This window comes from Zingiber officinale, chromosome 7A (assembly GCF_018446385.1).
Source record: "Zingiber officinale cultivar Zhangliang chromosome 7A, Zo_v1.1, whole genome shotgun sequence".
In the NCBI taxonomy this organism is placed as follows: Eukaryota; Viridiplantae; Streptophyta; class Magnoliopsida; order Zingiberales; family Zingiberaceae; genus Zingiber; species Zingiber officinale.
Window position 1 is genome coordinate 62757587 of NC_055998.1, and position 144179 is coordinate 62901765.

The window sequence follows — 144179 nt, forward strand, 5'->3', positions numbered from 1 at the left end:
TTGATGAAGAAGAAGCATCAAAGCACGAAATAAGTAAGGTACATGCCTTACCTTCTAAAACAATCATACCAGTTTATTAAAATGCTTAGTAGAAATATAATAAAATTAGAAAAAGATAATGTAAAATTAAAGTTAACATTAGCAAATGCATGCAGATTGGAAGATTTTGATAATTTGAAAATTAAAAATGAAAAGTTAAAAGAACAATTAGAAAATTTGAACAAAGATGATGCATGCTCGCATGTTCAATAAGGTAGAAATTATCAAGGACAAAATTCATATTTTATATATCATAAGAGCCAAATTAAAAAAATATCATGAAAATATTTCTTAGAAAGTTTCTGATTAATCCAGTAGATAAGAAGAAACCTATATTGGGTTTAAAAATCATACTTATGTTAAATTTTCATGCATGTGATAATGTTAATTTTCCTTAATGGTTTATTTGCATGCTCAAAATTATTAATTACTATCTATTTGAAATTAATTAAATCTTAATTTTTAAATAAAAATAATTTTATTAATTATATGTAGGAAAAATTTTGAAATTTTTTTATCACTATATTATTTTTTTATAAATTTCTCAAGAAAAATAGTATCATTAAAATTAGAATTATTTTGTAGAGTTATTTTTCAAAATTTTATTTTTATGATAAAATATCATGTTCTCTATCAAAATAAATATTTTCAAAATTTTTTAACTGTTATTTAATTTTATATGAATTTTTTATTAAAATAATAATTTTTAATATTAATAAATATCTAAAATTTAATCTTTAAAAATTTAAATTTTCTACCGATATAATTCTTATTTTACATACTAAAAAAAATTTCAAGAATTTTAGAGCAAAAATCTAATTAATAAACATTTTTCTTTACAGATACTTCTTTCTGAAGAAAATGATTTTAGTGGAATTATTGGATCAACTCGTAAACCTTTTTGTTATCTTGAACAGTGTCATTAGTTAAGTGCATCACTTTGCAATTGTTGACTACTAATACCCAATAGAATTTGATCACATTGCAAACTACTTTAAACCATGAACTCATGATTAATCTCAATCTAATAGAACTTCACTTACATAGTATTCGATCAACCTTAACTTGTTGGGACTTCATTATTGCTAAATATCTGATTTTTCTTGATCTGTCTGGACTTCCCATCTTATATACCCAATATCCAATCAACTTTGACCCTTCAAAACTTCACCATTGACAAACATTTGGTCTTCCTTGATTTATCTGAACTTTCTGTCTTATGCCTAATATCTGGTCCTCCATGACCTATTAGAATTTCACTCACACATTTAACATCTAGTTCTCCATGACTTGTTAGGACTTTACTCACATGTCAAGTGTCCGGTTAATCATGATTCAATTGAACTTTGTTCGCTTACCAATTTCCTGTTGGATTTTCAATTCTCAAATATCTTATCAACTATAACCCACTTTGGCTATTCCTTGTCAACTTTCTATTCAATTTTTACTATCAAGTGTTTGATTAATCATGATCTATTTGAATTTCTCTATTATCAAGTATCAGGTTGATCTTAATCTACTTATTCAACCATTAAAACTCAAATTAATCTTGGTCAATCTTAACCTGAGGTCAATTGTACCAACATTCTTCCTCTCCAATAATCTCTCATTTGATTTAACATCTCACTCTCAACCATCAAACATATTAATGATCAATTGTCAAGTATCTAGTTAGCCTTAACTTACTCAACGTTTTACTTAAATATTAAAGATATTGATCAAATATTGAAACTCAACTTAAATCAACTCGAACTTAGTCAATCATAACTAAAAATGAATTGCACTAATAATATTAACTTGTATGATTGTGATATATTATAAGGCTATAACAATACTTCTATAAGTATGTGGATTAATTATAACAGTCAAAGATTTAAGAAGACTATATATTGTAATTTATGTAGAGATAAGTCTTGCACAATCTATTTTAGCTCATAAAGAAAATAAAAAAAAATGTTCACTTTAAGTTTGAGAGAGATAATACTCTTTTGAATGTAAAAGATATTCCATGCCTAGAAAGAATACATCGTTAGTTAGATTCAAAATAAAAAAAACACTTGAGTAGAATGTTGATGTGTTCTTTATCATTTGTCTTTAGTAGCTATTAATATTTGATGTGTAATTAAAGAATATTAAAATTTTAGATGGTTAATTATGAGCACTTCTTAATTTATTCAATAAAATTTGTTTATAGGACTAGCTCGAGTGCTCCATGTTCAATATTACTGACCTAGTTAATTAATTTAACAGCAATTAACATGCCCCCACATATTAACATGGTATCTACAGGAAGAATTATTGTAATAAATTGTAGAATCAATTAAAATATCTCATTACATATCCGCTACACAAATACCATGAAAAATTTGTTTATCTGTTTTCATCGATTGAGTAGCATTAACCCAAATAAAAATATATCAGTTATCTTGGTCGCATTAAGAAGAACTTTCTGGTTCTGCTCCGATTGGAAGTCTAGTCAAAGAGCTTGAGGTCATGAATCATCAAGCGGTTTGGACCTCACCTCGCCTCATCCCTAAGCGCTTGGCTGAGAAGCGTTGTTAAATTTTCCCATGCATTTTACCCAGCGGACACAAAACCTAAGCGATCCAACTTGAGAGGCGGGGTGGAGGCATGGCTGCCCTTTCCTTGAACTCCATATCCCTTCCTCCTCTCAAGTGCCGGAAACTTTCTTTCTGCTGTTCCTATGCCAGTGCCAGCCTCAGGCCAATCGCAGTCACCGGCAATCCTCCTAGTTTTGTCTCCGCGCCAGGTCGTAGGATAGTTGCTGGTAAATTAATTAGTTATTTCAGTCTGGATTCAAATCATATCACCCGGCTGATCTTTCGGCCATACGGAATTTACTATTTCTTGTATATGCAACTCAGATGTGATGTTATAGGGTCGCATTTTGTTTCAACGAAGTTAGTTATTTTTCTGAGCTAGATTTCATTTCCTTTTTTACTAACAGCTTTTGATTCATTTTCAGTCTTTTGTTTTGTTGAATCACTTGTAGTTCGTGGCTTATTCAAATAGCTTTGCCATTTTTTTCCCATTAATTGTGAGGTAGATGAGATGGATGGACACAAACAGCTTGTGCAAGTGTTGGAAAAATTCATGACACTGCAGCCCAACAACAATACATATCTCCTTTGTTAAACAAAAGACATGGGTAATGATGATGAAAGTCATAGTAAAGCCCTTCTACTGGACGCCATCCCATTTATGTTGAGGCCCCCATATGTGGATTTTATCTTGCTTTTTGCATGAATCATCTTTGTTAGCTCCTTTGGCATGTCATGTAGGCTACAGTCCTTGCCTAGAATCTGGCAATATCGCCTTAGAAATGCTATTACAGCTTCACTTGTTACTTTATTTGTGAATGAGAACTTGCTTATCTGGCTCTTTTAGCTCCATACTGAAGACCTTTCATTAGGGGTCCTTGATGGAGTCAAAGAAAGAGAGCAACAAGCTAACGATATGGATCATGGTCAACCCACTCTAGATGTTAATGATGATCCATTATGCATCAATGGAGATCCAATTACAAAGGCTAAGGCTAGAAAGATGAAGGAAGCACTTAATGTACTAATTGAAGATGTGAAGACCAAAACTACCATTGAAGAAGGTTTGACCAAGAGCAAGTCATTCGGCATAGTCAACCTAATTCAAGCCTTAGATGAGCTTAATTAGCACTTAAGTCTCATGTCTATGTAGTAGTGATATGTAGGCTTAATTTAGACTCAATTTCTACTTTTATTTGGGTTGTAATAAAGCCATAAACTTAAAATGGCTAAGTAGTCTACATAGGCCTTTACTAAATGAGCTTTCTTTTGACCTTTTAGGTTTTTTGGTCACCTTATAGCTATAAATAAAGGGGGTGACAGCCACACATGTATCTTTGACATATTTTTCAATCTAAATCACGGTGAGACTCTCACTTGTTGGCTCTTCATTGAATTAGAACTTATCAAGGCATTTCCTTGTGGCGTTCGAAAACTTATCAACCTCCATCCCAAGGTTGTGGCGTCTACCATCTTCTATACCAAGGTTCATGCTTTCCTAAGCAGTGGGTCGAGGTTCTTTTCATCAATTTTATCGATTTAGTTCTTTCTTTATTTTTTCTTTCATTCGTTGTGGGTTCTTGAGATATCTTTCTCTTTAGATTCACATCAATCCTATTGTTGGAAAAGTCATGGATGCTTATTGGTAAATCAGTGTCTTAAAAACTTCTTCCAGTACTCATGTTCGATCTGCATGTTCTAATACTTCTCTATTTGAGTAAGCTGGCCTGATGTCTTGAGTTACTGTTGAATAATACTTCATTACCATCTCTGAAATCTTCCTTTGTGCCTATTTCTTAATCAGGTTTCATATTATACCTTGTCAAATTACCTTGAGAGTCACATTGTTTGGATTAACTTCAGTGCCATTTTTTTGGAAATTAATCAGAACATATTTTCTGGTGTAGGAGTTATTGGTAGTAATTAGTTATATATTGAATAGGTTAGTTCCATATTAGGTATTTGGTTATAAGGTGATATGGTTAAGTTCTATAAATATGATATATTGGATCTCTTTTAAATATCAAAACAATATTTCATCTCTCTTAAGTTTGTGTCAGAGCATGAATTCTCTTTTGTTCTAGGTTGATTTCTTTAATCCCCATAGAATAAACAATGTGCATTACCTTACTATTATTGTCATAAAATCATAATTTTACCTTCTCCATTGCATTGTAAACTCGAATTCTTTAATGTGCTTCCCACTTCTTCATCTTGTCGTAAATCACAAGCTTTTTCTCTTCTTTGCCTTAAAATAGTGTGTGCTATATTTATCACTTGGCACTTGACGTTGGTTAAAATATAGTCCTTTATCTTATTACTCGAGTTTAGCTTTTTCATGTCATGGCCTAATATAACATAGAACATGTGTTTCTGTTGCCTCTTTCTTTGAGGTGTCACCTCCCTATGCCATTGGCAACCTCACAACTTCTATGGCCACCTCTTCCCCTCTGCTAGAACACCCTTTTTCTATTGCCACTTGTGTAGCCCATGACCTATAAGGATATCTTTGAATTTGAATGACTTAACTAGAAGGGGTTGGGGGTGGAGTGAATAGATGACACTTGATTATCGATGTTTCTTGCACTAACACATGTTCAAAGACAGTAGTGTGTTTATATGATGATGATTACAATATTATGCTAACAAAAATATTTAACATGATCGAAGCATGATTTGAAATCTCATACCGTGCCGACGAAAAGGTCAGAACGTATTATTTTTGTAAATCACAGAAACTCAATACCATTCGACACCAAGTTTAAAATCATGAGCCATGCCATGTTTTGATCTTTGACTAGAAAAATATTCTAGTGTGGTGCCGAACTCTGATGCATGATGCCAGTGATAGATTGGAGGTTGAAGGAGGAAGGACATGAAGCAAAGGAAGGAGACACTGTCTATGCTATGTCATATTGAGTTTTCGTAATTTATCAAAATGATATGTTTCGATTGTTTTGCTTGTCATAGTGCAAGATTTAAAATTATACTTGGCACCAATATTTCCTTCGTATGCTTCATCTCCTTTCTTCTTCAACTCCAATCCATTATTGGCACTATACATCGAAACATTGCAACAATACTGAAATAGTATCGTTACAATTAACTATCAAAACTTTGGCATGACTTGAGAATTTGAACCTTGGTTATTTCATTTTTTTAAAAAGAGAGAAATATATTTATTACTTTTATCTAATTTGTTCAACGTTTGAAAACATATAAAAACTTATTCATCCTAGAAACATTGTATATATATAATATAAATAAATCAAAGTCATCATCCTAATCCTCTTATCCTTTTATTATACAACAACAATAACCAAGCCTTATCCCACTAGGTGGGGTCGGCTATATAGATCCTTTTACGCCATTGAGCTCTACCTCTTATTCTATCATCATCTATACTTAAATAAATTTAATCTTGTTTTATTGTTGCTAACTAAGTCTTTTTTAGTCTTCCTCTTCCTCGTTTGATATGCGTGTTTGTCATAATTTCACATCGCCTAATTGGAGTATTTATTGGTCGTCTAAGTACATGCCCATATCATCTTAAACGTGTTTCTCAGAGTTTTCCCTCAATAGATGCAACTCCGACTTTCTCTCTAATGCTCTCATTTCTTATCCTGTCTATTCTTGTATGTCCAGACATCCACCTTAACATCCTCATCTCTGCAACTCTCATCTTCTGCTCATATGCTTGAGTCCCAACATTCAGCTCCATATAACATAGCAAATATAACTACGGTTTATTATACAATTATTAAAATTTAGACAACATTTTTACATATTCTCAAAATACAAAAATTACATTACTTCATGAATAATTTAAAGTTTTCGCATAAATGTAACATAATCAATGCCTAAAATCATTCAAATATATTTAAAGATATCGAAAACAAAGATCAATCTTCATGACCATTATAAATGCAATATCTCATACAACAATAAACTTGAAATTGAAGATCAATCTTCATCACCATTATAAATTCTTCATCACTATTATAAATGCAAGTTTTTGGATTTGATGCCTTTGCAATAAAATTGTAATTATGACTATTTAATTATGTGCAATAATGATAAAAATATAGATGTTAAATTTATACATTATCAAATAGTTGTTGCAAAAGATCCAATAAACACCAAACATCTCACTAAATAATATCAAAACTTAAACTCAACATTCAACATCTCAAATATAACTCAATAGTAATTATTTTTAATAATCAAATATTATTAATTAATATATTTTATATTTAAAAAAGTGTCAAAATCGTTTCTGCACATTATGATACGGTATCAAAATCATATCGTTCCAGTTGTGAACCGAAATTTCAACATTACTCGAAATTCTAAACCTTGAATGTTATTATGTAACTGATTTTTTTGTAAACCTAATTGAATTAGATGTATTTGACACTGTTCCTTGGTTCATCATGGTTCCTTTTGATTCATTACAATTCATATTTTTTGCTTTCATTCTATTCTTACTAGAATGTCTCTTCGATTTCTTGTATTATCAAATATTTGTTTAAGAATGCAATTATTAGGATAACTATTATTATTAATTTACATGTTTTTATCTCTATGAAATAATGCATTTTAACATTTATAAGTGTACTTGTTTCTTTTCCAATTCTTTAATAATGAGATGTTTCTTCTATTGTTTTGCCTATTTATATAATTAAGTAAACGCAAAATCTCATTATTTTTTTTTTGTCAAATTCAAGCTCAATTTAAGTTTGTTCTATACATAATTAAATTTACTCTATTTCAATCTAAGCTTGAGTATAAGTAGAATATAATATACATTCTTAATTGAGTATACCTCTATTAATTTGAAGGAACTTTATTTCAGTAATTAGTAATATATTTTGTTTATATAAATATTAATTTTTATAAGGAAAAGTTTCTTTTTTTTTCCTATATACTTTTGATTTTTCAAAATACCCCTCAAATGCTGGTAGATAAAAGAAAGATTCTCCTATTACAAATAGCATTTCACTAACATAAAAAGTTTTTGACATTGCCAAGCAAGCTTGTATGCTTTGGTTTATAAGACAAAAAGATAGCATCATTATTTTCTATAAAAAGAGGGTTGTTTCAAAGACAAGTAGCTAAGTTAAAAAGTAGGGAGATATAAGAATTGAGATGTGTGGATTAAAAAAAGAAGTGTTGGTTCTATAAAAAAGATACAAATTCAAAAAAGGAGATGAAAATGAAAAGGTGATAGATCTATAATGATTTATTATTTATAATGTTTATAATTTTCCATTCTCCGCTTTAACGCATGTATCATAGATTCAAATTTTACCATCATTTTTATTTTTGTTTTTTCATTTGTCTCGTGTGCATGATTTAAGACAAGATTAGCTATTATTGATTGCTTCCAATATCACTCTTTCTTAGAGCAAATGGCCAACAATTCAACCTCTTCTAAGCATTTTTTTCTGCATAGAGCAAATGATTAAGCCATAATCTCACTTATATTTTACAATAGACCCAATGTGATCACCCTTCCCCGGGGCCTCGTATTGGTGGGAACTTTGTGCCCTTGAGTTGCCATTTCAATAAGTTTAGTTGGCACTCCTCACTTATATGAAACAAATTGTTAGGCTTAACCACTGGCTGAAAATGTTTAAAAGCTAAGTTAATAGTTGCTCACTCATTTAAACTTATAAAACTCCTTTATTAATTCATAACTCATAATGAAGAATTAAAGTGGGGTCTTAAGGCTTCCCACTTAAGGATTGATGTTCTTGTCAAGGTTGAAAGTTCAACTAATAGAATTGCTCACGGTCATTCCTAATCAACAACATGTGAGGTCTAATAGTGGTTACAACATCATGCATATAGCCCTTTCCAACATCTTCCCATGTCTTAAATTAGGTTTGCTCTCTATACCAATAGCCATGCTCCACTTAGATGAGTGAACCGATAGCTCACTCATCTATAAAAATCTTTCAATAACTTTTAACTCACAATGTAACATTAAAGTGGGGCGTCACATTAGTTATTGCCTATTATCTCTAGTATTTCTTTCTCATGGAGTAAGATGACTTACAAATTAGCCTTCTCTTTGGTATTTCTCGTCTCTCAAAGTAGATTATTGAAACCTAATGTAATCTTTGGTTTTCAAATTTTTATCTCAAAAAGATTAGATTTATCTTTCTCGCACTTCTAGTATCCTCTTTCTATTTTACAGTTTTTTTTTATCTTTGACATTTACCTTTCTCAAAGTATTATTGTGACTTTACTTGGTCATAGTTACTCTACAATATTAAATTCTCAAGTCAAAAGCATAATTTGGATTCCAAATTTATCTATTTCACTATCCGACCTCTCATAAGTTATTTCCTCATTGCAAACTAAAGAAACCCGTGATGTCTTAACCTAGAGGAGAAAAGAAGAAAATTATATTATCCTTTGAAGAACATCAACATTTTCATTTTCTAAACCACTCTTCTGAAGATGCCATCAACATTAGTAGTTTATCAACTTATTGAAGATCAATCCAGAGCCTTGCATCTTCATACTGCTCCATTAGTATCATTTCATCCTCATAATCAAGTGTTTCACCCAATTTTATTTTATTTTCTTTGTGACGTATTTTTCTATTTATGTACAAAATGAACGCCAACAGTACCTAGCATTAGAGATAGTGTGTCAAATGATTAGTAATTATTAGTTATATGTTAAATAGTGTTAGTTCAACATTAGGTAGTTAGTTAATATGGTAATATAAGTCCTATAACTATGCTGTAATGTTTCTCATTTTAAGTAGCGATATAATATTTCATCCCTCTTAACTCAGAAATGCCAAATTTTAGTTTTGACTCAATTATAACTGCTTTAATGATTCTTAATTAGCTAGGTTTCTTTAAAAGTTAAAGTTATTTTCACCAGGTCACTATTAATTAGTTTTGAAATAAGATTTATACTATTTGAAAAAAGAGGGAGCACTTTTGTGACTTTAAAATTCTAGGGACTTCTGTTGGTAAATCAGCCTTCTTAATTAGAGAACATTGAACCTGTTCTGCAGAATTTCTTTCAAGAATGTGTCAACATTTGATATTTGCATTTCAGTTGGTGATTTACACGGGGATCTTTCAAAAACACGATGTGCTCTACAAATGGCAGGAGTCTTGAGCTCTGATGGCCAAGATTTATGGATAGGAGGGGAAACAGTAAGCCACCTATTTTTTCAAATTTTCTAATGTAGTTTTTGGATATTTGAATTGGAAGAATAGGTTGTACTAGAACCATTTGCATATTTGTATTTCTAATCTTGAATAACATTTGTGAAATAACAATCCTAGTCACATTCAGATCTATATCCATCTATTTCAAAAATTGTCAACTTAATTTCAGTAGAAATATCTATACTTATTCTTTGACCAATATTTTGATTGACTTGTTCTGGTGATCCTATTACATCTCAATCTCTGTATTTTTCACACTCACCTTCACTTCCTAGAAACATACTCATTGCTTTCATAATTTAATCCGCTAGTAAAAGTTCTTTTCTTTCTACAGCGTAATTCTCTACACAGAATTGTTTAAATGTAGACCAAATATATCAGTTCTGCATCTTACACATAATTAGAACTATGCATTGTGCTTAACACAAAGGAGAGTTGATAGTGAAGTGAAGATCTTAAAAATGGTTATCATTCAGCTGACAAATTGGACCTTTGGGAGGATGATTAAAATTATCCTTCCAAATGTGATTAAAGTCTGTATATCTTTGACATAGTCTGCGATCAGAAATTTCCTTTTTATGATATGTCCAAATTAGATATGAAGCAGTACTTTTGATTTTCTTTTTAATTTGTAGGTAGTAGTTCAACTGGGCGATATACTTGATCGTGGTGATGGTGAAATTGCAATCCTGTCCTTGCTGAGATCACTTGATGCTCAGGCAAAGTTAACTGGTGGTGCAGTCTTTCAGGTCTGGGTTAATTTGTATTAGAAATTTATTTTCATCCTGTTTTATAGGATTTTAAGTTTACAATCACACACCATCTCAGTAACATTACAAATGACATGTCAAATCAATTGATAAAAAGGATAACTTCCAAGCATTAATTTTACTCTAAAAGGTGCATAAACGGGAAAGAGAGTTATATTTTCGATTTGCTTATTTGATAGTTTGATTATTGCTTTCTGTTCTCATATTCAAATTGGCCTTTCACTTTTTTATTATTATTATTTTTTAATTTCTTGCTTTTTAAGTCCGAAGAATTTATCTAGAATGTTCTTATCATTTGATATATCCAAATATGTTAACATGAGTCTTTGTTAAGTTGAGAGACCTAAAATTGTTTTGTGTCGATTAAAAGAGAAACATGTCAACCATATAGATAGGATCTTAATCTAATATCCAATGACTAAATACGCTGTAGGACAAAGCCTTAATTCCTAAAGTATAAGACTGACTCTTTTCCTTAAGCTGGAACATACATATTGATGAATGTCCAACTTGTTATACAAAAAAAGTTCACAAGAAATAAAACTGATAAGACACTAGATGAAAATGAAGCTGTAATACTAGTATATATTGAGAAGCATGATGATGTGACATCAAATTAAAGTTGATGACAATTTTGAAAAAGACTTGGACTAAGTTGATTTGATGCTCAATAGAATTGAAATAATTTCTTCCATAACACCCTTCTAATTGAATATACCAAAGGATACCGTTAGTTGTGAGATGAAGTGATAAATTGTGAAAAATTAAAAAGCAATAGATTCGAGTTTCAATATCTACTTGCATAATGTAGATTTAATATGAGGGAGAGTTGATATTACACCAGGAGGCAAGTAGAAGACCAAGTAATCTTTTGAGTTCTATTTGACAGGAAGAGGATACTAGAAGAGAGACTAACACATTTAATGTAAATAAAATCAAGGAATTAAATATTGTGTTGTCCTAGTTGGCATGGGCAAAATGTACCATTCCACGCCAATTGACACCAACACCACTATTAGCACCGTGAGGCAGTCACAGAGGCTTAGGGATGACAATTTTCCCCGCGGGTTTGGGGTCCCGCGAGGAAAACCCGAAATGGGGATCCCCGATTTTTCGGGGATGGGGCGGGTATGGGAATACTATCCCCATACCCGAACCCGCCCCGAATATTATTATTATTAATATTAATAAATAATAATATGATTTTTTAAAAAAATATTAATAATAGTGTTAATATTAATATTAAAATTTTTAAAATATTATTAATAATAATATTATTAATATTGATATTAATATTAATATTATCATTAATAATAATTATTAAATAATAATAATAATAATATAAATTAAATTTGGAAATGAGGCGGGGATGGGGATTTGATCCCCGTGGGTTCGGGTTTGGGGAATCCCCGAACCCGAAAAAATGAGAACGGGGCGGGGATGGGAATGGCAAACCCGCCCCCGCCCCGCCCCGCCCCATTGCCATCCTTACAGAGGCTGCCGTAATTTCTTTTTTTACTGTTTTCTTTTAATTTTTAATTTTAGATTGAAATTTATATTTTTAGATTGTAATTCCTTTCCACTATTAATTGTTTTTCTTATTAATTTTTCCCCTCTTCCATCCATTAATTTTCCTCTTATTAATTTTTCCCTCTTTCATTCTGTAATTTTTTCCCCTCCATTCAAATAAGAAGGTAAATAAGAGAAAAAAATATCTGTCAAGGATGATGTTATAGACCGTGGGCAAGCCCATGAATAAAAGAGAATTTGGAGCCCATCAAATACAAGAGAAACGATAGATTTAGAAAGAAGGGTGCATATCAAGAAAATTACTTCAGCTATAGTAATTGTTTATTTGAGTCGAATATCTTTTATTTCAATAGAATTAAGTCCAGTATCTTTAATTTTTAGGAAGAATAAACCTTTCTTATTCTGTGTTTATTTTCTTCCTTCGCCGAGAAGGAGTTGTATTTAAATTTTTGAAATAATGTGATAAAGATTATGATTGAGTTTACAAAAGAAATCAAACCCGTAGATTGAGAGGTTCTCTAATCCCAACGAGCCTCAAATTCTCCCGACTATAGGCCGTCAAGGTCGTAAAACAAAAAAAACAAAGATTATGCGATCCATATTCAAGGGTCTTAACAAATTGTTATCAGAGCTCGTCGTAATGAGTGACTCATAAGCATCCGTGCTCCTCAAACCATATAGATTCAGGGATGAATTAACCACACCCTTTTGCTGGTCCTCATCGACTCGGGAAGTACTTGTTGCTTTCTAACTTTAGTACTTGCATTCATCTTGGGCTTACCTAATGGAAAACGCCCTGCTCTCTGGGTGGTAATAGCTAATGAGCGATGACTACAATGCCTTGGGTTTGCTACAACATCTTAATCCATTTGGGTGATCACAAATTTAATGTTGAATTTTTCATTCTACCATTGGGAGACATTGGAGCAATGTTGGAAGTAAATTGGCTTCACACCCTTGGTCTCATCCTTTGGGATTTCTCCCGGATGCGCATGAGCTTTCAACAAACCGGAAACACCATTGATTTACGAGGATCGGGTGTTACTCTAATAGTAGAAGTAGCCTCCCTTGCAACTGTTACCCTATCAAAAGTTAATGAAAAAACACTACAATAGATTTTAGAAAAGTATGCTTTAATTTTTGAGGAACCCAGCTGCCTCCCACCTTTCCACAGATGCTGCCCCAAAAATTGACTTGAACAAGGCACCAACCCCATCGTGGTGTGCCCTTATAGATACCCCCAACGCAGAAAGATGAAATCGAGCGTCAATGCAGCGATATGATTGCCAAGGACCTGATTAGACAAAGCACATCACCTTTCTCTTCGCCGATTTTATTGGTGAAAAAAGTAGACAACACATGGCGCCTTTGTGTGGATTATAGAGCTCTCAATGAGAAGACGATCAAGGATAAGTTTCCTATTCCCGTGATCGATGAATTGCTTGACGAATTACATGGATCTCTTTATTTTACTAAGCTGGACCTCAGATTCGAATATCCCCAAATCTGAATGGAACCAGCTAGCATTCCTATGATGTCTTTTTGCACCCATCATAGCCATTTTGAGTTCGCAGAATGCCTTTTGGTCTCACAAATGCCCCCTCGACTTTTCAAGCTCTTATGCATAATATCTTTAGCGCTTTTCTAAAGAAATTTGTGCTTGTCTTCTTTGATCATATACTTATTTACAATGCTTCTTGGGAGGAACATCTCCACCATTTGCAGTTGGTTTTTGAGATATTACAACAACAACACCTCTTCCTAAAAAAATCTAAATGCTTATTTGCTCGAACGGAAATCACCTATCTTGATCATATCATTTCTCGTTCAGAGTAGCCGTAGATAATGGCAAAATTGAAGCAGTCCTCCATTGGTCGCAACCCACTACTCTTTGTCCCTCCATTCGTCCAAGGTTATGGAGTGTTGGCATCCCCTCTAACTGGCCTCTTGTGAAGGAACTCTTTGAATGGGAAATGGGGCAATAGAATTGGCTTTCCAAAAGCTAAAAATCGCCTTCACTTCCACAATGGTACTTGCTTTGCCCGATTTCTCGAAGCCATTTGTGGTGGATTGGGATGCCTCAGATATGGGTATCAATGCAATTTTGCAGCAAGAAGAACGCCCCATCGTCTTTTTCAGTCGTCCTTTGGTCCAACGACAGAAGAAGCTCCCTACCTATGAGAAAAAGCTTATTGGATTGGCTAAAGCTATATGTCATTGGCATGCTTATCGTTGGGGACACAAGTTCTTGGTCGAACTGACCATTACAATCTTAAATTTTTATTGGAATAGCGGATTACCACCTCACCTCAACAACACTTGATTAGTAAGCTTCTGGGTTTTGACTTTCTCATCGAATATCGAGCAAGCCGAAACAATGTAAAACTGAATGCACTTTCATATCATGATAACAATAATGGACAATTGAATTGACTGCCATCTTCATGCCCAAATTGAACTTAACAGTGGTGATCTAAATACTCCACTTTCCCAGAAATTCAGCACCTATTCATATGTCACAACAAGGCAAAGGTCGCATGGAATACAAGGATGGACTTTTATTCTTCAAAGACAAAATCTATCTCCCTGCTGCATCTCTCACTTCTAGAATACTAGCCATGATACATAATGAGTTTCACGCAGGATATCAGAAGACGTTATATCGAATTACACGAGATTTCTATTGGCCTAGGATGAAATAGTAGGTTCACACATTTGTATGAGAATGTCTAGTTTGCCAATGCAACAAAGTGGAGCATTTGAAACCAACAAGATTATTACAACCTTGGACTGTTCCTCACCAACAAGTATGGTTTGACATTTCCATGGATTTTATTGGTGGATTACCTCTATTTTAAGGTAAAACTATATTGTTTGTGGTCATGGATCACTTCTTTAAGTATATTCATTTCATCCTTTTATCACACCCATACATGGTTGTGAAGGTGGCTAAAGTTTTCTTTGATAATATTTTTAAGCTTCATGGTATCCCAAAACAATCGTTGATGCAACCTTCACTAGTTCCTTCTAGAAGGAGCTATTTCGCCTCAATAGAACACAACTTTGTTTCTTGCCCGCTTACCGTTTGTAATCAAATGGCCAAATCGAAGGCGTGAACTGGATAATCAAGATGTATTTGTATTGTTTAATGGGAGAATTTCTAAAAAAAAGGGATATATTGGATCTCTTGGGTAGAATTTTATTACAACACTGACTATCACACATCCCTCAAGGCCACCCCCTCGAGGTCGTGTATGGGCGATCACCTCCTCGCCTATTATCATATTTGACTGGTACTGCTTGTATTTAATCAGTAGATCAGGAGCTTCAGACTCGGGAACAACTTATGAAGAATCTACGAGAGCAACTTGCTGCCTAAAATCATATGAAACTTCAATATGATTCATCCCATCGGGAGGTATAGCTTGAGATAGGAGATATGATGTTATTAAAGCTTAAGTCTTATCGCTAAGTAAGTTTGACGTCCAAGAACCGTATGAAACTTTCTTCTCGCTTTTATGGGCCTTTTAAAATCATTGGCCTTGTGGGTCACATTGCTTACAAGTTCCAATTGCCAGGCCATATAAAGCTCCACTCGGTTTTTCATGTGTCCACTTTGAAGAAATATTACAGCAGCATCCCTAGCTTCCTCACTCTTCCACCCATACATCAGGAAGATTACATTCCCTCTCCTTAGGCTATTCTCGACTACCGCTGACACCGTGGGCTCTTCCAAATTCTAGTTCATTGGGAGGGCTTATCCCCTACTGAGGCTTTATGGGAAGACACAGTAGCTATCATTCATGTTTGCGGATAAACTCGTTTTTCAGGGAGGGAGTAATATTATGGATCGTGAACAAACCCATGCAGCAAAAGAGAATCTGGATCTAATCAAATATAAGAGATACACACATTTAGAAAGAAGAGTGCATATCAAGATAATGGATTCAATTATAGTAATTGTTTATTTGAGTCGAATATCTTTTATTTTCAATAGAATTAAGGCTAGTATCTTTTATTTTTAGTAAGAATAATTTTTTTTTTATTCAGTGTTTTCTTCCTTCGTCGGGAAGGAATGCCATTAGTTGTATTTAAATTGTTGGAATAATGTAATAAAGATTATGATTGAGTTAACAAAAGGAAATCTGACCCTTAGATTGAGAGATTATCTAATCCCAATGAACCTCAAATACTCCTTACTACCATAGGCCGTCAAGGTCGTAAAACCAAGAAAATAAAGATTAATTCCACTGATTAGCCGATAAACTGTCCCATTACGCAATCTATATCCAAGGGTCATAACAAATTGATACGCGATCCATATCTAAGGGTCATAACAAATTGGTATCAGAGCTCGTTGTAATGGGTGACTAATAAGCATTTCAATACTGCTTTGATGCTTTTCTCAAAATTTACTAGGAGGACAAAGTTGCCAATGAAAAATGACAATAGCTCATCCACACGGAGGAATTGTTCAAAGACTTCTCTAAAATACTCTCGCATAATAACCATCGAGGTGAAGGGAGCAACAACCATCTTGACCTAAAGGGCACTGCTCGAAAGGGTACCGTGGCTATGAGGAGGGATCCTCAAATATATACCACAGTATTTGAAACTGGATTTCCCACGTTATGATGGTCAACCTGATTCTTTGGGATGACTCAATAGATGTGACCATTTTTTTCGCCATCAACGCATTCCGGAGGAAGAAAAAATTCGCCTAACCTGTTTCCATCTTGAAGGAGATGGCCAATTATGGTTCATCGAACAAGAATGTGATTGACATCATATTCAATGGGAGGAATTTAAGGATTTGTGTAATATGAGATTTGAGCCACCTATTCGCAACAACAAATTGTGCGAGCTTGCCAAACCTCAATAATCAGGATCCGTGGAAGACCACTACTAGTGAAAAATAAAAAAAATTTAATATAATATAATTTCTAATTATATAAAATATAATACTAATGAATTAAATTATTCTATATATAAATTTGGTTTAATTGTAAACCGATCAAAATAAATCCATATTAAATCTTGTTTAAACCTACTTGACCTGCCATATTTGCTTGGACTTCAATTAATCCTAAATCGACTTTTACTCAATAAATATCAAATATTTCATGAGATAATATCAAAATTTAAATTCAACATTTGACAATTCAAATATAACTCAATAATAAACACCTATAGCGATTTAATATTAATTAAAGTATTTTTTAATTAATATAATTTATATTTAAAAAAGTAGTGCAACTTTATTTATACGATATCAAAATCATATCGTAACTTAAATTCTAGCACGGTTCGAAATTTTAAACCTTGAATAAAGTTGAACTATTTAAAATAAAATGGATCCATTAAAAAAATCAGTTTAGAATTTGAAATACTATTTTTATTTAATTTCATAAGTGGCTAAATTTTTCTTATAATTTATTTCTACTTGACCAATACTATCGTTCACATTAGGTATCCAGTTCTTCGAATCGATTATTCTTGGGATCCGATCCATGAAAGTTTTTCATCAGTCATCAGGGTAAATCGTGAGGTGCTCGTGGTGGTCTATCAAGATGATCCACTTTCGCCCACTATCTATTGGACGAAAAATCCCCTGCAATTCACTGCAGTTGAGTCTCGACCCTTAGATTCTTGGGATCCGAACTTGGAGGTCTATCCACTGTGCCATAACCCTGGCGGCTACTTGACCAATACTAGCACACTAGTCTATGTTTAATAGACTAATTATTATAAAGCCTATTAAAGAGTGTCATATATATGAAAAATATTTTTTCTTATAAAATCATCGGCTAAGACACATCTCCATGAGATCATTGACTGAGACATTGGTCTTATTTGCGCTACTACGCTATCTTTTAGATTTCAACTAATAAAGATTGATAAAGTGTTGTAAACAAAAATGAGATTTGGATTTTAACAACTAATTTGGGAAGTGAGAATTGGTTGCAAGAGACTAAGTTTTCGATAATTTTACTCTAACATGTAATGTTACTGAGATAGATGGAGTAAAAGCCTGATACCATAAATAATTGATAATTGTATCTTAAATGATACAAACAATATGCTAAATAACATATAAAAAATGAAAAATGATGGTGATATTGGAAACATGACAGAATTTCATCATGAGGTAGAAGAGAAGAGAGAAAGATTTAAGAAGAAGATGGTAAAAGACAAATATTTTAAATCTTTCATCTAAGGATTAAAGTACTGTTCTTATAATTCTAGTAGTACAATTTTGATACTATGTGTGTCAATACTTAACACATTTTAACCTGCATTAAATAATGTCATGGTTAACTCAAATAAATTTTAATCCTATGATCTCTTTCTACTTAATTTGCTTACTCCAAATATAAGCCTAGTAAGACCGCAATTGCATTAAAATTACAGTTTTTTTACCGAACCACGTAGTTAAGTTTCCTAAATATCCAAATTACGTACCCAACTTTCAAAATAATCAACTCATGTACCTATACCCATTTTACCCCTCCTTATTTACCCCAATCAATTGCTACTATGATAATTTTTTTTTAAATAGACAATTTTTTAAAGATCTATTCATATTAAAAAAATTTTACTCTCAATATATTATGTCAAATTGATATTTCTATGGATATAATCAGGAGAATTAGACGAATACATAGAATTTGATTTTATCATTCCAAGCTCTCTAGGTCCATCAGCTAAGAGCTCGGAATAACATGGAACTAGGTCTTATGTGCTCGTCTAGTTCTCTTAATTATATCTATGCCCTTAAACATCAATTTGATATAATATATTGAGTAGTGAATTTTTAAATACGAATTAAATTTTTAATCATTTTTTTAAAAAATATACTTTTTACGACAATCGATTAAAGTTACTGTTCATGATTATAGAAATAACTTTAATCGATTGCTAAAAAAATCTGATTTGAATTAAAAAAATTATTACTCCCAATATAGTGTGCTAAATTGATGTTTGAGGGTATGAATATAATCAGAAGAACTAGACGAACACATAAGACTTGGTTTCAACTCTCTACGTCCATTCAATTTAGGCCAAAATTAACAAAAAATGATTAATGATTTAGAGAGCTTAGAATGATATGAAACCAGGTCCTCTACGTTTGTTAAATTCTCTCGTATATCAATTCTCTCAAATATTAATTTGGCACAATATATCGAGAGCAGTGATTTTTTTAATACGAATTGGATTTTTCAGACACATTCTTGTTAAAAAAATCAACATTCGATATATTGTACCAAATTGATATTTGAGGGCATGGATATAATCAAGTTAACTAAATGAACACATAGAACCGAATTTCATGTCATTTCGAACTCTAGGTCCATTAGCTAGTTTTAATCAGTTCGGGCCAAAATCGGTTGGTGGGTGTATAGAGCTTAGAATGATATGGAACCAGGTCTTATGTGTTTGTTTAGTTCTTCTGATTATATCTATACATTCAAACATTAATTTGACATAATATATAGAGCAGTGGCGCAACGGTAAAGTTATTGCCATGTGACCAAAAGGTCACGGGTTCGAATCTTGGAAACAACCTCTTGCAAAAAGTAGGGTAAGACTGCGTACAATGGATCCTTTCCTGGGACTCCGCATGTCGGGAACTTCGTGCACTGGGCTGCCCTTTATATAGAGCAGTGGTTTTTTAACATGAATTAGATATTTTGGACACATTTGTCTTAAAAAAAATCATTACGCCCAATATAGTGTGCCAAATTGTTGTTTGAGGGCATTGCATATAATCTAGAGAACTAGAGAAACATATAGAATCTGGTTCTATGTCATTCCATCAGCCGATTTTGATCGATTTTGATCAAAATCAATAAATGAACCTAGAAAGTTTAGAATGATATGAAATAGGTTCTATGTGTTCGTCTAGTTCTTCTAATTATATCTATATCATCAAATATCAATTTAACACACTATATTGAGAGCAGTGGTTGTTTAACACAGATGTGTTCGAAAAATCTAATTCGTGTTAAAAAAATCACTGCTCTCAATATATTATGCCAAATTTATATTTGAGAGCATGAATATAATCAAGGATAGAACACATAAGATTTAGTTAGATGTCATTCTGACTGATGGTTTTAACTGATGGACCTAGAGAATTCGGAATGACATGTAACCATGTTCTATGTGTTCGTCTAATTCTCCTGATTGTATCCATGCTCTCAAATATAAATTTGACATAATATATTGAGAGCAGTGATTTTGACTGATAGACCTAGAGAGCTCGAAATGACATGTAACCAGGTCCTATGTATTCGTCTAGTTCTCCTGATTATATCCATGTCCGTAAACATAAATTCGACACAATATATTGAGAGTAGTGATTTTTTTTTAGTATAAATAGGTTTTTTTTTTTTAAAATCTGTCTATTTAAAAAAAATAAAAAAAAAAATTACCCTAGTGTAGCAATCGATTGGGGTAAATGAGGAGGGGTAAATGGGGATAGGGTACATGATTTGATCATTTTGAAAGTTGGATGCGTGATTTGGGTATTTAAGGAAACTTAGCTTCGTGGTTTGGTAAAAAGTTGTTAAAATTATACAACAACAAATTATAAAAAAATATAAGCACATCTAACTAGTTAACTACATTCATCATGGCGAAGATGATTTAGCAGTTCTGCAGATCTTGTTGGGATAGAGCTGATGAAGTGTGGATGGGAGGATCTTAGTGAGGTGAAAGATCTCATGTCTTGGAGAAATGCCTTGGTGAAATTAGTGGGAAACTCTATAAGACAAGCCATACAAAAGTTGTAGGAGTAGAGCCCGACAATAGCATTTTGATGATACAAATGAAGACACAAACGATGTAGAGCTGCTAGCTCTGGTAGTCACATAGTCGCACTTGCAACACATCATTTTTCTTTTTTGACCTTCAGCTTAACTTTGGGGATTTGTTAATCCTAATTTAGAGGAGTGAACAAATAAAGGAGGGCATGGAGCATGGGAGGGAGTGGAGGCAGGAGCAGAGAGGTGAGGATGATGAAGATTTGAAATAACCCGCAGCCTTAGTTTGTAAGTTGAGAGAAAAGGAGGGATGGAGATGAGAGTATAGGGGAGGAAGGAAGCACTGCCACATGAAACTAACAGCATACACTAAGGGGATTGAGGAAGAAACCCTAATTTAGGATTGGTGTTCTTTGGTACCATGTTGAGAGGGATACAACTATATTGTATTTGATTAAAGGATAATGATTAGCCCCCTCCTATACATAAGCTTTGACATAATACCAAAATGATAAGGATCCCATATGACACAAATTCTGTTCCCATATACTTATTAGCTCTATGATATGACATAGTTGTTTTCTGTTTTAGTATTATTTCTCAACAATTCACTCTTGATTTACTGCAGCGAACCTTAGGCTCCTACTACAGGTTCTATTACCTGGAAACCTGGTTATAAATCAAAGTCAATGTTAAAGTTAATCTAATGGTTTCCTTGTTCTCCAAGATGTCAAGGACTAATGAACAGATGAAGCTGAATCATCAGTACCTATAATCATGATGACTAACTACGATACATTTATGAGAGTGAGAGTTTTCCTATCTACTCTGCTTTGATATCTTAATTAGTCATCTTGATTTTGTGGTTCTTAGGGGGAGTAAGAAGTGGGAGCGGGGTCTTTGGTGATAGTGTTTACCTGATGTAACACTGTTTTGAATTTTCTGGAAGGAAATGATTCTGTATAGCGTGTAACATGCAGCATCTTGTATTCCTTATTACATGAGTCCATTGGATTACGTTCTCAAACATACAAAATTCTTCATACACTTTCTTAGTTCCTGCTTTTTCATAACTGTAACTCGTGTTTTATGTGGCAAAAGGCGATTTGCTCACCCCCAGCGCCCCCGTACAGTCATAGAAATGGGTGATTCGCTAGGTTGTCCATTTCTTATTAATTAAATTTACAGAAATGAGTATAATACAGATCATAGAAATTTCTTGTTCAGCCATATAGCATCATCTCACCCACAACAGTATATGCTTTTTTTTTTTTTTATGTTTCTATGACTATATATATAACATTGTGTGTGACCTACAAGAACAAGTTGTGAGTTGGAACTATTTGGAGCTGGGTACGTGGATTCTATCTTGCAATTGAACTCCAAGATTATATCAAGAGTACTACCTAGGGCTTGTAAATAAATTTTTTAAAATTATTTGTTGCTTCTATTCTTCACAATCTGACTCTAATTGATTCTAATGCATCCATACAATCATAAGCTTGAACATATTTTCTTCCATTTTACATTTCTTGGAGCCACACCTGTATGCTCTCAAATAGTAACAATTTATTTTCTTTTTTCAATTGCTTAAACCTTCAACTTGATATATTGTGGCAATTGTTTAGAAAATTTCATGGATATCTATTAAGCTTTGTAACATGAACATGAGTAGTATTTATCAATTTATTTGCTTGTGTTCTTTATTGCCTTTATATTAAGCTAAAAATTGTTTTATAGTTAGCAAATGCTCTTGAAAAGTTAATACTTTGTGTGTCAGTTCAAATACAGTTATATATTTAATTTTGAGATGCTATATGTCTGTTGTCCAATAGGTTAATGGAAATCATGAAACAATGAATATAGAGGGTGATTTCAGATATGTTGATCTAGGAGCATTTGATGAGTGTATAGACTTTGTAGACTACTTGGATGAATATGAAGGCAACTGGGATGATGCCTTTATTGGTTGGAACAGCGCTACTAACCAGTGGAAAGAGAGAAGGATATCCGGTAGTCATTGGACCCCTTGGAATTTTGTAAAGGTATATACAAGTAGTTTCTTTAAGAAAAGTATGTGCTTGCTTGTATTACATGAACTTGAATCCATTAAAATCTAATAATTTTTAATTAGTTGGATGCTTTTTAATGTTTGTAGTAAATTTTGTACTCTTTTTGATTCATAAATCTAATTATCATAAATATAAGTAGATGGACTCTTATGACTTCATGAATCCACACAGGTGTCTTCCTATATGTAGTAATGCACATGCTTGTAAGCAAACACCTGAACATTTACGAATAACATTGTCCATATATTTCTGTACTTTGTTAAAACTTCTTTTATACTAAATTTGATACTTACTAATGGATTGAAGTGCTTAGCATGAATTTTTATATGCCCTTAAGGTTTATAAGAAACAACATGGACTGTGGTATTACATAGATTAAAATGTTGGATAACCAAGAAGCAACATGGACGAAAATAAGAAGGAATAAGAAAGAGATGGTTTTGTGAAATTACTAGGAAAGTGAAAAAAAAATACTACTATCTTAGAATAATCAGGAGTAATTTTCTAAGGGTGTGTTTATTACAAGGGAAGGAATACTGATGGAAATAAGGTGACAAAAAATCTTTTGGCAGTACTTTTTCTTTGTTTCTTATAGGGGAAAAAGGGAGGAAAAAATGATTAGAATTTGTTTGTTCAATTGTCTCTATATTGCTTTCATTCAAGTGAAAATTCACTTTTAGCTCAAATCCTATCTTATTTTTTCTTTTCAAATCTGTTTTTGTTATATATATATATATATATATATATTTTTTTTTTTTTTTTACATAAACTTTTCTCTCAAGGAAACAAAAACTAGGAAAATATTTCCATATTGTTTTCCAATGAGATTTCTCCCTACTATTTTTCTTTTCCTAAATATTTCCTTCTCTAGTTGGTAACTCGGCGTAATAGATGGTAAAGTGGGAAAACACAAATTAAGTTGATATGGGCATGTTCAAGTAAAATGATGAATTCTCTAGTTAGGTAAGTTGTAAGGATTAGAGGAAGACCAAAGAAAACTAATGAAATACAAATGACATAATAGATTGGAAATTAATAGTTACATAGTATTGCACAAAGTTTAATAGAAGGATAACAATCATGTAGTTGAATACTAAGTGGATATGATGAGTTGTGTTAGATCTAAATTTTATCTCTACTTTGGTTCTTTTTATAGTAGTCATAATTTTCCAAGTGGTCATGATAAGTTGTGTTAGATGGAATTTTTTCTATACTTTGGTTTTTTTGTAGTAGTAGTCAAAATACTCCAATCTCTATAAAGTTTGTGATTCATAGTTAATTAACTTAATTTGACTGAAAAGGTGAGTAATGTAGATAGATCTCTTTCATCCCTAATATCACAAAGCATGTCATTGTAATATTATGCTAGGGTTTGTTAATAGTAATATTAATAATTGATTATAAAATTATACATGCACAAAAGTTGTAGTGATAGGTTATAGAATTTTGTTTCCATGTTGTCAATAGAAAGTAGCGGAACAACAACCACAACCAAGCATTTATCCTGATCCTGTCTGAAAGCGATGAGATGGCACGTTGGCTCCGATGAATGATTTTTCCGCGAATAAGAATCTTCTCGAGATCTGAAGGGAATTCTTCAATGATCTTGCGCACAGTTAGACGAGTCAACAAAGTGTTAGTGACCTAAGTCTAATGTGGGAATCTCTGGCTAGACCCTCCTACGTTTAAGTCAGTCTCCTCTCTTGGAAAGTGGAAGAAAAACAGTAACGGCAACTGCAGAAAAGTAGGGCTTCAGATGCAAATGTTGGTGTTTTACCTTGCCAGCGGAGAGGATTCTCTTTTTTATACTACCTCACATAACCTACGCGATCGTGAGGTGGTTCTTGGTTTGTTCGAGTTTGTTATAAGATGAGAGAAGTACAACCTAGGCATTGTGCAATAATCTTCCGAGGAATTTTTTTCTATTCCAGATGTACCTCCTTTGTCGTTTATAACTTGGACCCTTGATGAAATATTCAAAAGGGTGTATCGCTGTAACTGAAGAAGTTTCGAGAGAATATTCCCCGACAAGTTCGCCAGGCTGCCATAAAGTTGTCGACTACCTATTTGCTAAATATATTTCAACCAGTCATTAAGTCGATCATATATTGAGAATATCTTTTGTTAAATATATCTCGACCGGTCGTTAAGTCGGTCGCATATTGAGCATACCTTCTGTTGAGAATATATCCCAGCCGCTTATTAAACCGGTCATATATTGAGCATACCTTCTGTTGAGAATATATCCCAGCCGCTTATTAAACCGGTCATATATTGAGCATACCTTTTGTTGAGAATATATCCCGGCCGACATTAAGATGGTCATATATTGAGCATACTTTCTGTTGAGAATATATCCCGGCCGGTCGTTAAGCCGGTCGTACAATGAGAATACCTTCGAATATATACTGGCCGGTCATTAAGTCGGTCGTATGCTAAAAGTTTTGTAAGGCTGAGTACCTTTAAGCTCAATCAGGCTTTGCTCGGTTGAGCACACACAAGCACCCTTATGCTCGTCGGCCTTCACTCGACCGATCCTATGTTATAAGCTTTGTAAGGCTGAACACCTTTAAGCTCGATCGGGCTCTGCCCAGTCGAGCACACACAAGCACCCTTATGTTCGTTCGGCCTTCGCTCGTCCGATCATATGTTAGAAGCTTTATAAGGCTAAGTGCCTTGAAGTTCGATCGGGCTTTGCCCGGTTGAGCGTACACAAACAAGCTTATGTTCGTTCAACCTTATTTGAGCATTCTGCTTAAAGAATGCTCGGGCGCGCTTTCATAACTTTGATGTAGGGCAACCAATCAGGACCAATTAGCAAACATCACCTTATCCTAACCTTGATCACCATTTCACCTTAACTTTGATATCTTTGTCATTTCCTGAATCCGCTCGTCATAATCCGTATCACTAGCCTTCCTCTCAAGTCTAGTCGAAGGAGGTGTAGCCAACTGACTGAACTCAAGTTCTAGTCTTGCTTACTCCTCATTTGTGACTTACTTTAGAAGAGTTAACTTTCCCATTCTCCCTTTTAAAAGAGAATGACACCATTTTAAGGTTGATGAGGGACAATCACCTGTACTTCAGCGAGCTAATCAATGAATTTCAAATTTAACAACTTTGCTATTTTATTCCTACCTACTTATTTTTCTTTGATATTAGGATTTTTTTTTTACGATTCGTGTTCTTGATCGTACCTTAGGCGTCTAGCAATTTGTGTCTTAGGCACTTAGTGACTTCTTCGAAAAACAATTCTCGTTTCGCTAGGTCGAGTACCGAGTATATGTGAAAAGGTATTTTTGGCTGCTAAAAGGTCTCACTTGTCATGTCTTTCATAAATGTTTATTCCTGGATGATTATCACGTGTCCCTTCCACTCATTCTTCACGACGACTGCTGACATCCCCCTCCTTGAAAGCACAATGGCACGCTCGTTTAACCTTACGAATCAATGACCCTCCTTATATGGGCCCTTTCACTCTAACAGTGATGCTTACACTACTCCTTATAAAACCCTTACCAACACCGACTCTTCACATATCGCTTCTCATCTTCTCCCATCTGCTCTTTCCAGTGACCTTTCTTCCTCTGCACTTCCTCTTTCCTGATTTCTAGCGGACCTAGTAAGTTGCTCGTCTTTTGGATTATATCCTATCATGGCCTAGGAATCCTTTATTCCGTGGTATGCTTCTACTGCTTCCAGCTTTGATGCTTCTGACTGAGCTCACCTCCATTCCAAATATGGCATACCCCATAGCTATCAAATTCGCCTTCCTTCTTCGGATGAATGTCTCCATTCTCCTCCCGATGATCACCGCACATGTTGTACGGCTTGAGGTCGTGGTTCTGGATGACGATATTGAGGGCTCGCACGAGGTCCTTTAGGTAGAGGAGCAAGTGCTACGGGGCGCTTTGGGGCAGGAGTGGATGTGATAATCTCTTTCTTCCGGGCAGCTTGGGCTTCTTCCACATTAATGAATTTAGTTGCTCGTTCAATTAATAGATCAAAGTTGGCTGGAGGCTTTCTAACCAAATTCTTGAAGAAATCGTTATTATTAAGTCTTTGAGAAAAAGCATTTACTAGAATCTCCGTGGTGGCTGTGGGAACATCTATGACCACTTGATTGAACCACTTGATTGAACCACTTGATGTAGGTTCGAATGGACTCCTTAGGCCCCTGTTTAAGTGAGAATAGGCTCCAAGGAGTTTTGTGGTATCGCCGGTTACTAGAGAAATGGTGGAGAAATATCTTCCGGAAATCCGTGAAGCGGCGGATAGAATTATTTGACAATTGCTTGAACCATCGTTGGGCTGATCCGTCGAATGTGGCGAGGAACATTCGGCATTTTACACCGTCCGTTAATTGTTGAAGAAGGGCGGCGTGCTCAAATTTGAGGAGATGATCCTCTAGGTCGGTAGTTCTTGAATATTCTCCTATATTCAGGTTTTGATAATGTTTGGGCAACGGATCATGCAACACTCTAGGTCGCTCAGGGAAACTATCACTGGCCACCACTTTTCCTCGCACAGGTACCTCTCCAAAAGACTCTTGAGGTATTATTCCTTTGCCCAACTGTTTTAATAGTGTGCAAAAAAGAACTCGGGGGTGTCGAGTTGGTGAGAGAGGCATAGGAGGCAAGTGAGCAAGGCCCTCCTCCTGAACCCCTCTTTCCCTTTGATGAGCGGTCGTTGATGCTTCCGGATTTGGTGGTGGCAACATATCACCAATGTTGGTTTATTGTTGTTGTTGGAATAGTTTCTGCGCCTTGGCGTAGATGAGCAACTCCAGATCTTCTTGCGCTAAAGTTATGGTATTGAGTTTTTCAGCTTCTTCTATCGGGCTTTGATGACCAGGCTAAGGTTAAGGCTTTTGATGACCGGTCGTTAAGCTGATCGTATGCTATAAGTTTTGTAAGGCTGAGTACCTTTAAGTTCGATCGGGCTTTGCTCGGTCGAGCGCACACAAGCACCCTTATGCTCGTTCGGTCTTCGCTTGGCCGATCGTATGCTAGAAGCTTTGTAAGGCTGAGCACCTTTAAGCTCGATCGGGCTTTGCTCGGTTGAGCGCACAACCCTTATGCTCGTTCGGCCTTCGCTCGGCCGATCATATGCTAGAAGCTTTGTTAGGTTGAGCACCACCTTTAAGCTTAATCGGACTCTGCTCGGTCGAGCACACACAAACACCTTTATGCTCGTTTGGCTTTTGCTCGGCCGATTGTATGCTAGAAGTTTTGTAAGGCTGAATGCCTTATATGAGCGATGGTAGCTTTCTGTATAATAGACATTGACTTGACCAGAAAATCAACAAACATTTCATGGACAAAGTCAACATTTTAGTCAATTGATCTCTCTTTCGACTTACCTATATAATTGATGAAATTTTGATCCGATTTAATTTTATGCAAAATCTAGTGAACTAATATAAGATTAGCAATCGACCGATCACAAAGTCAATAATAAATTCGATCAAAAGAATTTAGTCGAAGATAAAATCAATAATAGTTGACTTATGGACAAAATATAGTCAATCGTTTGATATAAGCTATCTAGTTCATGATCTAGTTCATGGTATAAAATACCATGCCGATTGACATAGGTGGAATTTTCCATTCTGTCTGTTGATATGCACTAGCATGGCCTCGTGAGATCGTAGAGGAAGTCGTGCACTAAGGACATCCAAAGGTTGTGACTATCTTTGTTTTTAATTTTTAATTTTATTTATTATTTATTTTTAAGACATTTAATTCAAATTCTCTCTCCCTTAATTTTTTCCCTTCTTTTTCTCCTTGATTCATTAATTCTTTTTCCTTCTTTATCTTCCTTCTTCATCGTTAATTTTTCCCTTGTTCATTCGTCCACGAGGGTATAGAGGAAAAGAATCTCTTTACTTCATTAATGTGGTTAATTTTTTTCCATCCACTCGTCCACGAGATAAATATAGAAAAAAAATCTCTCTTAAAGAATGATTAATTTTTTCCCTTCCATTTATCCAACGAGAAAAATAAACCTCTTTAAGTTGGAGGGAACATATTGTTAGAAAAAATAAAAAATTTAACTATAATATAATTTCTAACCTTATAAAATATACTTCTATGAATTAAATTATTATATATATAAATTTGTCTTAATTTTAAACCGATCAAACTAAATCCAAATTAAATCCAATTTAAACCTACTTGATCTTGCAATGTTTAGTTGGTGGATTTTAGCTAACCCTAAATTGACTTTTATTCAATAAGCATTAAACATTTTACGAGATAATGTGAACTCAACATTTAACATATCAAATATAACTTAATAGTAACCAACTGTAACAATCAAATATTAATAAAAATATTTAATCTATTTATATTTAAAAAAGTACTAAAATCATATCGGCACGACATGATATCGAAATCATATTGTTTAGGTCATAAATTAAAATTTTGGCATGACTCGAAATTTTAAACCTGGATTTAGTTGATTGATGACTTGATCAATTGATGACGTGTCCAAGTGCTATGGTACCAAAAAGGATTCGGTCTCAGAATTTATAAAAACCAGTTGATTGATGGTAAGCAATCAATGACACAAATCAACATATTGAATGGTTCAGATCCAAATGAAGTGGTTGGCATAGTAGGAATATGTTGACTGGTGAGCTACATGTAGTCTATCGATGAAGACAAGGAATAATTGACTAATGCTAGATAAGAGCCAAATAATCAACGTTGTGGATGATGACCAAATGTGCCGAACCAATCTACAGATGTGTCATGACTAGTTGATTGATGGATACTAGTCAACGTCTTTAAAAGGGGACTTGAGGCAGCTCTACCAGTATATCAACAATCCATGTAACATATTTTTCTATAGTTTGGTACATTTGTTTTAGTTATATCATTAATATATATCGGGTATTCTACTGCTTATACTTGTATACTGAGATTTTTTATATTATTTTTGTTTGATTTTTGAAAAATATTTTTGTTTTAAAAACTAATTTTTGTATAGGTTTCTTCATCTTTGAAAGATTTCCAAAATGAGAAATTTAGTGGAATTCCGAGGAGTGATTCGCTGAACGAGTCATGGATCATGGAGTACGAACTTGGGGGACGTTAAATATTTGTGTTCTTGTTGTCTGTCTACTTTACTTTATTACGCATTTATTCAACAAATATTTTGAAAACAAAATTATTTAAACTTTAATTCAAACTATGAAAGCATTTTAAATGTAGTTTTCTACTCTAAACATAAAATCTTTTCAAAATAGCGCTTTGAAACTACTGAATTAAAATTACTTAAAAATAAAAAATGTTGTCACCTCCCCCTCCCCTCTAGTGTTATCTTTGATAGTACATTAACTTCTTTTCAACCAATATATCTTTGGTTCATGTAGCATGTTTATGTATTGTACAAAGGTGAAATAACTTTTCAATGTAATTTTTCTCCAATATGCATCACTAGAAAGGTTGAATCTTGAAATTAGTGAATTTCAAGGACAGTTTTTGAAGGTTTTAGCCTTGGCAAAAGCATCCAAAACATTTGCTGCTGATGGTTATGGGACTTTTTCTTTCTATTCTGATTTATTTAGTAGTAGTAGATGGCACCAGAAGCTATTTCTCTTTTATACTTGTGTCTTTTAATTCATACATAAGGCCTAAATTAGTTGGAGATTTTGTGGTTCTGATTTTTGCGGGTTGAGAATACTTAAGCTTAATTAGTAGACCATGTTAGAGTATTTTAGCAGTGTAGTTACCTTGATACTTATTTATAAACTCATTTTGTTAAAAAAGATGCAAATTCATTGCCAAGGTGACTCTATAAATACTTTGATTTGAGAAACCAAATTACCATGGAGTTCTTCAAATAATATGTTTTCCGATTGGCTGTTAGATTTTCAATTTTTCATTTGATTATGCTTGCTTGACCTTCCAAATTCACGTTTTTGGGGAGGAATCATTTGGATGTTGAGAAGTAACTGATACAAGTTTGAATACGATATCACATGGAATCTCTGCCTCTGATCAAATTTGTTATAGATCAATGTGGACATAAATTCTTTAGAATTATGGAACAAATCCACTGTGTTCATTCCAATGAGGGAGTTTAAGGGGTTAAGCTGGAGATTATTTTGTTAACTTGAATTCAAGTTGCATGGAGCAGCACCTAAGTGATGAAGACGACATTTGATCTCCCTTACTAATACCATAATGATCGAATACATATTTGTTTCAATTCCAATAAGTTTAGGATAATAAGAAATTTAACTGGAATACTAAAATGATCAGCATTTCTAATCATTAATATATTGGTTTCTTTATCTATTTGGATGGATCTTTGATCATGCATTGTGAACAATTTTTCTATACTTTTTTTCACCTCTAAATTTTTCTTCATTATGCTGACAGATTTCTAAAAATTTTAGGACAGAAGCAGCAGGGTGTTATTGCTAGATCTTCACTTTTGAGGCCGGGTGGTCCTTTGGCATGTGAGCTTGCGCGCCATGCTGTGGTTCTTAAAATTGATGATTGGATCTTTTGTCATGGAGGCCTTCTTCCTCATCATGGTAAATTTCTGATATGTACTTATGAATCTTGATGTTTAAGTAATTAATGAATTTCTGCTTAACTTCTTGAAATGGACTGATCAAAGGCTGGATATGAACGATATGACTATTCTGTGCTATGTACAAAATCCTTCTATGATTTCATGCCTTCTAGTTGTGGTTGTAGCTTTTCTTAGGTTGGTTCTGAAGGTTTTAGAACTTGATCCTCACCCATCTCAATTAAACTCCGCCCATGATGACCGGTTATGGCCGGTCCCAAACCTGGATAAAGGAGGAGGGTTGCATTAGGTTGCCAGCCAGCGTCAAACTATGACAAATATTCAACGAATGAATCCATTAAACTATTGTGCTAATGCTAGGTTGTTCCCCGGAAGGAACGCGTTGCAGGGTCCGACTGTAACGTCTCGGCAAGGACCGCTACATCTCCAGAACTCAGGTGTAGTGCTAAATATGCAAGAGTTCGCGTTACAGGGTCCGACTGTAACGTCTCAGCAAGGACCGATACATCTCCATGAGAACTTGAGTGTAGTGTTAAATAGGCAAGAGTTCTCACACCATAGGTTGAATAAGAACAAATATGATAGGAAACCTAATAATCTAACATTTGGAACTTGGAACATAGGAACTCTCACTGGTAAATCAATGGAGGTAGTAGATATGATGATTAGGAGAAAAATTATTATTTTGTGTGTATAAAAGACAAAATGGATAGGTGAGAAGGGAAAGATGATAGAGAACTCGGGTTTTAAGTTATGGTACACTGGAAAGAGTAAAGCAAGAAATGAAGTGGATATTATTGTAGATAGTTTGTTAAAGGATGAAATTATAGAAGTAGTTAGACAAGGCGAGAGAATTATAGCCCTTAAGATAATAGTGGCAAAAGAAACTATGAACAGAATTAGCGTATATGCACCACAGATAGGATTAGATGAAACTACCAAATCAAGGTTTTGGGAGGACTTAGATGAAATATTACAAAATATTCCACCAAATGAAATGATTTTAATAGGAGGTGATCTAAATGGGAATGTCGGAGTGAAAAATGAGGAATATGAGAGAGTACATGGGAATTATGGGTTTGGAACGAGAAATGAGGAAGGGAAATCTATATTAGATTTTGCGATAGCATATGACCTTATATTAGCTAATACGTTTTTTAAGAAATGAGAAGAACACTTAGTCACATTCAAAAGTGGGAATAATAAATCGCAAATTGACTTTCTTATGATTAGGAAGAAGGATAGAAAGATTTGTAAAGATTGCAAAGTCATCCCTAGAGAAAGTTTAGCTACCCAACATAGGGTAGTAGTGTTGGATATACGCCTCAAGCATAGTATCAATAGGAAGAAAATATATACAATTCCTAAAATTAAGTGGTGGAAGTTAAAGGATAGAAAGCAAAATATATCTAAGGAGAAAGTAGAAGTATAAGCATTAGGTGAAATATACTATGACTCTAATACAACATGGGATAAGATAGTATCAAAGTTGAAAATAGTAGCTAAGAGTGTACTCTGTGAGTTAAAGGGACATGCATCACTAAGTAAAGAATCTTGGTGGTGGAATGAGAAAGTACAAGAGAAAGAGAAAGTAAAGGAAAAACGAATAGCTTATAAAGAATTATATATTTGTAAGAACGAGGAAAACTTAAAAAAATATACACTAGCCAAGAAAGAAGCTAAGAAAGTAGTGAGTGAAAAAAAAAAGAAACTTTTGAACGGTTATATCAAAAATTGGATACAAAAGAAGGAGAAAGAGACATTTATAGAATAACTAACGTGAAAGAAAGGAAAACAAGAGATCTTAGCCAAATAAAATATATTAAAGATGAATGTAATAGGATATTAGTAACGATGGGGAGATAAAAGAGCGGTGGAAGAGGTATTTTCATTAACTTTTTAATGAAGGTTTAGGCGACCAACTTAACTTAGGTAATTTAAGTAGGTCAAATGAGCATAGAAATTTTAATTTTTATCATAGAATTCAAACTTCACATTTAAAACAAACTTTAAATGAGATGCACAATGGAAAAGCCGTTGGACCAGATGATATTCCAATAGAGGTATGGAAGTGCTTAAGGAAATAAGGTATTGAATGACTTACAAAATTATTTAACATGATATTGAAAACGAAAAAAAAGTCTGATCAATGGAGGATAAGTATTCTAATTCTCTTATATAAGAATAAGGGAGACGTACAAAATTGTGCAAACTATAGGGGTATTAAACTAATGAGCCATACTATGAAACTTTGAGAAAAAGTAATAGAAAAAAGATTAAGAAAGGAGATCACAGTGACGTAAAGCTATACATCTTCTTAGATAATTAATTGAAAAATATCGCGAGCAAAAACAAGATCTACACATGGTATTCATTGACTTAGAAAAAACTTATGATAGAGTTCCAAGAGAAATTATATGGAGAAGTTTAGAAAAGAGAGGTGCTAGCGTAACATATATTGAACTAATTAAGGATATGTATGAGGATGTAACGACCAGAGTAAAGACTTCAGGCGAGTAACTGAAGCATTTTCAATAAAAATAGGGTTATATCAAGGATCAACTCTAAGTCCCTATCTTTTTACATTAATTATGGACGAACTCACTGCGTACATTCAAGACACAGTATCGTGGTGCATGTTTGCAGATGATATTATTTTGGTAGATGAAACACGTGAAGGAGTAAATGCTAAACTAGAATCTTGGAGGGAAATACTAGAAGGGAAAGATTTTAAGCTTAGTAGATTAAAGACAGAATATATGGAATTTAAATTTAGCAATATTAGATGTAATGAAACAATTGTTAAGATCGGAGAGAACGAGTTGCCCGGAATCGAGAGATTTAAATATTTAGGATCATTTTTGAAAATAATGGAGGGATTAAGAGAGATGTCTTATATAAAATACAAGCAGGATGAGTGAAATGGAGGGGAGCGTCGAGTGTTTTATGTGACCGTAAAGTACCTCTTAAACTTAAAGGTAAGTTCTATAAAACCGTAGTTAGACCTGTTATGTTATATGGATGTTATATGGAGCTGAATGTTGGGCTATGACTCGAGCACATGAGCAGAAGATGAGAGTTGCAGAGATGAGGATGTTAAGGTGGATGTGTGGACATACTAGGATGGATAAAATAAGAAATGAGTGCATTAGAGAGAAAGTTGGAGTTGCATCTATTGAGGAAAAACTCTGAGAGACACGTTTAAGATGGTACGGACATGTACTTAGACGACTAATAAATGTTTCAGTTAGGCGATGTGAAACTATGATAAACATACATATCAAACGATGAAGAGGAAGACCAAAAAAGACTTGGTTAGCAACAATAAAATAAGATAAAATTTATTTAAATATAGATGATGATATAATAGGAGATAGAGCTCAATGGCGTAAAAGGATTCATACAGCCGACCCCACCTAATGGGAAAATGCTTGGTTGTTGTTGTTGTTATAGTAGTAGTAGTACAATTACTTCTACATATCCTCAATGCATTGTTAGTATTCTACAAAGATCTTCTTGTAGTTGCAACTTACTAGAAATTATATGGTGTACTTGTTTAAATTTCCTAGATGTTATGCTGTATGCAAGATAAATATACTTTCGTAGAATAACGTGTAGTTCAATTTTACATATATGCCATACTGTGGAATTTTGACGTGCATACAGTCATATGATTAAAATGGTAAAAATATGATCCAAGTCCACGTTGTCATGACATGGAATTTTTTGCATACTCAAATGTTTTCTACTAGCAGAAATGTTACAGGGTGAACAAAAAAGGTCTAGTTAGTGAAGTAACAAGAAATGTAGAATATACAGAACATATGTTTATAGTGGTGGATACATTGTCTTTTCTGTGTTTTTTCCTTTGGAGGGCAATGGGAAGATTTTTTTTTCTATCTGTATACAAACTTTAACTCCGCCCATGATGACCGGTCATGGCCGATCTCAAGTCCGGATAAAGGAGGAGGGTTGCGTTAGGTTGCCAGCCAACGTCAAACTATGACAAATATTCAATGAATGAATCCATTAAACTATTGTGCTAATGTTAGGTTGTTCCCCAGAAAGAACGCATTACAGGGTCCGACTGTAACGTCTCGGCAAGGACTGCTACATCTCCAGAACTCGGGTGTAGTGATAAATATGCAAGAGTTCGCGTTACAGGGTCCGATTGTAACGTCTCAGCAAGGACCGCTACATCTCCATGAGAACTTAGGTGTAGTGTTAAATAGGCAAGAGTTCTCACACCATATGTTAGATAAGAGCAAATATGATAGGAAAACTAATAATCTATGATTTGGAACATGGAACATAGGAAATCTCACTGGTAAATCAATGGAGGTAGTAGATATGATGATTAGGAGAAAAATTATTATTTTGTGTGTACAAGAGACAAAATGGACAGGTGAGTGTTGGTTGCTACTCGGAAAGCCTAATGGTTCCACTGTACAAAAATTTTATACAAAGGTCTGAACCTTTTCTTAGCTACCATGTGTTCTTTTAAATTAAACTTGGATCGCCTGTGGAACTTAACACGTTTGATCCAAAGTTTAATTTATTTGTTCTTTTAGGTTTAGACTTGGATCTCCTGCGGAACTTAACACTTTCGATCCAAATCACCTAGGTTATTAATTTCATTAAATATTAATTTCCAAAATTGGCTTCCAGGACTACATGGCGAGGCACATGACCTTCTTGGATATGAGAATAACCACCACCGCCTAGACAAATCCTTTTAAGGAAAGTTAATATTTAATTTCCTTAAATAACTTTAGGTCAACCGAAAAAACAATCAAATCACAAGGAAAAGAAAAACAAAAGAACACAACATCGAAAACAAATTCGAAATACTAGAATCACATGCCTCTTGTATTTGGTATTTTTACATGGAGATAAAACTAACATGATGCGGAAAACTATATTAGTTATACCTTCCTTTGTGAACTTTTAATGATCTCTTGATCTTCTACCATATTCCTCTTCTAATCCTGGACGTTGTGTGGGCAACGATCTTCCGAGACGAGAACCACCAAGCACCTTCTTCTTCCTTGCAAGTTTCGGCCATCAAAACTTCTCCTAGGATGAAGAGGTTCAGCCACCACCACCATGCTCCAAGGGATGCTAGAAACAAAGCTTTCTTTCTCTCCTTCTTCTTCTTCTTCTCTAAACTTGATCCGGCCACCATATGAATCTCCACAAGAAGGAGAAGAGAGAAGAGAGAAGGAGAAGGCCGGCCACACCAAGGAAGAAAAAGAGGGAGAGAAAAAGAATAGAGTCGTTCACCATTAAGGCACCTCTACCCCTCTTTATAATCCTTGGTCTTGGCAAATAAGGAAATTTTAATAAAACTTCCTTAATTCTTTTGCCATGAAAATAAATTTAATTGATATAAAATCAATTTCACATGGCCGGCCACAATAATGTAAGCAAAGGAAATTTAATTCAATCAAGAATTAAAACCTTCCTAATTTGTTTCCGGAAATTTTAAAAATAAAATTTCTCTAATAATTTTTATCCCTTCATGATTGGTTTATAAAAAGGAAATTTAATAAATTAAAATCTTTCTTTTAAACATGTGGATAAAAAGAAAGTTATCTCTAAAAATTAAAATATCTTTTAATCTACAAATAAGGAAAGATATCAAATTTTTTCTTAATCTTTTGTAGAAATTTATAAAAGAGAATATTTAATTTTTAAACTCTCTTTTAAATCATGAACATGGTTAAAAAGGAAAATTTTCTTAAAATTTAAAATCCTCCTTTTAATCAACAAATAAGGAAAGATTTCAAATTTTAAACTCTCTTTTAAACATGTAGATGATTTATAAATAAGGAAAGTTTTTACCAAAAATTAAAACCATCCTTTTAATCTACAAATAAGGAAAAGTTATAAAAGGAAATTTTTAATTTTTAAACTCTCTTTTAAAACATCCACATAAGAAATAATTTTAATAAAAATCCTTTTTAATATTCTAGTGGCCGGCCACCTACTTGGCTCAACCATTTGGTCTTGGCCGGCCCTAGCTTGGGTTCCAAGCTAGCTTGGCCGACCCCATTGGATGGGTAGGAAGGTGGGTATGTGGTGGGTATAAATCTCTATATACAAGAGGCTACGATAGAGACCGAGAGGAGGAATTGGTTTTGGTCTCCCGATGAAATTAAGCATCCCGTGTTCGCCCCGAACACACAACTTAATTTCATCAATAATAATTCATTCCACTAGAGAACTATTACTGAATTACCGTACCAATCCCAAATTACATTTTGGGCTCCTTCTTATTATGAGTGTTGATCCTGTCCGAACCAGGAGTCAACGGACGCTGGGGATGTGGCTCTCCCTGCTGGATCCTCGAGTGCTCCGGCGAACCTGCAACAAAACCGAGCCGGGAGGGGTGTCCCGGCGACGGCCCTCCGACGCTCAAGTCAGGCGAGGAATAACAAAGAGGTGGCTTCAGAGATTCAGACCAGCGTACCTCCGGTGAAGAAATGGAGACCTTATATAGACCTCTCGAAGGAGCCTGGGCGTGCCAATCAAAGCAATCACCTACTTTCGACCATGCCCAGGTATGGGTCTGTCAGAAGGGCATCCATAAGGCCATACTGCTACTGTATCAACCTCTCCATGATGTGACGGCAAGACCCTCTATCGTGAAATCTTGTGTACGGCATAATCATCAGACATGCCTTTGCTGACATCCCATATCCCGAGCCGAACGATAGCCGCTCGGCTAACTCAGATCCTCGCTTATCTCGGCGAACGGACCACCCGCCGCCTTCAGTAGGACACCGCTCGGCCGTTCGATTCCGCTGAAACCCCGTTCGGCTAACCGGTCTCCCCATCTTCGGTCGGCCATTACCCTTTGACCTCCATCCGTGGCGATGACTTCCCCCAGAAGTGGGTCCCTATTCTTACCGCCGGATCACTTGCCTCCCCTTCAAGTCTAGTCGAAGGAGGCAGTGAGTCCGACTGACTAGACTATGTGTCCGAGCGGGCGGTCGTCGCCTTACCGTCGCTTATAATATCCCTTGAGCCGTTCAGCCTTTATGCCAAATTTAGCCGCTCGGCTCTTCGTTTTGGATGTCTTGGCGCTCAACGTGGATGTTTGCTTGTCTAAATCTTCTCGAAAATCACGCAAATCCTTTTCATTAAGTCGAAGCATGCGCGGTATGGGCGCATTAATTGCGCCTGGTGACAGAGCGCCACGTGGCTCTTCTCGCGTGGCGGTGATGATCCGTACGATGGGACGCCGATTGTTTTGAAATGGACGGTTAGATGATGACCTCGTCTCTCGTGACCTGCATCCGACGGACGAGGCCGACCAGCCTCGTTTGCATAAAGCCTTCGTCTTCGCCCTTACGCTGCATTCTCTGTTTAATTGCGCGTCCTCCGTCGAAGGTGCCCACGGCTGCATCGTTCCGGCTGTCCTAGTTCTTGCCTCTTGGTGGTTTTCGGCTTTCTGGTGATCCTCTCCGTTCATCTTCCCTCAGTAAGCTTCTCCCTTCCTTTCGTTCGGCCTTTCCCTTTCGCGGGGAACTCCTTTCGTCCCCTTGCTTGCGAACTTTTATCTGTCCTCCGTTTCCGAGTTTCTTTCGGCTTCCTTCTTTCTTTTTCTTGGTACTTTAGTCATGGCGAGCACTTCCGTACCCGCTGTTGATGTTCATGGTCCCTGGTATATGACCATGGAGAGTAAATTTGACGAGGAGGGCGCTCGGTATCTCGTTCGGACGTACGGGATCCCGGATGACCATGAAATAGTTGTAGCCGACCCGACCGACCGGCCCCATAATCCGCCGATCGGTACTATTTGTTTTTTTCTGGACCAATTTCAGGGCGGCCTTAGATTTCCTACCCATCCATTTATTTTGGAAGTTTGTAATTATTTCCGCATCCCGCTCGGCCAACTGGGTGGTCGTCCTCTTTAAGCTGCACAGGATCCCACTCGACCCCAAAATATTCCACTACTTCTTCTACCCCAAACAATCCGAGTTGGGTACTTTTATTTTCCAAAGTAGAATAGGCTTCAAATTTTTTGAGAATATGCCGACCTCCAACAAGCACTGGAAGGAGTTCTTCTTCTATATACGACTTCCGAGCTAGCGTTGAACGAATGGCGGACATTGTACTGCCAGTAGAATTCGATAATCCACCTTCACGCTGTCGGTCGGTGATAAAATCGACTTGCTTCTCAAGGGTGTTATACATTTTGGATTATCTCCGTTCAGCCAATCTTCCTACCGCACGGGTAAGGACTCTTTACCCACTTCGCTTTTTAACTGCGATTTTAATTTTTTCTGCAAGCTACCGATCATCTGAAATTGAAAGCCGTGGAAATCGAGGCGGCTACCAAAAAAGAACTCGCCGAGTGGGGATTGAAGGGACACAGTCCGCCCCGAAACAGAAGTTACCCCACCGCTTCAACGGAGGTCGAGGCGGATCCTGTTCCTCCGCTCAGAGCGGAGTCCCCTGTAGCCGGATTCACCATCGGAAGTTCGGCGAAACGTCGAAGGGACTCCGACCATGCCGACCCCAGGGGCGAACCACGCGCCGATCGAGATCACTTCGCCAGATCGCACGCCGTCACAGATCAGACCCCCGTGGCCTCGCCCACCGCACAGCCCTCCGGCTCTCCTCCACGGACTCGCCGTCGCTTACGACGGTTGGGTGAGACTTCAACTATAGGGAGTCCTCGGCCAGCGATTGCGGCTGAGGAAGTGCCGGCCGCCACCCGACCATCAAGACTACCCTTCGGTTCCCACCGGAGGAATATTTTGTCTGCCGATCGCCATCAAGCCCCGCTCACGAAATAACCTCGACGGGTCCGTCACAAACTTTCGAGGACGCCGATTGGTGGCCCTCATGACGCCTTTCGGCGATAACCACGCAGCAGCCACCGTAGGTTCATTTTTCTTTCTCGCGCCACGCTCTCGTTTGGTTCGATTTTATTATTTCACTTACAGCATTGGGCGGAGCAAATCGCCACTAGCCATCGACCGTCTCATGGAAAAACCCAAGTCTCGGGGTCCATCGACCGAGCGGGAGAAACAAGCCCGCGAGGCCGAACAGAAGAAGGCCGCCGACCGCTACAGAGGTGGCTCGACTTCAAGGCTTGGTGAAGAAACGCGACGAAGACGTGAAGCGCGCCAGTAGCCGGAAGAAGTCGAGTCCGAGCCCTAGATCAGCAATCTAAGAACCTGGAAGCCCAGCTTAATGCCGAACGGGAGATCCGCTCGGCCGAACGCACCAAAGCTGAGATGGACTTGAAGGCAGTCCAAGATACCTTGACCGCCTCCCGAGCGGTACTTAAAAAATATAAGGAGGGAGAGCCGAGTCGCTTAGCCGCCGCCGCCAAGAATATCTCCATTCGGAGCGGTTCGGCGCAAAATTCGGCGACAATGTCTCTTCTACTTTCGCCGAAGCGGTCAGGGTAACCACGGCGTACCTGAAGAAGGGAGGGCACCTTCCCGAGGGAGGACCCGGAGTGAGGCGAGTTCTTCCAAGTACTTTCAGATTTCATCCGCTTTGCGGATGTAAAATTTTTGTACGCGTCGTTCGGCATAGTTGTGTTCCTTTGCTTGTATTTTTGTTTGCCCTTCATTGCCCTTTTTTTTTTGTCTGTTTGGTGCTTATCCGTAGAGTCAGTTAAGCTCCACGTGTTCCCCACTAGGCGACCGATCGGGTTAATCAGTTGACTTGTTTTCCTCGAAGTCGTTTAGCGCTTGGCTATGCTGTTTGCATTCAGTGAATGCGAAGTATTGGCAAACTGATGGCCGATCGGACTTAATCAATTTAGTACTTGCGAATGCTCGTTATTTGGCGTCCTTAGTTTCGTCTAGTAAGCTCACAGTCGCGGGTTCGACTCTCGATCTTTAACGACGGAGCTCGTCGGCGCGGATATTTATAGCCGGTCGGCGCGGCTCTCGATCTTTAACGACGGAGCTCGTCGGCGCGGATATTTATAGCCGGTCGGCGCGGCTCTCAATCTTTAACGTCGGAGCTTGACGGTCTTCTGCTCGGGGATTTATAGACGCCGGCTCGTCTCCCGGTTTCCAGGCCGGAGGGTTTATAGACGCCGGACCGTCTCTCGATCTTTAACGTCGGAGCTCGACGGCACGGATATTTATAGCCGGTCGGCGCGGCTCTCGATCTTTATTCCCACAGACGGCGCCAAATTGATCCTGTCCGAACCAGGAGTCAACGACTGGACGCTCCTGCGGATCCTCGAGTGCTCCGTGAACTGCAACAAAACCGAGCCGGAGGGGTCCCGGCGACGCGACGCCAAGTCAGCGAGGAATAACAAAGAGGTGGCTTCAGAGATTCAGCGTACCTCCGGTGAAGAAACGGAGACCTTATATAGACCTCTCGAGCGCGCCAATCAAAGCAATCACCGCTTCGACCACGTGTATGGGTCCGTCTGAAGGGCATCCATAAGGCCATACCGCCATCAGATCAACCTCTCCATGATGTGACGGCAAGACCTCTATCGTGAAATCTTGTGTATATAATCATGCTTCTACCGACATCCCATATCCCGAGCCGAACGAATAGGCCTCTCGGCTAACCTTTCCGCGGTCCATCCGGCCGAACGGACCACCGCTCGGCCCTTCGGTCCAAGCGGGCACCCGCTCGGCCATTCGGTCCTCCCGCCAAGGCGTCGAAACAAAGCCCGGCTGGTTTTCTCTCGCCGGACCGCTTTCGCCGACGCCATTACCCGCTTAGTGGTCCTCCATCCGTCCTCGGTGGGACCCTTCGAAGTGGGTCCCTATTCTTACCACGATCAAGTGTGTTAGTCTCCCGTGTTTAAGATAACAATGTCCACTAATTAAGTAAGTTAACGACAACTCACTTAATTAATATCTAGCTCCAAGAGTAAGACTTACTCAACTTCATCGTACGTTTGACTAAGTCCACTGCGGGGTTTAACGACAATCCTTATGAGCTCCTCTTGGGGACATTCTCAACCTAGATTACTAGGACACAGTTTCCTTCTATAATCAACAACACACACTATAAGTGATATCATTTCCCAACTTATCGGGCTTATTGATTTATCGAACTAAATCTCACCCATTGATAAATTAAATAAATAAATATCAAATATATGTGCTTGTTATTATATTAGGATTAAGAGTACACACTTCCATAATAACTGAGGTCTTTGTTCCTTTATAAAGTCAGTATAAAAGAAACGACCTCTAATTGTCCTACTCAATACACTCTAAGTGTACTAGTGTAATTATATAGTTAAGATAAATTAATACCTAATTACACTACGACCTTTCAATAGTTTGTTCCTTTCCATTTTGGTCGTGAGCTACTGTTTATAATTTATAAGGTACTGATAACATGATCCTCTGTGTGTGACACCACACACCATGTTATCTACAATATAAATTAATTGAACAATTACATTTATCATAAATGTAGACATTTGACCAATGTGATTCTTATTTCTAGATAAATCTTTATACCAAAAGCTAGACTTTTAGTATACATCATAACAGTGAGAAGACAAAGATGATAGAGAACTCGAGTTTTAAGTTATGGTACATTGGAAAGAGTAAAGCAAGAAAATGGAGTGGGTATTATTGTAGATAGTTTGTCAAAGGATGAAGTTGTAGGAGTAGTTAGAAAATGGGTTAGAATTATAGCCCTTAAGATAATAGTGACAAAAGAAACTATGAACATAATTAGCGTATATACACCACAAGTAGGATTAGATGAAACTACCAAATCAAGGTTTTGGGAGGACTAATATTCCACCAAATGAAATGATTTTAATAGGAGGTGATCTAAATGGGAATGTCGGAGTGAAAAATGAGGAATATGAGAGAGTACATGAGAGTTATGAGAGTTATGGGTTTGGAACGAGAAATGAGGAAGGGAAAACTATATTAGATTTTGCGATAGCATATGACCTTATATTATCTAATACGTTTTTTAAGAAAAGAGAAAAACACTTAGTCACATTCAAAAGTGGAATAATAAATCGCAAATTGACTTTCTTATGATTAGGAAGAAGGATAGAAAGATTTGTAAAGATTGCAAAGTCATCCCGGAGAAAGCTTAACTACCTAACATAGGATAGTAGTGTTGGATATACGCCTCAAACATAGTATCAATAGAAAAAAAAATATATAGAATTCCTATAATTAAGTGGTGGAAGTTAAAGGATAGGAAGCAACATATATTTAAGGAGAAGGTAGAAGTACAAGCATTAGGTGAAATATACGATAACTCTAATACAACATGGGATAAGATAGTATCAAAGTTGAAAAAAGTAGCTAAGAGTGTACTCGGTGAGTCAAAGGGACATGCACTACTAAGTAAGAATCTTGGTGGTGGAATGAGAAAGTACAAGAGAAAGTGAAGGAAAAACGAATAGCTTATAAGGAATTATATATTTGTAAGAACGAGGAAAACTTAAAAAAATATACAATGACCAAGAAAGAAACTAAGAAAGTAGTGAGTGAAACAAAAAATGAAACTTTTGAACGGTTATATAAAAAATTGGATACAAAAGAAGGGGAAAGAGACATTTATAGAATAACTAAAGTGAGAGAAAGAAAAACAAGAGATCTTAGCCAAATAAAATATATTAAAGATGAATGTAATAGGGTATTAGTAAACCATGGGGAGATAAAAGAGCGGTGGAAAAGGTATTTTCATCAACTTTTTAACGAAGGTTTAGATGACCAACTTAACTTAGGTAATTTAATTGGGTCAAATGAGCAAAGAAACTTTAATTTTTATCGTAGAATTCAAACTTCAGAAGTAAAACAAACTTTAAAAGAGATGCACAATGGAAAAGCCGTTGGACCAACATTCCAATAGAAATATGGAAGTGTCTAGGGAAACAAGGTATTGAATGACTTAAAAAGTTATTTAACTTGGTATTGAAAATGAAAAAATGTCTAATCAATGAAGAGTAAGTACTCTAGTTCCCTTATATATGAACAACGGAAAACGTACAAAATTATGCAAACTATAAGAGTATTAAACTAATGAGTCATACTATAAAACTTTGAGAAAGAATAATAGAAAAAATATTAAGAACGGAGACCACAATGACCGAAAATCAATTTGAATTCAAAGCTAAAAGGTCAACCATAGAAGTCAAGAACAAAAATACGATCTACACAGTATTAATTGACCTAGAAAAACTTATAATAGAGTCCCAAAAGAAATTATACAGAAAATTTTAGAAAAAAAAAATATTAACGTAATATATATTGACCTAATTAAAGATATGTATAAAAATATAACGATGAGAGTGAAAACTTCAAGCGAATTAACCGAAGCATTTCCAATAAAGATAGGAAGCACATGTTAAAGACTAAATACTAAACTCGAATCTTGACGAAAAACACGAGTGAAGATATTATTTTGGTAGATGAGACACGTGAAGAAGTAAATGCAAAGCTAGAATCTTGGAGGGAAACACTAGAAGGGAAAGGTTTTAAGCTTAGTAGATTAAAGACAGAATATATGGAATTTAAGTTTAGCAATATTAGAATTAATGAGATAATTGTTAAGGTAGGAGAGGACAAATTGCCTGCAACCGAAAGATTTAAATATTTAGGATCATTTTTGCAAAATGATGGAGGGATTGAGAGAGATGTCTTACATAGAATACAGGCAGGATGGGTGAAATGGAGGGGAGCGTCGAGTATTTTATGTGACCGTAAAGTACCTCTTAAACTTAAAGGTAAGTTCTATAAAATCGCAGTTAGACTGCTATGTTATATGGAGTTGAATGTTGAGCATACTCGAGCAAGCGTAAGATGAGAGTCACAGATGAGGATGTTAATGGATGCTGGACATACGAAGATAGACAAAATAAGAAATGAGAGCATTAGAGAGAAAGTCGGAGTTGCATCTATTGAGGAAAAACTCCGAGAGACACGTTTAAGATGATACAGACATGTACTTAGACGACCAATAAATGTTTCAGTTAGGCGAAATAAAACTATGATAAACATGCATATCAAACGAAGAAGAGGAAGACCAAAAAAGACTTGGTTAGCAAAAGTAAAATAAGATAAAATTTATTTAAATATAGATGATGATGTAATAGGAGATAGAGTTCAATGGCGTAAAAGGATTCATACAGCCGACCCCACCTAGTGGAAAAAAGCTTTGTTGTTGTTGTTGTTGTGTTGTATACAAACTTTACAAATCTTATCATCTAAGCTAGTTGGCACCTTCAAGTTTATCACATGATTATGACTTCAGTATACATACATAGGGATATTGAGGAGAACAGCATGGCATGTTGATGTCTCATTTGCAAGGGTTAATATGACTTCTTTGTTTGGAGTTGAATTAATTACAGATGACTCAATGCCATCCCATTCTACTTGGTTGTGCATGTTTTCTGACCTTGTGTTTTGACTTTCTTTTTCTGATCATTATAGATTTTGCTATTCATAATACCTATTTTGTCAAATGGATCGACCCATAGTCCAATCCAACCCATGGCGGGTTGCGGATTTTTTGGGGGGGGGGAGGGGGGGCTACCACGAGCCTAGAAAAAATAACAATAACAACCAAGCTTTATTTCACTAGATGGGGTTGGCTATATGAATCTTTTTACGAGTCCAGGAAAAATAGAAAAAATAAATAAAAAAGATTTTTTTTTTTTTTTTAAAATTTGGGTTACAGATTAGATGAGTTTAGAGCTTGTAAATTAAGATAAAAAGAATACATACATTATTGAAAAGTAAGACCCCTTTACATACAAACAAGGGATCTATTTTAAGGAAACTATAATTAGGCTAAGTAAAAAATTAGTCTAATTGACATATATCTATTAACTAATTTGTACCAATAATATGGTAATTATGGTAATATATATATATATATATATATATACGGATAATACCCCCCTCAAGTTAAAGCATAGATATTAATTATACACAACTTGTTACAAAGATAATCAACCCGAATTCCATTTAGAGCTTTTGTGAAGATGTCCCTAAGTTCTCCAATCTTCACATATTGATAGAAATAAAATTTTGTTGAATTTTCTCACGAACAAAATGAAAATCAATTTCAATGTGCTTAGTTCACTTATGAAACACAGGATTTGATGCGATATGAAGAGTAGCTTAGTTATCACACCACAGTTTAGCTAGCACTGAAATTTTAAGTCCTACTTCAGTCAAGAGTTGATATATCTATATTATCTCGCACAGAGACTATGCCATGTCTCTATATTCTGACTATGCATTGGATCGTGACACAACGTTTTACTTCTTACTCTCCCATGAGACTGTATTTCCTCCAACAAAGATATAATAACTTGAAGTAGATCTTTAATCTATTTTAGAATCTGCTCAATTTGCATTTGAAAAACATTCAATATGAGTGTGCCTATGATTTTTATATACGATACCCCGTCCGGATGCTCCCTTCAAGTAACACAAAATTTGCTCTAATGCTTTCCAATGATGAACGATTGGAGATGACATAAATTGACTGCAACACTGACTGAATATGCAATATCTGGACAAGTTACAGTAATGTAATTCAACTTCCCAACTAACCTTCAATATCTCTCAAGATGCTCAAATAGTTTCCCATCTCCTGTTAGACATATGTTCTAAGTCGTTGGAGTACTACAAGGCTTGTTCCCAATTTTCTATTTCAGATAATAAGTCGAGGATATATTTTATCTGAGATAAAAATATACCTTTTTAATCCTTATAACTTCAACACCCAAAAAATACTTTAGTACTCCCAAGTCTTTTGTATGAAACTGAGTATGAATAAAAGATTTAAGAGATGAGATTCCCGTAGTATCATTTCTAGTGAACACAATATCATCTACATATACAATTAATAGAATGATACTAGCTCCTGACTGCTTGTAGAACATAGAATGATCAGACTTTCTTTTTGTCTTACCAAATTTTTCAATAATTTGATTAAATTTTCCAAATCAAGTATGAGGACTCTATTTCAAACCATACAAAAGCTTTTCAAAGACGACAAACTTGCCCTAACTCCTCCTGAGCAACAAAACCATGAGGTTACTTTATATACACCTTCTCTTGAAGATCACCATAAAAAAAAGCATTCTTGATATTAAGTTGATGTAAAGGCCAATGATGGGTAGCGGTCATTGAAATAAATAATTGAACAGATGTCAACTTTGTAACAGGAGAAAAAGTGTCAGAATAATCCACCCCATAGATCTGTGCATATCCTTTAGTGACAAGACGTGCTTTTAATAGGGCAACTAACCCATCTCGATTAACTTTAACTATGAATACCTATTTGTATCCAATAGCCCGTTTCCTTGGTAGATCAACTAAGTCCCAAGTGCCATCGTCATCTAAAGCATTTATCTCTTCTATCATTGCTTCTTTCCAACCAGCATTAGATATGGCCTTACGCACATTCTTATAAATAGAGACAGAATCAAGCAAAGCAATAAAAGAACAAGAGGAAGACGACTAGTCTTTATAAGAAACAAAAGTAGGATAAGTACATTGTTGTTTACCTTTTCATAATGCAATAGATCATCGCTCGTGATTGGATCTGATGACGAACTAGTAGGTGCAGGACATGAATCTAAAGGGTGATATTTGGAGTAGACTTGAATAATAGGAGGTTTGACAGGAGCCAATTCCGAGACAGGTGCGGAGGGTGTGATAGAATTGTTGGGTTTTTCGGGCCGCGAAAACCACTTTTTCGCGTCGCGGAAACCCCGAAAGCCCCTAGCCATGGATCCGTGCGAAGAAAATTTACGAAAAACTTACGAGTACGAGTTTACTATCTAGATCTATACTTAGATCTACATGTTTAGAAATTTACCCTTGTAGCGAAGCCCTTCGCGTTCTCGCTCGTCCAAACGGTGCCGGATCTCGAGAGTGTCAAAATAGACACTCCTCTAGAAGTATCCACACGAACACACTAGGTGGAGGTGACCAAAAACCAAGGTGTGCAAGCACCTATGTGGTTCGACCAAGGAAGGAGGAGAGGGAGAGCTTGAGAGAAAGAAGATGCAACAATAATCACTTGAATGAAAATGAATCCATTTTCATTCAAATTGTGGCCGGCCACATTTCCCAAATGTAACCCCCTCATTAATGCATTAAGTTGTCATCAAAGAGGGAATGTAACCTCCATGAGGTGGCACTCACTAGTAACTCCCATGAGGTGGCAACCATGATGATGTGGTGCATCATCATTGGTCCACATCAATGCCAACTCACCAATGAGGTGGCATAAAATCAAGTCAAACTTGACTTTTAATCTTCCTCTCAAGTCAAGTCAAACTTGACCAAATCTCTTCCATGGTTAATCTAATCTAACCATTTGATTCAAGTCAACTTAATATAATGAATCTAATTCATTAAATTAAGTTGATTTAATGAGTCATAATCTAAATTGCACTCATCGAATACACGAATTAACTCGAGTCCAACCTGCCAAATTTCAGATTACTTAATCTAATTCGATTCATCAAACGAATCTAATCCTTTCGTTCATCATACGAACCTAATCTCCATCTAATTGTCCTTAGCGTGTGCTTGTAACGTTGGCAACGCCCTAAACCCATTTAGAGCATAAGTAATGAGCGTATCTAGCAACACATCATTACTATCCAAGTTACAAGAACGTCGAGATCCGACATCACCTGACTACTAATCGCCTCCTCACAAAATACGACAAGTGTCCTTCTATCCTGCACATCTAGATCGATCAACGCGAGGCATGTGCGGTCATCCTCCCACCAATCTAAATCTCAACCCAAGTAGACTCACTAAATCAAACGAGCTCAATATCCTATATCGACTCATTTGGGCATGACCACGCACTTCGTGGTCTCACTCTATCAAGAATACCGATGCCTCTCCCGTCATATGAGGGATGATCCCATCTACATCACCACATCCCTCTCAGATAATTTGTTATATACCCAAGAATCGCTTTATATCCACCCGCCACGACGCTCGACGAAACCAAAGTATATAACCTTATGTAGGGATCTACGGTGACTTCATGTTTAAGGACTAGTAGTCATACTAATAGCCACGAGAAAGTATACGACACTCATATAACGATCCACGATACTTTCTCATGGTCATTCAAGATACATTCTCTAATGTATACCCACGTGTCAACTCGATATCTCTATATCCACGACTCATGAGATCAAGTCATCGAGTCGACCTACACGCTAGTCTTATCGCATTAACATCGTCCCCGAATGTTAATACTCGACTAGGAACGATTAAGAGTAGTGTTCCTATATCATCTCACCACGCTCAACTAACCGATCGATATAGTAAGAACCTTCTACTCAAGGACGTTATTATACTTAGTTTATTCGCACCAATATAAGTAAGTATAATAACCAAAACCAAACGCCTTTATTAATATAGAATACGATACAATAAGTCCAAAATACAATCATCAAACGATTGTCTATGGCTCTAGCTAACAATCTCCCACTCAAGACTAAGTGCTAATCAAGTAGGCTCTAAGCCCAAACGACCCAGTGACCATCACGCTCCTCCGCCAAAGCTCGTCAAGGGATCCGCGATGTTAGCCTCCTGAGAATCTTCACATCTCCTCTCTCACGATCTCGAACGACGGAAGCGCCGTAGTACGCTCGTCCAGCGAGGTTCCTTCATTTATAGCTCCATCATGTCACACAGAGCTCAATGGGTCAAGAATGCTAGAACCACCCCAAGTTCAATGATGAACTTACTGATCCAATCGCCTCCTTCACGCCTCCGACGCAAAGAATGACTTTTTGTCAGAATCACCATCGATCCTCGCTCAACTCTTCCAAATGACAAGACCACCATTAATGCAAAATACGAACCCCGATCGCGATCTATAGTCATCCCGATCGGTCCGAAGCTAGCATCACCGTAACCCTTACAACTAGCTCATCATCGCTTCCATATATCAAGAAATATTCTTTAGTCCTTCTTAAGTACTTAAGAATATTCTCGACCGCTATCCAAATGACTTTCACCGATCCGACCGGTATTCGTCACGCTCAAAGCGCATTGAGACATCGTGTCGAGTACATAGACGGGCGCATACGATCGATCCCATGGCCGAGGCATAAGGGATCCGATCCACGCGGTCTTTCTCCTGTAAGAGGGACCTCGAAGCTCGAAAGACTCACGCCACGCGACATCTAAACCTTCGAATTCGCACGGCAAATCAAGGAGTATCTCATTAACGATGTATCTCGACTTAGCCAAACAACTCTTAGATCTATCTCTATAGATCCGTATCACAAGAATACGAGACGCCTCACCTAAGTCCTTCATCGAGAAGCAACTCCCTAGCCAGGTCTCGACAGACTCAAGCATAGGGACGTCCTTCCCAATGAGTAGTACGTCATCCACATACAATATGGAAGACAACTATATCCCCTACAACCTTCGAGACACAAGGTTCATCTTCGCTCTTGATGAAACCAAACTGCTTGATCGCATCATCGAATCGAAGATTCCAGCTCCGAGAAGCTTGCTTTAGTCCATAACTTGCATACTCTACTAGTATGACGTGGATCTACAAAACCCTCGTGTCAGGTCACACATCATCGAGGTTTCCATTCGAAACGCGGTTTGACATCCATCCGCCATATCTCATAGTCACGGTAGACTGCAATAGCAAGCATGATCCGAATAGACTTAAACATCGCCATTGGAGAAAAGGTCTCATCATAGTCAATACCACGAATCTGCTTGAAACCTTTAGCTACCAAGCGACCCTTATAAATAAGTCCATCCATGTTAGTTTTTCTCTTAAAGACCCACTTACACCCTATGGGTTTTACCCCTTCAGTGGATCAACCAAAGTCCAAACTTGGTCAGTGTACATGGATTCCATCTCGATCTCACGGCCTCTAGCCATTTCTCGGTCACAGCATCCTCGATAGTGGTAGGCTCATCCTCTACGAGCACAACGCCATCACGGTCGACAAGAGAAATGAGTGTCTCTCAGCCGACGACGTAGCCTATCTCGACCGAAGACGAATGTCTACTGAATCGGTTGTTGCTCCTCAACCTCGGAACATCATCCACAACACTTCGGGTTCCAGCTCAATTTCCATCGAGGTATCAGTGCTATTGTTCGCATCTCGAACTTCTTCAAGATCGAACGCTCCCACTAGTCTTTCTGTAAACAAAGTCCCTTTCTAGAAAGACCCCGGCCTTTGCCACATTGTGCTGACTGGGAACGTAGAAGTAATATCCTTAGTTTCTTCAGGATATCCAACGAATAACACTGTCGGATTGGGTCCTAATTGTTCGAGACTCGACGTCAGACGTAAGCCTCACAACCCCAAATCCTCACGAAAGACACCTGGGCCTCTCCCAGTCATATCCTATACGGTGTCTTTATCACACTGGACGGAACTCTATTGAGTATAAAAGTCAGCTGTTCAGAGCATAGCCCAAAGGTACGCCTAAGATCTCATGAGTCATCATCGATCGCACCATATCTAATGGGTACGATTCCTCCTTTCGGATACACCATTTCACCGTGGTGTTCCAGGAGGAGTGATTCGGGATAGAATCCCACACTCACTAGATAGTCACGGAACTCACGGCTAAGGTATTCTCCACCTCGATCCAAGTATCTTAATACTCTTGCCAAGTTGGTTCTGACTTCATTCTCGAATTCTGAACTTTCAAAGGATTCAGACTTACGTGTCATCAAGTACACATAACCATATCTACCGAAATCATCAAGAAATGTGATGAAGTATCGCAGCGAACATCGAAAGGGCCACATACATCACTATGTATGAGTTCTAACAAATCACTCTCTCACTGTGCCCACTAAAGGAGTCTTGGTCATCTTGCCTCGTAGGCACGATCGCATACCTCATACGATTCAAAATCAAACGAGTCCAAAGATAGATCCTTACGGGTCGATAAGTCATTTATACGACCCAAGCGATAAGAGGTAAGTTCGTTCATGTCATTCGACTGAATCTCTTGGTATTTATGTTATGATGGGCCTCAAGGTCTAGAATATGAGTCCGCTATCGAGGTGCACTACAATGTAACATATCGCTCAAAACGGATAACAACATTTGTTCTTTATAGTAACGAGAAACCTTCTTGTCCAAACAAGAAACTTATATAATGTTCTTAGTTAACGCAGGCACATAACAACAATCGCCTAACTCTAGTACAAGCCTGAGGGCGTAGATAAAAATAAGTCCCTACAAAGAACAACAACAACCCGTGTTTCATCGCCACCGTAGGTCCACCTCGCCTTCATTAATGCCTCGCTATTTCTCAAGACCTGACATCAAGATAAATGTGAGAAGCACATCCAAAGATCTAATACCCATGATGTAGAAATAGATAGATTGACTTCTATAACATATATACCAGAAGTCTCACTCGCTTCTTCTTAAGATCCTCCAAGTATACCTGCAGCCTCTTCCAGTGCCTTGCTGCCGCAGTGGAAGCTGGTAGCATCCTTGGCGACCCTCCTTTAGGCTTCAAAGGCTCGCTCGCCTCTTTGGGCTTGCCCTTTCCCTTATGTTTCGAACCATCGAACAGTGTTGGGCTTAGCCTTCTTAAGGTTTAGCCTGCCAGCCTAATACGTTACAATGGTTTGTCAACTTCGCTCATATCAGTAGTTTAGAACTAATCGACTATAGTTATCCCAAGGATTGCAAGATCGCATCGGGCCGCCTCGCCAAGTGGGAACCCCAACCTCAGAGGTTCTCTATGCACCCAATCATTTTGAGTACATACGGGCCTACAGGAGCCCTCTGACATCTTGCACTGAAAAAAGGCCCTAGAGATCTCAAATCTCTCATGCCTCGCCTGCCTTGATATAGCTGACGAAGATGTTCAACCATATCGTAAGCACCCATTAACTCATGTTGCTTCAAACTCAGAGTTCATGGTCGCGAGCATTAGACATGACACATCTAACGCGCCATCTCGATGCTTCTTGTAAGCATCTTTGTCACCGGGGCATCGGGTGAGGAGCCTCCTGAACGGGCTGCTCCAACGCATAGCCACGCCCCGAGTGAGAACTATTCTCGTGTTCCCGCATCACCCGTGAAGTTTGCTCACAGCTTGTCCTTCTCGACGATCGCAGAGAGAAAGTGTTCAGATTCGACGCCTTGACACAAATGTAAATAAATGCAAATAAGTATCATATTCTTAATCATTTAATTAGCCTTTAACTAATGATGCTCCCACCGAATTCTATAATTCATGGGGACAAGATCCACATCATACTAACCTTGAGTTAGCTTCGCTAATACGCCCAAGATTTAGTATGATCGGTAGGTAACGATTACCAATTACATCTCTATGCAACTCTTGTTTATAGGATGAAATCCGCATTTATATTAAAACTCGAGTTAGCTTTGGCTAATACGCCCAAGAATTAATATAAACGTGATTTTGTCCTACCTTTCCAACCATTGGAAGAATGCCTATAGTTGTACTCGATCCAACCGAGTAAACTAGGAATACTCAATCTAATTGAGTTTGTACTCGCCCATGCGTTGATAGGCGGGACCAAGATTGTCCCTCCGTACCCTAATATGTTGCTCTGCTTTGGCAGATTCAACAACATCATGCGATCGAGGTAGTGGTAGGTATCACGGCATGGTAGGCATTTTGAGTTGTCGTGATTTAGATCTAATCTAAATGATGTTGTATCATATACACGAAATAGATTTAATCTAATCGATAGAGTGCATCTTGTACACGATGTAGATCTAATCTAATCGTAAGGGTGCATCTTGTGCACGATTTAGATCTAATCTTAATCGCTAGGCACTAATTAATTACTTAATTAAACATGCATCATATACACAAGTAATTAACTAAGTTTCGTGATTAGTCATGGCCCTACTACGATCTTCTCAAGCCAATGAGAAGATCGGATGGTCAACCTAAGGTCAACTTCTCAAGCGCCTTCCTTTTGACCACCTTGTGTTGCTCGCGCCTTCCTCGTAACTCCGTCTCGAGTGGACCTTCCACAGCTCCAATTTTTTTGTACATTACAATTTTGAAATTCGAGTCTAAATCTAATTTACAACCAGAATAAAAGAAAGGCACGACGCGCAGGTCGCGAAAAATAAAATAAAAAATAAAATACAAGCACGCACATCACATAACGGCACGCAGGCCGTATTATGAATTACAACACAATTGTCCAATCGAATTGGGTCTTTGGGCCATGACTATCACAAAATTAATATATATAATTCAAAATTATATATTTCTGTAATTTTTCTGTAATTTTTCATAATTTTACAGATTTTATGAGTAAATTTTTCCCGGCGGTCCCGATTAGCGATTTCGGGCGCAATCGCGGAGCAAATCCCCTTGCGGGGTTAGGGGCAGTATCCCTACCCGTGATCTAACCATCGCGAGTTGCTCCTAAGCGATCCAAGAGCACCTTATCCCGCTGTCCCAAAAAGATTTGGGTCGAAACGATGCCGTTTCGGGAAAAACTTCTCGGTAGTCGAAGCCTACAAGTGTATAAACACTTGTGCTTCGCTTCTACGAGAAATATTACTCTTAAAACTATAAAAACCATAAATTTACAGAAATGTACAGAAGCTTTAATTTTTCATAAAAATCAAATTAAACTCGTACAAGCTTCGTACGTGGCTCTGATACCACTATTGGGCTTTTCGGGCCGCGAAAATCACTTTTTCGCGTCGCGGAAACCCCGAAAGCCCCTAGCCATGGATCCGTGCGAAGAAAATTTACAAAAAACTTACGAGTACGAGTTTACTATCTAGATCTATACTTAGATCTACATGTTTAGAAATTTACCCTTGTAGCGAAGCCCTTCGCGTTCCCGCTCGTCCAAACGGTGCCGGATCTCGAGAGTGTCAAAATAGACACTCCTCTAGAAGTATCCACACGAACACACTAGGTGGAGGTGACCAAAAACAAAGGTGTGCTAGCACCTATATGGTTCGGCCAAGGAAGGAGGAGAGGGAGAGCTTGAGAGAAAGAAGATGCAACAATAATCACTTGAATGAAAATGAATCCATTTTCATTCAAATTGTGGCCGACCACATTTCCCAAATGTAACCCCCTCATTAATGCATTAAGTTGTCATCAAAGAGGGAATGTAAACTCCATGAGGTGGCACTCACTAGTAACTCCCATGAGGTGGCAACCATGATGATGTGGTGCATCATCATTGGTCCACATCAATGCCAACTCACCAATGAGGTGGCATAAAATCAAGTCAAACTTGACTTTTAATCTTCCTCTCAAGTCAAGTCAAACTTGACCAAATCTCTTCCATGGTTGATCTAATCTAACCATTTGATTCAAGTCAACTTAATATAATGAATCTAATTCATTAAATTAAGTTGATTTAATGAGTCATAATCTAAATTAGACTCATAGAATACATGAATCAACTTGAGTCCAACTCAAGTTAGCCCAATTAGGATTACTCTTAATCCAATTTGATTCATCAAATGAATCTAATCCTTTTGGTTCATCATATGAACCTAATCTCCATCTAATTGTCCTTAGTGTGTGATCCTATAGGTTCTTGTAACGTTGACAATGCCCTAAACCCATTTAGGAGCATAAGTAATGAGCGGTATCTAGCAACACATCATTACTATCCAAGTTACAAGAATGTCGAGATCCGACATCACCTTGTGACTACTAATTGTGACTCCTCACAAAATATGATAAGTGTCCTTCTATCCTAGACATCTAGATTGATCAACGCGAGGCATGTAATCGTGTCATCCTCCCACCAATCTAAATCTCAACCCAAGTAGACTCACTAAACTAAACGAGCTCAATATCCTATATCGACTCATTTGGGCATGGACGCACTTCGTGGCCTCACTCTATCAAGAATACCGATGTCTCTCCCATATAGAGGGATAGATCCCATCTACATCACTCACATCCTCTCGCATAATTTGTTATATACCCAAGAATCGCTTTATAGTCCACCCAGTGACGTTCGACGAAACCAAAGTACATAACTCCTTACGTAGGGATCTATGGTGACTTCAGTCCAAGGACTAGTAGTCATACTAATAGCCATATGAGAAAGTATACGACACTCATATAACGATCCACGATACTTTCTCATGGCATTCAAGATACATTCTCTAATGTATACCCATGTGTCAACTTGATATCTCTATATCCATGACTTGTGAGATCAAGTCATCGAGTTGACCTACATGCTAGTCTTATTGCATTAACATTGTCCTTGAATGTTAATACTCGACTAGGAATGATTAAGAGTAGTGTTCCCTATATCATCTCAGTATCGGTTCAGCTAACCGATTGATATAGGTAAGAACCTTCTACTCAAGGACGTTATTATACTTAGTTTATTTGGCACCAATATAAGTAAGTATAATAACCAAAAACCAAATGCCTTTATTAATATAGAATATGATACAATAAGTCCAAAATACAATCATCAAATGATTGGTTCTAGGGCTCTAGCTAACAAGAATATACCAACAAATCATCATCCTCCCTTTGATGAGTCGAAATTGGCGAGGATGGAAAATAAAGTGTGTCTTCCATGAATGTAACATCAATTGAGATAAGATATTTATTAATACTAGGATAATAACACCTATAACCTTTCTAAAAACGAGAATAACCAAGGAAGATACACTTCAAAGACTTGGGATCTAATTTAGTGACATGTGGACGAACATCCTGAACAAAACAAGTGCTACCAAATATTCTAGGATTAATAGGAAATAACGACTTATTAGGAAAAAGGATTTTGTAAGGGATCTTACCACGAAGAACAGAGGATGACATGTGATTAATGAGAAAACATACTATAGACACTGCATCAACCCAAAAAGGTTTGGGAACATTCATTTGAAATAAAAGGGTCTGTGCAGTTTCAAGAAGATGCCTATTTTTATGTTCAGCTATAGCATTTTGGGATGGAGTGCCAACACAAGAGGTTTCATGAAGCATGCCATTCTGACCCATATACGACTGGAATAAACCGGACATATACTCCTTAGCATTATCACTTCGTAAAATACAGATGGATGTATTGAACTGAGTTTTAATCTCAACACAAAAGACACAAAACAAAGAAAATAACTCAGAACGATTTTTCATTAAATATGACCAGGTTACACAAAAGCAATCATCGACAAAAGTAACAAAATATCTAAAACCAGATTTAGATAGAATAGGGCAAGGACCTCAAATATCAAAATGAACTAATTCAAAAGGAATAGTAGCATGTTTATTTACTCTAGGACTTGAACTAAGACGATGATGTTTTACAAACTGACACGACTCACAATCTAATGAAGACACCTTACTATACTGTGGACAAAGCTTTTCGAGCAAAGGTAGAGATGGATGCCCCAATCTATAATGGGCCTCGAACGAAGAGGTGCTACTTGAGCCAGCAAAAGAATATGAGAGTGGTGTGTCAAGAATATAAAGACCTCTAGACTCATGTCCTTTACCAATAATCTTCTTCATCAAAATATCTTGAAATAAACAATGATTAGGAAAAAATGAGATGCAACAGTTAAGATTACGAGTTAGTTGACTAACAGAGAGTAAATTAAAAAATAAATTAAGTAAATGTAAGACACAGGATAGAAAGCAAAGGAGTAGGATTGATAGTGTCAGACCCACGAACACAAGATAGAGACCCATCAACTAAAGTAACAGTAGGAGTGTTATCTTTGGATTGAAAAATAGAAAGAGACTAGAATTACCTGTTATATGATTTGTGGCACCAGAATCAATGACCCATTTGGAAGAGGAGGGAAGAAATGCGTTTTGTTTACTTGAATCAACAATAGCAGTGATAGAGGAAGATGAAGACTTTAGTGATTTTTGATATTTTGAGAATTTGATAAATTCATCTGCAGAGATAAGGACTGATTTATCAGAGACATCATTAGTGGATGCAATATGGGCTAAGTGTTTTTACTGATTTTTATACGGTAGCTTTCTACACTCAAACTTTGTATGACCTGGCTTATGACAATAGTTGCATATAATACTATTCGAATTCGGTGTTCGAGTTTCAAAGTCATATAAGCCACCTCCTTTGTTTCCACTGTGACTAGTTGTTCTTCCAGGTATATATTTAGTATTGTGACTCACCAAAGCACTATTTAGCGAAACAGGTGTAATATTTTCTGTACGAAGAACATGACTAAATACAGCTTGTAAAGAAAAGACCTCAGAACTAGAGAGAACTTGTGATTTGGCAAACTCAAATCAAGAGTTAGGCCAGCAAGAAAACTCATAATAGCCATCTGCTCTCGTTGGTGTTGTTTAACCTTCACATCAGAGCTAAAGGGCAAAAGCATATTAATCTCCTCATATGTCTTCTTGAATGCCATAAAATAATTGATGAGAGGTTGATCTTGTTTTTCCACACGATAAAATGCTCTACAAACCTCATACATGCGAGAGAGATTTCCTTTCCTAAAATACAGAAATTCCAAGTAATCCATTAGTTCTTTAACAAATTCACAATGATTGTTCAAACCTATTACCTCACTATTAATACAATTCTGAATCTGAAGGAACAAGCGAGCATCTTCTCTAAGTCATGTTTACTTTGAATCATCTTGAGGAGGGTCATCAGTCATATGACCATCTTTGTCAATACTTCGTAAATAAAGACGAACCATCTTACTCCAATCCAAATAGTTCAAACCATTTAGCTTATAGTCCATGATTTTAGATATCATTGGTACCATATCCATCGCAAAAGAAGCCTTATTTTCAGCCATAAAATTTTATCCCAAAAGAAGTCAAATAAAAGAGGAAGGAAGGAAGGCTTCTCTAATTTCTGCCGAAGAAAGTCCAAGACGCTGTTGGAAGAGGAGAGCTTTGTTTTGTCAGCTTTTTTGGCTGCGCACGGAAACTACGTGCAGGAAGTACAGTGATGGCGATTGCTCGATGAGGAGAACAACGACCGCTATTGCTCACTGGAGCTTTGGGTGTGGTATCTCTAAAGCCCCTTGGAGATGTGGCCGGCGATTAAGCTCTGCTGGAGACATTGGTGGAGAGCACTTGTGCTTCTGGTCGAAGAGGTTGTACTCGCCAAAGAACTTCTTGAAGGGATGTTTGATCAGGTGGAAGATGTTGGCAAACACCTTGTGCGAATAGCTTGGTGAAGCACACAAAGATCACAAAGTGGCTGACCAGGAAGTTAGTGGAGACGCCGAGGTAGTAGGCGAAAGCGAAGCGACCTGGTGCGTCTGTCAAGTTGATGCGCAGGTGTATGAGGCGAACAAACAAGAGAAGAAGGGACGGCGGTGACTGGCTTTGTTGAACGCGAACAGATCTACGAGTTTTGTTGAACACGAACAGATCTACGAGTTCTAGATGATAACACCGAACGCAACACTAAAACAAAATTGCCAATCAGAGTGGCATGACAGAGAGGCCGGTGGGAGGCAGCGCCGTCGAGAGAATGAAGAGAGCACGGACGTCGCCGTCAAGAGAAGGAAGAGAACTCAGGCGGCGTCGTCGAGAGAAGGAAGAGAGTCGATGGCCATCGAGAGAAGGAAAAGCACCGGTGGGAGGCGACTTTTGACACAGACAGAACAAAGTAGTGACGCGAACCCAAATTTCGCTATAATACTATGTAAACTAAGATAAAAAGAATACATACATTATTGAAAAGTAAGACCCCTTTATATACAAACAAGGGATCTATTTTAAGGAAACTATAACTAGGCTAATTGATAAATTAGCCTTTTAACTTAATAAACCATAACCAAACAAGTACTCCAAATCATTATATATATATATATATACCATAATTAAGTAGGTTTTTGTGTGTTTATTGTCTTTGGAGATTTGTTTCTATAAGGGAATTGTGGAAGGATTAATGATTTGGAGTACTTGTTTGGTTATGGTTTATTAAGTTTTTCCTCAATGAAGAGTGAAACTCTTATTTATTTTTATAAAATTTAATTGTACAAAAGGAGCACCTCTAAATCTCTCGTTCTTATTTCTTTTGTTTATTTGAGAAAAAATTTCCTTGGAGAATTTTTCTTTCTCAATCCGTAGGCCAACCCAAGCTCGTCGTGGGTCGACCCATGTGGGTCGCAACCGAGGGGGGTTAGCCCACCTAGACCCGTCTTTAAATGGGTTGATAAAATTCAACCCTATCCGATTATATTATTTGGAAGGGTGGGCCAACCCGATGAGTCCAACTCAAATTGATGGTTCTAATAATACATATTTTCCTTTGCTTGAAAACCTTCCAAATTATTTAAAATTTTAAATCTAAGAGATGAGTGGTATGTGGAGCTTTGATAAAAACATGATTGCTTGAAGTGGAAAAGGCCCATACCAGGCCTAGCTGCCGAAAGTGCTTTACATTTTATCTCACTGTTAAAATATTTTAACTATCAACATAGAAAGGCTTTACATCTAGTGTATTCATACCTAAAAGTGGGAATTGACACTCACAGAAAATATAGTAATGTTCATTTCAATGCTCGACTTTTAGAATCAGTGATTAAATTCATGTGTTCACTATGCAGTTGCAGAGCCAAAAGGGTTTTTGGCAGATGTGGTCAATGTTTTGATGTTTCACGTGAAACAACTGGTTAAATTGATCCTCAATTCAGTCCCAAACTTAGAAATGCTGAGCAGTCAAGTCTGATTAAGAATTGGTTTCAAATGATCAAATACTGACTGATCCAAATTTCTTTATTGTATGTTTAATTTGTTTAGGTGGACTATTTGGACCACTTTAATTATCAACTTCAATGCAGAGCAATGCATTTGCTAATCAATCAACTTGCAGCTTCAAAATTAAATATTTTGACCGTTAGGAGCTTCTAGATATGCCATGGAGAATATTGAGTGCCCTTTCCATTGATTTCTAAATGCATTGTTCTCGTGTCCCTAATATTCTTAGGATAAATGAACCTCAACTATACCTTACGCAGTATGTCTGGGTCTCCACCTTTGAAAATGAGGTGGAAGGGATGGTGAAAAGAGAGGAAGTGTGAGGATGAATATAGAGATCACACATTACTTCTACAGTCGTACTCTAGGCACTGATGCGATTTATTGTGTCAATTCATCAACTACAGATATTATTTGCTCCACTCTTGTATGGCTCAACCCTTGCCAATATGCCTAGGTATTGAGATCCTGATCGATCACAATCTGTGGCTTACATAGGGTTTGATTCTTTTGTTAGTACTATACCAATCTCATAGAGATATTCTCATGCTTAATAGTCTGTTAAATTTACCACCATTTACACACGTAAATGGTTACAGACATGTATTGCATAATGTCAAAGTACTCACGTTTTTTCCAAGATGCAGTGTATTTGTCATTAGATGAAGATAATACACATCATGCCTTTGTTCGAGGACTCTGTTTCTACTATTTGAATGAAAACTTTGTTTCATTTCATAATGCATGTGCCTGAATTTGGGTCATCATTAAACTGTTTTCTTCTGTACTACTGACAAACCAGAGAACAAAGATTAACTATTAGTTTGATTATTTGGGATAATGTGTTTGCATCTGTACAGTTGCATATGGAATTAAGAAGATGAATGAAGAAGTATCATTTTGGATGAGAGACACAAGTGAAAGTACTGATAATTTTGCATTTCCCTTCATTGCCACCAGAGGTTATGATAGTGTTGTCTGGAACCGTTTGTACTCAAGAGATTCAGAAGATACAAAGTACCACAGTTTGCAGGCAAATTGTCCCACAAAAAAAATCTTAAAAATCTTATGTTTTAATGTTTTGGTCACCTTTTATGCTTTGTTATCTTCATAGATATCCTCTATACTGGAAGAGACATTAGAAGCTTTAGGTGCAAAAGGTATGGTAGTTGGACATACTCCACAATTTGGCGGTGTAAATAGGTATGACATCACCAGTTATAGTTTAGTTGAACATGCGATATATAAACTTTCATACAGCTCAATGAACAGACATGGATTGTGATAAATTGAACATATGATCAATTTATGATTGAGTTTTCTGACTACTATAATAGTATCATTTGTAATTCTGCAGCAAATATAATGATAGAATATGGTGTATTGATGTGGGCATGTCTAAGGGAGTCCTTGATTCGAGACCAGAGGTAAATATTACTTGAGAACCATTACTTTTCTTTTATGTTCTCATGTGTATCATCTGCCTTGTCAATAAGTTGTTTCCTACTCTACATAGTTAACATAATTGTTGAGTGTGATGAGGATAATATTAGGGTTTATTCTATGCATAGGTTAGTCTCCTCTACCTTGATATTAGTTATTATTATAATTGTTCTTTTTAACATTTATCTGCTTCAAGCTGTTAAATTATAATTGAGCCTATTCTTTTTACAATTTAATCCCAACACTCTGCTCATGCTAGTTCGAAAATATTGTAATGCCTATCTTGTTACAAATATATTCAATTCTAGGACCTGCCAAAACTTAATGAGGTATTCAAAATCTCAAGCAGTTCTAGTACTCTAGTCTTTGACTGAAATGATACAAATTTAATACCGTATCATGCTGCATCAAAATGATTTGGGTACTTATTTACTTTTAACTGTAACTATATATCTTAAAACATTATTTCCATTAAATATTTGTAAAATATAGGCCGCAAATTATTTCGAGAATCTTGACCACCTTGCTAAATCCAAAAGGAATGTTGCGTATCAGATGAGCATTGGTTCTTGTAGCATACTTATGCAATGAATTCTATAGTTTCCCAAGATCATTAACTCCATAGTCACATCTCTATTAATATGTCTAGATTCACCACTAAGAGTTAGATTTGGATTAATATCATTGAAATATGAAGTGGTACATGTATAGAATAAAGATACACATCAATCTATAATATGATGGATCATACGATATACCATTGTAGCAAAAGGTGATTATGCTCACCTCAGACGCTCCTCATAGTCTGTCCCTAGATTATGTGAAAGGAGATAAATCATAGGGTATTTTATAGCCTATCGCTAAGTTGACTAGGGGGTGGGAGAGATTTTTTTTCCCGAGGGCATGCACTCATCGGGAATTGATCCTTTGTCCATTGTAGCTAGTTTGCCACCCTCTTGCCAATTAGACATCCCGTGGGAACATCATCATATGACATACCAGAGGTATAATAAAAAGGTTGAGTGAACGAAGAACCTTGATCAAAATCAATTTAGCTAAAGTCTTAATAATACTTATATTGATTATTAAAATTAGTCATCGCGTACACGCATTGCAGGTGTAATATAATGCATGAATACACATAAATTAGTATCTCAGTGTTGGGTTCTTCGAGCCTCGAAAACCGCTTTTTCGCGTCGCGGAAACCCCGAAGGACCCAAAGCCGTAGATCCGTGCAAAGATTCGTATAAAAAATTCGAAAAACTATTTCTTGTATGAGTTCAAAAACTGATCTACTACTTAGATCTATGAGGAAAAAGTGTTTACCCTTGATGCGATGCTCTTCGCGTTCCCGCTCGTCCAAGGGACGCCGATCTCAAGCGCCGGTCCTCTGAAGTATTCACACGGACACACTAGATGGAGATGGATAAAACCCTAGTTCTCCATGTGGTTCGCCGAGAGGAGGAGAGGAGAGGGAGAGGGGGAGAAGGAGGAAGATGCACACAAGTGAATGAAAATGAATTTTTCCACCCAAAACCAAGTGGTCAACATTTAAAATTCACATTAATCGCATTAATCGCAATTAATACGAAACTATAAAATCACATTAATTGCATTAATTGCAATTAATACGAAACCATTAAGAGAGTGGCTTTATTACTTCCATGAGGTGGCACCCACGATGATGTGGAACATCATTATTGGTCCACCTAATGCCAACTCACCAACGAGGTGGCAAAAGGTCAAGTCAAAATTGACCTTTGGTCTTCCTTCTCAAGTCAAGTCAAACTTGACCACGTCTACCATGGTGGATCTAATCCAACCATTTGATTCGAGCCAACTTAATATAACGAATCTAATTCATTAAATTAATTGATTCAATGAGTCAAAATCTAAATTAGACTCATTTAACACATGAATCAACTTGAGTCGAACTCAAGTTAGCCCAATTAGGATTACTCTTAATCCAATTTGATTCATCAAATGAATCTAATCCTCTTGGTTCATCATATGAACCTAATCTTCACCTAATTGTCCTAAGTGTGTGACCTATAGGTTCTTGTAACGTTGGCAATGCCCTAAACCCATTTAGAGCATAAGTAAGCGGTATCTAGCAACACATCATTACTACCAAGTTACAAGAATGTCGAGATCCGACATCACCTTGTGACTACCAATTGTGACTACTCACAAAATAACGACAAGTGTCCTTCTATCCTGACATCTAGATTGATCAATGCGGCGTAGACCGGGTCATCCTCTAATCAATCTAAATCTTGAACTCCAGTAGACTCACTCGATCAAACGAGCTCAACATCTAATGTTGACTCATTTGGGCATGGCCACTTAATGGTCTCACTCTATCAAGAATAATGATGTCGCCCGTCATATGGGAGGATAGATCCCATCTACATCACTCACATCCTCTGCATAATTCGATACCCAGTGATCGCCTTTATAGTCCACCCAGTTACGGGTGACGTTCGACGAAACTAAAGTACATAACTCCTTATGTAGGGATCCATGACTTCAGTTCAAGGACTAATAGTCATACTAATAGCCACACGAGAAAGTATATGACACTCATATAACGATCCACGATACTTTCTCACGTGGGTCATTCAAGATACATTCTCTAACGATACCCACGTGTCACTGACATCTCTATATCCACGACTTGTGAGATCAAGTCATCGAACTGACCTATATCTTATTATATTAACATCGTCCCTGAATGCTAATACTCGACTAGGAATGATTTAGAGTAGTGTTCCCTATATCATCTCACTATCGATTCAACTAATCGATTGATATAGTAATGAACCTTCTACTCAAGGACGCTATTATACTTAGTTTATTTGGCACTAATATAAATAAGTATAATAACCAAACAAATGCCTTTATTAATAAACAAGAATATGATATACATGAGTCTATACAATCATCAAATGATTGGCTCTAGGCTCTAACTAACAATCTTCCACTAACACTAGTGCAATCAAGATAGGCTCTAAGGCCCAAAGACCTAGTGTGACCATCATGCTTCCTCTGTGCCAAAGCCTTCGTCAAGGGATCCGCGATGTTAGCCTCTGTAGTACTCGCAAATCTTCACATCTCCTCTATCGATAATCTCCGAATGAGATGGAAGCGTTATAATTACTGTGAACTTTGCCACTCATAACACTACCATCTAAGCAAAACACGAACCCCGATTGCGATCGGTAATCATCCTGATCGGTCCGAAGTCACATCACTGCAACCCTTTACCGCTAGCTCATCATTGCCTCCATATATCAAGAAATATTCTTTAGTCCTTCTTAAGTACTTAAGAATATTCTTAACCGCTATCCAATGACTTTCACCTGATCTGGTATCTGCTCGTCACGCTCAAAGCATACGAGACATCGTGTCGAGTACATAGACGGCGTGCACGATCGATCCTACGGCCGAGGCATAAGGGATCGATCCACGCGGTCTCTCTCCTCTGAAGAGGGACCTTGAGTTTTCGAAAGACTCACGCCATGTGACATCAGCAAATCCCGAGTTCTCATGGCAAACCATAGAGTACCTCGTCAACTGCACTCGACTTAGCCAAGCAATCTCTTAGATCTATCTCTATAGATCCGTATCCAAGAATGTGGGATGCCTCACCTAAGTCCTTTATCGAGAAGCAACTCCTTAGCAGGTCTTGACAGATCAAGCATAGGGATGTCCTTCCCAATGAGTAGTATGTCATCCACATACAATACGAGGAAGACAACTATGTTTTCTACAACCTTCAGACACAAGGTTCATCTTCATTCTCGATGAAACCAAACTGCTTTGATCACATCATCGATCGAAGATTCCACCCGAGAATGGCCTCAGCCATTTCTAATCGTCTCATCACAACTTCCCGACAGTGGTGGACTCATCCTCTGAGCACAATGTCATCACGGTCGACAAGAGAAATGAGTATCTCTCGGGCTGACGACGTACCCTATCAAACTGCAAAGAGGTATGTCTACTTGAATCGGTTGTTGTTCCTCAACACCTTGGAACAACATCATCCACAACACTTTGTGGTTCCGGTTCAATTTCCATCGAGTGCTATTGTTCGCATCTCGAACTTCTTCAAGATCGAACGCTCTCCAGTCTTTCTAGAAACAAAGTCTCTTTCTAGAAAGACCCCATCTTGCCACAACTACCTTGTCTGACTGGGAATGTAAAGTAATATCCCTTAGTTTCCTTGGGATATCCAATGAAAAGCACTTGTCGGATTGGGTCCTAATTTGTCGAGACTTGACGTCCAACGTAAGCCTCACAACCCCAAATCCTCACGAAAGACACCGGCATCTCCCATCCATATCCTATACGGTGTCTTTATCACGGAACTCGGTTGAGTATGAAAGCTACCGTGTTCAGAGCATATCCCCATAGATACGTCGAAGATCTGTGACTCATCATAGATCGTACCATATCTAATAAGGTACGATTCCTCCTTTCGGATACACCATTCCACCGTGGTGTTCCAGGAGGAGTGAGTTGAGATAAAATCCCACACTCGCCTAAGTAGTCACGAAACTCACGGCTTAAGTATTCACCACCTCGATCCGATCGAAGTACCTTAATACTCTTGCCAAGTTGGTTCTGCACTTTATTCTTGAATTCTTCGAACTTTTCAAAGGATTCTGACTTACGTGTCATCAAGTACACATAACCGTATCTACTAAAATCATCAATGAATGTGATTAAGTATCTATAACCTCCTAGCGACATCGAAAGGGCCACATACATCACTATGTATGAGTCCTAACAAATCAGTCTCTCGCTATGCCCACTAAAGGGGTCTTGGTCATCTTGCCTCGTAGGCACGACTCGATATCTCATATGATTCTAAATCAAACGAGTCCAAAGAAACCATCCTTATGGAGTCGATAAGTCATTTATATGACCCAAGCCGACAGGTATGTTCGTTCACGTCATTCGACTGAACCTCTTATTACTAATGTTATAGATAGGGCTCTCAAGGTCTAGAATATAGAGTCCGTTTATTAGAGGTGCACTACAATAGAACATATCTTCAAATAAACGTAACAACATTTGTCTTTTATTATAAAGAGTATCCTTTCTTGTCTAAACAAGAAACTGAAACTATGTTCTTAGTAAGAGCAGCACATAACAACAATCATCTAAATCTAGTACAAGCCCGAGGGCGTAGATAGTGATAAGTTCCTACAAAGAATAAAGAAGAACTGCTCCATTGCCTACCGTAGGTCCACCTCGCCTTCGCTAATGCTCGCTATTTCTCACCGCACATCAAGACAATGAGAGGCACATCCAAGATCTAATACCCACGATGTAGAAATAGATATATTGACTTCTATACATACCTAAAGTGGAAGTCTCACTCGCTTCTTCTTAAGATCTTCCAAGTATACCTCAGCTTTCTTCCAGGTCGACCGCAGGGAAACAGTAGCATCCTCGACCCTCCTTTAGCTTCAAGCTTGCCGCCTCGCTCGACTTTCCTTCGCCTTTGGGCTTGCCTCTTACGCTCGACCATCGAACGGGCTTAACCTTCTTAAGGTTAATCTCAGTAGTCATAACATACTAAGTAGCTCGGCAGTGGCTTGTCAATCTCGCTCATGTTATAGTTGAGAACGAATCGACTATAGCTATCCCAAGGACCGCAAGATCAAGTCCGCCCGCCAAGTGGGAACCCTACCAGAGGTTCTCTATGCACTCCAATCATCTTGAGTACATAAGGACCCACAGAGCCCCGTCCGACATCTTGCATCGAAAGGCTTCGAGATCTCAAATCTCTCATGCTGCGCCTGATATAGTTGGCGAAGATGCTCAACCATATCAAAAGCGCCCATCAACTCATGTTGCTTCTAAAGCTCGAAGTTCATGGTCGCGAGCATTAGACAGACACATCTAACGCGCCGCCTCGATGCTTCTGTAAGCATCTTTGCCGGGCATCGCGTGACGAGCTCCTGAATGGGCCGCCCAACGCATAACTTACGCCGTGAGAACTATTCTCAAGTTCCCGTACCAGTCCGCCGTTGAGCTTGTCCTTCTCAAGGACGATCGCAGGAGAAGGAATTCGTGTTCGACGTCATGGTTATCTACAATGAAAAATTTGCGAAATAAATATCATATTCTTTAAAAATCATTTAATTAGCCTTTAATTAAACGATGCTCCCATCGAATTCTATAATTCTTGGGACAAGATCCACATCATACTAACCTTGAGTTAGCTAATACGCCCAAGGCTTAGTATGATCGGTAGGTAACGATTACCAATTACATCTCTATGCAACTCTTGTTTATAGAATCAATATCCGCATTTATATTAAAACTCGAGTTAGCTTTGGCTAATACGCCCGAGAGTTAATATAGATGTGATTTTGACCTATCTTTCCAACTATTGGAAGAATGCCTATAGTCGACTCGATCCAACCGAGTAACTATGAATACTCAATCTAATTGAGTTTTTATTCACCCATGCGTTGATAGACGGGACCAAGATTGTCCCTCCGTACCCTACCAAGATAATATGTATTGCTCTGCTTTGGCAGATTCAACAATACATGTGATCGAGGTAGTGATAGGTATCACGGCACGGTTAGGCATTTTAGAGTTGGTTCGATCTAGATCTAATCTAATCGAGAAGAATGCATCTTGTGCACGACTTAGATCTAATCTAATCGCAAGGGTGCATCATGTGCACGACTTAGATCTAATCTAATCGTTAAGACACTAATTAATTAATTAATTATTAAACATGCATCAAATACATAATAATTAATTAATTAATCTATTTGTGATTTAGTCATGGCCCTACTACGATCTTCTCAAGCCAATGAGAAGATCGATTGGTCAACAGCTTCTCCAAGCGCCTCCCTTTGACCACCTTGTGTTGCTCGTGCCCGCCTCGGAACTCCGTCTCGTGTGGACCCTCCACCGCTCCAATTTGTACATTACAATTTGAAACTCGAGTTACATTCGAGTCTAAATCCAATTTACAACAAGAATAAAAGACGAGGCACGATGCGCAGGTCGCGAATAATAAAATAAATACAACACGCGAAAACACATCACGGCACGCAGGCCGTATTATGAATTACAACACAACCAATCATATTGGGCTTTGGGCCATGACTATCACAAATTAATATATATAATTCAAAATTATATATTGTTCACAATTTTCTATAATTTTAAAATTAATTTTTACAATTTTACGAGTAAAATTTCCCGGCGGTCCCGTTTAGCGGTTTCAGGCGCAATCGCGGAACGCCAGGGGCAGCGCCCCTACCCGCGATCTAACCATCGCGAGGGTTCCTTTGCGATCCAACAGCGCCTAAACCCGCTGTCCCAAAACGATTTGGGCCGAGACATTACCGTTTCGGAAAAATCTTCCCGACGGGTTCGTTTTTAGCGATTTCGGGTGCGATCGCGGAGCAAATCCCCTTGCGGGGTTAGGGGCAGTACCCACGATCTAACCATCGTGAGTTGCTCCGTTGCGATCTAAAGGCACCCGAGTCCGCTGTCCCAAAAGATTTTGGGTCGAAACGAAGTCGTTTGGGAAAATTCTTCCCGATACATGAAGCCTACAAGTGCCGAGACACTTGTGCTTCGCCTATAAGGAAAAATTACCCATAAAATCATAAAAATTGAATTTTTACAGAAAATCACAGAAGCTTTTTGTTTTCCAAAAACCAAAAACTAACTCGTACAAGTCTTTGCACGTGGCTCTGATACCACTGTTAGGTTCTTCGAGCCGCGAAAACCGCTTTTTCGCGTCGCGGAAACCCCGAAGGACCCAAAGCCATAGATCCGTGCAAAGATTCGTATAAAAATTCGAAAAACTATTTCTTGTACGAGTTCAAAAACTGATCTACTACTTAGATCTATGAGGAAAAAGTGTTTACCCTTGATGCGATGCCCTTCGCGTTCCCGCTCGTCCAAATGATGCCGGATCTCAAGACCGTCAAGCGCCGGTCCTCTAGAAGTATCCACACGGACACACTAGATGGAGATGACCAAAAACCAAGGTGTGCTAGCACCTATGTGGTTCAGCCAAGGGAGGAGAGGGAGAGGGAGAGCTTGAGAGGGAGAAGGAGGAAGATGCACACAAGTGAATGAAAAATGAATTTCTTCACCCAAAAACCAAGTGGCCGGCCACATTTCAAAATTCACATTAATTGCATTAATTGCAATTAATATGAAACCATAAAATCACATTAATTGCATTAATTGCAATTAATATGAAACCATTAAGAGAGTGGCTTTGTTACTTCCATGAGGTGGCACCCATGATGATGTGGAACATCATTATTGGTCCACCTAATGCCAACTCACCAATGAGGTGGCAAAAAGGTCAAGTCAAAATTGACCTTTGGTCTTTCTTCTCAAGTCAAGTCAAACTTGACTCCATCTCTACCATGGTGGATTTAATCCAACCATTTGATTCGAGCCAACTTAATATAATGAATCTAATTCATTAAATTAAATTGATTCAATGAGTCAAAATCTAAATTAGACTCATTTAACACATGAATCAACTTGAGTCGAACTCAAGTTAGCCCAATTAGGATTACTCTTAATCCAATTTGATTCATCAAATGAATCTAATCCTCTTGGTTCATCATATGAACCTAATCTCCACCTAATTGTCCTAAGTGTGTGACCCTATAGGTTCTTGTAACGTTGGCAATGCCCTAAACCCATTTAGGAGCATAAGTAACGAGCGGTATCTAGCAACACATCATTACTACCCAAGTTACAAGAATGTCGAGATCCGACATCACCTTGTGACTACTAATTGTGACTCCTCACAAAATATGACAAGTGTCCTTCTATCCTAGACATCTAGATTGATCAATGTTAGGCATAGACCGGGTTATCCTCTAAGCAATCTAAATCTTAAACCCAAGTAGACTCACTCGATCAAATGAGCTCAACATCTAATGTTGACTCATTTGGGCATGGCCATGCGCTTAGTGGTCTCACTCTATCAAGAATAGCGATGTCGCTCCCGTCATATGGGAGGGATAGATCCCATCTACATCACTCACATCCCTCTGCATAATTCGTTACATACCCAGTAATCGCCTTTATAGTCCACCCAGTTACGGGTGACGTTTGACGAAACCAAAGTACATAACTCCTTATGTAGGGATCCATGGTGACTTCAGGTCTAAGGACTAATAGTCATACTAATAGCCACATGAGAAAGTATATGACACTCATATAACGATCCATGATACTTTCTCATGGCGGGTCATTCAGTATACATTCTCTAATGCATACCCATGTGTCAGCTTGATATCTCTATATCCATGACTTGTGAGATCAAGTCATCGAGCTGACCTACATGCTAGTCTTATTGTATTAACATTGTCCCTGAATGCTAATACTCGACTAGGAATGATTTAGAGTAGTGTTCCCTATATCATCTCACTATCGATTCAACTAATCGATTGATATAGGTATGAACCTTCTACTCAAGGACGCTATTATACTTAGTTTATTTGGCACTAATATAAATAAGTATAATAACCAAACAAATGCCTTTATTAATAAACAAGAATATGATATACATGAGTCTATACAATCATCAAATGATTGGCTCTAGGGCTCTAACTAACACTCAGGCCTCTATATTGGACTTGGTAAGGGTGCGCTAGACCTATGCAGTAGTGCAATGCAAGGGCGACTCTCCCTCGTAAAAAATTAATTTAATTTTTTATATCAAATATTAAATTATCAAGAAAGGTATGCTTTCTAACGTCGTCTGTTCAAGGCATTTATCGAAGCTTTTTCGTTCACGGTGTCGCCAATCCTAAGATATGAGACTAAAAGGTAACCATAATAGGATATATTTTTATATAAAAAATAACCAGAGAAAATTACAAATAAGTCTTAAAATTATTTTTAGTGTGAAAAGAAAAAAAAGGACATTAACGTAATTTAATTTTGGACTTCATCAAAATTAGTTAGTAAAGGGTCTAGATTTTTAATAAAATAGTAAGATTAATCAGACTTACATTTGTTGTGCTAGATTTGATAAAAGTAAGTGAAAAATTTAGCAAAAGGTGAACGGGAACTGTGGAACTTGCTTACTTGACAAAGTGCTAGTGGATGCCATGTCATCATTTTAACAGCAACTAAATTGATATTTGACATATGCTATATTTTAGTACAAAAAAACATATATTGTGCTGCTAGATTTGATATTTTTGTGCCAGATTTGATGTTTTAAAGGTTGTGATAGATTTGAGAAGAACCCTAATGGTTGTGTTAGATTGATATTATTAACTCACCTACGATCAACTAAAGAACAAGACTTTTTATGTGTTCCAAATTTTTTACCACCTCTAGGATCACATTTTATCAAGTCATCAGAGCACATCATAGTACATGGGATGATTCACTTTTACAATTTTAATTACTTCAGTGTAGGGAATTCGAAAGAATGAATTAGGTACATAGGTGAGACCAGACTGGAACAGGAAAACCATATATGCACATAAATTTTTTAATAAAAATATTTTCTAACTAGGCATATTGCCACTGAGATCCTATCATGGCATTGTCCCTAAAACCCCAGTAGGAGCTATTCTGTGTATGTGTTGACCCTAGCATGGCGTTGTCCTAAACTGTGGTGTGTAACAAGTAACAACTAGTAATTTTAATTTTCAAATGGCTGGAAACAAAGCTCTGTTGGAAAACCCTATTACAATTTTGCAGCATTTATTGTGCTTTTGATCATCACAGGGAATATCATTGTTCCTTAGCTAGTAGTTAATATTGGAAAACTTGCTTAACATGATGTGCTAAGAACTCACATTTCCTATCAAACAGGTTCTTGAGATTGTAGATAACGAAGCAAGAATCATAAGGAACAAAACTGACTTGTTTGATGAGCTAGAAGTCACAAACTTTCTCTAGAATTCTCCTTCTTTCAAAGGTATATTTATCACTTCTCAAGTAGTTGTTCCCCTCTATGCAATCTTGAATTTGCTTTTGATTTGTCAGTTCTCACCTTTTTGAAACAGATATTCTGGTTGTCACTTATCCAATGTATTTAAGTTTTCACTCACTGATGGACTATTCAGTGGTTTGGTGGCAGCCAATATTCATTGTTATGCTACAAAGGCATCAGGGGCATCTTGTTTGATTGTTTTTGTAGTTTTGGAAATTTTTTTGTTAAATTTCTTATTGGCAACCTTTTGCGGAGGTTTTTAAAACTGAACTAGCCTTGAATTGTGTGAGCTTCAGCTAAAAAGTTGACTCAAGCAGGATTGCTCCACTGGTTCAACCATTCTAGATTGGCCTCCAATTCCTACGTTTAGTTGAACCAAATGGTATGGCCTGTTTTAAAAACAATGCCTTTCGCTGAACTTGTTCGGCTCAACTTAATTTCATATCCCATTTGGGGTCCTAAGATGTAGGGCAGATATCAACAAAATTACTAGGTTATCAGCTATCATTTTTTGTTAACTTACTCATCCCTCGAATGCAGCTAGTTTTCAGTTTCAACAAAATTATACGTTTTTGGTGGGACACAACAATAAATTCCTAGTTACCTACCTCCCCTGAGAAACACATAGCCTCCTTTAGACCAATGCTATGTTCAGTCTGGATCATATTAGCTGCAATGAACAGCACTTCTTTCTGGTTCTTCCCATATAACTTATCCAAAAATACAGTTATTCTACATAAAATTAAAAAGATGATGTATTATCTTATATTATCTTAAAGTTATCAATAGACATCTTGACATAATAGTAAAGTTATTGTCGTATGACCTAGAAGTCATATGTTTGTGTTTTGAAAATAGTCTATTGCAAAGCAGGGTAAAATTGCATACAATAGATTCTTCGCTAGATCATGCATTGGCATGAGTTTTGTGCATCTGGTTGTCTTTTTTTTTTTATCAATAGGAATATTTGGATCAAACACAATAAGTTCTAGAGAAAATGAAAATGATATATTATCTTATAGCATCAGAAGTTTCCTTGATTGAAATCTCTGCACCTAGGATAACTACTATGTTTATTGGCAGATCATTCCTAACAAAGGATCATCTTGCAAATATGTAATTGCTGTGGATTCATGCTTGTAAAAACAGAGAACCAAAAAGGTGACACCACCATCTTCAAATATTTTTTCAACAGTTATTATTGCCAAAAGTGTATAGTTATTATCATAATGACTATAATATGTGACCCAATCACCAGATACGATTATGATCCTGTTTTTTTTTAGTGAACAAAAATCACGTCATTATGTGATGAACTTTTGTTTTTTGTTTTTTGTTTTTGTTTTACAATGTCTGTTTTTGGCGTTTGCAAGAGCTTTTCAGTAAATGTTGAATCAAAATTTGACTTTTTAAGTTTTGAGGTGTAGTTTCTCTTGGAATCAAAGGGAGAGGGAGGAGGCAGGTAAGTGCTATAGATTGGAAGAACGATTAAAGGCGGGAGAGGGAAGAGGATATGGTGATGATTACAAGGAGAACAAGAAAAGAAATGAGATGGGCTTGTGGGAGAAAAGGGTGAGAGATGAAAGGAGGAAGAAAAGAGAAATATCAGAAGACAATAAATTTTATTTATTTATAATTGCTGCAATAGTGATATTATATACGTCAAGTGTAGGATTTATGGATTCCCCCCTCTACTTTGACATTGCAAAGGGACAATGTTCTAAAGAATTGAGTTACCGACACAATAATAAGGATAGAGTTTGAAGATAGTGAGACATAATGCGCTTGTGACTAACGAGTTTTTTTAATTAGCTGGTACCATATTTCTAACATAGGTTGATTAATTCTGAGATGATCGGTCTGATTCCATAGAAATTTTCTAACGATTATTAGAATAAATTGGGAAGCACTCGCACCGGACGCTATCAATCCAACGTTCTTAAGTCAACTATCTATTAAGAGAAATTCATCTGTTAATTCGTCAAAGTTAATTTATCTTTAGATGTTTGAGAAATTAAGAGGTGTTGCCATTATACCATTGTCCCGGGGATGACTAAGAACAAACTTACTACATACAACAGTTGCATCACAATTATCATGCCATCTCATGTAATATATGTTGATGGAAATTGTTGATGTCGATAATATAGGTTTGGTCTGGTCAGTCAATTCGTTGATAAGGTGATGGTTTGAATTGGTGGAGCTTTGGTATGACGATATGAATTTAGTTCTTTTTATATTCTCAATCTCTTGTCATCACTGTCTTAGTCTTACCGGTTAGTCTTGACACACTCGTTCAGAAAAATTTATCTCTTCGAATAAGAGATTTAAAGTTAATTGCCTTCTAAAATACGACTTGCCATTCAAAATAGGAACACAGTCAATTTTAAGACTAGATTGACCTTCAAAACCATCGACTATTTATAGGGTTGAAGGGATAGGTGAAGGTAGGGATGACAATTTCATCCGAATCCGATGGAGAATTCGACATCCGACCCGAATGGAGGAGGGTATGGAGGAACTATCAATATTCGATACTCGACTCGAATACCCGATTAAATAATATATATATATATATATATATATATATATATATTAAAGAAAATTTTTTTTTTTTAAAATCAAGTTATTATTTTTTTTTGATATTAGTAGGAGACTATATAGATGTTTAATTTATTTTTTAAATTATATATATATTTTTTAATAGGATGTTAATTTTAATATATTTTTGTTGAATAATAATAGTTCGATAGAAAGAAGAAAAATTATACGTATAGAATATATCCGATCCTTTAATGGGTATGTGTATATCCATCGGATATCCTATATCCGATGGGTATGAGCACGGAGGATATAGAATCTCATCCGAATTCGACCCATTACCATCTCTAGTGAAGGGGTGAAAATATTAATTGATTTAATTAATTAATTAATTAATTATCTTTTAATTTTCGCAATCGACAATTTCAATTTCAGTCGCAGAGTAATAATAATAAATAAATAAATCAATCAATTAATCATTAATTAATATTTTGCTGGCGTCGCACAGATTAATTAATCTTTTAATTAACCAGCTAATTAATCTCAATTAATTAATTAAATACGGCTGGTATCAATCTTAATTTTTAAATTTATTTTGTAGCAAAATTAATTTCGATCAATTCTTCATCACCCCTTAAATGATTCTAGGCAAATTAACATTCATGAGTATATTCACGCATGCTTATGTATTCACTGATATGAATCTAGCTCGTGCGTCAGTCAATACTTTTATTTGATCATAATAATTAACCCATTATTATTCTAATAATGTTAGATATTAATTTTTTTATTTACTTGTGAGAATATAATTCATGTTTACTGAATATTTATTGGTTATGACAATAATTTTTTAATAATCCTGAATGAAAATTATGAATAAATTTAATGCTCAAATAAGAGTTCTAGTAGCAGACTATTACATTTGGAGATGTTGTTTGTGGCTTTAAATTAGAATGGTCAGATAGGCCAATCTGTGACAGGGCAGGCTGATCATTTGGTGAGATAGGAAGGGTCGTTATCTTAGTGGGTTGAAAAATTTCTAATTCAATCTATTCATTTGGAGAAATAATCTACTGCTACAAGTAAGAATCGTCTCTGTTCCGGTGCCATGGGGAAAGATCTTATAATATCCATGCCTCATTGATCGAATGAGCAGGAGACTATTGCAGTTTTTAATGTGTCCGTCAGGTGGTGGGTCAGATTCTGATGTTTTTGACAGGACAAGCAGGTGTTCACCAGTCGCTGTGCATCCCTTGCAGAGTGGGCCAGAAATACCCGGCCTACAACACTTTCCGGGCCAACATTCTTCCTCCAACATGACTCCCACAACTTTCTTGATGTATTTCCCGCAGAGCATATTCCACCTCCACTCCTACGCATTTAAGCAATGGTATGGAGAAAGCTCGCTTGTACAGTTGATCCCTGATCAGGGTGTACATATAAACCCGTTTCCTAACCAACTTGGTTCTTCCAGATCATCTGGCAGGACACCCCGCTGCAGATTACTAATCATCGGAGCCCTCCAGTCGATTACCTCCTCAATGTTGTTCTATAAATCTATTTGAGCTATTAAGAAGGTCTGAGCTACCGACCTGTCTAGTACCCACATGGTCAGGGAGCTAGTCATTTTGGTTAATTCATCGGTCCATTGGTTATATGCCTGGGAATCTTAGTTACTGTGACCTTAAAGTCCTCCTTCATTTTCTCATATGCTTCTCGGTACACTTGTAATTTATCACTGTTAACCTCGAAGTTGCCTGCCACTTGCTGAGCTACAAGCTAAGAATCCGAATATATAATGACTCGAGCAGCACCGACATGTCGAGCTGTTTGCAGTCCTGCTAATAGAGCCTCATATTCTGCTTCATTATTGGTGGTCCTGAAATTTAATCGGACGACCAATTGTAAGATATCTTCTTGAGGGGATATCAGAAGGATTCTCACTTCGCTTCCTTGTTGGGTGGACGACCCATCTACATAAACCTTCCAAATTTCCCTAGAATTTGCTTGATGAACCTTCGTAAAAAAATCGGCCAATGCCTGAGCTTTGATTGCTGTGCGAGGTTGGTACTGTAGGTCGTACTCCCCTAGCTCGGTTGCCCATTTGATGAGCCGTCCTGCCACCTCCACGTTAGTGAGAGTCTTACCCATGGTGCTATTGGTCAGGACTGTAACGGGATGTGTCAAGAAATAGAGTCTTAAGCGGCGAGCCATGAGTACCAATCCGTAGACTAACTTTTCTAGGGTCGTGTATCTAGACTCGGGCCCTTTCAATAAATGACTGAAGAAGTACATTTGCCGTTATACATCTTCTTGCTCCTTGACCAACACTGTGTAACACCCACGAATTTCTATAAGTACATGAGTAATTATTTCCACTAGAACTCAGAAATAAGAGAAGGAGAAAGAAAAAGAAAAAAAGAAGAAAATAAAATAATGATATATAATAATAAGATAAGAGGAGAAGGTTAAGGATTGAACCTTGAACCTCTCACAAACAATGGAGAAAGATTTATGGCATGATCACCACTAGGATAGAGAGTAACATATGGATAGGAAGAGATGAAAATGTTAGTTAAAGGAGAGAAAAAGAAAATAAAGCAAGAAGCAAGAGAAAACCAAATTTGCTTACCTCTTTTTCCTCTTGGTTAAGAGAAGGAATAAGAAGAAGACAAGTTGCCTTCCTCACTTCTCCCTCTTCTCATTTTCGTGAGAACCAAGGGAAGTGACATGAGAGAGTTAAGAAAGGGAGTAAATGAAGGCATAAATTCCCCTCATGGTGAATAAATAGAAAAATGAGAAAGTAAATCTCTTATTTTCTCCTTCTTCCTCCTCCTTCCTCCTTTTCTCTTCTTCACCGAAACTAAGAGGTCTTCCCTCTCCTTGATCCGAACAGTAGGACAAGTTTCTTCTCCAAGAAAACTAATTTTCAAGAAGAAGTCTTCAAGTTCTAGCCCTTCCAAGCAAAGAAAACCAAAGGAGACACGAGAAGAAGAAGCTCCTTCCTTGCTTAACTCCTAGGATATTCTTCTCTTAAGAAAGAAAAACCACAAGCGAAAGGATGTAAGTTCCCCTCACCTGTGGTACAATAGCTCTACGATTGTCATGTAAATATATTGCTAGAAAAAAACCTATGTTTGTTTCATGAGGGTTTCGGCCAAAACAAAAATAAGAAAGGTTTTAAGAACTTGAAAACCAACTAGGTAAGTTCATGATGTTTCCTATGATATGTAATTGATGATAAGGGGGTTAGACTAATATTTTCATGCTGGAATGTTTTGTTAGAACATAAGTTTATGGGCTTAGACTTTCGGCCAAGAAAGAACAAAAGAACTAGAAAAAAAACTCTAGACCTAAAACAAAACATGTTCTCTTATCCTTATGATATGTACCTTATGGAAGATGGTGTTGTTGATGTTTTTCCCACTTGTATGTTAATTTAAACTTGATTCCATCTTCATGAACTTTCAGCTATGATAAAGTTGAGGGTCTAAAAGGGCTTAAAACCTAAAAGTTTAGCATGTTATGATTTTCATAAGACAAGATAGGAAGCTAATATGACATGCCATGATCTTAGGTTAAATTGAACTATAATTTTTATGTATATTATGTTTCGGCCATGTTAAGACTTGAACCCTAGGAAAGTTTAAATCAAGCCTAAGATACTTATGATCTTCTTGAAGAAAAGATATGAAGTAAACTAATGTTCTTATGTTGCTTGAAACTTGAACTTGCTTAGTCTACAACTTTCGGCCACTCTTGGTTCTTTGACCTAAGATGCTCAAAATTCTAAACTAAGTGGTCTATGTTATTCCTTAAAATGAATGCTAGGAAATTCTTATGGTCTTCATGCTATTATGCCACTAGAAACCTAATTTCCATGCTTAATAAGATTCGGCGACATTAGGTTAAAAAGTTTGAGAAGCTGGACACTTAGACTAAAAAGTACTTATGGTGTTTGTCATGATATGTATTGGAATATTGGTATGAAGTTCAATCTTTTTATGTTACATGTAACCTAGAAACATGTTGCTAGGGTTTCGGCCATGTTGGGGTTAAAGGCTTAGAGAACTTAGAACCTAAATCAAACATGCTCAAGTTGTTTCTCATGAAATGTGATGTGACAATTGTTAGGGTTTTCATGCTTGTATGATGTTTATAGCCAAAATAAAGGCTTAATGGGTTTCGGCCATGTTATGAAAAAGGAAACTAGAAAGCTTGGAACCTATACCTAACATGCTTAAGATATTCCTTATGTTCTAAGAAATGATAAATGTTTAAGGTTCACTTGTTCTTTTTGTTGTTTGCTAACCCAAACCATCTTACATGTTTCGGTCACCCCTTGTTACTAGGGTTAGAGACCTAATTAGATTCTCCCATGAACTTCACATGCGATGCTTTATGATATGTTAAGAGTATGACATGCTGTGATGTCAATTTATGTATGCTAGGTCAAATTTTATGATATGCTATGTACTTAAGTTCATGATATGCTGTGTGCTCAGTTTCATGATATGCTATGTATTTACTTTCATGATATGCTGTGTGCTAAATTTTATGATATGTTATGGGCTTATTTTCATGATATGCTGTGTGCTCAAAGTCATGATATGCTATGTGCTTAACTTCATGATATGCTGTGTGCTCAAATTCATGATATACTATGTGCCTAAACTCATGATATGCTATGTGCTCAAATTCATGATATGATATATGCTGTGTGCTTAAACTCATGATAGGTTGTATGCTTAATTATGCATGTGTTCATGATATGCTGTGTGCTCAAAATCATGATATGCTGTGTGCTCAAATATACATGCATTAAGCTATGCCTAAAAGAGTTGCTTCCCTATAAGTGGGATCAAGAGCTCTCTTTATGATATGAATATGACATGAGTAATATGGACTATGTAAATATGACATGCTATTTTACTTTTAAGGCTTGTACCAAGGGTGGGCTCCATAAGCGTCCCGGGGTCGATGGACTAAGAAACGGGCCTCGTTAGGGATGAGCTCCTAAGTGCCCCTAGGTCGATGGACTAAGAAACGGGCCTAGTATATGTATGCCTTGTAGGGTTCAAGACTTGCTACGTTGAACCTACTAGTACGCGCGCATTTATGTACGTGGTACAAGCCGGGATCCCCTCTTATGTTGAGATTATGTTTAAGTATCTATGCTATACGTTTGAAAAAAAAAAAGAAAAAAAAAGACATAATGCATATGTTCCATGATGTATGTTTAAGAGTTCACCCTGCATATACCTTAGGAATAAACCATGATAATTATGATGATCATGTTATGATATGCCATGCTACCTTGTGTTTATGCCATGATTATGCCATGATATCTATGATGATGCTTATGACATGTATGATGATCAGGTATGTTATGCCATGATACCTTATGCTATGATGTATGTTTTATGATTGATGACATACTATACGGTTTCTGTGAGTAGGAAAGGAACTTACTGAGCCATGAGTGCTCACAGCTTACTTTCTTGTACTACAGATAAGGGCAAAGGATGGATGAACTAGGAGAGCAGCAGGAGGGGCTAGCAGGATGTGTGTGGCAGTGACTGGCTAAAGAAGAGACCTACTTTTTGTTTAATGGAAATTATGCCTAGTTTATATAGGACTCTATGACATTTTATCATGTTTACTCTATATGTCTTGAAATAATGTTAAGTAAGACATGTGGACTCTATGTTTCAAAAAAAATTTACAAGTAAGACTTCCGCTGTAATAAGTTATTAAGTTGATAAGTATGGTAAGTAACCCCCGTCGCCTTAGCAGGAGGGGCGGGGCGTTACAGTTTGGTATCAGAGTCATGTTAGCCTCTCACTACACACATGTCAAGCCTTCCTCCTGCCGCTCCAAGTAAGAATTTATATGTTTAAGTTAAATTCTTTTATTATGATACTTTAATATTATGCATGTTTACTTATTCTGTTTGATTATGATAGTCACAAGTTTAGGATAGGAATGCATGCTGGTAGAGTAAGAATGATAACGACCTTATGTTAAATTGGATAGAAATAATGATAATTTATTGTCATTAAATGAAGATAAGCATGGCTAGGAGACGCACTGCTCGAGCTGACGAGACAGCGACTCCACCGGATCTGACCCAGGTAGTTACTGATCTCTAGCGTCAGATCGCGGAGCAACAACAATTGATTACAACTTTAATGGGTCAGCAAGGAAATCCTGCCACCCCGCCAGTGAATCAGAACGCAGCGCCAGTTATTCCAGTAGTTGCACCAGTACCACCGATAGCCCCTATTCCGGTGGTCCGACAGGAGACCTACTTGATACAGTGGCTACGGCTGAAGCCGGAGAATTTCTCAGGTACTTGCGAACCATGGGACGCCCAGGCCTAGTTCAAGACAGTGGAAAGTATAGTAGAATTGCTGGACTGGCCCGTGTCCGAAAAGATCAAATGTGTATCATTCTGTTTCTCTGGAGACGCAAGGATGTGGTGGGAAAGAGTGAAGGCAAAGAGACAGATTAATCTAATGACCTGGACGGACTTCGAGACAGAGTTCCTTGAGGAATTCTTCCATATGTAAGTAACGAACCGACACTATGATGAATTCACCAAATTTCGGCAAGGTGACCTATCAGTGAACGAGGCAGTGAAACGCTTCAACCGATTGGCACGCTTATGTCCAGAGTTGGTTCGCACGGAAAGGGAAAGGGTCAGACTGATGCTGAAAATGCTCCGACCTGAGATAGCACTGAACGTAGCTGGCGGAGTTAATAGACCATAGACTACAGAGGAACTAATCAGCAGTGCCCTGATCACGGAGCACTATCAGAAAGCAATGAACGAGAATAAGAGCCAGTCCCGAACAGACGAACAAAGATCCTCAGGCAGCAAAAAAAACTAGAAGGGGACCTCTACCGGAAAAAGGAAGCAATGGGACAATGCTAAAGGTGACCCAACGAATAAGCAACCGAGATACCCCAGTGCACTATTTGCGGAAAGCTACATTTCGGAGTATGTCACAAGGGTTCAAGGAGGTGCTATAATTGCGGAGGGGAAGGACATCTAGCCAGAGACTGCACCAACCGGGTTCAAGCACCACCCCAGCAGAATAACCAGAACAGGAGTGTTCCCTCACAACTACATCAAATGCAAGGTACAATAGAAGGGACTTCCATCAACCAAGGAAGATTGGAAGCTCCACTAACTACAACGGACGCCAGGGTTTTCTCGCTCACTAAGGGGGATGTGGCAAACGCCTCTACCGTCGTTACAGGTCAGCTGCCTATTTTCAGTCAGTATGTTTTAGTATTATCCGATACGGGGGCGACACACTCGTTCGTCTCGGCATCGTTTACCAAGAGACTAGACATACCACCCCAGACACTGGATATCACGTTCTTAACAACCCTACCGTCCGGAGAAGTTATGCCATCAGATCATATGCTGTGGGATGTACCTATCCGGATCGCAGACAGGGAACTTTACAGTGATCTGATAATACTTGATATGCGGGACTATGACATTATATTAGGCATGGATTTCCTGAGCAAGTACGGTGCCTCAATCGAGTGCCGTAAGAAGAAGGTAGTTTTCCGACCTGAAGCTGAACCAATGTTTGAATTCATCGGAGAATCTGGGAAGGAAATTACAGGATTCTTATCAGCTATAAAGGCACAGAGAATGTTAGACGAAGGGTGTGCTGGATTTCTAGTACACGTGATTGATGCAAGACAAACCGGGAGCCAGAAACTAGAAGAGGTCAGAGTAGTATGCAACTATCCGGAAGTATTTCCGGATAAACTACTAGGATTAGCACCCGATAGAGAAATAGAATTTACAATTGAACTAGTTCCGGGTACTAAACCAATCTCTAAAGCACCTTACCGGATGACACCAACCGAATTAAAGGAACTTCAAGAACAGCTACAGGAGTTACTCGACAAGGGACTTATTCGCCCTAGTCACTCTCCATGGGGTGCTCCGGTACTGTTTGTGAAAAAGAAGGATGGATCTATGCGAATGTGTATAGACTGTCGAGTGCTGAACAACGCAACAATTAAGAACAGATACCCTCTTCCACGAATCGACGATTTGTTCGACCAATTGAAGGGAGCAACTGTTTTCTTGAAGATTGACCTAAGGTCCGACTATCATCAAGTGAAAGTAAAACAAGATGATATACCCAAGACAGTCTTCCGAACAAGATACGGACACTATGAGTTCGTAGTTATGCCCTTCGGAGTAACAAATGCCCCTGCGGTATTCATGGATTTGATGAATCGGGTATTTGCATCATATCTTGATAAATGTGTGATAGTCTTCATTGACGATATCCTCATCTACTCAAGAACCCAGGAGGAACATGCTGAACATCTGAATATTGTACTACAGATTCTCCGAGAGAAACAACTGTATGCAAAATTTTCCATGTGCGAGTTCTGGTTAGATCAAGTAGTATTCCTGGGTCATGTCATCTCCAAAAATGGAGTCATGGTAGACCCAAGCAAGATCGAAGCCGTAAGTAACTGGGACAGACCAAAGAATGCCAGCGAAATCAGAAGTTTTCTGGGATTAGCAGGCTACTACAGGAAGTTTGTAGAAGATTTTTCAAAAGTTGCAGCCCCTATGACGGATCTTACCAAGAAAAACAAAAAGTACGAATGGACGGATGACTGTGAGAAGAGTTTTACGGAATTGAAACGGAGACTGACCAGTGCTCCGATCCTCACTCTTCCGGAAAGTAACAAAGGCTTTGATATGTATAGCGATGCTTCCTTACTAGGACTTGGAGCCGTACTCATGCAAGAGGGCAAAGTCATCGCCTATACCTCAAGACAACTCAAAGTGCACGAAAAGAATTATCCCGTTCATGATTTAGAACTAGCAGCGGTGGTCTTCGCACTAAAAACATGGAGACATTATTTATATGGAACCCAGTGCAAAATTTATACAGACCATCAGAGCCTGAAGTATTTCTTCACACAGAAAGACCTAAATATGAGACAACGCAGATGGCTCGAGCTAGTCAAGGACTATGATTGTGAAATCTTTTATCATCCGGGAAGAGCGAACAAGATAGCCGATGCACTCAGTAGGAAGTCCGACACCACTTGACATCGTTATTCTAAGTTCGAGGATGAACTTTCTATGAGTTATGGGGTACTGTAACACCCACGAATTTCTATAAGTACATGAGTAATTATTTCCACTAAAACTCAGAAATAAGAGAAGGAGAAAGAAAAAAAAAGAAGAAAATAAAATAATGATATATATTAATAAGATAAGAGGAGAAGGTCAAGGATTGAACCTTGAACCTCTCACAAACAATGGAGAAAGATTTATGGCATGATCACCACTAGGATAGATAGTAACATATGGATAGGAAGAGATGAAAATGTTAGTTAAAGGAGAGAAAAATAAAATAAAGCAAGAAGCAAGAGAAAACCAAATTTGCTTACCTCTTTTTCCTCTTGATTAAGAGAAGGAACAAGAAGAAGACAAGTTGCCTTCCTCACTTCTCCCTCTTCTCATTTTCGTGAGAACCAAGGGAAGTGACATGGGAGAGTTAAGAAAGGGAGTAAATGAAGGCATAAATTCCCCTCATGGTGAATAAATAGAAAAATGAGAAAGTAAATCCCTCATTTTCTCCTTCTTCCTCCTCCTTCTTCCTTTTCTCTTCTTCACCGAAACTAAGAGGTCTTCCCTCTCCTTGATTCGAACACTAGGACAAGTTTCTTCTCTAAGAAAACTAATTTTCAAGAAGAAGTCTTCAAGTTCTAGCCCTTCCAAGCAAAGGAAACCAAAGGAGACACGAGAAGAAGAAGCTCCTTCCTTGCTTAACTCCTAGGATATTCTTCTCTTAAGAAAGAAAAACCACAAGCGAAAGGATGTAAGTTCCCCTCACTTGTGGTACAATAGCTCTACGATTGTCATGTAAATATATTGCTAGAAAAAAACCTATGTTTGTTTCATGAGGGTTTCGGCCAAAACAAAAATAAGAAAGGTTTTAAGAACTTGAAAACCAACTAGGTAAGTTCATGATGTTTCCTATGATATGTAATTGATGATAAGGGGGTTAGACTAATATTTTCATGCTGGAATGTTTTGTTAGAACATAAGTTTATGGGCTTAGACTTTCGGTCAAGAAAGAACAAAAGAACTAGAAAAAAAACTCTAGACCTAAAACAAAACATGTTCTCTTATCCTTATGATATGTACCTTATGGAAGATGGTGTTGTTGATGTTTTTCCCACTTGTATGTTAATTTAAACTTGATTCCATCTTCATGAACTTTCGGCTATGATAAAGTTGAGGGCCTAAAAGGGCTTAAAACCTAAAAGTTTAGCATGCTATGATTTTCGTAAGACAAGATAGGAAGCTAATATGATATGCCATGATCTTAGGTTAAATTGAACTATAATTTTTATGTATATTATGTTTCGGCCATGTTAAGACTTGAACCCTAGGAAAGTTTAAATCAAGCCTAAGATACTTATGATCTTCTTGAAGAAAAGATATGAAGTAAACTAATATTCTTATGTTGCTTGAAACTTGAACTTGCTTAGTTTACAACTTTCGGCCACACTTGGTTCTTTGATCTAGGATGCTCAAAATTCTAAACTAAGTGGTCCATGTTATTCCTTGAAATGAATGCTAGGAAATTCTTATGGTCTTCATGCTATTATGCCACTAGAAACCTAATTTCCATGCTTAACAAGATTCGGCCACATTAGGTTAAAAAGTTTGAGAGGCTTGACACTTAGACTAAAAAGTACTTATGGTGTTTGTCATGATATGTATTGGAATATTGGTATGAAGTTCAATCTTTTTATGTTACATGTAACCTAGAAACATGTTGCTAGGGTTTCGGCCATGTTGGGGTTAAAGGCTTAGAGAACTTAGAACCTAAATCAAACATGCTCAAGTTGTTTCTCATGAAATGTGATGTGACAATTGTTAGGGTTTTCATGCTTGTATGATGTTTATAGCCAAAATAAAGGCTTAATGGGTTTCGGCCATGTTATGAAAAAGGAAACTAGAAAGCTTGGAACCTATACCTAATATGCTTAAGATATTCCTTATGTTTTAAGAAATGATAAATGTTTAAGGTTCACTTGTTCTTTTTGTTGTTTGCTAACCCAAACTATCTTACATGTTTCGGCCACCCCTTGTTACTAGGGTTAGAGACTTAATCAGATTCTCCCATGAACTTCACATGCGATGCTTTATGATATGTTAAGAGTATGACATGCTGTGATGTCTATTTATGTATGCTAGGTCAAATTTCATGATATGCTATGTACTTAAGTTCATGATATGCTGTGTGCTCAGTTTCATGATATGCTATGTATTTACTTTCATGATATGCTGTGTGCTAAATTTCATGATATGTTATGGGCTTATTTTCATGATATGCTGTGTGCTCAAAGTCATGATATGCTATGTGCTTAACTTCATGATATGCTGTGTGCTCAAATTCATGATGTACTATGTGCCTAAACTCATGATATGCTATGTGCTCAAATTCATGATATGCTATATGTTGTGTGCTTAAACTCATGATAGGTTGTATGCTTAATTATGCATGTGTTCATGATATGCTGTGTGCTCAAAATCATGATATGCTGTGTGCTCAAATATACATGCATTAAGCTATGCCTAAAAGAGTTGCTTCCCTATAAGTGGGATTAAGAGCACTCTTCATGATATGAATATGACATGAGTAATATGGACTATGTAAATATGACATGCTATTTTACTTTTAAGGCTTGTACCAAGGGTGGGCTCCATAAGCGCCCCGGGGTCGATGGACTAAGAAACAGGTCTCGTTAGGGATGGGCTCCTAAGTGCCCCTAGGTCGATGGACTAAGAAACGGGCCTAGTATATGTATGCCTTGTAGGGTTCAAGACTTGCTACCTTGAACCTACTAGGACGCGCATTTATGTACGTGGTACAAGCCGGGATCCCCTCTTATGTTGAGATTATGTTTAAGTATCTATGCTATACGTTTGAAAAAAAAAAAGAAAAAAAAACATAATGCATATGTTCCATGATGTATGTTTAAGAGTTCACCCTGCATATACCTTAGGAATAAACCATGATAATTATGATGATCATGTTATGATATGCCATGCTACCTTGTGTTTATGCCATGATTATGCCATGATATCTATGATGATGCTTATGACATGTATGATGATCAGGTATGTTATGCCATGATACCTTATGCTATGATGTATGTTTTATGATTGATGACATACTATACGGTTTCTGTGAGTAGGAAAGGAACTTACTGAGCCATGAGTGCTCACAGCTTACTTTCTTGTACCACAGATAAGGGCAAAGGATGAATGAACTAGGAGAGCAGCAGGAGGGGCTAGCAGGATGTGTGTGGCAGTGACTGGCTAAAGAAGAGACCTGTTTTTTTTTAATGGAAATTATGCCTAGTTTATATAGGACTCTATGACATTTTATCATGTTTACTCTATATGTCTTGAAATAATGTTAAGTAAGACATGTGGACTCTATGTTTCAAAAAAAATTTACAAGTAAGACTTCCACTGTAATAAGTTATTAAATTGATAAGTATGGTAAGTAACCCCCGTCGCCTTAGCAGGAGGGGCGGGGCATTACACACTGCCCCCACGACCTTAAGGGTGGCTGACAAATACACCCAAAGCGGCTCTCCCACCATAGATTTAAATAAAGAGGGTAAGGTCTCTAGGTGCTTCTTTAGTTTTTCAAAGGCCTGATTGCACTCTTTATCCCACTGAAACTTGGCCGTCCTTCTGAGCACTTTGAAGAAGGGTAGCACTCGATTTGTCGACCGGGATATGAACTTGGATAGGGCGGTTATCCGGCCTACTAGTTTCTAGGCTTCCTTCAGGTTTTGAGAGGCCTTCATGTCTCGAAGTGCACGCACTTTCTGTTAGGTTTTTCGGGCCGCAAAAACCGCATTTTCGCGTCGCGGAAACCCCGAATCACCCATGCCACTGGATTTCGTGCGAAGGATAGATTTCAAAAATACGAGTACGAGTTTCAAACTATGATCTACAGTAGTTCTACAAAGGAAAAACATTTTATACCTTTGAAGTGTGCCCTCGCAAATCCCGCTCGTCCAATGGTACGCCAGATCTCTAAGTTGTCAACGTAGACAACTCTCTAGTGATATCCACACGAACAAGAAGTGTTCTCTAACACTCAAGGATGGAGAAGAGAGCACCACAAGTGTGCTAGCACTCTCTAGGGCTCTCGGGTAGGATTGGAAGAAGAAGAAAGGAAAAGAAGAGAACACACTCCTCTAAAATCTCTATGTGACTTTCACTAACCTTTCTTCTTTCTTCTTGGATTAGATTCACTCTCCTTTCTTCTCCCTTGCTTGAAACCCACGACCAAGAGAAGAGAATGAGTAAGAAGAGAGCTTAGGAGGAGGAAGATCACTTGAATGAGAGTTACACTTGCAAAATGAAACTCTTTTCATCTAATTAAGTGGTTTGTAACCTCCATGGGATACCAAGAGTCACAACTCTTGGTAACTCCCATGAGGTGACACTTCACTTAAGTAATCATGATGATGTGGAGCATTATCATTGGTCCACTTAATGCCAACTCACCAATGAGGTGGCATAAAGTCAAGTCAAACTTGACTCTTCATCTTCCTCTCAAGTCAAGTCAAACTTGACTTAATCTCTCTCATGGTTGATCTAATCCAACCATTTAATTCAAGCCAATTTAATATAATGAATCTAATTCATTTAATTAAATTGATTCAATGAGTCATAATCTAAATTAGACTCATTGAACACATGAATCAACTTGAGCCCAACTCAATTAGCCCAATTAGGATTACTCTTAATCCAATTTGATTCATCAAATGAATCTAATTCTCTTGGTTCATCATATGAACCTAATCTCCATCCACTTGTTCTTTGTGTGTGACCCAATATGTTCTTGTAACGTTGGCAATGCACCTAAACTCATTTAGAAACGTAAGTAATGAGCGGTATCTAGCAATACATCATTACTACCCAAGTTATAAGAATGTTGAGATCCAACATCACCTTGTGACTACTAATTGTGGCTCCTCACAATATATGACAAGTGTCCTTCTATCCTTGAGACCTAGATTGATCAATGTGAGGCATACACCGTGTCATCCTCTAATCAATCTAAATCTTGAACTCCAAGTAGACTCACTCAATCAAATGAGCTCAATATCTCATATTGACTCATTTGGGCATGGCCATGCACTTCATGGTCTCACTCTATCAAGAATACCGATGTCTCTCCCGTCATATAGGAGGGATAGATCCCATCTACATCACTCACATCCCTCCGCATAATTTGTTACATACCCAGTAATCGCCTTTATAGTCCACCCAATTATGGGTGACGTTTGACGAAACTAAAGTACATAACTCCTTATGTAGGGAACCATGGTGACTTCAGGTCTAAGGACTAGTAGTCATACTAATAGCTACATGAGAAAGTATATGACACTCATATAACGATCCATGATACTTTCTCATGGCGGGTCATATAGTATACATTCTCTAATGCATACCCATGTGTCAATTTGATATCTCTATATCCATGACTTGTGAGATCAAGTCATCGAGTTGACCTACATGCTAGTCTTATTGCATTAATATTGTCCCTGAATGTTAATACTCGACTAAGAATGATTAAAAGTAATGTTCCCTATATCATCTCACTATCGATTCAACCAATCGATTGATATAGGTAAGAACCTTCTACTCAAGGACGTTATTATACTTAGTTTATTTGGCACCAATACAAGTAAGTATAATAACCAAAAATCAAATGTCTTTATTTATATAGAATATGATACAACAAGTCCAAAATACAATCATCAAATGATTGGCTCTAGGGCTCTAGCTAACAATCTCCCACTTGCACTAGTGCCAATCAGTGTAGGCTCTAAGCCCCAATGACCTAGTGTGACCATCATGCTTCCTCTGTGCCAAAGCCTTGGTCAAGGGATCTGCGACGTTAGCCTCTGTAGGTACTCTGCAAATCTTCACATCTCGATGATCTCTCGAATGAGATGGAAGCACCGTAGTATGTGTTTGGTCCGCTGGTGTGAGCGAGGTTCCTTTGCCTGTGCTATAGCTCCATTGTTGTCACAATAGAGCTCAATGGGGTCAGCAATGCTAGGAACTACCCCAAGCTCAGTAATGAACTTGCGGATCCAAACTGTCTCCTTTGCTGCTTCTGATACAGCAATATACTCGGCCTCTGTTGTAGAATCAGCGACTGTCTCCTGCTTCAAACTCTTCCAGCTCACAGCACCACCATTCAAGCAAAACACGAACCCAGACTGCGATCTATAATCATCCTGGTCAGTTTGGAAACTGGCATCACTGTAACCCTTTACAGCTAGCTCGTCATCGCCTCCATATATCAAGAAATATTCTTTAGTCCTTCTCAAGTACTTAAGAATATTCTTGACTGCTATCCAGTGACTTTCACCTGGATCTGACTGGTATCTGCTCGTCATGCTCAAAGCATACGAGACATCAGGACGAGTACATAGCATGGCATACATGATAGATCCTATGGCTGAAGCATAAGGGATCTGATCCATGCGGTCTGTCTCCCCTCTAGAAGAGGGACTTTAAGTCTTCGAAAGACTCACACCATGTGACATCGGTGAAATCCCTTCTTGTTCTGCATGGCAAACCGAAGGAGTACCTTGTCAATGTATGTACTCGACTTAGGCCAAACAATCTCTTAGATCTATCTCTATAGATCTATATCCCTAGAATCGGGATGCCTCACCTAAGTCCTTCATTGAGAAGCAACTCCCTAGCCGGTCTTGACAGAAGCATAGGATGTCCTTCCCAATGAGCGATGTCATCCACATAAAATATGAGGAAGACAACATGTTTTCTACAACCTTCTTGTGACACAAGGTTCATCTTCGTTCTTGATGAAATCAAACTGTTCATTGCATCATCGAATCGAAGATTCCGACCAGTAGCTTGCTTTAGTCCATAAATGGACCTATGCAACGGATACTCTGCTAGTATTTTGTGGATCTACAAAACCCTCGGGTTGTGTCATGTACACATCCTCGAGTAGGTTTCCATTCGGAAACGCAGTTTTGACGTCCATCTCCCAGATCTCATAGTAGGCTGCGATAGCAAGCATGATCCGAATGGACTTAAACATCGCTACTAGAGAAAGGTTTCATCATAGTCAATACCATGAATATGCTTGAAACCTTTAGCTACCCAGCGACCCTTATAGATAAGTCCATCCGTGTCGGTCTTTCTCTTAAAGACCCACTTGCACCCAATGGGTTTTACCCTTCAGTGGATCAACCAAAGTCCATACTTGGTTGGTGTACATGGATTCTATCTCGGATCTCATGACCTCTAGTCATTTCTGAATCTGGTCTCATCCTGATAGGTGGTAGGCTCATCATCTATGAGCACAACGTCATCATGGTCGGACAAGAGAAATGAGTATCTCTCGGGCTGACGACGTACCTATCGACTGCGAAGAGGTATGTCTACTTGAACTGGTTGTTGTTCCTCAACTCTTTGTGGAACAACATCATCCACAACACTTTGTGGTTCCAGTTCAATTTCCATCGAGGCATCAGTGCTATTGTTCGCATCTTGAACTTCTTCAAGATCGAACGCGCTCCCACTAGTCTTTCTAGAAACAAAGTCCCTTTCTAGAAAGACCCCAGTCTATGCCACAACTACCTTGTGCTAACTGGGAATGTAGAAATAATATCCCTTAGTTTCCTTGGGATATCCAATAAAGTAGCACTTGTCGGATTTGGGTCCTAACTTGTCTAAGACTTGACATCGAACGTAAGCCTCACAACCCCAAATCCTCATGAAAGACACCTGGGCATCTCTCCCAGTCAATATCCTATATGGTGTCTTTATCACGGCCTTGGATGGAACTCGGTTGAGTATAAAAGCTGCTGTGTCTAGAGCATAGCCCCAAAGGTATGTCGGAAGATCTGTGTGACTCATCATCGATCGTACCATATCTAATAGGGTACGATTCCTCCTTTCGGATACACCATTCCACTGTGGTGTTCCAGGAGGAGTGAGTTGGGATAGAATCTCACACTCAGCTAGATAGTCAAGGAACTCATGGCTAAGGTATTCTCCACCTCGATCGGATCGAAGTATCTTAATACTCTTGCCAAGCTGGTTCTGTACTTCATTCTTGAATTCTTTGAACTTTTCAAAGGATTCAGACTTATGTGTCATCAAGTACACATAACCATATCTACTGAAGTCATCAGTAAATGTGATGAAGTACCTATAACCGCCTCTAGCAGCGACATTGAAAGGGTCACATACATCACTATGTATGAGTCCTAACAAATCAGTCGCTCTTTCGCTATGCCCTCTAAAGGGAGTCTTGGTCATCTTGCCTCGTAGGCATGACTCGCATAGCTCATATGATTCTAAATCAAATGAGTCCAGCAAACCATCCTTATGGAGCTGGGATAAGCGCTTGTCATTTATATGACTTAAGTGACAGTGCCAGAGGTAGGTTTGGTTCATGTCATTTGACTTGAACCTCTTGGTATTTATGTTATAAATAGGGCTCTCAAGGTCTAGAATATAGAGTCCGTTCATCAGAGGTGCACTACAATAGAACATTTCGTTTAAATAGACGGAACAATATTTGTTCTTTATTATAAACGAAAAACCTTTCTTGTCCAAACAAAAAACAGATATAATGTTCTTTGTTAAGGCAGACACATAACAACAATCATCTAATTCTTGTACAAGCTCAGAGGGCAGAGATAGATGGTAAGTTTCTACAGCAATAGCAGCAACCCGTGCTCCATTGCCTACTCGTAGGTCTATCTCACCCTTCGTCAATGCCCTGCTATTTCTCAGCGCTTGTACATTATTACAAATGTGCGAAGCACATCCGGTATCTAATACCCACGATTAAGAAATAGAGAGGTTGACTTCTATAACATGTATACCTGAAGTAGAAATCTTATTTCTCTTCTTCGTAAGGTCTTCCAAGTATTCTTTGGAGTTCCTCTTCCAGTGCCTTGCTTGTCCTTGATATAGGTGACAAAGATGTTCAATCATATCGTAAGCGCCCATCAACTCATATTGCTTCTGAAACTCAGAGTTCATGGTCGTGAGCATAAGACAGGACACATCTAATGCGTTATCTTGATGCTTCTCGTAAGCATCTCGGTCTGCTCGCGTAGCAGTGGCAGGAGGAGCCTCCGGAATGGGCTCTTCCAGAACGTACAGTTTACGTTCTTGGGTGAGAACTATTCTCAGATTCCTGTACCAGTCCAGGAAATTTGCTCCGTTGAGCTTGTCCTTCTTAAGGACAGAACGCAGAGAGAAGATGTTCGTGTTTGACGTCATGACAATTCTACAACAGAATTAAATGCAGAAATAATTATCATATTCTTAATCATTTAATTAGGCCTTTAACTAAATGATGCTCCCACTGAATTCTATAATTCATGTGGGACAAGATCCACATCATACTAACCCTTGAGTTAGCTTTGGCTAATACGCCCAAGACTTAGTATGATCGGTAGGTAACGATTACCAATTACATCTCTATGCAACTCTTGTTTATAGGATCAAGATCCGCATTGATATTAAAACTCGAGTTAGCTTTGGCTAATACGTCCGAGAGTTAATATAAACGTGATTTTGACCTACCTTTCCAACCGTTGGAAGAATGCCTATAGTTGTACTCGATCCAACCGAGTAAACTAAGAATACTCAATCTAATTGAGTTGTACTCACCCATGCGTTGATAGGCGGGACCAAGATTGTCCCTCCGTACCCTACCAAGATAGTATGTGTTGCTATGCTTTGGCAGATTCAACAACAACATGCGATCGAGGTAGTGGTAGGTATCACGACATGGTAGGCATTACGAGTTGACGCGTTTTAGATCTAATCTAAACGATGATGCATATCATATACTCGATAGATCTAATCTAATCGAAGGGTGCATCATGTGCACGATTTAGATCTAATCTAATCGCTAGGCACTAATTAATTACTTAATTAACTAGCATGCATCACATACACACAAAAACAATTAATTAAATTTTGTGATTATGTCATGGCCCTACTACGATCTTCTCAAGCCAATGAGAAGATCAGATGGTCAACCTAAGGTCAACAGCTTCTCAAGCTCCGTCCATTGACCACCTTGTGTTGCACGCGCCCTCCTCGTAACTCCGTCTCGAGTGGACCTTCCACAGCTCCAATTTTGTACATTACAATTTTGAAACTCGAGTTACATTCGAGTCTAAATCTAATTTAGAACCAGAATATAAGAGAAAGACACGACGCGCAGGTCGCGAATAAAATAAAAATAAAATAAATACAGCACGCACATCACATAACGGCACGCAGGCCGTATTATGAATTACAACACATTTATTCCAATCCAATTGGGTCTTTTGGGCCATGACTATCACAAATTTAATATATAATTCTAAATTATATATTTTTCATAATTTTCTGTAATTTTCATAATTTTTACAATTTTATGAGTAAATTTTTCCCGGCAGTCCCGTTTAGCATTTTCGGGCGCAATCACGAAACGAATCCCCTTGCGGGTCCAAGGGCAGCACCCCTACCCGCGATCTAACAATCGAGAGGGTTCCTTTGCGATCTAACAGCGCCTAAGCCCGCTGTCCCAAAAAATTTTGGTGCGAAACATTACCGTTTCGGAAAATTCTTCTCGGTAGTTGAAGCCTACAAATGTCTAAACACTTGTGCTTCGCTTCTACGAGAAAAATACCCATTAAAACTATAAAAACAAGAATTTACAGAAAGTTTACAGATCTATATTTTTCATAAAAATACGAATCTAAACTCGTACTCGCTTCGCACGTGGCTCTGATACCACTGTTGGATTTTTCGGGCCGTGAAAACTGTTTTTTCGCGTCGCGGAAACCCCGAAACCCCCTAGCCATTGGATCCGTGTGAAGAAAACTTTCGAAAATAAGAGTATGAGTTTCAAACTATGATCTACAGTAGTTCTACAAAGGAAAAACATTTTATACCTTTGAAGCGTGCCCTCGTAAATCCCGCTCGTCCAACGGTACGTCGGATCTCGAAGTTGTCAACGTAGACAACTCTCTAGTGATATCCACACGAACAAGAAGTGTTCTCTAACACTCAAGGATGGAGAAGAGAGCACCACAAGTGTGCTAGCACTCTCTAGGGCTCTCGGGTAGGATTGGAAGAAGAAGAAAGGAAAAGAAGAGAACACACTCCTCTAAAATCTCTATGTGACTTTCACTAACCTTTCTTCTTGGATTAGATTCACTCTCCTTTCTTCTCCCTTGCTTGAAACCCACGACCAAGAGAAGAGAAGGAGCAAAAAGAGAGCTTAGGAGGAGGAAGATCACTTGAATGAGAGTTACACTTGCAAAATGAAACTCTTTTCATCTAATTAAGTGGTTTGTAACCTCCATGGGATACCAAGAGTCACAACTCTTGGTAACTCCCATGAGGTGGCACTTCACTTAAGTAACCATGATGATGTGGAGCATCATCATTGGTCCACTTAATGCCAACTCACCAATGATGTGGCATAAAGTCAAGTCAAAGTTGACTGTTCATCTTCCTCTCAAGTCAAGTCAAACTTGACTTAATCTCTCTCATGGTTGATCTAATCCAACCATTTAATTCAAGCCAATTTAATATAATGAATCTAATTCATTTAATTAAATTGATTCAATGAGTCATAATCTAAATTAGACTCATTGAACACATGAATCAACTTGAGTCCAACTCAATTAGCCCAATTAGGATTACTCTTAATCCAATTTGATTCATCAAATGAATCTAATTCTCTTGGTTCATCATATGAACCTAATCTCCATCCACTTGTTCTTTGTGTGTGACCCAATATGTTCTTGTAACGTTGGCAATGCCCCTAAACTCATTTAGAAACATAAGTAATGAGCGGTATCTAGCAATACATCATTACTACCCAAGTTATAAGAATGTTGAGATCCAACATCACCTTGTGACTACTAATTGTGACTCCTCACAATATATGACAAGTGTCCTTCTATCCTTGAGACCTAGATTGATCAATGTGAGGCATAGACCGTGTCATCCTCTAATCAATCTAAATCTTGAACTCCAAGTAGACTCACTCGATCAAATGAGCTCAACATCTCATGTTGACTCATTTGGGCATGGCCATGCACTTCGTGGTCTCACTCTATCAAGAATACCGATGTCTCTCCCGTCATATAGGAGGGATAGATCCCATCTACATCACTCACATCCCTCCGCATAATTTGTTACATACCCAGTAATCGCCTTTATAGTCCACCAAGTTACGGGTGACGTTTGACGAAACCAAAGTACATAACTCCTTATGTAGGGAACCATGGTAACTTCAGGTCTAAGGACTAGTAGTCATACTAATAGCTGCATGAGAAAGTATATGACACTCATATAATGATCCATGATACTTTCTCATGGCGGGTCATTCAGTATACATTCTCTAATGCATACCCATGTGTCAACTTGATATCTCTATATCCATGACTTGTGAGATCAAGTCATCGAGTTGACCTACATGCTAGTCTTATTGCATTAACTTTGTCCCTGAATGTTAATACTCGACTAGGAATGATTAAGAGTAGTGTTCCCTATATCATCTCACTATCGATTCAACCAATCGATTGATATAGGTAAGAATCTTCTACTCAAGGATGTTATTATACTTAGTTTATTTGGCACAAATACAAGTAAGTATAATAACCAAAATCAAATGTCTTTATTTATATAGAATATGATACAACAAGTCCAAAATACAATCATCAAATGATTGGCTCTAGGGCTCTAGCTAACACTTTCTCAGGGTTGGCCTCAATTCCTCGCTCAGTAATGAGATATCCTAGAAACTTTCCTCCCCGAGCCCCGAATAGGCACTTCAATGGATTCAGCTTCAATTCATATTGCTGCAATGTGGTGCAGGTCTCTTCAACATCAACAATCAGATTAACTGCTAGAGTGGACTTGATAAGTATATCATCCACATAAACCTCCACATTACGACCTATCTGCTCTCTGAATATCTTATCCATCATTCTTTGATAGGTTGCTCCTGCATTTCTCAGTCCAAAGGGCATGACAATATAATAGAAGGTGCCATCGGCCATGGTGAAACTGACATTCTCTTGATTTTCCCGTGCCAGAGGGATCTGATGATAACCTTGGTAGGCGTCCAACATACAGATCCTTTCGCACCCTGAAGTTGAGCCCACCATTTAATTGATCCTGGGTAGCGGATAACATTCCTTGGGGCTAGCGCGGTTGAGGTCGCGAAAGTCGATGCAGACCCTCCACTTATTATTGGGCTTGGAAACCAGGACCACATTAAAGAGCCAGGATGGAAATTGCACCTCTCTAACGTGACCTGCTTTCCTGAGCTGATCCACCTCAGCTCGGATGATCTTATTCTGCTCGGCCGAGAAATTCCTCTTCTTTTGTTTGACTAGCCGGGAATCAGGTAGAAGGTGCAACTTATGTTCGGCTATCTTAGGCTTGACTCCCAGTAGCTCTTCAGGGACCAAGCGAAAACGTCCCTATTGCGAGTCAAGCACTGAACTAAGTCCGTCTTGACCTCAATAGGCAAATCGCAAGATATAGCTGAACCTCCTCCCAAGGGATGAGCTCATCTGTTATAGGCAACGACTCTTCTTGGATTATATGAATCCTCCCATCTTGAGTTCTCTGGGCTTTGTGAGCCTCTGCCTTCACCATGTCTATGTAACATCACCGAGAGACCAATTGTTCCCCTCTTACTTCCCCGACCTGGTCTCCTACTGAAAACTTGATCTTTTGGTGGAAAGTAGAGATTGTTGCCTGGAACTCATGTAACGCCGATCTTCCTAGGATGATGCTGTAGGAGGATGGTGAATCCATGACGATGAAGGTGCTCCTCCTTGTCCGCACCAGAGGTTCAGTACCCAAAGATATGACCAACTTGATTTGGCCCATGGGGCGTACTTCATTGCCGGTGAAGCCGTACAATGAAGTGGTCACATGTTGAAGCTCGTTGGCGTCGATCTGTATGCTCTTAAACGCACTTTTGAACAACATGTTGATAGAGCTCCCGCTATCTACGAAAACTCTGGTCACACGACTGTTGGCTATGACGTCCTTAATTATGAGAGCATCATCATAAGGAAGCTCTAGCCCCTCCAGATCTTGCGGTTCGAAATTGATTACTGGCCCGACCGCTTGCTCCCGACTACATCCCATAGCATGTACCTCCAGACGATGCTCATGAGATTTTCGCGCCTTGGCGGAATTCCCGTTTGTGGGCCCTTCAAAGATCATGCCGATCTCCCGAACGACCATGTTGCCCCGGTTTTCTGCCTCCTTGGCTTCCCAGGCTCCTGGTCGCGATCGGGCTACTGATTCCCTTGTCTAGCAAGATCAGGTTGAGGCCTGTCGGGTTGACCTGCTCCGGCTGCGATCTGTTAGCTGGCCAGTATCCTTTGTTGAGTCCTGGGCGCGATTTTTCTTGCGTAGGTAGGCCTAGCTTAGCGGCACGCCTAGAGTCTTGGGCGAACTGAAAGCAGTCACTGGTGGCATGGGTGTGAGAGCGATGGTAAGTATAGTAGCGTGGTCCCCACTGCCCAAGCCTTGGGGCTTGAACATCTGCCACACGTGGAACCGATCGGGTATCCAGACCGGGACCGAAGGGTGATCGGGTGTCCCGAGCACGCAGAAGAGGCTAGGCTGGCGGCTGAGGTGACTTCTTTTCTAGTTTGTTGGTGGAAGTAGACACCTTGTCTGCTTTTTATCGAGCAGCCTGAGCCTCTTTCATGTTGATATAGCTGGCGGCCTTCCCCAGTATCTCGTCGAAGTTCTTTACAGGATCCCAAACGAGGTCCCAAAAGAACTTCCCTCTACTAGTCCATGAGAGAAGACGCTTATCAGTATTTCAGAGGTGGCCGATGGAATGTCTTGAGCCACCTGATTGAAGCGCTTGATATAACTTCGCAAGGGCTCGGCTGACTCTTGCTTAAGAGCGAAGAGACAATGGTTAGTTTTTTGGTACTTCCTACTACTGGCGAAATGACGCAGGAAGATAGTTTTGAAATCGTGGAAACAAGTGATGGACCCATTCACCAACCCGTCAAACCATTTTTGTGCCGAGCTAGATAAAGTATTAAGGAACACTCGGCACTTGATGGCATCACTATACTGATGCAACAGGGCAACATTCCTAAACATACGGAGATGATCCTCCGGGTCCTGACTACCATCATATTCTCCGATAGCAGGAGGCCTGTATCTCTTGGGGTAACTTTTCCTCGAGCACCCTTGTAGAGAAGGGCACTTGCTACTCAGGGTCCATTCTGACCTTCTCCTTGAAGACTATAGCCTTACCCTTCTTAGAATCCCTGGGCAAGGAGCTTTCCACCTCAGAAGCCTGCGGTTGCTCTTTCTTATTATAACTGCCCGAGCCCTTGTGATGGTAATCGAGGCCTGACTCTCAATAGAAGGCCGAGGGAAACTCCTCGGGCTGTTTTCTTTTGGACCCTCTGTAAGAAGTGTGGGTCAACTGTTGGAGGATCGGTGGCCGGCTAGAAGGGGGGGTTGGATAGACGGCACCCCCAAATCTCTCGCTTTTTACACTATTGTTAGCTTGCGCAGCGGAATACAAATAAAAACAAACAAGCTAAACTAAATACAAGACAAGAAATAAAATGTAAACCAAACCGCTAACACGTTCGATGTAACGTGGTTCGGAGATGATGCTCCTACTCTACGACGTGTCCGTAAGGTGGACGATCCCTCAATCCGTCGGTGGATTAGTCCCCGGCAAACTCCGGCTAGCTTAACCTCCTTGTGGGTGGAGAAACCTCACCACAACACTCACCAAAAACACTTGGACACAAGGGAACCTTTAAGCACTTAGTGACTACTAATTAGGCTTTACCCAAGTCTAATTTTGTCACCTTGGCTGGCCATACCAAGCTCCTTCTTATAGAGCTTGGAACAAATCAGAACCTGATTTGACCGTTACCAGTCGACTGGTCCATGTACCAGTCGACTGGTGCCAGCCCAACGGCTCTCTCAACGGCTCTCTGCTACAGTGCATCAGTCGACTGGTCCATACACCAGTCGACTGATACTACTACAGTGCTACAGTAACTGCTACAGTGCGCTACAGTAACTGCTACAATGCCGCTACAGTAAAACCCTAAACCTAGGATTTTACTCCGAGTACAATCTCTCATGCACTCATACCCTCACGACTCATTTGACTCTTTTTTGCAGCCTTGACCTCTTACCTTCAAGCCTACTTCCTTTGGCTCTCGTCCCTCGGATGCATCCAAGCCCGCGGCTCGTCCCCAATGCCATCCTTCGCGTATGCCTCGAAGTCGCTTCCCTCGGCCCTTGTCTTTGCTGCCTTGTCCACAGTCCCTCGGATGCTCCATCCTTCACCGGACCCGAAGCCGTCAACCTAAGTCACATGTGTCACCTGCAGTCCTACACAACTCAAGTACACATATCAAATAACGAGGGTAAACCTAACTTAAACCCTTTGCCCAAATACCAAAACACATGGTCCCACGGACCATTGGGATTGCTCCAACATCAACTCCTTAGAAATTGCCTGCATCTTGTATGATCGAGAAGCGGTGGTCTGCTTCTCGGAGGCTGCCCGCTTCTTGGCTTCCTTGTATAGTTCGTATGCTCCTGCCATCATGGTTACGTTGATTCTGCTAGTGTCTTCCATCTTTACGCTCCAGAATAGGTGAAGAAGATTCTCACAGATGGCGCCAAATTGATCCTATCCAGAATCTGAGTGAGATGAAGGCTGGATGAGGTGTCGCTGATGTTGACGCAGAAGAGACTGTGATGTTGCGGTCGTGCGGGCTTCGGCGGACAGACCCTCACGTGGCTTTAAAGGACTATTGAGCCTGAGCCGACAGTACTAGCACTCTGCACATATTCAGACAAGCACACGGAATGTTAGAGACCAAGAACCAGGGAAAAAGTCCCCGGAGCAAGCCCTCTGACACTCAAGTTAGATATTTTTTTTCTCAGAAGAACAGTGTATGAAGGAAAAAGAAAAGTAGACAAATGTGCGAGTGAGCGTACCCGCGCAAGGGAGAGGATACCCCTTTTTATATGACAGTGCGTACCTTCTGGAGATTGACCCCCTGTCAGAGGGTGTCGGGTGTCAGGACTTGTCGAGTGGTGGATGACACTTGACCTTCTCTTATAGGCGGGAGGAAGGTTCCACTAGCAGATGATCCCAACCACTGGAATATTCCCTGACATGCAGCAGATATTCTCTGATAAGTGACTACGATTCCCTGACCTGTTGTAGCATAGCGCCTTTTATCCCGCCCGGGTGCCATTGAAAACAGCCTGGGTCGGTCTGCTAAGTGCTGATGAACAGGCTCGATGGGTGGAAGGGCACGACCAAAGTCCCTCTTTGTCGTTCTTTATGATTTAGACCCGACCGAGAATGACGAATCTGCTCACATAGGCTAATTTGAGAACACCCGATCGATAAAGCCAGGTCGGGCTTGGTCCTGATCACACTTCCTACAGCAGACCTGGTTTCTCGATCGATAGACCCCGTCCTGGCTTTATACGCCAGATGGCTCCGGGCTCCCCTTGACTTCTGATTGCCACGCCCCCTTGACTTTTGACGATCGGACCCTACCATTATGCACCGTATCAATAATATATGAATCGTTAAGAGCCTTTGATTACCCTATACTTATTTTTTTGGTTGCATCTTTTCATCCTTGGGAATGAGTTGAAGTAATTGTTCATAAGTGTCTTTAATCTTGTAATTTAGTAGTCTCTTTTGAATCATGATATTGAAATTTTCAGTCAACATGATTGATTACCACTACTCTATTTATATATTGAGTTTTCACCTATTCCACTAGATATGTAGTATATTTGATTTTTTGGTATACCTTTTTCAATTAGCGGATCCAACGATTCTTCATATTTAATGAAAATCTCATCACTAGAGATTTATTGCTTTAACGATATTAAGTCTTCAGTAACTATTTCAAGACTTACAATTTTACATTAGTGCTCTTCTGGTTTTTTTTTTTTCTACTATAGTGTATTATAACTGCTGGCACATATTGAAGCATTTTTATGCATTCAACTCTTTTGGCCACAATTTGAGGCTCCATAGGAAGGTTCATGATCTTTTTGTGACTCATAAAGTTTTCATCTCTATCTAGTGAAACTTATGGCTCGTTGAGAGGACAAGTTTCCCTCATGATTTTGTGAAATAATTCTAGACTTATCAACATAATATTTATGTTCTCTATGATGTGTGGTTCTTATGTTCCACAACATTATTTGGATTGAGGTGACTAAGTTACAATCGAAAGAGAGTCATTGAATAATATCTTGTAATTCTCTTTCTCAATCACCATAGCTTAGTTAATTTTTCAATCACATTTTTAGTTGTTTTTAATCACTTCAAGGGACTCAATATCAACAAGTCTCCATTTCGAGAATATTTTATCATATATTGATCACGAGAGCCAAAATTGCACGATAGCCCATTCGACTCGATGCCAAGGACGTATGCTTTGGTTATAGTTGAAGTAGTGTAAGTAAGAAATCCTTTTGCTTTGGCATAACAAGAGTTAGACTGAGTCTCTTATGATAAAAGATGATTCATTTGTCTCTAGTGTTTTCGTCAATCCGTCCCTAGGTCAACACGGAGGAGGTAAATCACGGGTGACTACTAGTCATTAGTGCAAATGGCCAAGACATGAGGGAGGTTATGTTCGGTCACGTCGAGTTTCGACCCCAAGACCTCATGTGGCAACATTCCATGTCTTAACCATCACACCGCCCCGAAGGGACAGTTAGACTGAGTCTCTTGATCCATTGTCATGTGTGTGATGTAATCCTTTTAATTCATTCATTTTGACATCCATACATATAGGGTCTTTTTTTATGTTAAGTATTATATTTTATAAAAATGATAATAATAAATAAATTAAATCATCGAACACGAAGTGAGTGTTATATTTGAGAGTGTTATAAGTTAATCACTTTAGCTATTGTATCATTTAATTGATAAATAAATTTATTATTTGGGTATACATTCTCTATATATATGGTTTGATTTTAAATTCAACTAATGAAGTCCATAATACAATACATGCTAATCTTATATGAGACTGTAGCTAATGACGCGTTGGACACAATGGATGGTTGATTGACTGTCAGAAGACCTTTCTTTTCAAAAGAAGATTCTCCTTTGATCTTGCATACAAGGAGATGATCCAACAAAATGTCAGCGCCTAGAAACCAGGGGGAGTCCTTGGCGAAGGCTTTCCGACGCTCAAGTAAGTTCCAGTATGAACGAATGAAAGAACAGTCAGAACTTATGCGCGAGACTAGAGTTGCAGATGTCAGTGAGTGTACCTCTGTCATGGAGAGAACTCCACTTTTATATACCACTTTACGTAACCTTCGCAATCATGAGGTGGCAAAAATGTGTCAGAGTTTATTAACCAGTTCACCATAATCGTTCGAGGAATCTTTATTTTACCTACATGTATACCCCTTTTATCGTTTATAACTTCTGTTATTACCGAGGTTATTAAAGGAATATGTTGTTATTATTGGTCTACTGATGGGAGATATGATGGTCCCTGAAGAAGTTTCTAAAAGAATATTCTCTGACACAAAGTTGTTATTATGATAAGTTATCATGATATTGTCTGCTGAGCATTATCCGATTGACCCTTAAGCCTACCGCCCTATTGAGATGATGTTGTCAACTGAATACAATCCGGTCGGTCCTTAAGCCAATTGCCCTGTTAGGATGATGCCATTGTTGGGTTCTTCGGGCCGCGAAAATCGCTTTTCGCGTCGCGGAAACCCCGAATCACCCAAAGCCAACGGATCCGTGCAAGGAAAACTGAACAAAAATACGAGTACGAGTTTCAAAGACTCTAGATCTACACTAGATGAGAGTTATACCTTCGAAGCGAGCCCTTTCGCGTTCCCGCTCGTCCAAGGAATTGCCGGATCTCTAGACCGTCAAGCGTCGGTCCTCTAGAAGTATCCACACGGACACGTAGGTGGAGAAAACCTCACACAAAGGTGTGCTAGCACCTTGGTAAGGTTCGGCCAAGCAAGGAGGAGAGGGAGAGGGAGAACTTGAGAGGAAGAAGGAAGAAGATTCACACACTTGAATGAAAAATGAATTCACATTCAAACCCAAAGTGGCCGGCCACATTTGGTTGTGTAACCCCCATTTCCACTTAATTACAATTAAGTGGAGGCCATTAAGAGGTGTCTTGTAACTCCCATGAGGTGGCACACCATGAAGATGTGGACCATTACCATTGGTCCAACTCTTGCCACCTCACTAATGATGTGGCAAATGAGTAACCTACACTCATTTAATGTGGCCGGCCACATTAAATGCAATGGAGGCTTGTAACCTCCATGAGGTGGCAAACCATGATGATGTGGAGCAACACCATTGGTCCACATCTCGCCACCTCACTCATGATGTGGCAAAGAGTCAAGTCAAACTTGATTCTACCTCTTCCTCTCTAGTCAAGTCAAACTTGACTCAATCTCTTTCATGGTTGATCTAATCTAACCATTTGATTCAAGCCAACTTAATATAATGAATCTAATTCATTAAATTAAATTGATCTAATGAGTCATAATCTAAATTAGACTCATTAAATACATGAATCAACTTGAGTCTAACTCAATTAGCCCAATTTGGATTACTCTTAATCCAATTTGATTCATCAAATGAATCTAATCCTCTTGGTTCATCATATGAACCTAATCTCCATCTAATTGTCCTAAGTGTGTGACCCTATAGGTTCTTGTAATGTTGGAAATGTCCTAAACCCATTTAGGAGCATAAGTAATGAGCGGTATCTAGCAACACATCATTACTACCCAAATTACAAGAATGTTGAGATCCGACATCACCTTGTGACTACTAATTGTGACTCCTCACAATATGTGACTGTTGGGTTCTTCGAGCCGCGAAAACCGTTTTTTCGCGTCGCAGAAACCCCGAAGGACCCAAAGTCGTAGATCCGTGCAAAGATTCGTATACAAAATTCGAAAAAAACTATTTCTTGTACGAGTTCAAAAACTGATCTACTACTTAGATCTACGAGGAAAAAGTGTTTACCCTTGATGCGCGCCCTACGCGAATCCCGCTCTTCCAAGGTGTTGCCGGATCTCAAGACCGTCAAGCGCCGGTCCTCTAGAAGTATCCACACGGACAACTTAGGTGGAGAAAACCTCACACAAAGGTGTGCTAGCACCTTGGTAAGGTTCGGCCAAGTAAGGAGGAGAGGGAGAGGGAGAGCTTGAGAGAGAGAAGGAGGAAGATGCACACAAGTGAATGAAAAATGAATTTTTCCACCCAAAAACCAAGTGGCCGGCCACACTTCAAAATTCACATTAATTACATTAATTGCAATTAATATGAAACCATAAAATCACATTAATTGCATTAATTGCAATTAATATGAAACCATTAAGAGAGTGACTTTGTTACTTCCATGAGGTGGCACCCATGATGATGTGGAACATCATTATTGTTCCACCTAATGCCAACTCACCAACGAGGTGGCAAAAAGGTCAAGTCAAAATTGACCTTTGGTCTTCCTTCTCAAGTCAAGTCAAACTTGACTCAATCTCTACCATGGTGGATCTAATCCAACCATTTGATTCGAGCCAACTTAATATAATGAATCTAATTCATTAAATTAAATTGATTCAATGAGTCAAAATCTAAATTAGACTCATTTAACACATGAATCAACTTGAGTCGAACTTAAGTTAGCCCAATTAGGATTACTCTTAATCCAATTTGATTCATCAAATGAATCTAATCCTCTTGGTTCATCATATGAACCTAATCTCCACCTAATTGTCCTAAGTGTGTGACCCTATAGGTTCTTGTAACGTTGGCAATGCCCTAAACCCATTTAGGAGCATAAGTAATGAGCGGTATCTAGCAACACATCATTACTACCCAAGTTACAAGAATGTCGAGATCCGACATCACCTTGTGACTACCAATTGTGACTACTCACAAAATAATGACAAGTGTCATTCTATCCTAGACATCTAGATTGATCAATATGAGGCATAGACCGTGTCATCCTCTAATCAATCTAAATCTTGAACTCCAAGTTAGACTCACTCGATCAAATGAGCTCAACATCTAATGTTGACTCATTTGGGCATAACCATGCACTTAGTGGTCTCACTCTATCAAGAATACAGATGTCGCTCCCGTCATATGAGAGGGATAGATTCCATCTACATCACTCACATCCCTCTACATAATTCATTATATACCCAGTAATCGCCTTTATAGTCCACCCAATTACGGGTGACGTTTGACGAAACTAAAGTACATAACACCTTATGTAGGGATCCATGGTAACTTCAGGTCTAAGGACTAATAGTCATACTAATAGCCACATGAGAAAGTATATGACACTCATATAACGATCCATGATACTTTCTTATGGCGGGTCATTCAATATACATTCTCTAATGCATACCCATGTGTCAGCTTGATATCTCTATATCCATGACTTGTGAGATCAAGTCATCGAGCTGACCTACATGCTAGTCTTATTGTATTAACATTGTTCCTGAATGTTAATACTCGACTAGGAATGATTTAGAGTAGTGTTCCCTATATCATCTCACTATCGATTCAACCAATCGATTGATATAGGTAAGAACCTTCTACTCAAGGACGTTATTATACTTAGTCTATTTGGCACTAATATAAATAAATATAATAACCAAACTATTGCCTTTATTAATATAAGAATATGATATACATGAGTCCATACAATCATCAAATGATTGGCTCTAGGGCTCTAACTAACAATCTCCCACTAGCACTAGTGCCAATCAGTTTAGCCTCTAAGGCCTAAAGACCTAGTGTGACCGTCATGCTTCCTCTGTGCCAAAGCCTTGGTCAAGGGATCTGCAATATTAGCCTCTGTAAGTACTCTGCAAATCTTCACATCTCCTCTATCGATAATCTCTCGAATGAGATGGAAACGTTGTAGAACTGCTGTGAACTCTGCCAGCTCATAGCACTACCATTCAAGCAAAACACGAACCTCGACTGCGATTTAATCATCCTGGTCGGTCTGGAAGCTAGTATCACTGTAACTCTTTACAGTTAGCTCATCATTGCCTCCATATATCAAGAAATATTCTTTAGTCCTTCTTAAGTACTTAAGAATATTCTTAACCGCTATCCAGTGACTTTCACCTGGATCTGACTGGTATCTGCTCGTCATGCTCATAGCATACGAGACATCAGGTCGAATACATAACATGGCATACATGATAGATCCTATGGATGTGGAACTACAAAAACCCTCAGGTTGTGTCATGTACACATCCTCGAGTATGTTTCCATTCAGAAATGTGGTTTTTGATATCCATCCGCCATATCTTGGAATCTGGTCTCATCACAGCTTCCTGATAGGTGTTAGGCTCATCCTCTATGAGTACAACGTCATCATGGTCAGACACGAGAAATGAATATCTCTCAGGCTGACGATGTACCCTATCAGACCTGCGAAGAGGTATGTCTACTTGAACTGGTTGTTGTTCCTCAACTCCTTGTGGAACAACATCATCCACAACACTTTGTGGTTCCAGTTCAACTTCCATCGAGGCATTAGTGCTATTGTTTGCATCTTGAACTTCTTCAAGATCGAACGCGCTCCCACTAGTCTTTCTAGAAACAAAGTCCCTTTCTAGAAAGACCCCAGTATTTGTCATAACTACTTTGTGCTGACTGGGAATGTAGAAGTAATATCCCTTAGTTTCCTTGGGATATCCGATGAAATAGCACTTGTCAGATTTGGGTCCTAATTTGTCTGAAACTTGACGTCGTATGTAAGCCTCCATTGAATCCTCATGAAAGACACAGGGCATCTCTCAGTCCATTTCCTATATGGTGTCTTTATCACGGCCTTGGATGGAACTCGGTTGAGAATGAAAGCTGCCGTGTCTAGAGCATAACCCCAGAGATATGTTGGAAGATCTGTGTGACTCATCATAGATCGTACTATATCTAATAGGGTGCGATTCCTCCTTTCGGATACACCATTCCACTGTGGTGTTCGGGAGGAGTGAGTTGGGATAGGATCCCACACTCGGCTAGATAGTCCGAAACTCATGGCTTAAGTATTCACCACCTCGATCGATAAGTATTTTAATACTCTTGCCAGTTGGTTATACTTCATTCTTGAATTCCTTGAACTTTTCAAAGGATTCATGTGTCATCGGTACACATAATCGTATCTACTGAAGTCATCGATAAATGTGATGAAGTATCTATAACCACCTCTAGCGGCGACATTGAAAGGGCCACATACATCACTATGTATGAGTCTAACAAATCGATTGCTCTCTCGCTATGCCCACTAAAGGGGTCTTGGTCATCTTGCCTCGTGGGCATGACTCGCATATCTCATATGATTCTAAATCAAATGAGTCCAGTAAACCATCCTTATGGAGCTGGGATAGCGCTTGTCATTTATATGACCTAGGCGACCAGAGGTATGTTTGGTTCATGTCATTTGACTTGAACCTCTTGGTACTAATGTTATAGATAGGGCTCTCAAGGTCTAGAATATAGAGTCCGTTTATTAGTGGTGCACTACAATAGAACATATCTTTCAAATAAACAGAACAACATTTGTCTTTTATTATAAAAGAGTATCCTTTCTTGTCTAAACAAGAAACTGAAACTATGTTCTTAGTAAGAGCAGGCACATAACAACAATCATCTAAATCTAGTACAAGCCCAGAGGGCAGAGATAGCTGATAAGTTCCTACAGCAACAGCAGCAACCCGTGCTCCATTGCCTACTCGTAGGTCCACCTCGCCCTTTGCCAATGCTCTGCTATTTCTCAGCGCGCACATCAATACAAATGTGAGAAGCACATCCGATATCTAATACCCATGATGTAGAAATAGATAGATTGACTTCTATAACATATATACCTGAAGTGGAAGTCTCACTTCGCTTCTTCTTAAGATCCTCCAAGTATACCTTGCAGTTCCTCTTCCAGTGCCCGGTCTGACCGCAGTGGAAGCAGGTAGCATCCTTGGCGACCCCTCCTTTAGGCTTCAGTGCCTTGCCTTTGCCCTTGGCTTGAGACTTTCCTTTGCCTTTGGGCTTGCCTTTGCCCTTATGCTTCTGGACCATCAGAATGAGCTTAACCTTCTTAAGGTTAATCTCAGCAGTTCGTAACATACTAAGTAGCTCGGGCAGTGGCTTGTCAATCTCGTTCATGTTATAGTTGAGAACGAATTGACTATAGCTATCCGGCAAGGACTGCAAGATCAAGTCAGTGGCCAGCTCTTGGCCAAGTGGGAACCCCAGTCTTTGTAGGTTCTCTATGTACCCAATCATCTTGAGTACATAAGGACCTACAGGAGCCCCGTCTGACATCTTGCACTGAAACAGTGCCTTCGAGATCTCAAATCTCTCATGCCTCGCTTGTCCCTGATATAGTTGGCGAAAATGCTCAACCATATCGTAAGCGCCCATCAACTCATGTTGCTTCTGAAGTTCTGAGTTCATGGTCGCGAGCATTAGACAGGACACATCTAATGCGTCGTCTTGATGCTTCTTATAAGCATCTTTGTCGGCTCGCGGGGCATTGGCAGGAGGAGCCTCAGGAATAGGCTGCTCCAGAACGTACAGCTTACGCTCCTGGGTGAGAACTATTCTCAAGTTCCTGTACCAGTCCAGGAAATTCGCTCCGTTGAGCTTGTCCTTCTCAAGGACAGATCACAGGGAGAAAGTGTTCGTATTTGACGTCATGGTTATCTACAACAGAAAAATTTGCAGAAATAAATATCATATTCTTTTAAAATCATTTAATTAGGCCTTTAATTAAATGATGCTCCCACTGAATTCTATAATTCTTGTGGGACAAGATCCACATCATACTAACCCTTGAGTTAGCTTTGGCTAATACGCTTAGTATGATCGGTAGGTAACGATTACCAATTACATCTCTATGCAACTCTTGTTTATAGAATCAATATCCGCATTTATATTAAAACTCGAGTTAGCTTTGGCTAATACGCCCGAGAGTTAATATAGATGTGATTTTGACCTATCTTTTCCAACCGTTGGAATAATGCCTATAGTTGACTCGATCCAACCGAGTAACTAGGAATACTCAATCTAATTGAGTTTATATTCACCCATGCGTTGATAGGCGGGACCAAGATTGTCCCTCCGTACCCTACCAAGATAATATGTATTGCTCTGTTTTGGCAGATTCAACAATACATGTGATCGAGATAGTGATAGGTATCACGGCACGGTTAGGCATTTTAGAGTTGGTTCGATCTAGATCTAATCTAATCGAGAAGGATGCATCTTGTGCACGACTTAGATCTAATTTAATCGCAAGGGTGCATCATGTGCACGACTTAGATCTAATCTAATCGTCAAGGCACTAATTAATTAATTAACTATTAAATATGCATCAGATACATAATAATTAATTAATTAATCTATTTGTGATTTAGTCATGGCCCTACTACGATCTTCTCAAGCCAATGAGAAGATCGAATGGTCAACCTAGGGTCAACAGCTTCTCCAAGCTCCTCCCTTTGACCACCTTATGTTGCTCGTGCCCGCCTCGGAACTCCGTCTCGTGTGGACCCTCCACCGCTCCAATTTGTACATTACAATTTGAAACTCGAGTTACATTCGAGTCTAAATCTAATTTACAATAAGAATAAAAGACGAGGCACGACGCGTAGGTCGCGAATAACAAAATAAATACAACACGCGAAAACACATCACGGCACGCAGGCCGTATTATGAATTACAACACAACCAATCATATTGGGCTTTGGGCCATGACTATCACAAATTAATATATATAATTCAAAATTATATATTTTCATAATTTTCTATAATTTTAAAATTAATTTTTTCAATTTTTACAAGTAAAATTTCCAGACGGTCCCGTTTAGCAGTTTCGGGCGCAATCGCTTGCGGGGCCCAGGGGCAGCGCCCCTCCCGCGATCTAACCATCGCGAGGTTCCTTTGCGATCAACAGCGCCTATACCCGCTGTCCCAAAGCGATTTGGGCCGAGACATTACCGTTTCGGAAAAATCTTCCCGACGGGTTCGTTTTTAGCGATTTCGGTGCGATCGCGGAGCAAATCCCCTTGCGGGCAGCGCCCCTACCCACGATCTAACCATCGTGAGTTGCTCCGTTGCGATCTAAAGGCACCCGAGTCCGCTGTCCCAAAAGATTTTGGGTCGAAACGAAGCCGTTTGGGAAAATTCTTCCCGATAGCCGAAGCCTACAAGTGCCGAGACACTTGTGCTTCGCCTATAAGGAAAAATTACCCATAAAAACATAAAAATTGAATTTTTACAGAAAATCACAGAAGCTTTTTGTTTTCCAAAAACCAAAAACTAAATCGTACAAGTCTTTGCACGTGGCTCTAATACCACTGTTGGGTTCTTCGAGCCGCGAAAACCGCTTTTTCGCGTCGCGGAAACCCCGAAGGACCCAAAGCCGTAGATCCGTGCAAAGATTCGTATACAAAATTCGAAAAAAAACTATTTCTTGTACGAGTTCAAAAACTGATCTACTACTTAGATCTACGAGGAAAAAGTGTTTACCCTTGATGCGCGCCCTACGCGAATCCCGCTCTTCCAAGGTGTTGCCGGATCTCAAGACCGTCAAGCGCCGGTCCTCTAGAAGTATCCACACGGACAACTTAGGTGGAGAAAACCTCACACAAAGGTGTGCTAGCACCTTGGTAAGGTTCGGCCAAGTAAGGAGGAGAGGGAGAGGGAGAGCTTGAGAGAGAGGAGGAAGATGCACACAAGTGAATGAAAAATGAATTTTTCCACCCAAAAACCAAGTGGCCGGCCACACTTCAAAATTCACATTAATTGCATTAATTGCAATTAATATGAAACCATAAAATCACATTAATTGCATTAATTGCAATTAATAAGAAACCATTAAAAGAGTGACTTTGTTACTTCCATGAGGTGGCACCCATGATGATGTGGAACATTATTATTGTTCCACCTAATGCCAGCTCACCAATGAGGTGGCAAAAAGGTCAAGTCAAAATTGACCTTTGGTCTTCCTTCTCAAGTCAAGTCAAACTTGACTCAATCTCTACCATGGTGGATCTAATCCAACCATTTGATTCGAGCCAACTTAATATAATGAATCTAATTCATTAAATTAAATTGATTCAATGAGTCAAAATCTAAATTAGACTCATTTAACACATGAATCAACTTGAGTCGAACTCAAGTTAGCCCAATTAGGATTACTCTTAATCCAATTTGATTCATCAAATGAATCTAATCCTCTTGGTTCATCATATGAACCTAATCTCCACCTAATTGTCCTAAGTGTGTGACCCTATAGGTTCTTGTAACGTTGGCAATGCCCTAAACCCATTTAGGAGCATAAGTAATGAGCGGTATCTAGCAACACATCATTACTACCCAAGTTACAAGAATGTCGAGATCCGACATCACCTTGTGACTACCAATTGTGACTACTCACAAAATAATGACAAGTCTCCTTCTATCCTAAACATCTAGATTGATCAATATGAGGTATAGACCGTGTCATCCTCTAATCAATCTAAATCTTGAACTCCAAGTTAGACTCACTCGATCAAATGAGCTCAACATCTAATGTTGACTCATTTGGGCATGGCCATGCACTTAGTGGTCTCACTCTATCAAGAATACAGATGTCGCTCCCGTCATATGGGAGGGATAGATTTCATCTACATCACTCACATCCCGCTACATAATTCATTATATACCCAGTAATCGCCTTTATAGTCCACCCAGTTACGGGTGACGTTTGACGAAACTAAAGTACATAACACCTTATGTAGGGATCCATGGTGACTTCAGGTCTAAGGACTAATAGTCATACTAATAGCCACATGAGAAAGTATATGACACTCATATAACGATCCATGATACTTTCTCATGGCGGGTCATTCAATATACATTCTCTAATGCATACCCATGTGTCAGCTTGATATCTCTATATCCATGACTTGTGAGATCAAGTCATCGAGCTGACCTACATGCTAGTCTTATTGTATTAACATTGTCCCTGAATGTTAATACTCGACTAGGAATGATTTAGAGTAGTGTTCCCTATATCATCTCACTATCGATTCAACCAATTGATTGATATAGGTAAGAACCTTCTACTCAAGGACGTTATTATACTTAGTCTATTTGGCACTAATATAAATAAGTATAATAACCAAACTATTGCCTTTATTAATATAAGAATATGATATATATGAGTCCATACAATCATCAAATGATTGGCTCTAGGGCTCTAACTAACAGTGACAAGTGTCCTTCTATCCTAGACATCTAGATTGATCAATGTGAGGCATACACCGTGTCATCCTCTAATCAATCTAAATCTTGAACTCCAAGTAGACTCACTCGATCAAATGAGCTCAACATCTAATGTTGACTCATTTGGGCATGGCCATGTACTTAGTGGTCTTACTCTATCAAGAATACCGATGTCGCTCCCGTCATATGGGAGGGATAGATCCCATCTACATCACTCACATCCCTCTGCATAATTCGTTATATACCCAGTAATCGCCTTTATAGTCCACCCAGTTACGGGTGACATTTGACGAAACCAAAGTACATAACTCCTTATGTAGGGATCCATGTTGACTTCAGGTCTAAGGACTAATAGTCATACTAATATCCACATGAGAAAGTATATGACACTCATATAACGATCCATGATACTTTCTCATGGCGGGTGATTCAGTATACATTCTCCAATGTATACCCATGTGTCAGCTTGATATCTCTATATCCATGACTTGTGAGATCAAGTCATCGAGCTGACCTACATGCTAGTCTTATTGCATTAACATTGTCCCTGAATGTTAATAATCGACTAGGAATGATTTAGAGTAGTGTTCCCTATATCATCTCACTATCGATTCAAATAATCGATTGATATAGGTATGAACCTTCTACTCAAGGACGCTATTATACTTAGTCTATTTGGCACTAATACAAATAAGTTTAATAACCAAACAAATGCCTTTATTGATATACAAGAATATGATACAATGAGTCCATACAATCATCAAATGATTGGCTCTAGGGCTCTAACTAACAGCCATTTGCTGAATATAATCTGATCGGTCCTTAAGTCGACCGCCTTGTTAAGATGATGTTGTTGGCTAAATATGTTTTGGCCGGTCTTTAAGCCGGTTGCCTTGTTAGGCTAATGTAGTTTGCTGAATATGTCTTGACTAGTCTTTAAGCCGGCTGCCCTGTTAGGCTGATGTAGTTTACTGAATATATCTCGGTCGGTCTTTAAGCCGACTATTTGGTTAGGATGATGTTATTGGTTGAATATAATCCGACTGATCCTTAGCCGGTCACTTTATTAAGATGATATTGTGGCCTGAATATAATCCGACCGGTCCTTAAGCCGGTTTCTTTTATTGAGTTGTTCAGTTACATTCTGTATATTCCACTGCTACGCATCATATTAAGCTGCTCAACCACGTTTTGTGCAGCATTAAGATACTCAATGGAGAATGGTAGAGTGCATCATGATCCCAGGAAATCCCTTTGATAATATATGTTGTTCTAGAATTTCGTTTAGGCGATAATAATATAAGTGTAAGTGTCGTATACCCAGTAGTCCCTTTACTTGACCGAGCGTATGATAAGTTTACCTAGAGAAGGCCCGTTTCGTTCTATGAGACTTGATCAACATACTAGGTTGGGCTGGATTTGTCCTGCCCAGGTGGTAATATGGGGATGCCCGGTCGTCCTTTTCCCGCCCGAACTTATAATGGGCCACCGAGAGATGCAGCTATGTTATGAGAAGTTCAGTTAGTATATTGGGCTGAACTACGTCATGCCATTGCCGGACTAAGTTTTTATATGGCCATGGTATGATACTCGTCCGATTATGAGACTTGACAGATATACATGCATACTGTCACTTTTAATAGGTATGTTGTGGAGTGTGTCAGTTATTCCGACTGATTTGTAAAGTCGGCTGGCCTTAAATTTGACCACCTTAAGATCTTGCTACCCTTGAGATGCTAGACTCCCTGGTTCGCTCGGCTTAAGGGTTGATCATCTTTCCCCGACCGTATTATAATTTGGTCTAGTGGAATCTAAGAAACTTAGCACTGGATGATTTAATCAAAGCCGGATTAAGGGATTTTACTCCTAGAGTATGACTGCCACCTCATGTTACTTTGACCACCCCATCACGTATACTTTGACCGCCACATTACCTTCTGGGTCCACTCATCATAATCAGTATCACTAGCCTCCCATTCAAGTCTAGTCAAAGGAGGTGTAGCCGACTGATTGGACTCAAGTCCTATTTTTGCCTGTTCAACCTTCTCACCAGTCCATTCAGTAATCCGCTCTTCCCTTTAAGTCTTTAAGGACTTAGCAATTTTTTCAAAAATTGCTTGTCCACAACCATCTCTTTTAGGTGAGGTTACCTGTTGGGAATCATATACTGACTAGAAGGGGTTGAATAGACGATGCCCCCAACTCGACAGTTTCCTACGTATTCGTTAGTGTACAGCGAAATACAATACTAATATGAATATGAAAGCTAATTTAACTATAAGATAAGAAATGAAATGTAAACCGTTAACACGCTCGTTTATGTGGTTCGGAGATAACTTGCTCCTACTCTATGACTATCCGTAAGGTGGATGATCCTTGTGATCCTTCGGTGGATCAAGCCTTGAAACTCCGGCTAGCGCGAACTCTTTCTCGGTGGAGTAAACCTTGCACAACCTTGATCAATACACCGCACTCCAATCACAACTCAAGGTAGACTACTAATAGGGGTTAACCACCTCTATTTCATCAAATTTGGCCAGTCATCCCAAGCTCCGTTTTATAGAGCTTGGGAAGAAACAACCTTACTGTTTACCGTTACCAGTTGACTAGTCCTTACACCAGTCGACTGGTGCCTGGCTAACGATTCTTTAGAAGTCGACTGGTCCTTGCACCAGTTGACTGGTCTTTGCTGTTCGTGCATAGAAACTCTTTGTGCTCTGCCCCGTCGACTAGTCCCAGTACAGTCGACTGGTAAACCTCTAAACATAGGATTTCCCTTTCCGAGTACATTTTTCTCGCACTTGCACTCTCACGACTCACTTGACTCTTCTTCGCAGCTTTGACCTCTTGCCTTTAAGCGTACTTCCTTTGGCTCTCGTCCCTCGGATGCATTCAAGCCCGTGAGTCTTCCCCAATGTCATCCTTCGTGTATGTCTCGAATTCGCTTCCCTCGGCTCTTGTCCTTGCTGCATTGTCCACGGTCTCTTGGATGTTCCATCCTTCACCGAACCTGAAGCCATCAACCTGCGTCATATGTGTATCCTGCAAACCTGCACACTCATATACACATATTAAATATATGGGTAAACCTAACATAAATCCTTTGCCTAAACATCAAAACACATGGTCGCATAGATCATTGGAATTGCTCCAACAATTTCTCCCTTTTTGATGTTTGGAAATACGTTTACTTTAGGGAAAACATAATTGCAAAACAATATGCTAATGACAAATGGACTTACGTTGCTAGGACTATGCACTTGGACTTACATAGCTGAGAAATGGACTTACGCCGCTAAGACTACACACTTAGACTTACACCGCCGAGAAATGAACTTAAGTTGTTAAGACTACACACTTGGACTTACATCACCAAGTCAAAAATACATACATGCATTGGAACCTATCACAAGGTTCCCCCTACACCTAAGCTCCCTATTGAGTTAGAAATTTTAGCATAGGGATATTTAAGAACCTATCACAAGGCTCTCCCTATGCAAAGACATTTAAGGTTTTCCCAACTAAACCTTACTTCTCCCCCTTTGCCTAACATTAAAAAACTTCTAACAATATCCAATTGTCGAAACTTGATCATCCAAACTGACCCCTAAACTTATGTATTTACCCCCCTAGGATTTCATATACCAATACGAGTTGACTCGGTCAAAATTAGTACTAAAAAATAGTTTCAGACTGGTATCAATCAACTGCCCCAAACACCAGTCGATTGCCCTCATCGATACAAACTCATAGAGGCATTCTGTGGTCAAAAAATATTGTCACCAGTCAACTAGTAACTGCACCAGTCGACTAGTACGCTGATTTCATCCTAATCAGCATTTCTAATCCAATTTCAGAAATGTACCAATAATTCCACAGACATCCAAAAATCTCTTTATGGATAGCTGATATTTGAAAATAGTTACACAAAAAACTAGGTTTACCTCGATAAGAGTACTAACGCTTCGAGAGGATTGCCTGTCGAATTAGTTACGACAGTAGGCTCCTGATTAATGCCACGTGTGTGTTCATCATCATGAGTATATGCCTTTCTCTATACTAACCACTTTGTCTTTCATCATCCAACCATCCAGAATATAACCCGCCTTTTCGCTATTACCATCTAATGACTCTGCTTGATAGGCGATCTTAACAACTTCCTATAAATTTATTTCGGAAAACCCTAAGGTTTCTACTCCTTCTTCAGTATATTCAAACTTTTTTGTTTCTCTCATCTTCTTTCTTACCATGGCTAAAGCTCATTCGTGGTACACCCAATGCCCTTCCATCTTTACTATTGAGGTGCCTATGACCGCACCATCAACTACTGGTTTTCTTCTTACATAGTTATTCCTATCGGCCAAGCTTGCCCTCATCTTTCCCCGCCATAGAGAATTGTTGTCTTCAGAGAACAGGTCATAGCTGGATTTCATTTCCCCCTTCATCCTTTCTTTTTTGACGTTAGCTAATATTTTGACATATCATTGCATCAACTTATTCCCCAATCTCTTCACATCTTAAGTGGTGCTGTCATTGTTTTTTACTTGTTCAATGTTCCTCTTTCTTCTCGTTTGTTCCATTATTATTTCTTCCACCAACAAGTAAAGGACTACCTATTTCGCTTACAGGCTCACCCTAAGGTAATTTTATTCAATAGGATTCTAGCCCAGGAGGAATGGTAAGATAAATATTTTTTCATACACCTTCTGAGCTCTCTGTCCTGTCTCGTAACCTAGCAGTCAAACCTTCCTCCTATTCCTGACTTGGGTAACCTTCACACAGACCCAATTCTTCGCCAGGTCCTAGATCAACTGAGAGGTTTGAAGTTTAGTAATGTGTGTAGATCGTATACACTTGTTTAGCATGTTTTGATGCACATTCACATATTTTGTACATGCTTTGTCTACATATTTTCGTACTTCCAGTTTTCCTTTTAGCATATTTACTCTTTTTATTCGAAGATATGCTTTTGTGTATTTTCTATACACAAGAGTCGAATTTGGTGAAGGTTTCGTGTTCAAGGCCAAATCTGCAAGTGAAGCAAAGGAGGAAGCCACCATTCTTGTACCTCACATGACCCTGTCATGGGGGGTTGCCTAGGCTGTATGTGGATCACTGCCCGTGTGATTGCAATAGGAAAGGAAGTGGTCTTGGCCGTGTGAACCTCACACGACCGTGCCAAGATGAGAAGCCAGAGGAAGCCAGGTCGTGTACACTACACGACCGTGCAAGCCTTCCAGAGCCGAAGAATGCCCTGGCCGTGTGCTACACATGACTTGTGCAACAATTCCAGAGGCCAAGAATGCTCCGTCCGTGTACACCACACGACCGTGTAGGGTTTCCAGTGAGCAAGAGGGCTCTGACCGTGTACACCACATGGCCGTGCCAGGTTTCTAGAGGCGGAGGCAGTGCAGGCCGTGTGATCTACACGGCCGTGGAAGGGAAGCATTGACAGAAGGCAGCCACGGCTGTGTATCACACACGACCATGTGAAGTAAGTAGAGAGGGAAATGGAGCAAGTCGTGTGAACCTCACACGGCCGTGCCTCTGTAACACCCCTAGGGTACATAGCAAGATTTTAGATATTTTTATCATGAATAAAAATAAGTCTTATGTGTGAATTTGCAAAAATAATAATAGAACCAAAAAGAGATGACCAAGGTTTGAACCTTGGATCTCTTACTAGATACATGTATGTGTTAACCAATAGACCAAGAGAAGATATTGTTAAAGAGAGAAGTGACAATATAGTTAAGAGTAAGAAAAGAACTCTTTTCATTTAGAAGGAGAAGTTAGAGTTGTCTTCTTCCTCTCAAAAGAAAAGAGGATTCTTGTTTCCTCTTTTCATTAAGGAGGAGTAAAAGAAAGGAGAAGGAAAAGTGCATTTTCCCTTCCTCCTCTCATGAAGAATAAAAGGGGAAATTAAATAAGAGATTTCATTTTCTCCTCTTCCTCCTCCCTCCTTCTCCTCACCGTGACCAAGCCCTCTCCCCACCTCCATTGCGGAAATCCAAAAACAAAGGAGGACTCCTCTTTAGGAAGGCTCCACAATCAAGATTACTCTCTAAGGAAATCAACCACAAGGATGTAAGTATCCCCTCACCTGTGGTACAAGTCGCTTACGAAATTTCCGTGAGGTTAGAATGCTTAAAAATAAAAATAAAAGGAAGAAACCTATGCTCAGGGATTTCACGATGTTATGATATGAACTTAGTTAAAGATTTATGTTGGATGTTGTTTAAAGCATGATCTTCTTCTTGATATGTTTCGGCCATGAATGTTTTAGGGCTTTAATAAGTGTAAAAATCTAATCTAACATGTTTATAGACTCCTTTATGATATGATATGAACTTGACTAAATATCTATGTCTATATGATGCTTGGAAATTTTATTTTCCTTTATGTAAAGTTTCAGCCATGATAGATTCTAGGGCTTCAAGAAGCTCAAAACCTAAATTTAACTTGCTTATAGATGCCTTTATGATATGATATGAACTTGACTAAATATCCATGTTTGTATGTTGCTTGGAAATTTTAATTCCTTTATAGTAAAGGTTCGGCCATGATGGGTTTAGGCTTTCAAGAAGCTTAGAACCTAATCTAACATGCTTATAGAGTCCTTCATGATATGATAAGAACTTGGTTAGGTATTCATGTTTGTATATTGCTTAGGAATTTTATTTTCCTTTATGTAAAGGTTCGGCCATGATGGATCTAGGGTTTCAAGAAGCTCAAAACCTAATTTAACTTGCTTATAGATTCCTTTATGTTAGGATATGAACTTGACTAAATATCCATGTCTATATGTTGCTTGGAAATTTTATTTTCCTCTATGTAAAGTTTTGGCCATGATAGATTTTAGGGTTTCATGAAGTTTAAAACCTAATTTGACATGCTCATAGACTTTTTTATGATATGATATGAACTTGGCTAGGTATTCATGTTTGTATGTTGCTTAGAAGTTTATTTTTTTTTTTATGAAGTTTCGGCCATGATAGATTTTAGGGTTTCATGAAGCTTAGAACCTAATTTAACATGCTCATAGATTTCTTTATGATATGACATGAACTTGGCTAGGTATTCATGTTTGTATGTTGCTTAGAAGTTTATTTTCCTTTCATGAACTTTCGGCCATGACTATATTCTAGGGTTCAATGAAGGTTAAATTTAAACTTAGCAAGCTCATGGATTTCCCTTATGATATAATATGAAGTTAGCTTGGTATTCTTATGCTTGTATAGAACTTAGTTTCATGCTCTTAAAGGTTCGGCCACAACCAAGTTAAAAGGCCTAGGAAGCTTAGAACCTACTACCTATGCTCATGATATTCTTTATAGTTTATGATATGAAATTAATTTAAGGTCCACATGCTTATATGTTGTTGTAACCTAAAACTAAGCATGGTAACTTTCGGCCACTATATGGAATTAGGGTTAGAGACCCAATTATGATTTTTGCTAGGTGTCTCACATACTAGGATATAAATTAGGAGATGCTAGTAAATATTTTCCATGTATGATTATGTTTTCCTATGATGCTTTATATGCTTATTTAAGTATGCTTATGAACTATGTATGATGATGACTCTTATGATGTGTTTTATGCTTAAGTATGCATGCTTTATGATAAGACAAGTAACATGCCTATTTATGTATGAACTATGCATGAAATGATTCCTATGATGACTATGTACCCAAGCATGTATGATTTCAAATATGTTGCATGCTCATTTACGTAAGCTTATGAACCAGGCATGAATATGATTTTTATGATGGCTATGTGCTCAAGTATGTATGCCTTATGATATGATAAGAAAATGGCTAAGAGTTGCTTCCCTTAAGTTGGGATTAAGAGCACTCTTCATGTTAAGACAAGAGCATGACATTATGATGATATGATATGACAGTTATGATGATATGATATGCACGACATGTATTTTACTTTGTATGACTTGTACCAAGGGTGGGCTCCATAAGCGCCCCTAGGCCGACGGACTATGAACGGGTCTAGTAAAAAAGGGATGAGCTCCTTAGTACGCCCCTAGGCCGACGGACTATGAACGGGTCTAGATCCCTAGTAGGTTCGGGGTTAGCTACCCTGTCCTAGGGATTGCGCGCATTTATGTATGTATGTGGTACAAGCCGGGCCCTCATGATGATGATATTATGTTTAAGTATTAAAAGATATGTTTAAAGACATCTTGCACTTGACATGACATATGCTTTAAAAAAGACATTTTGCATAATACACCCATTCATGATATGATATGTCTTTTTTTTTTATGAATTATATGACATGATGTTATGCTATGCTCTTATGACTTATAGGACATGATGTTATGAGATGTTTTGTTTATGATTCATATGACCTGACGATATGCTATGCTTCCATGATTTACATCACATGATGCCTTCATTTATGATATGTTAGAGTATGATGTTTCTTAATGATATGATATGATAGGAGGCTATGTTCACATGATATAATGTTAGATGATTATGTCTCCATTGTTATATGCTTATATGACCATGCTATGAAATACGATTTTTGTGAGTAGGAAAGGATCTTACTGAGCCTGTGTGCTCATAGCTTACTTTCCTTGTACCACAGATAAAGGCAAGGAATGGATGATCTAAGGGAGCTGCAGGAGAGGCAAGGAGATGTGTGTGGCAGTGGCTCGGCTAAGACAAATAAAAACCTACTATGTTATTTTTGTTATGTCTGACATGAACCAAGTGTATTATGTTACATTCCAGTATAACTTCATGACACTTCCGCTGCTTTATGTTACTAGAAAGAAATTTTAAATATGCATGTATATCCTGGAATAGTTAAGTAAGTAAGTAGCCCCGTCCCTTTAGTAGCAGGGAGAGCGGGCGTTACAGTTTGGTATCAGATCCAGGTTAGCCTTCGACTATACACACATCAAGCCTACATCCTACTGCTCCAAGTAAGAATTTCTATGCTTAGTACATTTCTTTTTAGGATGCTTATGCATAGTTTATTTTTTTTATTATTTATGTTATTTATAATGCTTTAGTAGTATGCTTGCTTACTTGTTCTTTTAAGTCACAGTTTTAGTTTAGGTTGCATGATGATAGGTTAGGGATGATAACACAACAAACTTACAAATAGTTAGAAATGATGGTAACCTTTTGTTAGTCTAGTTAGAATGATAATAACTTACGCTAGCTCTATTGTCATTAATGAAGATAAGGATGACTAGAAGACGTAATACCAGAGCAGATGAGACAGCACCTCCACCTGATTTGATGCATGTAGTTACCGAGCTTCAGCGTCAGGTTACGGAACAACAGTAGATAATCAACAAGGGAATCCTGCTACCCCGCCAGACACCGGAACGTAATACCAGTAATACCACCGGCACCTGCACCACCGGTAGGCCCAGCTCCAATGGTTCGTCAGGAGGCATATCTGATTCAGTGGCAGAGACTGAAGTCGGAGGCTTTCTTCGGTAACTGTGAACCATGGGATGCATAGGCCTGGTTCAAGACTGTGGAGAGCATAGTGGAGTTACTGGATTGGCCTGAGCACGAGAAAGTCAAGTGCGCATCGTTCTGCCTTACGGGCGATGCCAGAATGTGGTGGGACCGAGTCAAAGCAAAACGACAGATAAACCAGATGAGATGGACAGACTTCGAGACGGAATTTTTCGAAGAATTTTTCCGTATGCAAGTCACAAATAAACACTATGATGAGTTCACCGAGTTCCGGCAAGGTGATCTATCGGTCAATGAAGCTGTTAAGAAATTCAACCGCCTAGCGCGTCTGTGCCCAGAGTTGGTCAGTACGGAGAGAGAAAGGGTTAGACTTATGCTGAAGATGCTCAGACCTGAGATAGCCCTGAACGTAGCCGGCGGAGTTAATAGATCGCAGACCGCCGAAGAATTAATCAGCAGTGCTCTGATCACGAAACACTATCAAAAGGCGATGAATGAGGGCAAGAATCAAACTCAGTCGGGAGGATAGAAATCTCAAGGTACCCGAACCAGCTGGAAAGGAAATCACAGTGGCAAGAGGAAGCAATGGAATGATTCCAAGAGTGGTCCAGCAAGCAAGCAGCTCTCGTTTCCTCAGTGTACCACCTGCGGAAAGAAACACCCGAGAATATGCCGTATAGGTACAAATGATGCTACAGCTGTGGAATGGAAGGACATATGGTCAGAAACTGTCCTACACAGATCCAGACACCTACCCCTCCGCAAGTTCAGAACAGAGGTGCTCCCCCACAGCTACACCTGATGCAAGCTGCGATAGAAGGCCCGCAGATAAGCCAAGGGAGACTGGAAGCTCCGCTAGTAGCGACGAATGCCAGAATTTTCTCTATCACCAAGGAGGATGCGGCCAATGATTCTACGGTCGTCACAGGTCAGCTACCTAATTTTAGTCAATATGCTCAAGTTTTATCTGATACTGAAGGTGAACCATTATCTAATATTGAAGGCGAATCAATAGTCGAATTTATTGGGAAGCCGAGAAACATTACGTGTCACTGGGTCGAAAATATGTCCGGGTAACTCTCTACCCTGACCTTAGCACCGACATTATTCGACAATATATTGGAGAAGCAAACTAGTGACCAAAGCCTCCAAAGAATTAAGCAAGAAACCTTAGAGGGAAAGAATGACGGATTCCGTATCGCGGACAGTGGAATATTAAATCTCAGGGATCGATTATATATTCTAGGGGATCCAGAGTTGCGAAAGAAGATAATGGAAGAGGTCCATGCAACACCCTATGTGATGCATCTGGGTTCCACTAAGATGTACCAAGATCTGAAAAAGAAGTTTTGGTGGTCCGGTATGAAAAGAGACGTGGCTCAGTATGTCAGTACCTGTTTGACCTGCCAGCAGGTTAAAACAGAACACCAGAGACCTAGAGGATTACTGCAGCCAATCCGAATTCCAGAATTGAAATGGGAAGATATCTCTATGGATTTTATCTCGGGATTACCCAAGACGACAAACGGTTACGACGCTATATGGGTAATCGTGGACAGATTGACGAAATCTAGCCACTTTCTGGCAATTAAGATGACCTACTCTGTTGAGCAATTAGCTCAATTATATGTTAAGAAATTGTCAGATTACATGGGATTCCTAGGACTATTATTTCTAACAGAGATGGTCGTTTTATTTTCCATTTTTGGGAATGTGTTCAAAAAGCCCTTGGCACCAAACTATTGTTCAGTACTACCTTCCACCCTCAGACCGACGGACAAACAGAAAGGGTAAATCAAGTACTAGAAGACATGTTACGGGCTTGCGCCTTAGATTTCAAAGCGAGTTGGTGCCGATATTTAAGTTTAGCGGAATTCGCCTACAATAATAGTTACCAGGCTACTATTGGAATGACACCCTACGAGGCTCTGTACGGAAGGAAATGTTGGTCCCCTATATGCTGGTACGAAGGTGGTGAAAAGAAGGAGATGGGAGTTCAAACAGAATTCATTGACAACACCACCCGTGCTATACAGAATATCCGCCAAAGAATAGAAACAGCTTAGAGCCGACAAAAGAGTTATGCAGATAAAAGACGAAGGCCCTTAGAATTCAGTGTCGGAGATGCAGTATTCCTTAAGGTAGCTCCTATGAAAGGAGTGATGAGGTTCGGAAAGAAAGGAAAACTAAGCCCGCGTTATGTAGGCCCATATCAAGTTCTGAAAAGAGTTGGCAAGGTGGCCTACGAAATAGCGCTACCTCAGGAGATGTCAGCTATCCACAATGTGTTCCATGTTTCGATGCTAAAGAAATGTATTCTGAGCACGAACCAAGTGATCGAACCACAAATCGTACAAATGCAAGAGGACCTAAGTTACGTGAATCGACCGGTTCAGATATTGGATCGAAGTATCAAAAGACAAAGGAACAAAGAGGTACCATTAGTAAAGGTCCTATGGCAAAATCAACGGTTCGAAGAAGCCACATGGGAGCGAGAAGACGATATGAGACAAAAGTACCCGGAGCTATTTTAAGTTCGAGGACGAACTTTTATGAGGTATGGGGGACTGTAACACCCCTAGGGTACTTAGTAAGATTTTAGATATTTTTATCATAAATAAAAATAAGTCTTATGTGTGAATTTGCAAAAATAATAATAAAACCAAAAAGAGATGACCAAGGTTTGAACCTTGGATCTCTTACTAGATACATGTATGTGTTAACCAATAGACCAAGAGAAGATATTGTTAAAGAGAGAAGTGACAATATAGTTAAGAGTAAGAAAAGAACTCCTTTCATTTAGAAGGAGAAGTTAGAGTTGTCTTCTTCCTCTCAAAAGAAAAGAGGATTCTTGTTTCTTCTTTTCATTAAGGAGGAGTAAAAGAAAGGAGAAGGAAAAGTGCATTTTCCCTTCCTCCTCTCATGAAGAATAAAAGGGGAAATTAAAGAAGAGATTTCATTTTCTCCTCTTCCTCCTCCCTCCTTCTCCTTACCGTGACCAAGCCCTCTCCCCACCTCCATTACTGAAATCCAAAAACAAAGGAGGACTCCTCCTTAGGAAGGCTCCACAATCAAGATTACTCTCTAAGGAAATCAACCACAAGGATGTAAGTATCCCCTCACCTGTGGTACAAGTCGCTTACGAAATTTCCGTGAGGTTAGAATGCTTAAAAATAAAAATAAAAGGAAGAAACCTATGCTCATGGATTTCACGATATTATGATATGCACTTAGTTAAAGATTTATGTTGGATGTTGTTTAAAGCATGATCTTCTTCTTGATATGTTTCGGCTATGAATGTTTTAGGGCTTTAAGAAGTGTAAAAATCTAATCTAACATGTTTATAGACTCCTTTATGATATGATATGAACTTGACTAAATATCCATGTCTATATGTTGCTTGGAAATTTTATTTTCCTTTATGTAAAGTTTCGGCCATGATAGATTCTAGGGCATCAAGAAGCTCAAAACCTAAATTTAACTTGCTTATAGATGCCTTTATGATATCCATGTTTGTATGTTGCTTGGAAATTTTAATTCCTTTATAGTAAAGGTTCGGCCATGATGGGTTTAGGGTTTCAAGAAGCTTAGAACCTAATCTAACATGCTTATAGACTCCTTCATGATATGATAAGAACTTGGTTAGGTATTCATGTTTGTATATTGCTTAGGAATTTTATTTTCCTTTATGTAAAGGTTCGACCATGATGGATCTAGGGTTTCAAGAAGCTCAAAACCTAATTTAACTTGTTTATAGATTCCTTTATGATAGGATATGAACTTGACTAAATATCCATGTCTATATGTTGCTTGGAAATTTTATTTTCCTTTATGTAAAGTTTCGGCTATGATAGATTTTAGGGTTTCATGAAGCTTAAAACCTAATTTGACATGCTCATAGACTTCTTTATGATATGATATGAAATTAGCTAGGTATTCATGTTTGTATGTTGCTTAGAAGTTTTTTTTTTTTTATGAAGTTTTGGCCATGATAGATTTTAGGGTTTCATGAAGCTTAGAACCTAATTTAACATGCTCATAGACTTCTTTATGATATGACATGAACTTGGCTAGGTATTCATGTTTGTATGTTGCTTAGAAGTTTATTTTCCTTTCATGAACTTTCGGCCATGACTATGTTCTAGGGTTCAATGAAGGTTAAATTTAAACTTAGCAAGCTCATGGATTTCCCTTATGATATAATATGAAGTTAGCTTGGTATTCTTATGCTTGTATAGAACTTAGTTTCATGCTCTTAAAGGTTCGGCCACAACCAAGTTAAAAGGCCTAGGAAGCTTAGAACCTACTACCTATGCTCATGATATTCTTTATAGTTTATGATATGAAATTAATTTAAGGTTCACATGCTTATATGTTGTTGTAACCTAAAACTAAGCATGGTAACTTTCGGCCACTATATGGAATTAGGGTTAGAGACCCAATTATGATTTTTGCTAGGTGTCTCACATACTAGGATATGAATTAGGAGATGCTAGTAAATATTTTCCATGTATGATTATGTTTTCCTATGATGCTTTATATGCTTATTTAAGTATGCTTATGAACTATGTATGATGATGACTCTTATGATGTGTTTTATGCTTAAGTATGCATGCTTTATGATAAGACAAGTAACATGCCTATTTATGTATGAACTATGCATGAAATGATTCCTATGATGACTATGTACCCAAGCATGTATGATTTTAAATATGTTGCATGCTCATTTACGTAAGCTTATGAACCAGGCATGAACATGATTTTTATGATGGCTATGTGCCCAAGTATGTATGCCTTATGATATGATAAGAAAATGGCTAAGAGTTGCTTCCCTTAAGTTGGGATTAAGAGCATTCTTCATGTTAAGACAAGAGCATGACATTATGATGATATGATATGACAGTTATGATGATATGATATGCACGACATGTATTTTACTTTGTATGGCTTGTACCAAGGGTGGGCTCCATAAGCGCCCCTAGGCCGACGGACTATGAACGGGTCTAGTAAAAAAGGGATGGGCTCCTTAGTACGCCCCTAGGCCGACGGACTATGAACGGGTCTAGATCCCTAGTAGGTTCGGGGTTAGCTACCCTGTCCTAGGGATTGCGCGTATTTATGTATGTATGTGGTACAAGTCGGGCCCTCATGATGATGATATTATGTTTAAGTATTAAAAGATATGTTTAAAGACATCTTGCACTTGACATGGCATATGTTTTAAAAAAGACATTTTGCATAATGCACCCATTAATGATATGATATGTCTTTTTTTTTTTATGAATTATATGACATGATGTTATGCTATGCTCTTATGACTTATAGGACATGATGTTATGAGATGTTTTGTTTATGATTCATATGACCTGACGATATGTTATGCTTCCATGATTTACATCACATGATGCATTCATTTATGATATGTTAGAGTATGATGTTTCTTTATGATATGATATGATAGAAGGCTATGTTAACATGATATAATGTTAGATGATTATATCTCCATTGTTATATGCTTATATGACCATGCTATGAAATACGATTTTTGTGAGTAGGAAAGGATCTTACTGAGCCTGTGTGCTCATAGCTTACTTTCCTTGTACCACAGATAAAGGCAAGGAATGGATGATCTAAGGGAGTTGTAGGAGAGGCAAGGAGATGTGTGTGGCAGTGGCTCGGCTAAGACAAATAAAGACCTGCTATGTTATTTTTGTTATGTCTGACATGAACCAAGTGTATTATATTACATTCCAGTATAACTTCATGACATTTCTGTTGCTTTATGTTACTAGAAAGAAATTTTAAATATGTATGTATATCCTGGAATAGTTAAGTAAGTAAGTAGCCCCGTCCCTTTAGTAGCAGGGAGGGCGGGCGTTACAGCCTCGGGCCGTGTGGCGCTCAAACCTCGCCTCTATATAAAGCCTCATTCAAGATTTGAAAGGGGATCTTCTCCCTTTTGGGGGAAAACAAGATTTGGGGCATTCCTCCATCTTCTTGGAGGGATTTCCGGTGATCTAAGGGCGGATCTTCAACGTTTCGACTCCGGAGAGCAAGGATTGGATCCGAAGACGGTTCTTCATCGTAGATAAACTTTTCTTCCCTTTCTTTTTTTGGAATTGGGATCAAGATGTTTGTCTTTTCCCTATCTTTGGGATTCTTTCCTTGTTCCATGGATTAGATCTTTTGTTCTAGGATGGAGGGAGTATTTGTAATGGAGATTTGATGTAAACTCTTATGGATTTGTCAAAATACCTATTTCTATGATTTTGCCCTGTTTGTTTCTATTCTTTCTTGTGTGGATTGTTGTGATTAGGGTTTAATTACCATGCTTGATTGAATGTTTGAATATCTTGTGGATCTTATATGGATTGCTTCTCATTCGATTTTTCGAGGGACGTTCTTAATAGGAACATTCCCGTGTAAGGACGTTTGAGCGGTAATCTTGAAAGGGAAATTAGGTATTTCAAGAGGGTAGGATGGATTGGATGCATTAATCTTTATATCTTAATGAGGTTAAGAAGTAGTGAATTTCTATGTTGATTATCCGAGGGATGCACGTGACAGGCAAGCATGTGTAAGGACATCATAGGATTAATTCCTAATTGATCACATTTAGATATATTTCAGTCCTAGGCCGGTTGTCTATTGCAAGAGGGAACCGACAACCTTCTACAAATGATGGACAATTGAGAAATAAGATTTGGTAGATCATTACATTGAGTAATATTACAAAGAAACCAAAAATCCTAGAACATGCCTTTACCATTGCCCTTATTCTTGTTTCTTATTCTTTCATTTCTTTGTTTACATTTCATAGTCATACTTAGCTTTTGAAAACTATTTGATTAGTTGTTTAGCTAATTCGCACGGAGACATCTTTAGTATTTATTCCAGTACCTGTGGATACGATATCTTTTATTATTACTTACGACATTTTCGTACACTTACGGAGGGCAACAATTTTTTGGCGCCGTTGCCGGGGACTGTGCTATAACATTAGGTATTATCAATTGAGTTAGACTAAACATAACTTTTCTTTTCTTTTCATTAACATAATTGAAACTAATCTTTAGAATTCTGTTTTCATCATTTTCATATCTTCCTAATTCTTTACAATTCTTTTTGTTCCAATTATAATTCTAATTCTAACTTTGCATTCTTGATTTCTAGCACTCTAATTTAACTTTTCTCTGTTTTCTCTTTTGATCTAGTTTCTTTCTTCTTTTCTTTTGTAAACATATCTTGCAATCTTTAGCATATGAATTATTCTAGACATTTTTTCTTTTTTCCTATTATCTTTTCTTTCTTGTTTTCATTATGCAATTTCTTTCTTACAATTTAAATTCTGCATTTTCTTTCTTGCTTTTCATATTGCATTTTATTTCTTGTCTTTGATTCTTCATTTTATAATTTTTTCTTGAATATCCATGAGCACTAACATGTCAAGTAGGCCCATGAGAAATTTTTCTACACCCTTTTCTGCAAAATTTTTATCTCCCATTGTGCAACCTCAAATTGAAGCAGAAAATTTCCAACTAGACCCAGAGTTAAATTTCATGATACAAGGTCACAAATTTGGAGGAGAAGTATCGGAAAGTTCTTATTTGCATCTTGAAACATTTTTAGCGATTTGTGATATGGTGAACTATGAGGGTGTCTCAGCGGATGTAATTCGATTAATGACATTTCCTTTCAGTATCAAGGATAAAGCAAGGACTTGGTTATATTCTCTCCATCCTCAAAGTATCACAAGTTGGGAGCAATTGGAGAAACAATTTCTGAATCATTTTTTCCCTCCAAGCAGAACAGTGTATATGAGGAATTGCATAATAAATTTTGCTCAAGCATATGGAGAATCATTATTTGAAGCATGGGATAGATTCAAGAGTCTTCTAAGACAGTGCCCTCATCATGGTTTTGAAAAATGGTTGATCCTGCACATATTCTATGGGGGAATTTCTTTCTCAGACAAGAGTTTATTGGATTCATTAGCTGGAGGTTCTTTTATGGACAAAAGTGTAGATGAAGCATATATGTTAATTGATCAAGTGACATTGAACCTCCATGAATGGTCAAACTTAAGTTGGATGAAATTTCCCTCAAACATTCAAGGAGTGCAAGCCATAAATGCTATAGAGCCTGTCAAACAAATTGTAACTCAACCATCTATGAGTTTTGAAAATCACAAGTCGCAGAACGGGGAGTTCAAACATTTAGGGGCAAAGATTGAAAGTATTGTTTCAAAATGGTTTAAAGAAGATCCCCCTCCTTCGTAGACAAGATCTAGTGAAAAGTGTGATGATGTTGGGTTGAGAATTGAAAAAAATCATGAAGAACTTCTGAAGAATGACATGTTTAGAATTGAGGAGAAGAAAAATAGAAGATCACATGAACTCAGTTCCATTATTCCAGGAGATTCCCAAATACCACAAGTACCTTTCCCTCAACGATTGATCATACCAACACAAGATAAGTAAGTTGAATCTCCTCCACAAGCTAAACGGGAATATAGGAAATTAGAAGTACCTTTCCCAAGACCTTCACTAAGACTTCATTTTCCACAAAGGTTAGTGGGGGTCAATGAGAACAATGACTTAAAAAAATTCTGTGACACTGGTAAGGTTGAGTGCAGATTTTTGAAGGTATATGAAGATGAAGACTCTTCAGATAAGAATTTTATTGATAAAGCAGTGGTGAATAAGTTTTCAGATCTACCTCCAAATTTTATAGGGTGTTATAATGACATTGAACTTTCAGATGATAAATGTGATGTGGTACAACTTAAAACTGCAAGTGAAGTTATTGATCCTCTTGTTATTGATTCTCCTATTGAGGATATAGATGTTGGTTTATTTTTTGATGTATGTGATGATGATGATGTTTTGGAAGAATGTGTAGGGAGCTGTAGCATCTCAAGAATCACCTCCTTTGTCCACACAATCCTTAGATGTTGTAAGAGTTGCAAGGATTGAGCATGTTGTGGACCAATGTATAGGACTCATGTAGATATGGTTGAGTCTCAAGAATCACCATCTTTGATATCATCAACACCTGAGCCAGAACCAGAACCATCATTTGATTCAGAGGAAGTCATATCCACATGTTTAGAAATATCATGTATTTCTCAGCAAAGTAAGGTTAGTATTTCTTGTGATCTTTTGGAAAATTTTATAGAGCTACCCATTATTGACTTTGTTGGATGTGATTCAGTTTTTATTTCTTATTCTGCTTATCTTAATATGGTTATGACTCTATCTTATCTAATATGTTTGTGGGAGATTTATATTTTCTTTGCATGTGCAGATTTCACTTGGGCTAATAATTGGAAGCTCACACTGAACCGTCTTCGATCACCTGAAAGAACTTCAAAGAAGACGAAGATGAAGAGAGCAATACTTCATTTTGTAATTCCTATATTGAAAGCTCCCTCCATAATAAGAGCCCTTGGTAGGAGGGTGTTGAAATATCTTACCCCTCCAAGGGCGAGATTTCGATAAATCTAATGAGGTGGTTGAGCTAATGACCTTAAACAAGCGCTTCTTGCAAGGCAACCCAAGTTTATTTTCTTTGTTTTCATTTGTCTTTAGTTCTTTCTACTTTCATTTCATTCTTTATTATAAACATGTATCCTCTACTTAATTTTTGTTGTCAATCTTCTTTTATAGGACTCAAAGATTAGGATGAGTGTAACTATATGATGGAGAAGTTAATGACATGGGCATTTGGCATGCATCATTTGGTTACTTCTTTTACTTTTAATCTCTTCCATATTGTTTTTAGTTTTCATTGGGACAATGAAAAGTTTAAGTCTAGGGAGATGCATTAGATGCATTTGATTTGCTTTATTTGTTTTTGCTTATGTCTTGCATTTTGTTTTGATTTTTTGTGGAATACATCTTGAGAACATCAAACTTCACTTATATGCTTTCTTGTCTTTAAGTGAAAATGTTAGCACGTTCATTATCTAGATTCATGATGTTGTAAATAATGCTAGTAGTATGCTTAATGTACATTTTTTCTCTATCTTGGGTAGCATGATATAAGCTAAGTATCTTATTGAGATGAGTTTTAGTTTTGGCTTAATCTTAAGGATCTTATCTTCACTACACCTATACTTGATGCTTGAATGATTGATATCATTGAAATAGTCATGATTCATCTTGTTTGTTTAGTACTTGGTTTCTATGGTAATTTCTCAAACTTTATTTTCGTTACTGGATGAGACTCAACTTATGTAAACTCATTTGGAAAAATCAAAATATCCCAACATTTGGGATAAAAGTATATTTGTGAATAAGATTTGCACAATGCAAATACTTATGAAAAAAAGTGTGAAAAAAGTAGAGAAAAAAAAGTGAGTAAGGGATATAAAAAAATAGTTGTCGTGAGTGGAATCTAGCAAGTCACCCCTTTGAGATCGAGTTAGGTTACTGGGGAAATGACTGCTTAGTTTCTCTTGAGATTGAGTACGCCTTTGAGACCTTGGGTTGATTGAGAAATATGAACTAAATGTGTGACAAGTAAGTGCCTATCACTGGTTACTTGTCTATCACCGGAAACATTAGGAATTCAAATCTTGACTAGAACATAGATTGAAACTTGAAGAGTTTTGAGTTATTTTGCACTGTGCACAAGAGACTTATGCTTGATCCATACTTAACTTGTTTCCATGATCATGCTTGTCAATGAAATTTTTTGATAGAGTTAGGAGAATGCATTAGGGATATGAGGGCATTGTAGAACATATGAATTTAGATTGCAGCATTTTGCTTGAGGATAAACAAAGGTTTAAGTCTGGGGGTGTGATGTGCGTAGATCGTATACACTTGTTTAGCATGTTTTGACGTACATTCACATACTTTGTACATGATTAGTCTACGTATTTTCGTACTTCCAGCTTTTCTTTTAGCATATTTGTTAGTTAGAGCCCTAGAGCAAATCATTTGATGATTGTATGAATTCATTGTATCATATTCTTGTATATATATTAAGGCATTTGATTTTGGTTATTATGCTTATTTGTATTAGTGCCAGATAAAATAAGTATAGTAACGTCCTTGAGTAGAATGTTCTTACCTATATCAATCGATTGGTTGAATCGATAGTGAGATGATATAGGGAACACTACTCTAAATCATTCCTAGTCTAGTATTAACATTCAGGGACAATGTTAATGCAATAAGACTAGCATGTAGGTCAGCTCGATGACTTGATCTCACAAGTCATGGATATAGAGATATCAAGCTGACACATGGGTATACATTGGAGAATGTATACTGAATGACCCGCCATGAGAAAGTATCATGGATCGTTATATGAGTGTCATATACTTTCTCATGTGGCTATTAGTGTAATACCCCGGTTCTGAGATTCTGGTTAAGTATGCCTTAAAAGGTTAGATGATACTATCCATATCACCAAGGTGCACCTTCCTTTTCGGAAGCCCAAACTTAAGAACTCCAAAGTTAAGCTTGCTTGGCTTGGAGAAATCTGAGGATGGGTGACCTCCTGGGAAGTTTTCCAGGGTGCGTGCGAGTGAGGACAAAGCATGCTGAAAGGACCTCTGGTGGTCTGTGGAGCTAGTCGTCAACCTGATGGGAAATTATGGTGGCGTTCCCGGTTTGGTCTGGGTAGGGCCTGTCGGGGCCGGGGCGTTACAGGTGGTATCAGAGCGAAGTTTTGCCAGCTCACTACACACACATCAAGCTCCTTCCTGTCGCTCCAAGTAAGTACAGTTGCTTAATTTATTTATATGCAAAAAAAATAGTATAATACTCTAGGATACATGAATAATAGCCTAGGAAGGATACCTTAAGCTATACCCTAGAGAAGGGTGCATGATGACAAGTATGTGTTAAAAATAGTATGATACTCTAGGATGCATGAATGGTAGCCTAGGAAGGATACCTTAAGTTATACCCTAGAAAATGGTGCATGATGATAAGTAGGTGATATTCTAGGATGCATGAATGGTAGCCTAGATACAAGAACCTTAGGCTATAACATAAGAGGAATAATGAATCTTTAAAATCTTGTAGAAATGGACTATATCCCGTTCGAATACGATCCCGAGGATGTAGAATATTTTGGCGAATACCTCGAGTTCGCGGATGAACCTGATATGCTGGAATACTTCGACAACTATGTGAGCGACTCGGAATCTCCGGAACACGGTGAGTTCGGAGAGGAAGATCTCGAGGAAATCGAGGAAGGGAATTCGGACGATAATGAAAATGAAGATTCAGAAATTATGGAATATTATGAAGGAGAGAACGAGTTTCCTGAGATGGGCGAGGATGAATTTAACCTTGCTGAATACATGGAAATGGGTTTCAACCCCAACGATATAATAGACTTCGAGTGGGGACTGAACAACCTCGAGGGGGAACTAAACGAAGACCCGATGGAACCGGACGAACATGTTGAAGAAGACGAGGGAATGGATGAAGAGACAATAATCGACCCGGAAGAGGCATCGGAGATTCAACCTCCGATAATGCCTGATCCACCCCAGAATGATCTGGGCAAGTCGATACAGGTTGGGTTGATGATGACTACTGCTATCATGTCCTTTATGGCAGGAGTAGTCACAACCTACCAGGCCTTTTAAAAGAAGAAGTTATGAACAAAAAAATATAATAAAAGCTTTTAATGAATAAAAAGAGTAGAAATGGTATCAATTTAAGCATGAGTCAAGGGAGATTGGAAGCTCCACCAACGTCTAAGGAATCTGAGCAGAAATTGTCATTCTAAGTTCGGGGACGAACTTTCAATAAGTAGGGGAGATTGTAACACCCCTAGAAAGCCTAGATAAGAAAGTAAGGATAATGAGAGTTTGAAGGTAGTGAAAAGAAGGTGTAAATATTCTAAGTTGAATATTAAGATGGGAAGGATTTAGATGATTAAAACTTTATGAAAGAAAATAAAGTTGAGAATATAAATCATCTATATTTATAATACATGGAATTAATGTAAACAAAAGGAAGGAATATGAGATAATATATATGTGTATGAAATATTTATGCATAATGCATAATATGGTGATATATGAATTATTATGTACAAAAGAATATCAATAATATGTTAGAAGAGAAATAGGATTGAACCTTGGACCTCTTGTAAGGAACATGTATAGGATATCAAAGGGGATAGGAGAATTATTGATAAGGAGAGAAAGGACTAAGTAGTTAAGAATAAGAAAGGATTCTTTTTACTTAAAAGGAAAAGGAAGTAAAAAGAAGTAAAAATATACATAACCAAGTTTTGATCCTTGGTTCTCTTGTGGATGCATGCATATGTTAACCAAGTGTGATAGGAGAGGATATTGTAAGAGGAGATATAGGAATTTTAATTAAAGGAAAGAAAAGAGAGAAATTAAAGGAAAGAAAAGAGAGAACTCAAGAAGCATTTCTCTAGAATATTCTTATCATTAAAGAGGAGAAATAAATAAGGAGGATGAATCAAGTCAAGTTTTCCTCCCCTCATTTTAGTATAAATAGGCATGGAGGGGTGGCTTCATCCTCAACTCACTCTCCTCCTCTTCTCCTAGAGGTGCTGAGACACTCCCTCTTTTCTTTCTTTCTTTTTGTTGCCGAGCAACACAAGAGGAAGAAGCCTCCTCTTCTTCCTCCTCCTCTCCACCAAAAGACCTAGCCACTTCTTCCTCCATTGGTGCCGAGCAAAGCAAGCAAGGAAGAAAGGTCCACAAGCAAGTTCTCAACTCTAGGAAACTTAAGCAAAGAAGGTAAGCTTCCCCTCACCTGTGGTACAAGGCTTTTATGTGATTTTCGGATTTATAAGGATTAGAAAACCTAGGAAAGAATTTAAGAAAATTCGACTAAATAAAAGGTTTTCAAATCTAGGATGATTTAAACAAGATCTCATTTCATGATAAGATTTTCTATGCTATGTAGAAGGATTCTTTTCCATGATTTTATACTGATATGATGTATGATCAGAGGAGTATCTAACCCTAGGATTTAACCAAAAATATTTTAAAGAGGCTAGGAAGATTATTGTCTAACCAAACTAGTGCAAGGTTCCTTCTATGAAATGCTAAGGACCTTTCTATGGTTTTGTTGCTTGGAAATTAATTGGAACCAAAAGAAAACTCACTTGTATGTTTCGGACCAGAAAGGTTAAGGGTTAGAAAGACCTTCAAAAATTTAAATAAACATGCTCCTATGATAGGATATAAAGTTTCTTAAAGGGTGTTCACATTGCTAGAAACTCATGAACTCTTTTTAGGGTTTTTCGGCCATGATAAAAGGGATAGCTTAGATTAGCCTAAACAAAAATATTAATATGCTCAAGACCTCTGTGATATTATGATATGAAAGTTGATTAATGCTCTCATGTTTAATTGGAATGTAGAAAATTAGTTACATGATATAAGACATGTAAGATCACAAGAGTCCTAGCTTGTTTATGATCCAATTTTGTGTATGATGTTCTTAGTAACTTTTCCCATGATATTTACTTAGGCTTTCCATGCTTTAGGCCACTTAAGAAACCTAGCTTAAGGACTGGTAGGTTTCGGCCATGAAGGAAAATAAAAGAAAAAGGGAAAGAAACCTAGGAAATGCTATACATAATGAGAAGAAATGAAATTATGTTATGTAATATGCCATGATATGTTATAGCATAGGAAATGCTATACATAATGAAAAGAAATGAAATTATGTTACGTAATATGCCATGATATGTTATAGCATAGGAAATGCTATACATAATGAGAAGAAATGAAATTATGTTACGTAATAATATGTTATAGTATAGGAAATGCTATACATAATGAAAAGAAATGAAAAAGGAAATGCATGAAAGATTGTTAGGGACATGATATGATAGTTATGCATGATAAGTTATTTTTTTGTATGGTTTGTACCAAGGGTGGGCTCCGTAAATGCCCCGGGGTCGATGGAGTAAGACTCGGGCCTCGTCAGTAATGGGCCTCTGAATGCCCTAGGTCGATGGAGTAAGACTCGGGCCTAGTATGTATGCATGGTAGGGTTCAAAACTTGCTACCTTGGACCTACCTATGAAGCGCGCGCATTATGTATGTGGTACAAACCAGGATCCCCTCTAATGATGATATTAATTTCAAGTACTTATAAGTATAAGTTTTCAAATTCATGATGCATTGCCTACATATGTGCTTGAATTATCTGATGATTAGATATAATGTCATGTGATATTATGATATGAATATGATACCCTTGTATGTCGTATGCTTATGATACCTCGCATGATATTGATATGCAATGATATGAATTCGGTTTTAGTGAGTAGGAAAGGAACTTACTGAGCCATGAGTGCTCATAGCTTACTTTCCTTGTACCGCAGATATGGGGGACGGATATTCGGAATGACGGAGCAGTAGGAGGAGCAGATAGTGATGTGTGTGGTGGTGGCTCGGCAAGAACGATTCGGACAAATTAATATTTTTAGTTATATGATCAATATATGCACATTCGAACTAATCAGAATATGTGATATCATGCTTATTTAAATAAAAGGAATGATTTAAAATTTTTCGCTGTTATAGTATAACTAAAGCATGTACGTAAGTAGTATAAGATCGTAGCGCCGCCCTTGGGTAAGAAGGGTGGGCGTTACAGATGGTATCAGAGCGACCTTGCGACCGTGAGTGCGCCTGTGGTAGGAGCACCCAGGGCACCACCTAGCGAGGGAGATTCTGGGATTTGATTGTGGTGTGATTTGTGGTTACACAACGAGGACGTTGTGTCTTTAAGTGGGGGTGATTGTAATACCCCGATTCTGAGATTCTGGTTAAGTATGCCTTAAAAGGTTAGATGATACTATCCATATCACCAAGGTGCACCTTCCTTTTCGGAAGCCCAAACTTAAGAACTCCAAAGTTAAGCGTGCTTGGCTTGGAGAAATCTGAGGATGGGTGACCTCCTGGGAAGTTTTCCAGGGTGCGTGCGAGTGAGGACAAAGCATGCTGAAAGGACCTCTGGTGGTCTGTGGAGCTAGTCGTCAACCTGATGGGAAATTATGGTGGCGTTCCCGGTTTGGTCTGGGTAGGGCCTGTCGGGGCCGGGGCGTTACAATTAGTATGACTATTAGTCCTTAGACGTAAAGTCACCATGGATCCCTACATAAGGAGTTATGTACTTTGGTTTCGTCAAACGTCACCCGTAACAGGATGGACTATAAAGGCGATTACTGGGTATGTAAAAAATTATGCAGAGGGATGTGAGTGATGTAGATGGGATCTATCCCTCCCATATGACGAGAGCGACATCAATATTCTTGATAGAGTTAGACCACGAAGTGCATGACCATGTCCAAATGAGTCAACATTAGATGTTGAGCTCATTTGATCGAGTGAGTCTACTTGGAGTTCAAGATTTAGATTGATTAGAGGATGACACGGTCTATGCCTCATATTGATCAATCTAGATGTGTAGGATAGAAGGACAATGTCATATATTGTGAGGACTCACAATTAGTAGTCTCAAAGTGATGTTGGATCTCGACATTCTTGTAACTTGGGTAGTAATGATGTGTTGCTAGATACCGCTCATTACTTATGCTCCTAAATGGGTTTAGGGCATTGACAATGTTACAAGAACCTATAGGGTCACACACTAAGAACAATTAGATGGAGATTTGGTTCATATGATAAACCAAGAGGATTAGATTCATTTGATGAATCATATTGGATTAAGAGTAATCCAAATTGGGCTAATTGAGTTGGACTCAAGTTGATTCATGTATTCAATGAGTCTAATTTAGATTATGACTCATTAAATCAACTTAATTTAATGAATTAGATTCATTATATTAAGTTGGCTTGAATCATATGGTTGGATTAGATCAACCATGAGAGAGATTTGATCAAGTTTGACTTGATTTGAGAGGAAGAGAAAAAGTCATGTTTGACTTGACTTTTTGCCACATCACTAGTGAGTTGGCAAGATGTGGACCAATAGGATTGCTCCACATCATCAATGTGTGCCACCTCATGGAGGTTACAAGCCTCCATAGCATTTAATGTGGCCGACCCACATTAAATGAGGAGGTTACACTTGTTGCCATGTCATTTAGTGAGGTGGCAAGATGTGGACCAATAGTGTTGATCCACATCATCCTAGAGTGTCACCTCATGGGGGTTACAACTCTTAATGGTCTCCACATTAATTGAAATTAATGTGGGGGTTACACCTCCTAGAGTGGCCGGCCACTTGATAGCTAAGGGGTTTTTTGAATTTCCTCTCAATTGATTCATTCACTCTTCTTCTCCCTTGGGTGCTCTCTCTTCTCCTTCTCCCATTCCTTGGCCGAACACTCCATTGGTGCTAGCACACCTTGTGTTTTGGTCATCTCCTTCTACTTGTGTCCGTGTGGATACATATAGAGGTTGTCTACTTTGACAACTAGAGATCCGGCGACATCTTGGACAAGCGGAATGCGAAGGGCTCGCTTCAAGGGTAATGATCTTAACTTTAGTGTAGATCTAAAGTTTTTACAAACTCGTACAAGAAAAAGGTTTTTTCGAAAATTTTGTTTACGAATCTTTGCACGAGATCCATGGCTTTGGGTGACTCGGGGTTTCCGCGACGCGAAAAAGCGGTTTTCGCGGCCCGACGAACCCAACAGTTGTATCAGAGCCACGTGCAAGGTTTGTACGAGTTTGTTTTTGGTTTTATGAAAATTGAGTTTTTAGAGTTTTTTATGAGTAATTTTTCCGTAGAAGCGAAGCACAAGTGTCTCGGCACTTGTAGGCTTCGGCTACCGGAAAGTTTTCTTTTAAACGGCTTCGTTTTGCCCCCAAATCCGTTTGGGACAGCGGGGTCGGGTGCCATTAGATCGCAAAGGAGCAACTCACGATGGTTAGATCGTGGGTAGGGGCATTGCCCCTAACCCCGCAAGGGAATTTGCTCCGCGATTGCACCCGAAATCGCTAAAAACGAACCCGCCGGGAAGATTTTTCCGAAACGGCAATGTCTCGACCCAAATCATTTTGGGACAGCGGATTTAGGCGTTGTTGGATCGCAAAGGAACCCTCGCCGATGGTTAGATCGCGGGTAGGGGCGCTGCCCCTGGGCCCCGCAAGGGGATCCGTTCCGCGATTGCGCCCGAAATCGCTAAACGGGACCGCCGGAAATTTTACTCATAAAAATTGTAAAAATTATTTTAAAAATTACAGAAAAATTATGAAAAATATATAATTTTGAATTATATATTAATTTGTGATAGTCATGTCTCAAAATACCCAATAAGATTGGATTTGTGTTGTAATTCATAATACGGCCTGCGTGCCGTCATATGATTGTGTGTGCTGTATTTTTATTTTTTTTTTCCCACGGCCTGCGCGTCGTGCCTTTCTCTTATTCTGGTTGTAAATTAGACTTAGACTCGAATGTAACTCGAGTTTCAAATTGTAATGTACAAATTGGAGCGGTGGAGGGTCCACACGAGACGGAGTTCCGAGGCGGGCACGAGCAACACAAGGTGGTCAAAGGGAGGAGCTTGGAGAAGCTGTTGACCCTAGGTTGACCATTCGATCTTCTCATTGGCTTGAGAAGATCGTAGTAGGACCATGACTAAATCACAAATAGATTAATTAATTAATTGTTATGTATCTGATGCATGTTTAATAGTTAATTAATTAATTAGTGCCTTAACGATTAGATTAGATCTAAGTCGTGCACATGATGCACCCTTGCGATTAGATTAGATCTAAGTCGTGCACAAGATGCATCCTTCTCGATTAGATTAGATCTAGATCGAACCAACTCTAAATGCCTAATCGTGCCGTAATACCTATCACTACCTCGATCACATGTATTGTTGAATCTGCCAAAGCAGAGCAATACATATTGTCTTGGTAGGGTACGGAGGGACAATCTTGGTCCCGCCTATCAACGCATGGGTGAATACAAAGTCAATTAGATTGAGTATTCCTAGTTACTCGGTTGGATCGAGTCAGCTATAGGCATTCTTCCAACGGTTGGAAAAGATAGGTCAAAATCACATCTATATTAACTCTCGGGCGTATTAGCCAAATCTAACTCGAGTTTTAATATAAATGCAGATATTGATTCTATAAACAAGAGTTGCATAGAGATGTAATTGGTAATCGTTACCTACCGATTATACTAAGCCTTGGGCGTATTAGCCAAAGCTAACTCAAGGGTTAGTATGATGTGGATCTTGTCCCACAAGAATTATAGAATTCAGTGGGAGCATCATTTAATTAAAGGCCTAATTAAATGATTTTAAAAGAATATGATATTTATTTCTGCAAATTTTTCTATTGTAGATAGCCATGACGTCAAATACGAACACTGTCTCCCTGCGATCTGTCCTTGAGAAGGACAAGCTCAACGGAGCGAATTTCCTGGACTGGTACAGGAACTTGAGAATAGTTCTCACCGGGAGGCGTAAGTCGACGGCGGCCCATTCGAGGCTCCTCCGCCAATGCCCGCGAGCCGGCAAAGATGCTTATAAGAAGCATCAAGACGACGCATTAGATGTGTTCTGTCTAATGCTCGCGACCATGAACTTAGAGCTTGAAGCAACATGAGTTGATGGGTGCTTACGATATGGTTGAACATCTGCGTCAACTATAAGGGCAAGCGAGGCATGAGAGATTTGAGATCTCAAAGGCATTGTTTCAGTGCAAGATGTCGACGGGGCTCCGTAGGTCCTTATGTACTCAAGATGATTGGGTACATAGAGAACCTACAAAGGTCGGGGTTCCTACTAAGACTGGCCACCGACTTGATCTTGCAATCCTTGCGAGATAGCTATAGTCAATTCGTTCCGAACTATAACATGAACGAGATTGACAAGCCACTGCCTTAGTATGAACTGCTGAGATTAACCTTAAGAAGGTTAAGCCCATTCGATGGTCTAGAAGCACAAGGGCAAGGGCAAGTCCAAAGGTAAGGAAAGTCCCAAACCAAGGGCAAAGGCAAGGCATGAAGCCTAAAGGAGGGGTCGCCAGGATGCTTCCACTGCGGTCAGACGGCATTGGAAGAGGAACTGCAAGGTATACTTGGAGGATCTTAAGAAGAAGCGAGTGAGACTTCCTCGGTATATATGTTATAAAAGTCAATCTATCTATTTCTACATCATGGGTATTAG

At 38.4% G+C, this 144179-nt stretch overlaps 1 protein-coding gene and 1 non-coding gene across 8 annotated transcripts; one reads left to right on the top strand and one right to left on the bottom strand.

Annotated features, from left to right (window-relative positions):
- Positions 1-2430: 2430 nt before the first annotated feature.
- On the top strand, positions 2431-88587 carry LOC122001443 (shewanella-like protein phosphatase 1). Of its 7 annotated transcripts, none has more exons than XR_006117370.1 (11): positions 2435-2827; positions 9684-9784; positions 10435-10548; positions 22700-22909; positions 31349-31484; positions 62022-62194; positions 62276-62364; positions 62519-62588; positions 73456-73561; positions 74660-74737; positions 88444-88587. XR_006117370.1 is itself a non-coding variant. In XM_042556188.1 (10 exons), the coding sequence occupies exons 1-9, from the start codon at positions 2671-2673 to the stop codon at positions 73540-73542; spliced, it is 1119 nt and encodes a 372-aa protein (XP_042412122.1). In that variant the 5' UTR covers positions 2431-2670; the 3' UTR covers positions 73543-73561; positions 74660-74903. The 7 variants fall into 7 exon arrangements, 5 of the variants coding, with proteins under 5 accessions (XP_042412122.1, XP_042412121.1, XP_042412120.1 ...); XR_006117371.1 differs by lacking the exon at positions 88444-88587 and adding an exon at positions 81630-81821; XM_042556188.1 differs by lacking the exon at positions 88444-88587 and having other exon boundaries at positions 2431-2809; positions 74660-74903.
- A 43283-nt stretch (positions 88588-131870) lies between these two features.
- LOC122003140 lies at positions 131871-131976 on the bottom strand. The gene has a single exon (XR_006117811.1). It is a non-coding gene; the product is annotated as a small nucleolar RNA R71 (small nucleolar RNA).
- Positions 131977-144179: the final 12203 nt, after the last annotated feature.

Excerpts from the sequence above, each read along its gene's own strand:
- LOC122001443 (XM_042556187.1), top strand. The coding sequence starts at position 2,671 with ATGGCTGCCCTTTCCTTGAACTCCATATCCCTTCCTCCTCTCAAGTGC. Across the intron at positions 2,828-9,683 it reads AGGTCGTAGGATAGTTGCTG|TTGGTGATTTACACGGGGAT; the intron begins GTAAATTAATTA and ends TTTGCATTTCAG. Across the intron at positions 9,785-10,434 it reads TATGGATAGGAGGGGAAACA|GTAGTAGTTCAACTGGGCGA; the intron begins GTAAGCCACCTA and ends TTTAATTTGTAG.